Raw genomic sequence first — 144,179 nt, 5'->3', positions numbered from 1 at the left:
TTTAAATGCATTGAAGTAGAATATTCACTTGGTGAATCTATGAAGACCATGAAAGTCTTATGGAACAGCTCTGAGTTGTTCAGACACTTTTTATTAAACAGCTGTAGAGGAAACATTTTGCAAGTTTCAGAAGTTTAAAGAGAATGTAATGCTTGTGGAGCTGAGGACTGATGGCAGCGGTTACCAGCTTCATCCCAGTTCACCCTCCTTGGCTGTGACTGCACCAGCAGACAGCACGGCTTGGTAGGAGCAAGTATGAGAAGTGACTCAGCTGGTGCCAAACCCTTCAGTTCACCCTATGCATGTTTGAAGGTGTTTGTTGGGTCTGGTGCCATGGAGTGAATGCCCACAGCTCTGGAGAACATGGTGTGTTCTTCAGGTCCACATTCTACAGAGCAAACCTGCTCTGGCCATGTGCTGTGGTGAGAGCCAGAGCTCTGCGAGTGAGCGCAGTGGGGAGGCTCACAGTGAAACCAGCTCTGGATCTGAATGGAAAGGCTGATACAGGCTCATCCTTGTGCCAAATCAGTGGTACCAGCGCCCTGCCATCTGTGATGTAAGTCTGTACATCCCCCTGGCTCAGTTCTCCCCAGAATCAGGAGGAGGCTTTGCCCCAGGATGCCAGTTCAATGGCACAAAGGCTCTCTAGGGCTTGGTGTATCTCTGTCATGTTTTCTGGAAACATAAATGTCTAAACCCTTATTAATAAAGGAAAGTGGAATTTATCATCACAGCACCAGGGTCTATCAGTAAGGGTTTGTTACGAGAAATACTGCAGCAAATATGATTGGCAAAGGAGGCAGGAGGTTATTAATTGGAAAGTGCTGTGATTACTTGTCAGTCTTAAGAGAGTCTTTCATAAGACTGACATAAAGTAGATTGAATGAATACTCCTTCTACTAATGTCTTGGCCTTTTGTAACTTCAGATTTCCCCAAATTTACCACTGCTTGTAAAACTGTAATGCTTATAGAAATTATTGGTGTGATTATATTGTTTGACAAGAAGTCTTTCAGACACTTGCTTTAAACTGTTTAGGATAGCATAATAATATTAATAATAACAACAATAACAATCTGTGATTATGTACTGCTGTAAACAGAGGGAATAGGAAAGCCTTTTCTTCAGAGGTTCACAGTACAATATGGGGACAATTAGCTTTAGATTTTGCATTTCTCAGCAGAGTACACATTTAAAATTTGAAGCCAGTGGCCTTGGAGAACCTTTATGCATCACTTGTGAACATTAAGCCCCTTTTATAACTCGCTGCTGGTGAGGGCAGCATGGCTGGGTCCCACCCCAGTCTCTTGGGAATTGATGGCAGTTGTCTCCTAATGAGAAAGGCACTGAAACTCAGCACCAATGTCACAGTGGAGTCCCCGCTGAGAAAATGACACCAACGGAGAAAAAAGTTCCTCTTTTGGTAAGGTGCATGAATATAAAGAGACTTATAATTGGATTTCCTTAAAGACTTGGAGAACTAACACTCTTACAACTCTTCACATTGAAAGGAAGTTCTTTTAAATTCTGTTAGTTCTCCAGCCTACATTTTTTAGAAAAGATGTACAGCTTCTGAAGAAAAACCAGGAACAATGAGGTGAGCGGTATTTGCATTCACAAGTTATTCTGTGGTGGCACATTGTCATCTTTTGTTGAAATATCACAACTTTCAAAAAGACTCCTTTGAAGCTAAAGAATTACATTTCATCTTGTTTTCTAAAAAGTTACACTGAATACACACTTTGAAATGACAATGTGAGATGTGACTGCCCTTTAGCATTGGTCTGTCACCTAAGGTGCCTATGTTCAAATCAAGGTCATTGTGTTTTCTCTTATCTGTGGGTTGTACTATACATCAGTCCATATCCACACCATTGGCATCCCAACATTTGGTATGAAAGACTACAGCATACTCCATTTGGAAGATGAACAAGAGTGAACTAATAAGGGCATTAGATTTAAATACCAATCTCTGCATTGAATGGTTCGTCAGGATCAAAGTTAAAATCAATGGAGGGCTATGTGCCATACAGAATTAGTACTCTACAAGATTGAAAGGATGTTTTAAATGTCTGAGGAATGTAGTGCTGAAAGACTTCTGGGCTCACTAATCAGCAGGAGGGCACAGTCCCAAACTTTTAAGACAAAGCAGACATGAACCAAGAGACTCTTCCAGTCTAGAAACAGTTTCTTCCTTTAGGCAAATTGAAAACAAATAGTAACAACAGTGTACAACCAGGCTTAAAATCTGCATTGAGAGTGTATCTGCATTAGGACAGCACCCCAGCCCCAAATGGGTGTTCAGCCCACGGAGCCAGGCTAGGAACAGTCTGAATTACAGAAATGTGCATGGGATTAACATCAGCTGCTCTGAATCACCTGTTCCTCTCTACTGCCTGTAGTCATTCACCCTGGTCTGCGTTGGCAACTAATGTGAGCACAACCAAAAAACATTTGAACCTTTCAGTGAAGAAGCCCAGTGAGCTGCTTTGTGTATCCTAGACGTTAATGTACCCATTGGCTGTACTACTGCAGCCTTACCTTATGGACATTGTGCTTTTATTCAGATAGTTACCATTCTGCAGATGCCTGCAGCAGCCCAAAGCCTGCTGCTGAATTCTCCTTCATGACCCAGGTAGAAAGCTCACCTCCTGTGCTTCTGTTTCACCATTAGCTAAAAGGAGATCAGTACATTTTGGCAAACTTGTGAGGCCTGTTCTATTAATCTGGGAAAAATGCTTTGTAGCATTTGAAAGTGAGGTAAATAGGGAATTTGGTTTTCTTCTTTATTACTTTTGGGCTAAATCGTGAACCCCCACACAGGAAAAACCCCAGTCCAGACTACTGAGAAGAAATAGTGACTGAGACAGCATTTGTTGCAGTGACTTTGATGGCTCTCTGGTTATGATGTCCGGTGAATGCACTGCTTTCCAAGAACATGCCCAAGATCTGGCAGACACATGTTGTTTCAGGACTGACTTGATCTTAAAGAGACACTAATTTTGCTCTAAGTGCTATTCCATTAAGAAGAGCTGCAACAGATGCTATGACTTTATGCTAATTTGGAGTCTGGAAGCTGAAAACATAGACTGCTCAGCAATTAGGAAACTGCACATCAATTAGGAGATGTGAATTTGGTGCCTTGCCTTTCAGATTTCATATATGACCCTGAATAATCACAGGGCTAGATCTGTAAATGGGTACATTAACCCCAGGTGAAGTTCCTCTCACTTTGCCATGGCCCATCTAAGCAATGGCTTCTGTCTCTTGTCTATACAAGGCACCTCATCTCTGTCTCGCAGAAAGAAAGATCCATCCCACCTTTTTTTCTGGGCAAGGAAAAAATAATCCACAGAACCACAGAATGGTTGGGGTTGGAAGGGACGTCTGGAGATCATCCAGTCCAACCCCCTGCTAAAGCAGGTTCACCTGGAGCCCATTGCACAGGATAATGTACGGTGGGTTTTTAATACCTTCAGAGAAGGGGAGACTCCACAACCTCTCTGGGCAGCCTGTTCCAGTGCACTTTTGCAAGCACTGATCATTTTTGATCAGCTACTGAGGGAGCCTGGCCTGTTGGCCAAGTACACCTGCCTCAGCACCCAAGGTACCGTGAGTGAGGTACCTGCTTTTATGCTGCTGGGTTTCTCTATTCTTCCTTTGTACATGGGCAGAGTATCTGCATTGCAGACTTTTGTGGTTGGGAGGACCCCTGGGGTGCCAAGCATTTCATTGCCCAAATCCCAAGGGCATCTGTCCCTTCTGCCTCAGCTGGGAGCCCTTCATCTCTCTGTGTGTCAGTTTCTTATTTGTACAGTGGAGATAACGGTGCTACCCTGTCCCACAGGGATTTTGTGAACAGAAATCTATGAATATAGTCCTTGGGATTAGCAGAAAAAATGTGATGATTTGGACCATATAAATACTCAGATGGATCTCCTAGGGAAACAGCTGGTAAAGATATTGGGAGGGAATTAATTCCCCTCTGAACAATTAAAATGAGAAAAGGCCATAGTTCTAACTTACAGAGTAAGAGTGAGTAAAACTGAACTATATTAGATTTTACTTTGCTTAAATGAGAAAATCTGCAGATTTTGTAATTAGGTAGTAGAATTCTCTGATACATTCAGTTGCTTTTACTACCCAATGGTTTACAAAATAGGAGTCATCTCTGAGACCTATCATAATGGGTTTAAATAAACCCACTGCCAATTAATATGAATGGAAAATGTTGTACCCGAACAGTCACAAGCCTGGAACAGTGAGACCATTAGTGCTGTCATTTATGGAGAAATTGGTGCTGAAATACCTGCAGCAGAACTTGCTCAAGATTTAAGGAGGAATTACATAGCCTACTAGTGTTTCCATCTCTAAAGGTCAGCTGTGGAAACAGATAGTCAGGAGAAACTGGTTAGAAATATTCTTGCAGTGGATATTAGAAATGAAGATAATTTTTAGATCAGCGGAACAGAAGGTACAAATATTATGACTTCTGATCACAGCCTGCATTACTCCATTTCCACTCTCCTAAGCTCTTCTATATGATATCGTGAGTCTGCATCAAGTGACTAGATGTGCTTGCTGTGCTAAGACACTGCAATCTTGTGGCACCTCTTTTCCTCCCATGGGAAAAGGAATAAGGTGGCTCAAGCACCTGGAACCTCAGCTCAGTCACTGCACATGTTTTCTCTTGGTAGCAGCATCTCAGGTGAGCAGAGCATTCCTGGCGATTGTTACTCGTGATTTGTGCCAGGTCCCAGCGCTTGCTGCCTCTGTAGCAGTTAATGTTGTGAGCACCGATGGCACCAGCTGCTGGAGCTTTCTGTGTTTTTCTGTGTTTCTGTGTTTCAGCTGATTGTTTGGGCTTGAAAAAGTGTAATTTTTAATGCACCCCTGCTTTTTATTCTTGTGTTTCCATACACTTTCATTCTGAAGCCTTTTAGCTTGCATTTATTAGAATTGATTTTTTGTTTTGCATAATCAGTCTTTGCTAGCATATTGCCATTGTGCTGGTAGCCAACGAATCATAATTCCATCATGCTTATTTTCTTGACCTGTGGAGAAATACGGTGTGTGGCTAGTGCTCCTTAAACGCTATCTGCAAGCAGTTTAGCTTGCTGCTTGTGTCAGTCCTAAGCTTAGTGAGAGGGTAGGAGGACAGAGTCTGGAAAGCACAAAGGTGTGGAAAGGATCATTTGCAGGCACTGTGACAAACAAGGGAGTGCTGTATCCCACTATGATGGCTGGCTCTAGACAGTCCAGACAGGGTTGACTAATAATTATATGTCTACATGATGCTACATACTGTACAGATGTACTGTACCTTTCTCTAAGCCCTCACAGAAAATAGCCCTTATATCATGCCAAGCGTTTCACAGTATTTCAGTTGCAGGTAATTCCAACTCCCCTACACAACTACAGCTCTTTTCACCTCAGCTGCACACCTCTTGACAAATGTTATTTGGCACTCCTTTTCCTGCTAGAAATTGTTATTTTACTGGCCTGTCACTGAACATGTTACTCCTCTTTGCATACCTCCACTGTTTTCATATTCTCTATCACATCAAACATAACCTACTCAGCTTGGTATTTAAGGTTTTTCTTACCTATTCCTTCCTATGTATTAGGTGTGTGTACCATTTCCTCCTGTAAGCTCAGTTTCCAAGTCTGCCTAGACCAGCAGCCTTTGTTGCTTAGTTGCTGTTTCTGACAAGGGTCTTAATGGTTTTCTTGAGCTGCCTCCACTCCTGGCAAGGTCTCTGTAAACACTGCAGAATTCACCACTACCTTCTTTCCAAGCCAACATGGTCCCTACACAGATCTGGACAGTGGTGAAAGTGCTGCTGAGGCTGAGACCACGGCTGGCCGTGCTGGCCAGCACTATGTTGGTGTCCCCTTGCCTGTATACATGCATCCATTGCCCCCCCTTTTTTTTTTTTTCACTTAAACAACTTGCTGTCTCTTGCTGTCTTGCTTACATAGTTTCCTGTCTGGTCCACAGCAGTAGCAAGCCTGCTACACTGGGTGATGGCTGGAACTCTGAGGTGGTATGATGCAATGACATATTTGTTACTTAGTGTATGCGTATTGTCTGATGTCTTTTATTCTAAGTTGTGGGTAGTTTTGCAGAAGCAAATTTAGAGTTTGATGGAGGGCTCTGTCTTTACCAACCCTGCCTCCAGAACATTATTGATGATCTCAGGTGTATTAACAAGTAGGATTTATCTCACCTAATACAGACATCTGAAGCTTACTTTGTTCTAAGATAAGTACACAGGTAATGTGCCTGCTCTCTGGGGATTCCTGCTTTCCATGGGCTATATGGGGAGCCCAAAGGGACCATCTAAGCCCAGAAAACAAGATATAGTGTTTGAGGGTGAGCCAGAAGTATCTTAACTGCATCCCTGATCTTCTCTACAGTCCAGCAATGACCAGGCAAGTTTAGGACTCTTCCACATTTCTCTTGAACTAAAACTGCCCCTGGAATAGTGGGGCTGTGTGAGAAGGTCTGAGAGGGTTTTGAGTATAGAAAGCAGCTGTGATGGCTTTTGGAATTGAAACAACTGACAGGATTGTACTCCCCTCTTCCAGCTTCTAGAGTTAATGTATTTCTGTCAAATGACTACTATTCAGATTCCTATTAAAAAGTGTCCTTAAATCCCAGTTAATTATCAACTTTTCAACCCATTCATATTTTTAAAATGAAGCACAGTATTTACAAGAATGTCTGTGCCTTCTATGTCAAACTTACAGACTGCATTTAGTGTCAGGGATCATTTGACAAACCCAACCAATTAGACCCAACAATATTCTGGAGACATTATCCATACACTTTAATTTGCGCCTCTGATCATTCATTCTGTCAAAAACACCAGAATGAAAAAACCCTCAGCCTTAATTGATAGTTTCTTCTCATCATTGTTTTCTTCATTTGTGACTTCGTAACAAAAAATTGCGGTTGCATTGGAAGTTCACCTAAAAGATGAGTGTCATCTAGTTCCTGTATGAGTTCCCCCCAGAAAGCCTGTTAACGAACAGAACATGAGGTGGAAAGAGGGGAGTGTCACTGTGTGTTGGGCTGCCTGCAGAGCCCCTGGGGAGGACTGCAAGCTGGAGCTCAAAGCACGGGTATAACAGCACCCTCAGTTTCCAGCCAGCCGTGGTTTTATTCATATGGCAATGAACTTTTGTCAATAAGGATCAAGTGAGCCCTAAATTAAAGAATCAAGACTACCAGCTCACAGCCTGGGACATACGCTACTCCTTGAAATTGAGATTACAATTGTATTTTTTTAAAAATCACACTATACTTTGAAATATCTTTTTATTAACCTTAATATCCAATGGCAATTGAGACAGTCTTAAACCTATCTTTATAAACAAAGAGTGAAGTCCCACCTCACTGACTCTGGGGTGCTGGATTTCACCCTGGATATCAGTATTCAAAGCTGCCTCTCAGCATCTACTCCACCTGTGCCTGCTGCCCTGCGAAGCCATGTGTCTCTCAGACCTCCTGTGAGACACAGCTCCTGACAGTACTTTCACCAGAAGCTAGCCTGCCCTTTAAATAAAAAATACGTGTGAAAATGTATTGGTTTATGTTTTGTGGAAGTGAAAAATATCGGGATGAGTAGATCTGGGAAAACCATGTCAGAAAGAATAACCGTATTTTTTCAGAGAGAAAAAATATAATCATTTACTGTAATTACGGTACTGCAGCTGGCAGCGTGTTGCACGAGGATCTGAAATGATGGAATGATGTTAGATGTGGGAAGCAGGCTTAGTAACTTCAGCTCTTTCATTGTTGAAAATGCTGCTGAGTGCATTTTGTCTGTTTACTTCTAAAGTCTCTTTTCCCTTGGGTAGGGTGCACGATTCCTTCCATTAACAAACAGGAACTTCCCAGTAACCCATTGTATTTAAAAGCAGAACAGGTGTGAGGACTTAGTCACCCATTTCAATGGTGTCATCCACTGCACAAGCTGGCACATATAGTTACACAAATGCCAGCTGACATTTCACATAAATAGCATGATCAAAGGCAAGACAAGTTTTTTTGGACTCCAAAATTAGGCAAATCATGTTTCCAGAAGACACCCTGTTCTGCCAGCAACCATTTTCTGAGATAATTTGCTGCATGTGAAGTGTGATTCTCTAGAAGAATGATGTGGAAACAGAGGTCCCAAGAGCAGGGTGTGCAATTAAGACCAACTCGCTTATCCCAGGCTTTGACACTGATACTGCTCTGTGTATGATAACTGTTTCTGCTGGAGGAGGTGTTCAAGGAGATCATGTCTTGAGGGACAGCAGGGGCCAGGAGCTGGACTTGGTCAGGAGTGTGGACAAACTTGTTTTGTGAAGGGGAGCCATAACAATGGGCTGGAAAGGCTGAGGAACCTTCTGTGCCCAGAGGAGGGCTGGATGCAGCCTTGATGAGGGAGAACAGATGTTCTGGACAATCGATGACCCAGTGTTTAAAACCGTGGTGGTTCATTAGTGTGCGTTTGCTCTGGCAAGGGTCCTGCTACGGCCATCCCATCACTGTGTGATTCTGTAAGGCTGAGCATGCCGCATGCCTGAGCAACTAGCAGAGAACAGTTGCAGCACATCACTCTTTTCAAAGCCTTCTGAGGAACCCTTCGCATGTGTCCTATTTCCTCCAGCCTCCCTGATGGAGTGGAAGAACCCAAAATCTCATTTAAAGCTTCTGTTCGCTTGCCTTAATAAACCAGGGTTCAAGCCGAGCTTACACGACACACTACTCATTGCATTTGACAGTCCAGACTTGCACCTCCAGGACAAGAAGGGCTGCATCCTGCAGCCGCACTCATTAATTCACTCCAGTTAATAATGTATGCCTCTGTATGGGAGGCTTTTATTTGCATGGAAAAGTTAGGAAACACTTTGAGCAATGTGATTGTCCCAGATATTGTATTAATTATTTTCTCATCAATGTAATAGGTAGATTGTCCCAGTATATGACAGGAGCATCAGCAGACATTTCAGCTAAAAAATCCCCTTTTATGAGAACAGGCCCTTTATTGCTGTCCCCTACCCCCTTATGCGATATTCTGTGGTTTTGACAGAAAATCAGTTTATGATATCTTAAGGAACTGTAATAAATACCCCTGTTGTGATTTCTTTTCACTGTGCATTCAGCTTCATCTTTCTTTTTCTGAAAAGAGAAGCCTCGATTCTGATATAGGATCTGCATAACACAAACAGCAAAGGGAGCAGCAAAGCATCCAGGAGAGCCTTTCACACATTCTCCCTGAATTCTTCCCTCCTCCTCCTGCTTTAGATTCTCCAGGTGCTCTTCCACTTGCCTTCAAATAAACAACCCTTGCAAAACAACGTCTGTTCTAAAACAAGGGCCTTTGGCTAAATTAAAGTGTTAAATATGCTACCACAGCCCTTCTTAATTTACCCAGAGTTGATTTTATAGATCTAAAGATAAAAATTCTTTTTCATCCTATATATATTTGAGACAGCACCAAAATAATTCTGAAAGGGGAAAAACAGGCTCAGGTTTTCATGCTATAAGCAATTTTTGGGAGTATTAACTGAGGAATTTGCCGTTGTGCTTTACATATAGATGCAATTGTATTAAGAAATATGTTGTCACACATGTAGGATGCCTGGAAGCATGATGTAAAAGAAAAGTCAGGCAGATGCCACCTACAATTATTTCAGTCATTTTAAATCTTTGGAAATATCCAAGTATTTCTATTTTTTACCTCTGCTATTTTATCTTGTAAATAGATCTATTTAAAACCCAGCAAAAGACAGGACTGAAAGTGTCTGAAAGAAGGAAAATATTTCCACTCAACTTCTCTCGCTCCCATTCCTCTCAATTACCACTTACATTTCAAAATCAAAACCTTCCTCTACTTCAGATCCCAAAGCTGGAGGTGCCAAATTTTCCACACTTTGATTCATTTTCTCCTATTTTAAGAAGAAGGAGAAGAAAAAATTATTATTCCATGTTCTTGGTGGAGAGGTACAGAGTGGATATTATCTAAACTTCCAGTGAATCACAGCTGACAGTGTTGCTATTTCTAGGCCAGAGAATCACTCTTTGAACGAAATGCAATCGCTGTGTCTTTTCAACCTGCGCTTCAGCAGAGTGAAACAGCAGGATTCCCGTACTGTATAATAACTGTCAGAAACAATTTCTGCTCTGTAAGTGAGGTGAAGAAAAATGTCAAAATATTTGAATACATTTCATTGAGGATATCTTCTTTTAAATTAGTGAAGGCTAGAGGAAGAGAATCCTATTCTCTCACATAATAAATATGCATGGAACAGTGGGGCCAAGTGAATTCTAATAAACCTGGGTCCTCACTTGTTAATGTGTTAGAGAACCACAACAATAAAACACAATAATTATTAGTTAAAGAATTGCCAGCGTTGGCCTTTTACCAACACTCCCAAACATATAAATTGCAATAAATTTCGACTGTCTGAAGGCACTGCGTTAATTACCATATTTTATAAAATGCCTTGGGTAGAGGGGAGCAATCACAGCGACCGAGAAGGATCCCAGCCCACGTGTATATATCTCATTATTAGTACAACTGCATTCCTTGTAAATCATTAGCCAGCCTGTGTTATCTTTGCTCATACCCAGAGAAGAATAGTAAGGAAAGTTTACTAACAAACACCATCTCATAGTTTTAAAGGGTTTTCCGTCCTTGTGGATCCCAAAGCACCTTATCAGGAAAATGCTTGAGATTTTGCAAATGCCTAGAGTTGAGATACTTTAAATACTATTATCTTGAATTTGCAAACAATTGTCTTGTGTTCCCACATAGTACTTGCAAACACAGGCTGGAGAAGTTTCATGGGTTAAAGTGTCTTGTGCCCAGTGGTGAGCAGCCATGCAACAGATTTGCTTCCAAGAGGATGGGTGAACAGAGCACCTAATTCATGTGACCCAAGAGCTTCCAGTCACAAAACCCTTTCAGACAACTTACTACCAGATTCAAGAAAGATGCAAAGTGCCACAAGAAGAAAGCAGCGACAGCAAAAGGCACAGCCTATATCCGAAGTCCTGCAACACTGAGGGAACTGCATGGAAGCATCTCAGCAACTCCAAGACATGGATCACTCTTACATGCCACAGACAAGTTGGCTCCATTTTTCTAGAGTCCCTGCCAATCTGATGTGGTGCCCCAAAGCACTAGGATCATGGGTGCATCCAGCACAATGTTTCATCCATAGCTATAGCCAGTCCAAGATGATTCAGAGTAAAGCAGAAAAAACCCTACTACAATTCTATGTACATTGAGGAAAGGAAAAAAATATCTCCAGCCCCTGCCGGTCACCTGTGGAAACCAAAACGTCACACTAATATTAAGTAAGGGAAAGGCCAGTGAAATATATATTTATGCAGATATAACCCTAGCAAAAGGAATATGAATGCCCATAAAAATCCTCCTGACAGTTTCCTGAATGAATGTTCTTGCTGACTGTATGGAAATGCTGAAGTGGCATTAAGGTGGCAAGCAAAAATGAGCGCAGTTTATACTGAGATGGACACATGTACACACGTGCACATACAAAGGCAGGAATCCTCTGTGTCAGTGAAAGTACGATGCCCCCAAACTGATATGATTCATTAGTTCACAGAGCTCATTATGTCATATCACAATATAAGAGTTCAGCCCTATTTATTGTTTTGCTGCCATAATCCACTAAAGCGTGATCTTTTTAGTTGATGCTAAAACATTCACATCTGACAAAGCCCTTCTATAATAATTTTTTAAACCTATTTTTTAAAAAGTATTAATTTGGGTATCTAATACTAATAGACTGCTATCTAAAACACTGATCTTTCCGTAAATCTATACTCTGCTTGGTGTTTTATCCTTTGCCTATTTAGGACCCTGGAAAAATCTCTCAGGAGGTGATCAGACCCTGAATGAACAGGTTAATTCAAATTACCATACTGTTTTGCAATGGAAACCAGAAATCTTTTTGGTAAAAAGTACACGTTTATGGAAAAATGAAAAATTACCAGGCCCTGTGGTTTTCTGCTGAAACGAGGATCAGTCAATAGCCTTGTTTTGAAATGTTGATCAAATTTGTTGCATTCCCAACCTCTGCTAGTGAAAGAGGTTAAATCTAGTAAATATCTATCTAGACGCCCAGTTACTGGAAGGCATTTTGACAGCAGTCCAGTGCATAATGACAGATTACAGCACATTGTCTCTGCTGAGCACACTCCCAGTTACCCCACTTCCACCAAAAAGCATCACTGTTAATATGGGTTTTTGCATCCATCCAGTGAATCTCCTCTGTAGACAAAAAAAAAGAATTGTGATTACTCTCGTTGTTTACACTCTTAAGATGCCTGGGTGAATTTATTTTGAAGGCAGGTGATAGCAAATAACTACTGTTGTTTTCTTCCAGATAAAAACTCTCATTTATGAGGATTCTGCTTGTTGATGTGATTGCTGGGCTGTATTATTTAAAATAATGTCGCTGGAGATTACAGGTTTCTTTGGTAATACTGGGATAAAATTACTAACCATTTTGATGGTGTTCAGAGCAAGATAATGGCAACCCTTGGTAATGTACAGCGGTCTGCCAAAATTACTGAAAAGAAAGAGGAAATTTCATCTAATCCACATAAATTGAGTGTGGGGAATATCAGGCTCTCTGGAAAATGCTTGTTTTAGTTCTGGTGTGTGGCAGGTAGCTATCGAAGATGAAATATATATCTCTGCTCATCTAACTATAGCAGATGCAGGATTGGTCTCAATTGTGTGTTTGCAAGTATTGTGAGTAAATTCAATAAATGTAATTGCCTTGTTTTCCTCATTGTTTCTTTCTGTTCACTGCTCAGCCTAATCTCTCTCTTCTTGTGTTTTCTTACCCTGGGGTTCAAGGGTTTGTCACTAATATAGTTTAATACCTCCTTCATTACTAATTTTTGATTCTCTTCTCTATCCCATTAAAAATATGGATAATTAAACCCTCTTCTGTATATAATATCCCTTGCTATGGACTTCTGGGTAATTGTTTCTTTACCTGCTTACACCATATCGCACACCATAGCCATGCATGCATCTCACTCACACACAGCATGAAAACATTTGTAAAAATTGTAATTTGTAAAAATTTCTAAACAATTAATATTTTCTTTTATTTGAAGATTACACAGGTGTTAGTGATTCCCCTGTTACTTTCTTTTCTGCTCAACAGCAATGAACAACTTCAACAAAAAGTTCATGTTTCAGTTAACTTTTAAAATAATTTCAGACATACATACACAAGGGTAACACTTTGCTTTTGGAAGAACCAATGTGGCACGTAGTCATATGGCTTAACATAATTTAATAGTGTATTTTTAAGTGTATGAAAGAACATGCTTTTTGGTAAGCCTTTAAGGAGAACACCATTTGCAGTTCAGATATCAATATTTTTTGTGTTACTGTAGGACCAAAGAATAGGCAGTGTTACCATAAGCCTTCCAAAAGCTTAAAATGCTTTGATTTTTACTTATTTAAAAATGTTGACAGGATTCTGTTTGCCTTTTCCAGAAAATGCTTTACCAAGGAGGAAATCAACCATATAAACATTTGGAAAGGTAAATCTTTTGACAGAGTCATAACCTTTCCTTACGCTCTTACAAGAAAAAAGTATTATAGACTTGAGTGTGGGAGTACAATACACAGTGGAATAAAAATTATCTCGATCATGTATATATATAGGAGAGGTACTGTAGGACTGCCGTTGCCTTTCATGTAGGCTCCCAGTATCTCATAAACCCCCAAGTCCCTCTCAGAAGCCAAAGCAAGAGCTGACAAATATAATTGACCCTATCACAATTTAAATTTCCTGGCTGATGTGATGTAGAAGGTTTGGATCAAATCTATTGAAGCAGGATAGCAGGTTTGGATCAATGCTTTTTCATATTACTGTAACAGTTGAGCATCAAAATTCCTGTAAATATTTCTCGTGCAGTTGCCAGTAATTATCCATATAAACCACAAACAAATAGCTTTCAAATAATTTAAATCATTAAATCAGGTGCCTCCTCTATGTTTCTCATGCATCCTAATCGTTTATCTTGTACTTTTTCCTACCACTCTCTGTGTTTCCTTCATCACTTTTCCTCCAGTCTTTATCTAAACAAGTTTGGTTTTGAATGCCAGTCGTTTCTCAGGTCTGTGGTCTCCGTAGGGCCTTTCATTTAACGACAAATGGAGTGCAACACATGGAAATGGGACTATAGCTGCTGGATCTATAAATTAATTGGAAAACATGTCACGTTGCTTCTTGGAAGAAGACTGGGATGAATAGCAATGAGTGGCAAAGTGAGGCCTTTGTTTTTTGGGAAGATAATATTTTGCCTGCCTGGACAGTAAAATTTTAAGGTGGTTGTGTGATAAGGGGCAGCTGACCTTTCCTCCAAAAATGTCTCAGGTGCCTTGTTCAGCACTCACATGCGTGGGCTGTGCATGAGAACACATGCATGTGAAGGACTGTGACTGTATTAGTCCAAGAATGATCATGGTGAGAAACTTCAGAGGACAGTAAGCATATGCCAAAAGTTGTGTCAGTTCCCCACTAGACCCTTTCATTTTTAAACTTACTACCTCATGGAAGTGTCCCATGCCATTGTGCATTTGCTGTGTAGGTTAGCAGAACTAACCACAACACACTAGGTTCTCATTTCCACAAAGAAACATGGGAGCTTTCTCTTTTGCAAGTCTTTCAAATAATCAGAATACTCTAGTGATTTGCAGTATGCCCAGAAAAAGACTGCTTTGGTGATAAATTAAGTACTTAGTTGTTCTGATTAGCTACAGCCACTTGTTCCCTATATTCCAGTATATGCAGTCACCTAAAGACTACCAGAAAGGGCAGAAAGCAACAGCCAGCTTTCTGAAAAGTCCTAAGTTCAAAATCTGTTTTCCCATGGGAATTTTATATTTCTGGTGAGTCGTATGTATCATGGATCCAGTAAGTCAAATGTTGTATTTCCAGGGACTGCGGTCTCTTACAGGACCTGGGGCTTGCCCTGACTCCCCAGAAGCCTGAGCAAACCCTTTCCAAAACTTCAGCCGTAAGAGAGGCCCAGAGCTCAGCCAGGTACTAGTGATCCCTGTCACTGGTGTAAGTTTTCACTCATCGAGATGCAAGAGATAGCAAAGGCAAACAAATTCCTCCTTCTAGATAGAGGGTTTTCTCTGTCTGACACAGGTACACAAAGAATCCCAATCCACAAATCTGTAAACTGCACAAAGACATTTCACTAATTGTGATGCATATTTAACTTGGGGGGAAAAAAATTGCTAATGGAAAATTATCCATAATACAGGTATTCTGAAGAGCAGAAAAAGTAGGAAGAAGCGGTAACTAAACAGAACTATTAGGAATGGCAAAAGGAAAATTAACTATGAAATTGAGAATAAAAATGCCTATAGCATCTGGAATGGAATATACAGTAAAGCAGCACCTGAAGTAAAAAAGAAAGTTGCAGACCCTTTCAGAAGGATTTTGTTACAGACATAATTCAGGAAAGAATTAATTCATTTAAGGCACTTCCTTAATCATAAGATTCTGTCTTACAGGAGAAATGAGACCTACAAAAATAATTAGGGGCATGGAGTGAATACATTTACAAGAGGAAAGATAACTAGTTATCTTTGGTAGGTGATGATTAAGAGTGGGAGAGGGATGCATAATAAGAATTTACAAATATTAGAGGCATAAATATACAAAAAGCAGATTATGAATATGCAGTGAAGTATTTTTAAATCCAAGGACCGATATTTGGGCGGTAGGTGACTTATTTGTTAAGGGAAAAGACACGATAAAAAGCCTTTTTCTAGGTAGGTTACCAGTTCAAATCTGTCCCTGGCATGACATCACTTTATAATCTAAAGACTACTTAAGGTTCTTCTTGAAATAAACTTACTACTGTTCCAGGAGAAAGTGTCTTCATTACCCAGGCTGAAGCCTGGCCAAGCACTGCTGCTGGTTGTCCCAACAGAGCAGTCAGTGGTGCATGCAGCTCCTTCCCAACGCTGTGGAAGTGGGGTTTATCAGTGTGGGAAGTGCAGGGCGCCTCGCACCATCTCTGTGCACTTGCACCTTTAGTTTTCCTCATGGGAGTGTCAGGATGTTCTTTGTGATATATTGGGCAGGTAATTACTGAAACAGAACGTGATTTTATGAACCCAGATTTCTGCAAATATTGCACACAAAGCCAATTGGAAGGGTTTTGCAAGAGCAGATTTCCATTTATTGCACTGACATATAGAGTATGGATATGAAATTTCAGACAGATGAAAAAAAATATTATGTTCCTCTCTAATATAATCCTAAAGTCTAAGTGTACCAGGAGTTCTGCATTCCACACTGATGCCCAGACCAGCACTAGGATTTATCAAAAGTGTCTCTGCTTAAGGACTGATCTATCTGCTGCATTGGCCAATGCCAGCATGGTAAAGAAACACTGCAAGCCAGTACCCTCCTCACTTGTCTTGCTAGCCACGAAACAAAAAGTCTCCAAATCTACAAAGCTTTAACATGTTTTGTTGTGCAATCACAACTGAATTGTGATTAATATATATAACCATATACATATATGACATATATGGACATCCGGAAGAAAGGCTAAAGAAACAGTAAAACAAGAACCAGCAGGAGTAAGTACTCTGGATGCTTCTAGGAACACGTGTAAGTGAATTAACATGCTCTTTCAAAGCAGACTGGTAAACTCCCTGTAGCAGAAATAAAAGCTGCTTTTTAAGCCACCTCTCATTTGACAATCTGCTGTGTACACCTATAGTAATGCAGGTGACATGAAATATCTTTCTCGGAAATGCTGGGCATCAGTTCGGTTTAGAGGGGAGAGAACAAATAAGTAATCTGCTAAATCTGAGAGGTTTGCAGCGTTTCCTTCCATTGTGCCAGAACACACATTGCATTAGGACTCTTTCAAGTAGATATTGTTTCACTGTGAAAGGTTAATGAAACTTAGAGTTTCAGAGAAAATGGATTTGATAATAATTAAATATGTTCCAAGTAGGAATAACCTTAGCTGCTCTAAGAAATATAGTAGTATATTTAATTTCCCAGTTCCCAGGTTCCTTTCCAGACCATAACATGCATGCTCCTTTTAAGGAGAAGTCTCTGCTGGTTTGGGTTTTATTGTCTTAATTCAGGCAAATCCACCCCCTGTATCAATTAAGATCTGAAGAATTAGCACTTAGTGTCATAAAAGTATGCATTTTAATTTCATCTACAATACATAAATTGATGACATAAAGCAATCTGCTCCCCTCATCTTCCATCTGAGTAATATGGTCTGGAGCAGGAAAGGTTAGGATTTCAATACCTGTGTGAATGAAGTTTTTTTTTTAGTGAGATACAAGGTCTCCTTTTTCAGTGATTTGAAAAATCAGAATAGATTTTTTCATGTCTCCTTCTTCACCACAGTTTGCTCTTCTCAGTGTTACGATGTGATCTATCCACATCTGAATTATCTTTATTATTGACAACAAAAGTTTTTTAAAGGGAACATGGAAGAATTCAAGGAATCTTGACTGTTACTGGTGCTCTACGCACCGATTTTCTGGAATTTCCTCTAAAATGTCAGAGGGCTTTTTTTTGTTTGTTTTTTAGTCTTTACACTAATTACAGAATTCAGGGAATGGGGTGACTTTTTCCTCTGTCCCACCTGTGTGGGAATGTGTGAATGACTGTGTCTGCTGGCCATGTGGGTTGAAATGAAGCTGCTTCATACTTCTTTTTCAGATCAGTTGTTATGGTTTGGAGACTCTCTTTTGTTGCTGAAGCAGTGTTGGTATCTATCCTACTAGCTGCTTTTCCTCTGCAAAGGTGGCAGTGAACATGCATATATGGTATAAAATGGCATACCTACCCTGACTTGAAAAGAAGTTGCTTTACACCAGCTGAAGATTTACTGAAGAACGGCTTCTCCACTGGTCTGGGGGAGGCTGGATGGCTGATAGCAACCAGAAAAAGAAATGTCATTACTCGTTTTGCTCTCCATTTTATCAGCACAACAATGTTTGTATTGTTCAAGGCTTCTCTTTCAGTCCTTTGCTGTCAATACATTTCAAACCCAGCATCTAGCAGTACGAGCCAATTAAATCCGAAATTCACTTGTCAGAGCGTTCCCTCTATGTGTCTGCCATGTTCTGGAGCCAAGTTCTTCAGTTTCTTGGGTTTAGTCCAAGAGGAAACATTAACAATAAATATCTATGAAGATCTGTATGCTGGGAATTAAAACAACATCTATTAAAGGCACTCCACAAAAATGATCATGAAATGCATGATGTGAAAATTAAATAAAACCTGTAAGAATATTAAAGCTCCAAAGAAATAAATGGAATGACTGCTGAGAAAAACTGAAAATTAGGTGCCCAGTGTTTTTAAACTGTTCAGATTTTTGGCAACTTGCACAGTAAGTAAATGCTTTAAATCAGAAAAATTCCAAACTTTCAACTACCTTTAAGCATATTTTGGACTCAGTTTTTGGTGTGGACAAATGTCACGGGCGAGAAGAAATCTGGCTCAAAACTATGAAGTACGAGTATTGGAAAAAACTTTAATACGCACAATATGTGACTTTCTATTATATTTTTAACAACATTTCAAGGTTGGATACATAATTCATGGCATTTTGGATATCTTGAGAGAAAGTACAGTGTTGTAAAATTTCTGGATCAGCATCTCTTGGCTTGGGAATGGACCCATACCTCAGGAACATTTTCCAGTTTCCTTAAAACTGTTCTGAATGTAAAAACTCCAATGCTACAATCCAAAGCCAACTGAAAAAAAATTCAAAATTCTCCTTATTCCAAAATGTGCTCTGAATCCGTCTGCATTGTGTAAGGGAAGGGATGCATTCCTTATGTGGAACAGGCTATTTAGAAATAGAAGGCAACAAAGCAGCATGCATTGTGGTAATTTCCTCCTTCAGAAAGAAGCAATCATCTCCTTGCAGATGGGACCATGCTTTTCCAGAGGGTTTATTTGTTGTTGAGGTTTTTATCACAGCAGCAGTCACAATGAAAGGTGGGGTGGCAGGCATTGTGACTGCTGGGCACCTTTGGTTTGGCATCATGCTGAGCCCTGCTTTTAAGGTGGGGTTTGGACAACCATGTCCTGAAGTGACAGGCAGCTCCCATGCTGCCCTTGCACGTGGCTCATGTGGCATTGGTGGTGCTCATACCTCCATCAGAGACTACTTCTCGAAGCATCTAGAATAAAATGAATTTCAGTGCTTCTAAACTCCTGTGGGGATTTTTTTTCCCCCTTGGGTAGTTTGAATCCATGTGTTTTTTGTTGTTGGAAATGAAAACTGAGTTGTATAATGGTATATAGTTCCCAGTTGCTGCAGTACTAAGGTCAACCTGAGCTAAAGCACGAACCGGCTCTCCAGGCTCGCCTGGCCAGCAATCATCCCAAAGCCAACTGAAAACAGAGCCCTGGGCAAACACTTGAGCTGCAACCCCTTTCACCTGCGCTGAAAGGCTTTCAGATCGGTGTCAGCTGGTGCCTCCCAGTCCTGCTGGTGCCGGGTGGGTCTGTTATTGTGCCGGCACTGGCTGGCTTGCCAGGGCACTTCACCCCTCTCCCCCCAGCCTCTGAAACTGCAGCATCCCTGCAGCCAGGGCACCTGCCGCTCACCTTCCCATAGGGGCTGCTGTGGTTGCTCTTCGTTATGGTCTGCTCAACAGTTGTCCCTCCACTGAGGTACTCAGGGAGGCCCTTCAGTGTGAGACCTGGCCATGGAATAAAAGCCGCACAGTAAATAATAGCTGTTATTCTCAATCCTCTACACACAGAGATTAAGGCAGAAAAGAAAAGAAGAAAGGGAGAGTGAGTGCTGTGAAAATAAGTAGTGTACTGTGTGCTTAAGACTTAAAAAAAAATGTTGCTAGAAATGAAAATAACAAGTAGGTAATGTCCTCACCCTCAGGAATGAAATATTCCTTTAATAACTGTCTTCCTCAGCTACTCTTACAGCAGTTTTAAAGCCTTGTTGGTCTTGCTGTTTTTCATATATTGCTGGTGGACTAAGATGAAACAGGGCAGGTTGAGCCCACCCAAAGCCTGTTCCCTCCTTCACATAGCCCCAGAACCAAGTCAGGGGCTCAGAGGACTTCTGGGCCACCAGATCCCTCCCTTGGTGCTCCCTGCTCTCCTCAACAGACCAGTTTACAGCTAGGCAACGTTATAAACATCTGCCTCAGAGACTCTTTAATCCGCAGCTTGAGGGCAACTGAACCCCCTGGATCAACATTTCCTTGGAAATTGCTTTATTTCTTTCTTGTACCATGATGATAAGAAGCTGCAACATTCTCCAGGGCTTAGTCCTGCACGTTGTCCCCTTGCAAAAGAGGTCACCAAGAGAACAAGCCAGTCTGGGATGAGGAGACCACCTGTACCAAGATGGCTTGCTTGACTCTCTTCTAAATAACCTTCTCCCATAAGTACTATTAGCACTGGGGAGTGCCAAATTAAGAGCAATGTGAAATCTTTGCAAATGGTGGCTAAATGATGGAGACAATAACAATGTAAATAACTTGGTAATTTAAATAGCTGGTTTATAAATAAACTAGAGTCAATATATATTCCTGCTGGTCTCTAAAGAAATTAGACCAGTAAATTCCTGTGAATCACAATAAGGAACATATTTTGTGCATTTAAAATAAATCTCAAAGCTGCATGATTAAGTACTTTTAATTATTGTAGAGTGGTACAGGCAGCAGCTTTATATATTATATCTCTCCAATCAATAACAAAAGAAGTGCTTTGCAGGAACTGATGCTGTACTTTTGCAAGAAAATAAGTTGTACTTCAAAAGAAAAAGTCAAATGCTAACCTTAATTTGTCCTTGCTAGTCATTTTATTTGACATGTATCTTAAAATTCAGTTGGTTACCTCATGAAGGATCACAGTGCTTAGAAGAATGTAGTGTACCTTGAAACGGGTGAAAGTTTGGTGGGTTTTACATTTTAGTTGTAGCTGATAAGGAAAAAAAATATGCAGAAATACTTTTCTTTGACTTTATAAACATCATATATGAAAGCAGAGATAACTTCTCTAAACATTCTTTTTATTTAAAAAAATATGAAAGGAACTCTGCAAGGTGGGCAGTTGAGAATGGTATTTTATTTTAAAAGAAATGAAAAAAATGCTCACAGTAGGCAAAATCCCCAAATGGAGCCTGTAGCCTGTTGCATTCAGCGGGTAGCCTGGATTGTTAGCATAATAGTAAAACTCCAACAGTGACACTTGAAGCAAAATTTTATGCATTTTTAAAGACAGCTAAAAAAACCCCTGAATTTCATCCTTGCATTCTTGTTTTCAGACATGGCACTGGAAAAATAACCCAATGCATAGTCTTCGTAACTAATGTTAGCAGCCTGAACTTATCTCTGAACAACTCTGTGTAGCAAAGACTTGAGAGATACTGGTCGCATCCAAGGCCGTCTGTAGATCTTGCTTATAGGTGGCTTCATGTTTAGGTAACCACATCTGTCCTCTGTGGCCCTTTAGGATCATTCTTCCACTTTGCAGTCATTCCTAAAACATGTTTTGTATTCCTCCTTACCTGAGTAAGGAGATTGGAAAGCTACTAGAAAGGAATAGCATCCTCTAAAAATGGTTTAGTGGCCAAGATACTCACAGGAGCACCTAGTTGACATTACCCTTTGTCCACACTCAGGAAAACTGGATGTAAGCTTGGGGCTGCTAGCAGAGTTTCACCCAGATGTGAGAGGGTAGCTCATCTCCAGACCCAAAGCCACAGCGATAAACTGCCTTAGCTTTCCTGCTCTTAGTGATACAGGGCTTTTTCTCAGGAGAGCCTACAGCTGTTTTCAGCCAGTAGCAGAGCCCACAGCCAGGAGTGCTTGCTTGGCTCCTGATATTGGTGCATATTTTGTCCTGGAACTGGCCACTATTAGCTATTCACTGCATTGTTTCACACCTCAGGTCTCTCTCAAGCTCCAGCTGTGTTGTGGATTACTCCAAACCCATTGGAAATGGGCATCAGCTGAAGATGGCTTCCAAGACATTTTCTTCAGTTAACCACCATAGAATATTTCAGCACCTACTTTATCATTTTCATCATGTTTAGCATAGCTGGCAGAGTTGTTGCCCTCATAACAGCTGACATTTCAGTGGCACCTTTGCACCAAGATATCCAGCAAACTTTGTGGAGAGTGTTCAGTTGCTCCCAGTGCAGCAGATATCAGCTGTTCCTCAACGGCACCAGGCAGCATCCAGCCTGCACTGCAGGAAGGCTGGGGATGGGCAGAATGAAATATGCAATTTTAAATTGACACCAGGGCTAACATTACCCTGGGAGGAAGTCCTTGATAATTTTAAGGTTTTGGCTGTGGGAGGGAAGGGCATTGATTTCAGAAGTCGTATAAAGACAGCCACAGGAGCACCTTCCCAGCGCGGTGCATCAATCCTTGCTGTCTGATAGAGATGGATGCACTGCTTTCAAGCAAAAGAGAAATATTTCCTGAACAATGGTGCTTGCTGCAGCCGTCTGCCTACACAGCCTGCCAGCCAAACTCCTTGCAGAATGACTGTGTTTGGTTGACAAGAGTCACTGTGATCACAGTCCACGGCAACATGTTCACTGCTCACAGGGAGCCGTGGGTTGAAGTACAATTGACCTTCAAAACCTAGCAGCACAGGCAGTGCTTTGCTGAAGTGAAATGCAAGGCTAATTTATGAATGGGGCAACTCATCATCAGCATTTTAATGAATAAACGATGTGCCCATTCATTATTTTTCCATTTCCAAGTGTTAATAAACAGCCTGGTGATAATTAACTGAAATTCTACCTTTCTAGAAAAGTGGCACTTCATAAATATCAAATTGTGCTATTATCGTACATATCTGCTGGGTTTCCATGAATATATAAATTCAGCAATTACCTCTGGAACTGTTTGCTAAAATGTAAAAGCAGGTTAGTGAAGAAGAGGAAAGTCATAGAGCAATTAAAATTTGAGAAACAAACAAAACATCCTCCTGATTCAAAAATTCAATGACAGTAAACAGGGCAACGCAATCAGGAAGGAAAGCCCTGCCCTAATCAGCAAAGGTGATTTTTCACATAACTCAAGATGTGGCTGAGCGAGCAGTGGTGAAACCTGCCTGCAATCAGCCAAGTGAGGCTTTAAGGCACCGAGCATCCAAAATTCCTGCCCAAGGACGCGGAGCCTGGAGTCGCACGACTACATCAGAAGGTCAGATCTCTTTTAGAGAACAAACAGAAACCCCCAAATTTTTAAGCCTTCTTAGAAAATTACTCTGGAAAAAAAAAAAAAAAAGAACTGACCTTTACCAGGGCTAGGCTTTGCACACTGCTAGGAGAGGTGTGAGCTGCTTCTCTCATCTCAATGAGATGCTAATTCCTGTACTCTCTTTCTGCAGGGAGACACCAGGTCCTGCCAGAGTGGGAGGCTGTGGGAGCAGAATGGAAGTGGAGAGCAGGATCCTCCTTTGGCATGTGGGGCATCCCTAAGCAACTGGGGAAAAGGAAGAGGTGAATTTTCTTCTGAATTTTGATGAGTTGCAGGGCAGAAGGGAAAGAGCTCATGTCTGATCGGATTGGGACTGCCATCCTGGTCTGCTGTCTCTTGAAAACTGAGCAAGAGTAGATGCTTGGAAACAAGATTTCAGAAGAAAATGGAGAATACAGAAAGTGGGGCTGATTACCAGAAAGACAAATGCAGCCACGTGCACTGTTCAGCCTGCATTGAACGGGAGCTGTGTTTGGGCCAGAGCACTTTGGCAGCTCTGGAGCCGGAGCTGCCCTGCCGTGGCCTCGGCTGCATCGGTGGAGGCTGCGGCAGCAGTGACTTGGTCCAGCTGAGCCCACTGCAGCACAGTCCCTGGCTAACTGGTTGTCACAGTTACTGTGACACTGGGACATCATGCCCAGGTCTTTGGTTTGGTTGGTTCAGCATCTCCATCATCGAGTGGGGTGGTGGGGGACACCTACAATGCTCGTAGCTAGCGGCTAGTGACACCAAGGCAGAAGGGTGGCACAGACATACAGGAATAGGTTAGGGCTGGAATTTAACACGCGTTGCTCCACATTGCAAAGAGGTGCCATGCTCTCCCTAGGGATAGTGCTCCTTTACTGAAAGGAAAACCTAGACTCTCCCACTCCTGGATGAGCAGGGGTGCCCAAGGAACAAGGAATGGCACAGGCATAAGAAAAGGGGAAAAGGGATTTCTGTTTTTTCAGACACACTGCATGGCTTACATTGCTATCTCAGCTGCAAACCCAAATTCTGACTCTGGGGTTAGGGCTGGTGAATATGAAGCTCCTGCTTCGTACCGACACGTGCAGACAGAGCAGCACCGTTCTACAGTCAGACAGCTACTACCGAGCACTGGCCCCAGTGCAGCAGACGAGATTATCTTGCCCACAGCAGGTGACAGTGTTGATTCATGGCTCAGGCAGCCATGGTTGCTTAGCTATGCAGCTGCCATCCCCCAGCTCCCCACATCTCCATACAGTTCCTGAAGCCAAGACTACTCCAGCAAGGGAATGCACTGGGCCTAGAAAGGCAACTTCCTTTGATGAGGACCTTTCAAACCTCTTTGACCTGACCTCACTGACAAAAGAGCCCTTCAAAGAAGATGAACTGTTTCATCTGGCAGCAATTTCTCATGTCAATCAAAAAGATTTTTTTCTTACAGCAACAACTCTCTATCCTTTCCCCACAAAATTATTCATTTTAATACAGCTATCCTCTTCTCTACAGTGAACACCCTTGGGTAGCATCTTCCAGTGTCTCACAGACACACTCTTCAATTCGAATTTCCATATTTTATTTTCTTTCAAAAGGGGGGAAATGGAATGAATTGAACTTTATTGATTAAGATTCTTCTTTTGCATTTTTAAAACACACATCTTCTAAAGAGCAATATCCTGCATAAGATCTGGTGGTCTTCTGAATATCTTTTAATAAATAGATGCTCAACTTCCTTTCCTTTTTTTTTTTTTTTTTTTAATGATAGAATGTTTGACCTGTTGGCCTCACATTTTTAACTCGATTTTCTGCCTTAAAATATTGCTGCAGCGGTATTTGAACTTCTATGACATTGGGAGATACAAGTCAAACAAATATTTCTGATGTTGAAGTAACTATTAAACTTCAACGTGGAGCCATAACCTTGAACCATATTTTAGCCAGGAAGCAAATAATACGGATGCACAACTCAGAGGAAGCCATAAATCTGCTTAAAATGTCCTATAATACATTTTCAGCACATAAAGTTGTCCTGCGTTGAAAGTCCATTCTCTCACATTCCTCCCAGGCTCAGAGGAAGCCTCAACCTCCTCTGTGACTCTGGTAACCTCTAGATCTTTGGGAAGGAGAGGTTTCCTTCCCAGTGATATAAAGTATCTGTCCTGATCCTTGAGCGCAAAGTACAAAAGAATGCTCTAGTAGATTGGTTTAAAAGAAAAGCCTTAATCTGTTTAGAGGTTTGGAACATCTCAAGAGCTTCAGCAGAGATGGATAGATGGTCAGGGAGTCAATGAGGTGATCAAATACACATGCACGATTTAGTCATGTTGTCATTCCTTGCAGTTCCACTTTCCACTATGTGGCTGTCATTACCCAAAACACGCGATAAGCATATATGTTGAACATGTTCATAAACAAAACTATATGTAATGCCTGTGGTTAGGACTATATAGCCATTTCCACCTTTTCATCTGTTTCTTTACCTCCTCCTTTGTAAGTGTCAGTGTTTTCTCCATTCTGTAATTATTTATTTATCCATTTATTTGGAAAATCAGTTGGCTTAGGCATTTTTTAAATCACAAAAAGCCCCAGCACTTTTTAAAATGAGACCAGACTTGTCAAAACAAACAGAAACCGGACATTTTTGAGAAAGAGGATGTGTAGGAGAGCAAAATGTGCTTCCTGTCAGCTGGTGGAAATTAGCCATGATTTGAAAAAATGGTAAGGGTTTTTTTAAAATGTCTTTTTTTTTTTTGCATGCTCTCTGCATTTAATGATGTGCTGTGATCACAGCCTAGTGGTTCTGTGGGAATGGCTAGTGTGGGAGTATATAAATCACACCCTGCTTTTCTCAGTGGTTATTGGAGTTGCATGGAAAGCTTTCCGCTAAGCTGCCAAACAGCTGCTTGTCACTGTCGGTGTCCAGGTTTTATCCATACAATTCAGGAAGTTTATCCATATAACTCAGGAATTTTACATTAAATGAGGCAGAAAGTTCAGTCTCAGGCTGTAGCTCCTGTACAGCCCCAGGTGCCCTGGTGCTGACAGATCTAGGTATGTAGCAGAATAGGTCTATTCCTGTCATTTTAAAGAAATACAAAAAAATCCATAGGAATTCTCTTAGATTATTAATGTAGCAAAATTAAAAGTTCAAAGGCAGAGAAAAAGGGTGAAAGTGGCAGCTGAACTTTAATTCTGGTCTCTGAATCAGGCTTTTAATTATGCCATCAAGCAGTTCTGTGCAGAATCCCAGGTCACTATGAACGCTGAAACCTGCTGATTATTTCTTGCACCGTATCTACCTAGTTATCCCCAGACACCGTGGGATGAAAGACTGGGAGCCTCCGAACTCCACAAGTCACAGTTAAAATGAGGAATACAGCTATGAGCCAGGGTGCGGACTGAGCTGTACAGGCAGCTGCAGTTTTTATAGAGGGCAGCATTACTTTTTCCATGGTATATCAGTGGATGGGGGAAACTGAGTCTGAGTCTTAGCTGTTGGTCTATACGTGTGTTCTTTATATTATGCCAGAATTTAGCTAACCTGATCTCTGTAAAGGGAAAGTAAGCATTTCAAAGAGGCTATAGCTGAGACCTTTGGTCAGAGCTGTTGTAGCTCTCCTTTGGAAAAGTAGATACAGGACAGGAATTCTGATCCAGTTTTGCAAGGAAAGAAAAGACTTAAACCTGTACTGCCTGAGATTCCACTCATCCCTCATCATTTCTTTAATCTACTGATGACTGATGTAAACAAGTTTTACCAATTGCAGCTCTCGGATACGTGAGTTTATTAGAAACTGTGAAAAGCAGCATCTGCAAAGGGAAGAGGAATCCAAAGAAATGCTGTGCTGGAGATTTCCTCAGGGAGGAGCTCAGCAGCAGGGGCCTGAGCCCAGCAGTTATTTGGGGTTTGGTTGTCAGCTGCTAAGCAGGAGGTGCTCGCTGGTCAGCCAGCTGGCACTCTCATCCCCTGGGACCAGCCAGGGTGCACGCTGCCACTTGGGTGGCATAGGGGATGGCAGAGACACGACAGTGCTGGGGGACGTGGAGGGCAAGGGGATAAGGGGAGGATGCTGAGGAAGGGTATCGAGGCCATTGGGAACATGATGAGGATTTGGGATGGTTGGTGGGGAGGAGGAAGGGAATAGGAATATAGGACACAGTTTCATAGTAAAGTAGGCTTCGTTAATGATGCAGCTCTCAGAACTGCTTGTTTTCTAACTTGCGAAGAGTCTGTCAAGTGCTGCCTTTTTTCTCTTTTAGACTTTTCTCCTCATTACTGTGTTCTTTTCTTTATTGCCATCCCATGCTGTGACTTTGATTCTCTGCTCTGAGTCACAACATATCCACTGCTGCTTTATATTTTGAAATGCTTTCACATCAGCATTAATATAAAAATGCATTTTGGCATAATAATTATATCCAGTTATTGACCACATAATCAATGTGGAGTTGGTAGAACCTTTGCTGCCATTTAAATCAAATCATTAACCAAAGCAATAAACCCCTAAATGTATAGACTGCAAATGGTCCTAAGAGTTGCTTTATATTAAAGGGAAAAAAAGGGACTAGAGTTTGGGTATTTTTTCCTCCCAGTCATATATAAAGCTGCCAAATAAGATGATTTCATCCTTTTATTCATCTCTCGAGCAACCCCAGGATTAGGCACAAACTACCGCAAGTGTCAGGCTGGGCTCCCGGGAAGTCGCAGGCAGCAGCGGAAGGGACTGCAGGCCATGTCATGCCTGGATTGCACTGGCAGAGTGATCCGGGAACCGCAGTCACACGTTACACCCTGTGGACATTTCCATGAGCCTTGTTCTTGCTCTCAAAGCAAAAATCAAGTTGTCAAAGGCTGTGTCTGTGCTGCTAAATAAAGCAGGGCTATGGAGCAAGCTTGACTTAACCATCCAGGCTACTTAGCTACTTAGCTATTAGCTGTTAGCTCACACCTCAACACGGTCTTGATACATGCCAGCTTTTCTCCCACAGGGAGTGCCAGGATGCGGCTGGCCCATCGCTCAGCTGGCACTATCAGTGAGGGTGCACCAGGTTTGGCTCCCTTTGTCCTGCGGGCACCCGGGATGCTCTCTCCAACGCCTCTGCCCATGTAGTCACAGCACAGAGCCTGGGGTTCCTGCTAGGAAAACATCACTGTCACAGGCTGCAGATCCTCGTGATTCAGCACCAAATACAGCGATGACAAAGCCAGAATACCACACTTATATTCTAGGCCTGTAGGAGCATCCCACAGGGCCCAAGGAAGAGCCAGATCCTAGTGCCATGCAGCTGGTAAGCCTGTGCCTTTTTGAGCTGCAGAGCCAAAGAACAGCTCCTGGACCCATTTAATTTAGCAATAGAGATATAGCTGCTGTGACCAGCAGTGTAAACAGCTCAGGTGGAGGATAATTCTGCAAGGGCACATGAACTGCTGTGAGGTGATGCACTGAGCCCTCTCAGCCCACTTGCAAAGGTGTCTGAGCTTCCCTTTTTTTTTTTTTTTTAAGCTAAGTCAGCCTTTCAGTATTGAATTTTGATGTATTAAATGAAATTTTTCAGACACTGTTAATGCTCAGCATTATGAAAACTAAGACCTTTCGTAGACCCTTACACCAGGCATCTGAAAACCGAGGACCCTCAACTCATTGGTTACTTTTGAAACTCTTAGCCTGAATTTCTGGCTCACTTGTTCTCTTCTCTTCCTATACGATACATCATTATGATATGTAAGAATTTCTCACTGCTGTGCTTTCTCCAAGAGCCTGACTCAGTTCTTGCTCATTCCAGTTTAAAGGAGAATTACTCCCACTAATGGTAAAGGGGTTTTGTTAATGTAAATTTTCAGTACCATGAAATCAGAACCAGGCAGCCAGAGTTTAGGGGCCGAGAAGAAATCACAGTGGCGCTGGTACTCACCTCCCTGTGCTTGCTGTGAAACTGACAGCAAGACAGCACAATATCCTTCTGTGCTCTTTGCGGGGTGTTGGCTGTGACAGATGGGTGCACACCCTTAAAACACCTCTGTGCTTCTGAGGCTACTTGTTTGTGTGGAGTGCTTTAGGAAGGCTGTGTTTTTAAAAGGCTGATCAGAGATATTTAAAAGAGAAGACAATATACTGCTTTGGTCCCTTTAAGTCTTATTTTATGTAACAGAGACAAAATTGCTTGTTTGTCAAAGCCAGCCTTGCACTGTGAGCATTGCACCCACAGTTCAGGCTTTGTGGTCTCAGCCTTTCAGCTGAGATATTGTCCTGATTACAGGCTCTCCCTCCTCCTCTCCTGCTGTCCCCACCTTTAGGGTCAGATGAGCAAAAGTTACACCACAGTCCAGAATAAAGGAAAAGAGGAGGAGGAGTACTCGGAGATCAGCTGCATTGGGGCAGTTCATAGCTGCATCCCAGGCAGGGCAGCTCCCAAATCCCCCTCTCAGGTGACTCTCTTACCTCTTGTCTCTTACCCCAGGGCTACATGCATTTTTCACAATTCATCTGGGGCTTTTATAGTCAAAGGGTCAAATCTATAACTCAGATGACAATTTAATGTACAACAGCAATGTAACCTGCAAGTATCATGGACAAGCTCAAAGTGCGGACCCTGATCTGAAATATTTTATATATGTGCTTTTAAAACCATAAGCAGACCATAAACAGTCCTTCTCTACCGGTTTGCAGATCTTGAAACTGACTGCAGCATCTGCTGGCAATGTTGTCTACATATATGTAAGCTTTTTTTTTTCATGCATATTCATGCAGTAGGTCATTTATACACAGCATAAACAATAACAGACCAAGGACTATGTCTGATGGACCCCAACAGGACTAAGCTGAAAAGAAGATTTAGTGCTTCTAGTAACAATATTTTGTTGGCAATTTGACAGCTTTGACCTAAGTCAAGTGACAGCATTAGGTGATACACAGTATGCTGACAACTTATTACATAAAGTATCATGGTTGGCTGTCAAAAGCTTTCCTGGAATCCAGAAATATAGCTCTGGCCAATTTTTACGGTAGTGAAAATGTGTTCAGTAATTCCTACCAAGGCAGCTGTTGAGTGGGGAGGCTGAAAGACAGGACTGATGGAGAGTTATTTGATAACAACAGGTTGTCCACCTGCACTTGGGCAGGTTTATCCACATGGGTTTGTAACCTTCTTCACAGTGACTCAAACATTACAATACAGTCTGGATAATTCCCTTTTCTTTCTGGGGAAAAACATAATCCCAGCAAAAATAACATGCTACCTATTTCCTTTTTAATCTAAAAATGAATTGGGAAGGAGTAGCAGTGCATGGGAATAGTAAAGCGATGCCGGTTGGATTCTGTGACTCAGTAACACAGGGCACCTCATTTTATGTCTCAAAACTGTGAGGACCCCGAGGGCCAGTGGGCATTGCTCACCCTTGTGTGGCCCTGGGAATCTCAAGGGAATTAGCAAAGCCAAGGATACGGTAGACCTACAGGGCTGCTTTTTCAGCAATGATTTGGAAATACAAAACCACAGTTCTTCACGTTCTTTTTCTGAAGCTTTGCTTGCAATAATAGATGATTCTTAGACTATGTCATACAGTTTTGTGAGCAGAAGGAGTGATATGACTGGAATGGTCACTTTTGGCCAGCAAAAGCCTTCAGTGGCTTTCCCAAGTATCCCTCACTTTGCCCCTGTTAAGGGAAGGGATCAGCACATGTCCAAGTAGCGGGAAGGAGACATGCAGTGTTTTGAGAGGGGCAGATAGCTGCACTGCAGAGTGTATGTCAGCAGGCACATGACTCACATACTTGTCAGCTCAGGTATCCTGGTAGGCCAGGTCTGTTTGGATCTGGGTAGCTTCTTTTTGATGTGGTTTTTGCTACAGTGGTTTCATTCTCTGAGTTATAGAGGTTCCCATATACTTTTTAAATGCAAATCAAACATAGCATAACAGACACATGCTCTTATTTATAAACCTTGATCTTGTTTTTACCAACACAGCAATTGCTTTTGTAGAAAAAGAATATGAGTCTAGGGATTGAATTTAAATTAGTGCGATTTAGGCTGTGGAAAAAATCAAGAGGGTCTACTGTCTGGTGATTCATCAAGAGGCAGCTGCCCCCCAGCTTTGGTCCCTTGGGTGTGATAGCTCTGCTCCAACCTGGCTTGCTCCCTGGGTGGGGAAGCAAAGTGACACCAGTCCCAACTGAAGGGAAGGCACTGCAGTTATCAGCAACGGCCTCTCCTCTGCATGGTGCTGACCCATCTTGGTACAGCCTTATAAAACAAACCGGTACGATGAGTGAAGCAACCACAGGCAATCGTTTTTAACTGCCTGCACATGATCAGACACACAGACCCCTTCTTCTGGCATGTCTAGCACAGTCTTAATTAAGAAAGCCAGGAGCTGGAGTTGAAAATACGGTATCACATTTCCCATAATGTGCGAATTGATGGTTTCCCACAGTCAGCGCCGAAAAAAATCTTCCCTTCCTCCAAGTTCAAAGTAACCGTTGAATATACAGATGGGCCGTATCTACACCTTTCCCCTCACAGCAAAAAGCGCTTTAGATGATTAAGAAATTAAACTGTACTGTGACCGAGAACCTTCGTTGTTTTAAGGAATAAGAGTTTCCTTAGAAACCAGGAAAAGTAGTTTAGAAGCAGACATTTATGAGGGCGAATATGTACACCATCAATTAACACCTTGTTTCTTTCACAAGTTCAGTTATATTTACAACACTGCTATGAAGCAGTGAAAGCAGACAGTTTTGTATGTGCGTCAGGGCTGTGAAAGATAGACTCTGTGCTACCAGACAAACAGGGATTCACACCATATGGCTGGTTCAGGAGTTTTGACCAATTTAGAGCAAATGCATAGTAATTTCCCACCGGGGCCGCGTTAGGATGAATATTAATACAGGTCAGAAATGACAAACAGAGAAATGGACAAAGATTTTCCCCAGATTACACCCTCCCTCAGCCTTGCAATAGGTTTGAAAGCTGATTTCTTGGCAAAGTCAGTGGTTTGCACCTGATTTCCATGGTACTTTACTTACATCAGGTCTCCATAAAATCCCACCAAATGTTTCCAGCTCCAAGCGGCAGATCATCGCCTTTAATTTCATATCCAGAAGAGTTCATAGGCTGAACATGTTTAAAAAGCAGCCAAACAAGCAAAGAGCTTGACAGCTAACAATGTTGAGGAGGCTGTAGACACCATTCTTGGCATTGACAAACGCTGCTGTCATTCCTACCTTTAGTGCTGGTTTTATCCAGAGATGATTTTATATCAAACATGGTGCTGGAATACCAGCACATTGCACATACATATCCTGAGAGGCTGCAGTACTAATACATTGCAAATAACATAGCAGTTCAGCTGACAAGCAGAAGAGTAAACTACTGTGGACCCAGGTGGCATAAAATTAACCCTGGTTTTATCTTGCCTTCACTGAAGGATATTTACTCCTCTTCTTTGCAAGAAGATAATTTAGAAGATAGTTTACAATTGCCTGTGAGAGTCTCCTCAACCCAACTTCTGATCAGCTTATGTAGTGGAATTAATGAATAATTAGGTTTAAGCCAAAACTTCAGTTCCATATTTGGTGCAAAAAATGGACATTTTGAGCTGTAGTCTTTCCATCTCTTTTGTTTCAGAGATTCAGCACTGCATTAGGCTCCATGGAAAGCAAAGGTGCCACCATTTAAAGCACTGTTCCTCAGCTTCTAGAAGAAAGCCCTTTTGGAGATGATAGCTCAGTGGGTTTGTATCCTAACAGCTGGGTGGATCTGATCTGAGTACTCACCACCTGTGGAAAGATAACAGCGTAAGCCCACACTACGCTTAGGGTACATTGATTCTCCCTACATACAGATTCTGTTTTCAGCTGACAAACTGTAACCATGTGAGTGGAAATTTTTCATTCAATGGCTTATTTCAGGATGGCTGAGCTGAAAGAATTCAATTAAAAATGACTCAGCTGATTCTGAGGACAGGTTAGTAGAATGACTGTTTTTGCTATGTTAAAAATAATTCATTTATTTGAAGAACTCTCTCACGCAAATGCTCTGGAGTGGTGCCTTCAAATTTGGCAGGATGCATGACTCCTCTACACAAGATTGGGTTTTTTTTGCAGTTAGTCTGAGTATTCTCATCCATAGGTCTTTGAAAAGGTGCAATTAATACACACCCTTTAATATATGTGTCTGGTTTTTTTTACGCTGAATTATTAAGCATGTTAACATGGGGTTCTCTTGTGACTTCTTAATTTTCTTTTTTATTCATTCTCTGTTTGGATTTTGGGTACCACTGAGCTACAGTATTCATGGTGTATGTATTTTACTTCCAAACAGAATATATGAAGGAGCATTAAGTTACAGATTCAAAACTTACGCAATACCCTAAGCTTGATTTTCCCTTGCCCACCCAATGTACATAACAAATCGGGTGAAGATGACCAACTATCTCAGCAACTATGTGCAGTTCAGTTTTGTCTCCCTTCTCCTCTGTTTGGCATGCTTTATTTTCTATACATTGTATTTTCTAAAAGTTGTTCACATTCTGGTCTGAAGGCAAATTTTCTGACTTTCTCATGGCTTGCAAGGCATGTATCCTCATGGGTGTATCTTCATATTCCAAACACAAACTTAATTTTTGCAACACTATTGGCATCGAAGAGGACTGAAAAGACTACCACAGCCTGGAAACCATCTCTTCTTGAAATCCACTGATTCATCACTACCCACCTATTCCATGGCAAAAGAGGCAGAAGTCATCCAGAGATTCTCTTTTTTTTCTTAACAAGCTTGTTTCAAAATTTGTTGGCTGATTGCAGCATCAGTCGTGTGGCAAAAAATGCAGTCATGTAAGCAATGCTTACTGCAGATAACTATGAGGAGCACAAATTCAGGGTTTTCCAAACAATCCCAGCTGTTGCACAACCTATTTCTTAAAGTCTGGTTTTCCTACCTTTGAAACAGTCTCATTCAATGGTTGTGCAACAAGTAGACTGTTTACCCATTAACAGAAGAAGAAAACATAACATAACTAAAATCCACATCCTCAGAAAATGTCTGCACCATCTTCAGATGCCAAAAAGAAAGGTAGTTCTGATCCTGATATATATCCCAGATATAATATTATTATATTTACGATAACATATGGGAGGAAAAAACCCCAAACATGACCAGGCTACCGTTTCTTTTGAGCTACTGCAAAATTGTTCTTTAAGAATAGATGCATGTAAAGGGTGTCCTCCTGAACGGGATCTATGCAACTGCATCTTCTGACCTTTTGCAAACATGAGACCTCAGCTTGCAAAAAATACAGTAGGCTTAACAATCTGAACAGCCTATCACAGTCTGGTCGAGACAGACTCTGTGAACTGCAGGACTTGTTTTTCATCAGCGAGGCCGTTGCTTACCTCCTGAACGTTTCAATCAGCCTGCTGGCAGATGTGCTCCCATACAAGCCTGCACACTCAGCCCCCCCGTGGCCTCCAGCATTGTTTGGCAGCACCGCAGCAGAAGCAAAACAAAGATAAATGGAAGTGCAAAAGCTATATTTACACAGCATTTAAACATACTATATACTGGAGATTGAAGGGCTTGCTGATAGGTGTCACTGCAGGTTTCAATAGGGAGCACATCTCGTGGAGCCCTTATGCCTCATCCAGGTCATGCAGCTCCCATGACTTTACTTAAGGGTTGCTGTTTTGCCTGAAAACCAGTTTTTTTGTGGGTAAAATCCAAACGACAGTGAAGTTTGATCCTGATCAAACGGCGAAGCAGGAACATTGCTCTCCCAGAAATGTTCTTCAGCTATTCAAAGATCATCCAGATCTAACTAGGAAATAAATATGAAAAGGAACATGCACAGGAAGCACAAATCCAGGAAAAATTTACTTTAAAAACATGTTGATTTTGCTTCATAAGCCAAAAACATGAAGCAAGAATAGAAGTATTACATTAATTTTTCATCACTTGCCATTCAAATAACATCTCCATTTGGCATACCTTTAGAGATTAGTCTTACACTTCATAGTGTTAATATTAAAGGCGAAAAAATGTGAAGCTGCAAGAAGTATTTGTAATAAAACAGATTTTCATTGAGATAGGCCCTTTTTCAAATTCACACTGACAAAACTGGAGTAAACGTGCGATACTTTGAAGACTGAAAATCCATTTCTACCATGGATGACTTTGGAATTTTATGTTGGACTGGCATAAAGGAGATATTACGAGGCATTACAAGGTATGTCTTTAATGAGAAATATTTTACTACATTGATATTGTCCTGGTTTTGGCTGGGGTAATTTTCTTCCCAGTAGCTGGTATGGTGCTGTGTTTTGGATTTAGTATGAGAATAACATTGGGAACACACAGATGTTTTAGTTGTTGCTGAGTAATGCTCACTCTAAATCAAGGACTTTCCAGTTTCCCATGCTCTGCTAGTGAGGAGGGGCACAAGAAGCAGGGAAGGAGCAGGGCCAGGACAGCTGACCTGAACTGGCCCAAGGGGTGTTCCATACCATAGAACATCATGCTGAGTATATAAACCAGGGGAGTTGGCTGGGGGCTGCCGATCACTGCTCGAGGACTGGCTGGGCATCAGTCAGTGGGTGGTGAGCAGTTGTACTGTGCATCACTTGTTTCTCTTGGGTTTTATTCTTCTCTCTCTTTTTGTTACCTCCCTTTTCATTACTATTATCATTACTGTTATTATTGTTGTTACTGTCATCATTATTCCTATTACTGTTGTTGTTGTTACTATATTTTGTTTCAATTATTAAATTGCTCTTATCTCAATTCATGGGTTTTACCTTTTTCCAACTCCTGTCCCCATCCCACCAGGGGCGGCGGGGAGTAAGCAAGTGGTTGTGTGGTACTTCAGTTACCAGCTGAGGTTAAACCATGACAGATATAAAGAGATCATCAGACTTACCACTGCTCCTTTCAAGAAATCTTTTGATTCTGTTGTGAGTCACTGACAGAGAATACAGAGTATGAATGGCAATAACCACAGTGGTATGAAATAATAAATAAATTTTCATTGTAAAAGATTATTTTAACCAGGTCTCCTTAGCTGGTGAACAGAATATTTATGGCACCAAGGCAGGCAAAATCTTGATGTTGCTGCTCTGTGAGTGCAAAGAGTGAAAGGCTGTTAATGTTACCGGTATCTCTGTTAGACATTAAACACAGAAAGGGATGAGGGTCATGCATGTTAGCTGTACAAGTAGTGCCTAAGCACCTTGAAGAGCTGTATCAGTTGTTCCACCACATCAGACGAGGTGCGATTCAGCTGTATGGCTGCTTCCTGCAGGCAGGTCTGTAGAGGTTTGCGGGAACCCTGGCCATAGTTCTGGGGTGTTATTTTTTCTCAAAACCCAGTTCTGATCCTCAGAGTATGCAATCATGATGAGACTGTATCCCTGGAGAGGTGGGGGGATGACTATGGAAAGGTATAGCTGCTCCCCCATCATATGCTGGGGGTTACAGCCCCTTTGGTTCATGCTGTTCCTCCCTGCCCATGAAACTGTGCGTGCCTGCCTTACTGTAGTGCAAAATAATTCAGCAGAAATAAAAGTAAAATACTTCAACCAGATGAAATTTAAATAGTATAAAATTGTGATTTGTGAAGCAAAACTGCTGAATGAGTAAAAGAAAAAGAAGCATGAAAGATTTCGTATCAGCTTTCCCATTTCAAAAGGCTCGCCTGTAGAATGACCCATCCAGCATTCTTCAGGCTTTAATTAATTAAAAGCAGGCAGAAAGTTAGGATTTTGGCACAGGATAAATATTCCAGACTTGAACAGAAGATGTTGCTTTAATGACCTGGACACTATCCAGGAAGTACGCAAAGGCTAGCAGGCACTTCTGACAGCTAATATATCTGATAAAAAAGAGCATTCTGGCCAATTAAAGAACTGGGGTAGAAATAATGGTTTGTCACCAAGTGTGTAACTGAGGCCAATTGGTCCAGATTAACCAATGGGTTATCCTTTGTAAGTGAATTTAAAGGTCACGGTGAGCTGTCTTGGTGGGTAAAAGATAAAAATGTTAAATTAATATGGTGGCAAAAGATTTTCAAATGTGAGATGTGGAGATAAAAATTAGATTTGCAAATTATGCAAAATCACCTGTAGTGGACTAAGCAAATTGCTTTTATGGCAGAAGGTCATTAAGAAAAAAGTGTGAATAGAAGTATGAATTTCTATCCACCATAGAAAGCAGAAGTTTTCTTTAAGTATTCATAGGCAAATGTACTCCTGAAGAGCTTTATCATAAACTAACAGCTGGGTACATACACCTCTGTATTCTGGGAGGAAGCGAGGTGGGGCTGTTTTAGGGCAATCTAGTTTCCACCTTCTACAATAAAAAACCTGGTTATGTCATTGATAGCTGACCTATGTGATACAACTTGACCATGAAGAGATTATCTCTAATCTAGCTGTAATTGTTACCGTTTCCATGTTGCAGATTGTCCATTGAAATCCCACAAATCCCATTGAAGAGGACTTTTCCACCATGTTTTGGTCTACAATCTTCCATTGCACAAAGAGGTAAATTTTGACACTGACTCTGGACAAGAAGATAGTCACAGACTTCAGGATTCCCACAAGACCTAAAGGAAGCTCTAGGACATCCACTCGGGGTGGCACTTTGCTGTCCCTGGTTTGGCTATGGCAGCCTGTGGCAGAGCAGAGTCCCTAAGGTTATGTCACCTGAGCATCCCAAACTACAACCAGGCACCCTGGGAGAGAGAACTGAGCCGAAAAGTTTGCACTCAGTGCTGAGAGGTCATATCTGTTCCTCCCAGCCTTCCTCTTGACCTTCTCCTTGCTCAGTCCTGCTCTCTCCCCACAGACTGATGTAGGTGGAGATGCGATTGATCACTAACAGGGTGAAAGGATTTTTGCACTCTGGCTGGCTTCCCAAATGCAAGAGAGCCTATTTAGACACAGTGTGATACCTAGCTGAGAGCTGAAGCCTCCCCCAGCTTGACTCTCTCCATGGGGGCAAGGTAAGATGTCCTGCCCTCATGCCTACTCCATGCACAAGGGACGCGGGGGCAGCCTCACAGCCCTGGCTGTCATCTATCAGCACCAGGGATCCCATTAAAACACCCAGCTAGCTGGCTGCTGCTCACTGCGGGCCAGGCAGCCACTCCTCATGAGCACCTCTGCCACATCCCACTCCAGAAAGTCCTGTTGGGTTGTTAACATCAGAGACAGCCTGTCCACCAAACACTTCTGATTTCGTGTGCATCACAGCCAGCAACTGTATTCAAATGGCTCTGTTTGCTGCTGCTTGAGAGGTAAGATTCCCAAAATAAGGCGATAAATATCCACAGTAGCTGTTGCTTATTTTTACAAGCACTTGCAACATTGAGGCCCCACATCATCACTGCAGTGCATAAAAATGTAGATGTTTGTAACAGGCCAAGTCTAGCCAGGCCCACAGGGAGGCCTTCGGTGCTCACAGCCTCCCAGCTGGGCTTGGCGCTTCCTTCCTACCTAGAGGGGGTAACGCCCAGCCCCATAGCCAGGGGGTACGCCGCTTGCTGCCTTTCCTGCGTCCCACTTCCAAGCAGATGCTCAGGAAGGAGCCTGACTGCCCCCTACCCTGCGTGGAGCTGGGCTGCTGGGGACGGGCAGCAGGGCTGCTGGCGAGGAGAAGAGGAGCAGTGACAGCCCGAGTGCAGAAGCAAAGAGCAGCACGAAGGAGGCTGCATCTGGCTGCTCCTTCTCTCCTGGCACAGCGCAAATATTTTTTACCCCCCTTCTTCCAGCTCCAGGTCTGACTGTGTGTGCAAACTGCTGTTCTGGCAGGATTTGGGTGGCTTTGAAGCTGCGGAAAACAGCAACAGCTCTGAGAGAACTCAAGCACTGTTAAAAAGCATAGACCTCCATTCCTGCACATAGCATTGGGATACTGGTGCCAGGCCATGAGATTTTGGGACTTCAGAAATGGGTTATTACACGTATATAACCAGTGATCATAAATGGTATTTATTTTTCTTTATGTGAGTACCTAAAATACCCAAAACACACATAAAGCAGCTATTTATTTCTCCAAGGAGCATTTAAAATTCTTGTTCTTCCATGGATTACCCATGTGAGTGAATGAACTTAAACCACGAAACAGCTGATTCTGAGCCACATTTTCAGCGGGTATTAAAAAAGATGTACACATACCTAGGAAAGTGTGCATTGCCATATGAGGTAAATGCATGCAAATGAGGATATCCAAGTACAATGGCCATAAAGCGTTGATGAAAGGTATTTTATTGACACTGAAGTAACCTTGTTGAATTGCAAATTTTGGCTTCATTTCCTTTTCTGTAACCAGTGCAAAAGCAAAGAAAGGATCTGATTTCCTGGAAGCAGGTTTGTCTTATCTGTTAATATATAGTCCCACCTTTTAAACTGGCTGAATATATTTGTATGTCCTTGGTTGGCATAATTTGGGACAAAAAAGGAGGTATCTTGAGTTTTCAGAAGTGGTTATTTGGGAATGAATTCTTGGGAATTATTCTGACATTTCTTTAAAGAAAATGTAAAAACAAATCATGTCTAGAAGAGCATTAGAAAATTGCTCTTCTAGGAGAAGGAATTACAGTACTGAAACTTTTAGTACATGGTTTCCTATAGGTAGACTATGTTATAGGGTTTTGTAGAAAGTGAGCAGTCAAGTTGAAGTTAGCTTGTACGTGATATTCCTTAGGATGGAAACTTCAGAAATACTAAATGGTGCATGAGCTTAATGACCCACCCTTGAAACTGGCTGAGCTTAGAAACACGAGAGCATGTGGCAGCCCGTGCTGGCAATGGTGTGGAGAATCCTGACAGCTCCTCCAGCCCAGGCTGCGATGGCATCCACCTGGGTCTGCCTCTGCTGGTGGTATCTGTGTGTCTGTGGTGGAGCTAGCAAGCTCTTCTGATACCTGCTGGCAAGGCTGGTTTCAAGGCTGTGCTCATGTGGTGCCATTTCAAGGACTGCTACACCATACTTAGCTGCACTAAGACCCCACTGATTCTCCATGCAGTGCAGGCTCCCCAGTCCCTTACTTGCTTTTGAAGCATCACTTAGGAAGCTTCTGAAACTTTTACCTTAAGCCTCTTTGCTGACACCAGGAGAAAGTGAGGGAGCGAATACAAGTACTCATGTAAAATAAAAATGTATGTATTTAATATTTGAAATTTCAATGGAACTGCTGTCCTGCTTAGAGATAGCATTGTCTATCCAAGTGCTAGAGTGAGAAGCATTTAATCTTAAACCCAAAGAGCTGGCAAAATCTTCTGAAATCACAGTATTTCTTTCATGAGGTGCAAAATATGGGGAAATAAAGCTCACTCGAACTTTTCCTCCACTCTTAGTAACATGTAAAATAGAAATAAAACCCCTGCACAAACAACAAGCAGAGCCTGCTTGACCCAGCTGACTTTGCTAGTTGGTGCCTCGTTTTCTTCCCTTTCCTTAGCTGTCATTGCATCTTGCCCCCCGTAAGCAGCTCAGTCTCATTAGAAGCAATGCGGTGAAACTAGCCACATCATTATACTCACTTAGACAGAGTTCTTGTAGCCAGCACTTACCACTCATAGTAACTGCCACTTAGGATTTGTGACCCCGCTACTGGCACCTTCCTGGTGTTTTGTTGCAGGGGGTGTGTGTGCGTGTGTGTCTTACTTTGAAATTTACATGTCTTCAGAACAACTAAAATTCACAAGAACAAACTAATTAATGGATTCCAGTTTTGACAGCTACAAGAAGACAGATGAGAAAGTAACACGCTTCTGGCAGCGTGTTATCAATTGGGAGGCACCAGTGCATCGCCTCTATGTGGTACAGTGAGCTGGAACTGACACTGACAGATGACACAGCCCTTGACAGTGAAGCCTGTATGAGCTGACAGCTCCACTTGCACTCAGGCAGGTCCACGCTCAGTGCTGGAACTGAACCAGCTTGATGTGCAGAATATGCTTGCTTTTATCTTCGCCCCGGCTGTACAGCAGGCAGGCTGAACAGCACCGTCAGGTGGATCCCAGGACCTACCTTTGAAGGCTACAGCTATAAGGAGTGCTGAGATTTTACCAGTAAAAATAAACTAAAACTAAAACAATTAACAAGTATCATTATCTTCCAGCCAGTGCTTTGTTCTCCTTGTTGGAAGCAGGGTGGCTCCCTGTCTGGCAGGACTAAGGGAGCTTGGTTTCCTATAGATGTCTCTGGTTGGATTCTCAAGTGTCTACTAAGGGGGTTGCTCCAGTGGGCCTCTGCCACAGCTGGGCACGCCGAGCCTCCCTCTGCCACATGGATTCTCCAGTGCCAAAGGAGGGCTGAAAGCACACACCTGACTTTTTTTTTTTCAGGTGGATCTCTCTTCTCTGGGCAGCTGCCTGCTTTCACAGAGCTGCAGGAGCTTGTGTCTTTGGGCCGGTTACTCCTTTGTCAAATTTGGTCAAAACAGGCAAAGGTTTAAGTCCAGATGATGCTGGGATGTGGAGACAGGGTGCGGATGTGCACGTAAAAGCAGAGTGTGACAACATAGACCTAAATTCCTCTGAAAACAAGGGTAATACAGCAAGGGCAGAGTTTCTTCACACCATACGTTCAAGACATATATCTACAGTTTTAAGATTAGATTGAGTCTGAGTGTAGAGGCCCTGGCTAATCCTTCCCTAAGGGGACAGGGATGCTAGAGGCACCTGTGTAACTGCTCCATGCCATGGTGAATTACAACCCCACAGCAAGTATCTGTTCACAGATTCCTGTGATAGATGTTTGTTCCAGTCCTCCTCTCTTAGTGTACATACACAAGCTCAGGAAGAGACCGTACACTTTTAAAAGGAACGGAATACTGGAATCAATATTCTTTTGTGGATTTAAGAGAATGTTGTCTTAATGAAGAAACTGTCTGGTCAAATTAGTTTGAATCAACCTAGATCTTCAAGAAGCTTCCTTCATCTCTAATGCTGTATTTTTTTTCAGAACACATTACAGAGGAACTGAGAGCCCCATTAAGGGGAAAATCCAACTTTTATGGCTCCAGTGAGGGGATTTATTGCAGCCGACACATCTCTCCCCCTTGCTCCTTACAGCTCCGTGTGGCCCTTCTGCCTGCTTCCCTCCTGTTCATTACTGTCTCCTTTGGCCCTTGAGAGCAGCTGCCAGTGCTCCCTTGGCCTAACGCCGGGGTGACACAAGCAATAATACTGGCAGAAGCCAGAATGACATTGGGCATACTTGTCCGCATTCAGCAGCTGTCAACAGGAGCTATTTGAAAGATTGATGGGGGTTTATATGGCTTTGTTTGTGTACATGTGCCTCAGAATATGGCACTTAACTAGAAGGAACATAATTCTCCAAGCTTCACTGGGACTATTCGTATCCTTAATATTAAGCTCATGTTTTAGGGAGTTTGCTGAATCGGGACCTAAACTCATGAAATTTGTGTTGTGTGTACATTTGCCTGGTTTCCTCTCTGCTGCGGCTACCCATGCATGCTGCCATTTCAGCTACTCAAGAGCTTGGTAGTACTATGTAACAGGAGGTACATTTCACACAGTCTGTTTTCAACTGTTTTAAAGTCTAAGGAGAGAAAAAAGTTCATTAAAAATCGGTCTATAAAAAGACAACTGGGTAATTTTTTTGAAGTGCTTTTCTCTGTAAAGCTCTATGAGGACAAAACTAAGGGGTTTTTCCACATACTGATAGTTTTGATTACTGTTATATATCTATGTGGTGCATAAATTACAGATCTGCTAGAATTCTTCAGAAAAATTTGTTTACTGAGGCTCAAGATTAACAGAAGTCAACAAGGAGGAATTTCTATTCCTTTTTCCAGACAGCCTTTGTGCGTCACATTCCCTTTCACTAGAAACCATATAAAATCCACAGCCTGAGTGGCTCCAGCTTCTCAGGTTGGTCATATAATTGAGAAAATAGAAAAGCATATAAGCATGGTCATTATTTATGTTACACTGATGTCTAGATGCTCTTATTTCACCTTCACAGTCAAGGAATAGTGACGCAAAGAGAAGCAATTGCCTAAAGCAACATTATGGTCCTGTACTGAGCCTTGAAGCCCCTATTTCCTCTGTAGCAATGGAAAGCCACATTTTCATCTACACCTGGCCTCTCCTCCTGTTGAGGCAATCTGCCTGGGTGAGAGCATGCGAGCTTGCAGGCGCTAGCTTGGTGACGGCAGCGTGTCGGAGGGCAGCACTGCAGGCACTGCCTGTCTGAGTCAGGCTGGGCACATGGGGTGAAGGGCTTTGCTGTAAGGTTGCGGTAGCATGCAGTAACTATATTTGAGCAGCCAGTAATTGTTAAGTTCCTGCTTTCATGATCTTACCCCCACCCGAAAAGTTATCTTTCAGAAAGAAATTCAAATATCTTTTCTTAGCCTAAACCAGTTCAGAATTAACAGAATATAGAAAACCCATGATTTTCATTGTAAAATTCTTTTCATAGGCAAAAACATTGTAGTTCCTGGATCCAGATGTTTGAATATATATGTTGCACTAGGTATTTTTTCAAAGAAAAAGCTTATGGAAAAGATGAGCTAAGGATATGTGGCCAGAGTTCTTTCTCTCTTACTTCATACCAACCAAAACTAATTTTATATAAGCAAACAGAAAAACCTTGCCGGTGTTCTTAATTTTTAGGTATTTAAAAAAAAACTTTCTGGGGATGAAAATATCTCATGGATACTGCTCCTGATTTAAGACAAGTCTTCCCAAGCACAGAACAAACATGCTGTGGGAGGTGCTCAACATATTATAACTGAGTGCCCTGGATGGTCTTCTGCAAAGGTCAATAGAAATGGCTATTTAGAAAACCAGGCCCTCACTTCAATACTTCTAATATGAAATTGAGCAGTGAATTGACTACCCTTCATAATGCACCTTGCAGCAAGAATCTAGGGTGTTTGACTCTTCAGAACTGAAGGTATTGTCCTTCAGGTGGTTTTTTTCCTTTGAAGTTTTTTGCTTCTGTATTGGTTGTGAGAGTCAAATCCTTATGCACTTACAAAACAAAGCAGGATCACTGAACAGGCAATTTGTGAACTCTGCCTATCTAGGTTAGGAGCTGAATCCAAATTCAAAATAGATCCAGATGAAATATTTATGAGTATGCATAGATAGATATTTACAGAGAGAGACATGGATAGAGACAAATTCAGATTATCTGTTTTTCTCCTGCATGATCAGCTGTTCCTGGATTGCTCGCTTAGATATATTTTAAATGGCTTGCATTTATATTCATGGTGTTGTACATATCTGTATTCTTGCTGTTTTAGATAGATTTTAAAATATCATACTGAGAGCCTGATAAAGTTGGATAGCAAACTTTCTTGAACAGAATGAAATTGTGCTATCTAACATCATACAAGACTATCCAATATATTTAACTTCTTTAAATACAACATAGAGCATGCAGTTCTTTTTCTTTGATGCTTTTTGAGCAAGTTCTCTTCAAAAACCTCCATCGTTTATATCTGCAACACAAGAATACATGCAATATTTCTTTACAGCCTTGTTTATCAAGGGAATCTCAAGCAGAGGAAGCTATGGTGAGCCAAATTTCCTGGTGGTGTATTGGGGAAGCTCACTGACCATAAAGGCTCTGGCAATTTACACTACTAGAGTCCAACTCTTCTGGTGTATCTGTATTACGGAGATTAACAAAACAAACATAAAATTTCAGTTGAGTATGGATTGTGATACTGTCAGCATGAAAAAGTGTATTTTACACAAAGAAAAATGAGCTTAAATTTTTTCTTGACATTTTCACTCCATTGACTCTGTCCTGCATTCACACAGGTAAACGTAGTGCCTGACTGTTTCTTGTTTCTGTTTTGGAGCCCATCCATGGAAGAGAAATCCACCAAGGGCTGTTAAAACAAAACACTCTCTCTGGCTCAGAAAGCCCCTGAGATGCATATCTGTGGTTGCTAGGAAAGTATTTTGGGGAAATATCACTATGAGTTTTCTCTATTCTCATACTTTTCTGTAGCCATCTGCCCTTGGACACTGCTGAAACAGGGTCTTGGGCTAGATGGACCTTATATTCATTGGAGTCAAAAAAGCTTGGAGCAGACGTAATCCCACACCATCTTAAATTCTCAAAGTTGTCCTATAAGTCGAAATATTTGCTGATACTCAGAGTGCATTAGATTCTGATAATGACATTCTGCTCTATTTTAGATGGCCCTGGGTCTTTTCCTCAGATAATGTGTTTGTGTTTCTTTCTCAGAAATTACAATGAGTAATCAGAAAAACCCTATCAAAGATATCCTACTCAGAATGGCCTCATAATGCCCCTTGTCCCTGCCTTTTATACCTGGGAAGGACTAGTGCTTTGCTTATTTTGTCACAAAATCATACCTAGCATGTGAGAAATGGGGTTCCATTCTGTGCATGGATTTTCTGCTGTAACTCTGGAAGACAGAAATGGGGAGCTGAAAGTGGTGAGCGCAGCAAGGAGGAAGAAGTTTTACTCCTTTGAGAGTATGAAACACTAAATAAGAAAACAGAACTGTCGACTTTTTTTTTTTTTTTTGAGATGGTGGTTTCCACAGTAGATGAAACAAGGAAGAGATTATCCAGTGCTTGAGTAACAGGGCTGAGATTCAGGACGTGCAGCTTCAGTTTCTGTCCTATGCTAGCAACCTCTCGCATGTCTATAGGAGTCTGTCCATACTACCAAGTGAATGAGTACCAAAGAAGGAGTTTTCACTCTGGGTCCCAGTTATGCACCCTGCTAATTGCTTTCCCCCTCCTGGCTTTGGTTTGGATCACTGCAGACAACTCATTCACAGACAAGGCACAGGTTCCTTCCCTGCTGAATTCACTTTCAGGTCCATTCCTGAAAGGCAGTATGGAGGAGATTGCATTAGATCTGGCTCCTCTTGCCTGGCATGGTTTTCCAGCACTCTCTCACCCACTTTGCACTCTCACATCACCCTCCAGGATGTTAAATGAAGCCCTCAGTTTTGTAAAAACTGCTCTAGCAGGTTGCAGTGCAGGTTTCATATTATTCCAGCAGTTCAAATTGAAGAAGTACATGGAAGGAGTCATGATTACATCAGAAATCTGCAGAGGCACCACTTGGCCCAGAAGAGACCCAGATGTCATGTGGACGATCTGGAGAGAGCTGAAAGGAGTACCTCCTCCTGCTTTCCTCTCCAAGAAATCTGAGTCAGCAGCTGTCCTTAATTTTTTTTTTAAGCAACTAGATTAACAGCTGGAAACTCTAAGCACTAGTAAGCTTAGTAAATAATAAAAATGAAGCCAGCTTTTTGACAAAGCAGTTCCAGTAGGAAAGAACAAGATTTTCCATTACTCTTCCTAAATGCAATGCCTTTAAAGGATGGCTCGTCAGAAATGTCTATAGCAACCCTGTTTCAAGACATTCTCAAGAATTTCCTTAATTAGCCATCCACGTTTACTGTACTTGTCCCTTATAATATGTGCAGTGTTATATTTGCTCTCTGTAATCTCTTTGTTGATTTTGATTCTTCTGAAATGCACTTTTCCATCAAATGAAAAATAGCAAAAGGGCTTTCATTCAAGCAAATATGCTCAGCATCTGAAAGTCTGGGATATGTGGGAGTCACATCCTTTTGGTACAGTTTCATTTAGTACAGAAGGAGTTTAACTCCTTACTGTCTCTTGCAAAATGAAGTCAAACTTATGAAGCTTGCAGTGTAGGTGCTCAGGGAGAGGGGAAGGTTTCCAGGGAAAGCCCAGCAGCTTCTGCTCACCTGGAGAGGGGGCAGATGGAAGGGAAGGAGAAGGAGCTCGACCTGTGCTTGCAGCGCTGTAGCCCGGAAAGGCAGAACATCGCTCTCGCCACTGCAAAACAGCGAGTGCAGCTGTACAGCAGCTTTAAATTTGGTGCTGGAGAGGGAGGACTCCCTGCAGGCACTTACCTTTCTGAGGCTGAAGGCCTCTGCAGGATAAATAGGCTGCATTTTCATTTCTTATAGATCAGGTTTTGTACTGTTAAGGATTAGGAATAGTATCTCCATGTTAAGCTTTTTACATAGATCCTCTTTTATTTTCCAGTACTGTTCTAATTCCAGAGTTAGGTTACAAGCTCTAGAAGCTGATGAGAAAGTACTGGGTGCTGGACTGGAAAGAAAATAATATTCTGAATTTGTCACCTTCTTATTCTGGCTGATCTGTGGGCCACAGGGGCTCCTCTGCTCCCCACCATCTGTAGCTGTTCTGCTTTGACAACCTTGCACATTGGTTATGGTCTGCATCAGTATGCACACTTTGCACATTAAGTATATCTTCTCCCATCCATAAGCCACCATCTCCTTTTCTTGGCTACGTTTGTTCATCTGAGACTATCTGGCACAGGCATAAGAGCAGTAAAAATATAGGAAATGTTGAGACTGTGGCACTAGAGAGTGCTTCCCAGCTCCTAAACTGGCTTAGCGTCCGACCGAGGTCTGGACTGCATGGAAGCAAAGGAGCTATGACGCTCTCTAGCCAGGCCCCTGAGAGCACCTGCTCTGTGGTAAAGGCACAGCCATGGGGCTGATTTACTCTTTTTGCACCTGAGGCATTGCCAGAGATCATCACAGGCTCTTTGCTCTGCAGGAGGAATGTAAAAGAAGGCAGGAACCAGTATCTGGCCCACTGACAAGAAGATTTCAGGCCAAATGAGTCACCTCTGGAGAAGTCAGACAAAGCATTTCAGGGGACATGACTTACAAGGTAATTCAGTAGCTGGTATTTATTTATTTTTCAGGACTCGTTGAGCTTTTTTGTAACTCTTAAACAGTAAATGGGTATACACAGAGAACACAGACTTCACGCTCATGAGGTCTAAGGACAGACTTCATAAATGGTCACTTCTTGTGACTTACCCACAGAGGAAGAGAAAGCAGCTTTTTAGAATCTTATTGTTGCCCAGATTGTAAGACACTAATGTTTGTTTATATGAAGATGGCAAGCTGAGCTTTTGCCTCTGGTTATACACACATTATTTGTGAAAGCATCCACCTTGAAAAAGAGGAGTTTGAGGAGTTTGCTTCTTATGAGAACTGTCTCCTTTTTCCCTTGGTTCTTCAGCTGAAGCTTTGCCAAAGAGGTCAAGCAGACAGCAGTCTCACAAAACTGAGAGTCACCCAATGTACTTAGTGTATTCATAACTCTGACGGCTTCTAAATATACTGCTAGAGAAAGACCAGAGTGTTCAGGAAAGGACCACACTGATAAAAATGTGAACATCCTGTACAAATAGCCAGACACAGAGTAAGATGTAATACAATGGAAAACTTGGAGCATAACTCTAAAGTTGCATTACCTTGACATCCTTCACATTATATGCAATAGTTTATACCTTAAGTCCTTCAAGCATTTAATCCAGCATAAACTATGTATGTCAGAATAAACCCACAACTTACTCTGGATATCACTAAAAATTAACTGATGTTAACCATGACTGGAGATATAATACGGGATAATTCTAATGAAATGTTTACTTTTGCCATAACAAGTGGTTATACTATACAATTTTCAAGAAGAACCTCCCCAGTGAATTAAAAGGATAGGAAATTACTTAACATATATTGATAATTTTTCCCTTTCAGAAGTCATAAAACAGACTTGCTAGGTAGTTTGTTCTGTAATATTTTGCACCTTCAGAACAACCCCTTTTATATGGGACAGAGAACGATTTGATATCTGCTTGTGACAAAATTACAGGCTACATATTGTTGCTTCACTCAAATATCACTTGAAATACTCCGAATTAAACTCTAAAATCAACAGTTCCAGAGTGACGGGGTTTGGGTACTGTGCAAGTCCATTTTTAATTAACCAATTTTGCTATAGATAATATAAACACAAACAAAACACATTCACAGAAGGGTTTTGTGTTTAGAATCTTAAATCTACCACTAAAACCCTTGCCAGAGCATTGGATTAAAAAATAATAAAATTGCATTTTTCTGTTCTGTAAGTGTTAGTTGGGATTTCCTTGTCACAATGAAGGGTAATACGGAAGGTGATCTAAAGAAACTTCTCATAATCCACCATACCAGTACTTACAGATGGCACCTTCACTACTACTACTGGCCTGATTTACTCATTTCACTAGGTTTACATAGTATTTCTATGTTTGTATGTTGCAGAAGTGAAGAATGGCCATAAATAACGCAGGAAGAAACACATACATAAGACATTAGAAATTATTTCACCAATGGGCTACAGCTGCATTTTACAATTACAAGGAATTGTAATATCTTCATGAAATAAATCATGTAGCTTGTCTAAGCACAACAAGGTGAGCTGGAAAAATAAATAAAACTTCTTTCTGTAAATGGTTCTTGTACTGGGACCAGATCTCATAGTCTACTACAAGGTAGGAACTGCAGCAGCAGGGGAGGATGACTGGGGAGATGTGAGGAAGGTGCTAGATGCCCAAGAAGCTGAGGTGTACATAAATGGTCCTTTGCACGCTATTTTCTTGCCAGCAGCAGTGTGCAGCATTATGAAGACACCTACTCTGCCTACGTTTAAAGACAACCCTGCTCAGGGTGTTCCAGTTCTGTCAGAGCTGGGCTTTTCAGCATTTCTGGATTTGGACACCCGTGGAAGAATTCAGATTAATATTAAGATATTTCTGTTTAGAGCTGTAGACATCGTTTTTAGTAGCACCTCACTTGCAGTAAGCCTCAGCTGCTGGTCCAGAGGGCTGCTAGTTGCTCATAGCTCTGTGCACATGCCTTAGATACCACAGAACATCTCAAATAACACCAAGTTCCTATATTTAAGTAACTAAACTGAGACTTAGGTGTCTACATGGAGGCTTCTACAGGGGATGAAGGTATCAACCTTCCTTTGTAACCTGTGGACATGCTACAGTCAACAGAGACCTGACTTTGTTCTCCATGGTCCACTGACAATATTAACAGGGTCTCTGTTTACTAAGACAGAAGCTTAGATACCTGCCTCCTAAACCTAAACATATACCTAAACATAGGCATCTATATCTGGAGCTCCAAATTCTGGTTTAAACTCTGGCTTGGTTTTTTTTTCATTGAAACCACGCATGTTTTTATTGCCATCTAAATTGTGGTGATATCTAAGATGTATGCAGTTTGAGATTAAATAACTCATAAATTAAGTCAACTTTAAAGTCTTGCTTGAGGGTGGCAGAAACAGCAAATTCATCTGTGGCATGCTGGCAACATGGCAACTGTGATCTACTTACTACAGAAGACTACAGAAAGCAAAATACAAATTAAATTTGAGTGTGCAGGTTTTCTTCCTGCTGATGTGTAAAATGGGCAGCTCTGGAAAGCAGTATTGAGCTCAGTATAATGGAGCTTTTACTGTTCTTCACTGCACGATAGCAAGCTCCTTTCAGTCTATCAGAACATGGGACTATCAGGAGGTGTAGAAAATGTTCTTATGCTTGGTCATCTGTACATGACTCCATCCAACTTAGCATTGTCAACATCAAATTGGATTAGAAATTTTTAAAATATGTATCTGTCAAAAGTGAATTATTAAGAGATTTCTTAATTTCTTTCTGGTTGTACCTGAGACGCCAAAAAGGAAAATGATAAATAGTCTATTTCATCTGGGTACTGACTACAAATCAGAGAAACAGCAGCAGGAAATAAAAAATAACACTGGACTAGGCTAGACTTTGAATGGTCTTGGCTACGGGAAGAAGAAATGCCCATGGACAAATTTGGAAAGCTCAAAGGTGGTGTACAACTTATCTAAGTAACTATTCACTTGGATTCAGTTCGCAAAGCTTGGTGCATAAGGAGGATATATAGCCCCAAATTTGGGTGTTGTAATGGGCAAATTATCCTTAGGTGAATGAAAATGAAAACGAATTTGTGCCTCCTATTGCAAATACCTAAATATGAAAAGTTAGGTTCTAAATATTTGCCTTCCTAGCTCAGAATTATCATCAGACATTATATTTTAAGGAGTACACTTTATAGCTTGCAAATAACAGTCATGTGTTTTAATGTATTTAATTTTACTGGCCTGACTTTCACATATTTTAAGAGCTCTCTACTTCTCCTTGGCAGCATAAGAAATTTATCTTGCCAGCGGGATATAAAGGGTCTGTAAATGAAAATCAGGGCTCAGTTATTCTATTTCTGAACATCAAGGTCTTGGGTATTAGGCTGTTTGAGATTATTGGTACCTAATCTACCTTAATGTGAAAGTGAAATCATGCAATGAAGAATGTGCAAGGATGAGTGAAATATTTCCCCCTTCTGTTGTTGTGTTTTGTTTCCTTGAAGTTAAGAGAAGCATAAAATGTGCAATTGAAACCTGTTTGGTTGATATTAAGATAATAATTTCATACACATACCCATACAAACAATGCTGCAATGAAAACTGAATACATTTCTGCAGCCTACGAAAATCTGTAGTAAATAGACCTACTCTAAATTAGCTAATAAAACTTTTCTAATTATGCATGGTAGAAAGGGTAAAGGAGAGTGATAGCAGGAAATTCCTTTTGCCTTATGCTATGGGTTTGGAAATGCAGTGACATCATTCCTATTGCCAGGCACTAGAGGAGATCATAATGGGATATAGTTGTTGCTTGCTCATTTGATTGAACTCCAAAACTATATCAAATTACACTTAATTATACACATAGAATACTATTACAGAAGACAACTCAGAACTGAGAGCTCAGTGTAAGCTGAAGCATTTAATAATTATACAACTCCTGTAGATGCAAATAGATAACTTGCTGCTAATTAGTCTGGAATTTTATGCTCACAATATCCTAAGTAAATCTAGTGAAAATTATTTGGGAGCCTGAACATACAGTTTTACTATAGCTCCATCTGGTACGTGCCCTCTGATTACCCAGCACGTTGGCTAGTTTGAGGGACACATTTGATATCTGGCCAAGTTTAAAGGTCTGCTGGAGGTAAAACAATGCCCACCCTTTTACAAGGGGATCATTGTTGCTCAATAATAAAGCTCTCTGGCTTATTTGAATGTCAACAATTCAGAAAAGTTGATGTTTGGATCCATCAAATAAAATGTTTTTGTGAAACAGTTTATTATTTCAGTGGTAATTATTTGAATCATTCATGGTAAAGGATGTTTGCTAATGAGAGCTTGGCTGCTGTAAATTCCAGGGAGACTGAATGCTCTTTGTGCTGACAAAAAGGCCCAAATCACTGGAGAGCGACCGACTGGACAAATCATTCATCTATGCAAATGCCAGCTGAAATGGTCAGATGCATTTATTACCCTCCTCATTATAGTAAACAAGGCAGAAATCGTGACTGGCAGTTATCAACTTGGCCTGAAGTATGATTTGTTCTCCTACCACTATTTAAATTAGAGGAAGAAAAGCATGCCACCAGGGACTTTTTCAGTTTATAAAAGAGTAAATGTCACATAGCCCAGTGCTTAAAGACTTTTGATTGACAAATGTTTTATTTGACATATCAAACAATAATGGTTTTCATATCAAATAGTCCATATTTGTTAGCAGAAATTTAACCCTTGGAAGAGTGAGAACTGATTTTTCAGAATGCTCTGATTCCAGATGGAAAGTTACAAGTAAAAAGAAACTCTTTAACCGGGTGAACTGGAAAGACACACGTAGTACTATAGAAAGATGTTTTTAATGGAGGCTTCAAATGAACTGCTGTCTTAGTTGCTTCAAGAAAGCATCTCACAATGGAAAGGCTAATAACATGTAACAGAAGGAAATAAAAACTGATTTCTTATTTCTTTTCCTAAAGGAAATACAGCAACAGTTTAAGAGATCTAAACGGGACCTGCCTTGTCCTCAAACTATGTTCCTAGGACTCTTATGGTTGTATTAGGACAGAATATAACCCAATTTGTTTCAGGAATGTATGGGCTGGATAACCAGATAACCCCCCAAAAATAAAAATTACAAAAAAGCAGCAAACAAGAACACAAATCAGAATTCTTATTTATATTTTGACTGTGTATTTGTTACTTTCATTTTAACAGGCACAGGCTTTTGCATTGGTGATCTGCCATTATTGAATATGGACCCATTATGATATAGGTGGCTCTAAGAACCTGTATAAATATTTACAACATCATATGTCCTCTGGTATTAAACAAGAAAAGTTACATGTGATGAAGCACTGATGCTTCACACCCTTTGCTGATGATGTCTTCAGCTTTGTTGGTGCAAAAAGCATGTATGTTCTATCCAAATGTGAATGTACACTTTGACTGTTCAAGAATGATCTCTTCCAGCTTTATAGAAGTGGGAGGACAAACTCTGGGTCAGATCCTTTAAACCTTTTCCATCCAGAACAATAAAACAGGTCTCAAGAATGAGATCCTGAAGCTGAGGAAAAATGAGAGATCATTAGATATTGTAAGGGGAGAATAAAGCTCTTTGATCACAACTTTTGTGGGGCATGATCCTACGTGCCTGTATCTTCTAACCTGTGTGTAGTATTGAATCAAGATACTGCAATCCAGGTAGCCCGGAAGAGAAATACTAAGTGGAAAAGAAGGAAGAAAAAGCATATCAGAAAGATGCTTTGGGTCATCTGGGAAATATAACGTGATTTTAATAATAGTATAAATGTGAATGATACTGCTTATTAGTTAGCATGATAGAGGGAGGAACTAAAAACAAACAATGTCTGTATAATGCTTTATGGCTCTTGTGAATCAAATATTAACTGATTCATTTGCTTATTAGTTCTGTGAAGTAGCATCATTAATCCTCCTTTGCAAGGAGAGAGCATCTGCATATATAGAAAGGTGATAGATATTTAAGGTCACTCAGCTGGCTGCAGCAGACCAAGGTGTTACTACTTAGAGCACCTGATTTCCACTTGCATGCATAGCTATTACTGTATGCTAAGAGTATGTAGAGACATTTCCTACATGCTGAAAATGGATCACCACAGCATTAGCTTGTGCTGTATACCTCTGCCATCAACAAGTAAAGGTCCCTGCCTTTTAATATCATAAAAGAGCAATTGTCATCATGGCTATCACTACTGTCATTACAAATACAGGATTCTCCATTCCAGCCTGAAATAACAATTCTTAATTCCAGTATCTGAAGGAAGGTCAGCCTGGTGCTTCAGAGTAATGTCTTTGGCCAGTCAGGCTTTGCTGCCTCATATGGAAGGAAAAATCCTCCACAGATTCTGGAACCACCAGGACCTGGTGAGATATACCTTGCATACAGAGGACTACAAAGATTCTTGCTGATCACAGAGTTATCCAAAATAATATTTTATTTTCTGACATCAAAGATGACTGTCAGAAGATAATTATTACAAATACAGGGAAGAAAATATTCCCCTTTTTTTTCTAATATAGCTTCTATTGCTAGATCTAAGTGCCTCCTTGCATGGTGTTCCTAATGTAGTCTGAACACACATATTAAAAAATAAGAAGTCATTTGTTACCAGCATCCTCTTTATGGGCATTTTGAGATTACCCTCCTGTCTCAGAATCCAGCCAGCTCTTATTTATGAGAGCCCCCACTTCTCCTCCCTCCTGTGCCCCCATATTACCCTTTTATCATCCTCATGCTCTTGATTTCTTCCTCAGTCTCTGAAGCTGGTGTTTTTAATCCCCTCGTCCCACCATTCCAGCTGCCATCAATCTCCTTCAGACCTGCCACACCATTCCAGAGCCATTTCTTCTGCAGGTCTTGAGGGTGCTGTCACAAGGGGCTGATTCTGATTTAACACAGCAGAAGAGGCAGACAAATAGCTGCAGAGATAGGACAGGCCAGTGGAGCTTTATAAGAGCTATAAAAATAGCGTTCCTGGTTTTGAGGATTTTGCAGCTGAAGAAGGCAAAGTGCTAATGAGGCAGGGAGGAGCACCTGCTCTTCGATGACATTGCTGGCCTCCACCTTCTCCACTGGAGAAAAAGTTAAAGGAGTTGATTAATATAGTTCAGGAAGGGTTCAGGATTAATTTTCAGGAATGTGAAGTAATCAACATTTTCTTAAGCAGTATGTTCAGTCAATAACAATGCCACCTTCAGTACTAACTGTGTGCCCAGAATAAGTGATCATCAGGACGCCAGGGACAGGAAAACACTCAGTCTAAAGGGTTATAATAATAGAAGAGGGGAAAGTCTCACTAACAACACTGAATATCTTTCATTACTGCATACTGGAAGCTAACAGCAGGCAGCAGAAAAAGCTGTTTAATTTTGCCAGTTATTCCTAGTAACTTGGTGTCCCCTGTGTGGAGATGAGTGGGCTGCGCACACATGAGCATTTTTCTGTGCATCCCAGGCCTCCTTAACCCATACAGGAGCTGCAGATGTCACTGTAGCTTCAGACTTGGACTGATGATCCCTGGCTATGTCCTCCAAGCAGTAAGGAAAGCTTTTGATGCCAGAAGCAGAGAAATCAATAGATTAAAAAAAAAACCAACCAACCAAACAAAACCAACCAGATTCAAACTAAATGCTGCTCTTGTGGTGAGACTGGTGTATTTAAAAGCTAAGAATGAAATCATTCTGCCATGAAAAACATATTCCAGTGGTCTTAGCAACTGCACACTGTTACCTTGGTTTTGGATGGACTAATTAATACAGTACCAGTAACTCATCAACAAGTCCCAGGCATGACGTGTTGGAGGAAAAAGCTCCAGGAAGAACTGACCTACCTACGATCTTCCTTAAGTGACTTTGTAATAGTGTAAGTCCAGTCACTTCAACAAAGTTACCCTCATTCAGAAGTGTACAAATCAGTGCAGAGGGAGGCCATGTATTTCATATATATTTGCAGTCAAAACCTATGTATTAGTCATAATTATTGAAATCATTGGCAGATCTGCAGAATAGCTTGAAACTGAAGGGAGAACAAAATAAACAAACTGTGAAGACATTTACATATTTAAAAAATTGTTCCTTCACCGTCTGATCTGTACCCAATACAAAGATATAAATATCAGACTTTTCATCATTCAGAATGCTTTCAGCAACTGAATCCAAATTAACATAACCATCTATTTCCATGTGAGCAGGAATTCGTGCTAATTGTACATTAATTCCCAGGATGAATAACTGAGGTATCAGATGCAACAGCTCAAAAACTGAAATCTTGTTTAGTGTTAAAGTAACAAGTTATAAGCCTTACGTTAATCCAGAAAACTATACATAAGTTTTCACTCACACACCAGGAATCAACCCACAGCTGATAAAATCACTGACCATGCAGGTTTAGCAGTGTGTGACTATCGTACTTAACTCAGTCTGAGCATATCTGTGTCTTTAAGTTTCACAGTACTGGGAATTTTATAGCTAGGAACCATCAGCTCCTATTATACTATGAGTCCTCTTTCCAAAGCAATAATGATGTGTAGATGTGAAAAAGGAATTTGAAAATGATGCCTAGTTTTTCTCATTTGGGATCAGCTAGCATTTACTCCCACTTCCCTGTATTTCTCCCTGGCAATGCTGCATGGAGAACTTATATGTGGATGTTCTGCCTGTCACGATTCCTCTGTGTACTAGTACGACACTATGCTGCTTGATATTGCTGCCTGTTCACGCCCTCTTTGTAAATATTACCTAGATCTCAAACCTTCTTCACCAGCTATAGAAACCAGCCAAATTCCTGCAAGAAAATATGATAATTTCAAAAGCTAAAATATGCAAAATAGAAGGGAGCTAGCAAATAAACTGAGACCCAAGGGTTGGAGACCTAGTTGTACATAGCAGATCACTTATTTCTGACCAGTTGTAAGATGGAAATAGAGCATTGAGCTCACGAAGGTAAAAAATTCCAGTATAATTAGTAGACAAGAATGAAAAAAACCCAGATCTTGCCTTTTATATTCTGATTGATTGAATGCCAAAGTGGTATCCGTGCATACTTCAGAAGCGACTTAGTCCAGTTGTTTCTATTGCTGTAGCAGATTCACTCCTGAACAGAATATGCTTGGGTCAGACATCTGGCTGTGTTATTTTGTATTTGCACTGTACCCATACTTAAGGGACTTTCACAAATTAAGGAGATCAAAAGTGTTTCTTGCATGTATGTGTGTACACACATGCATATTACAAGCACGTATACACAGAGAAACTTCTGGCTGTTGGTATAGCAGGAAAAGGAAGGTGGCTACAAGCTTCTAGATAGAAGCTGAAGGTCATTAAGTCTTTCCTGAAATTGGCTGCTTAAAGCTTATATATTTAGGGAACTGACAGTCTGTCTTCTTACACATTATCTGCTGGAAACAAAAAGCAGAAAGAACACAACTAGAGCCTTTTTGCCAGTTTAACACACTTGCCCTTGCAATATGAGCCCTCTTTCTCAATCCATTCTCCTGGTTTGCTCTACATTCTGGAAAAATGCTTGAAGGACAAACTCCGCTGGACGACCTGAAGCTGTTTATCCTCAGCTCTGGGAGCACTGAACTTCTGCTGATGAATAGACTTTAACTCTTTGAGAAGATAGGTTCCTTTTCTGTGTCCTTGCTTGCTGAAGAGGACTCATTAGGTTAACCAAGAGGTCATTAGGTCATTAACTGCCCAAGTTGTGGCAGATTTCCCATGACTTTTTAGGGCTTGCATACATTTAGAGCTCCCAGATTTTCCTTCACTAAAACCCAAGAATAATTTTGTTTTAGAAGAAGGCAGCAAAATAAGGTGCTGAATTCTAATACATATTCTTTTCCATCACAAAATAAGCTTTGCAATGTGCTTTGTATATTTCCTCTTTCTTTCTTTCTTTTTTTTTTTTTTTTTAATAAAACACAGCAAGTACTAAAGCCTCCTTAATTTTTTATGGCTACATTTTCTTACATTGTCTTTTAATACATCACTTTTACTTTTTAGACTTGCAAGATATCTTTAGCAGTGGAGAAAGGTACTGAGTAGGCGTATGGTTTTACTGTAAACATGTTTACATGGCTGAAAGCAGCTTTTCTGCATGCAGTGGATGCACACACTATTTCTGAAAGAAAACTTTTGCATATCTGATCCTTGATGTTGGAAGCCTAAGGCATCAGTTGCAAAGCACCACCACCAGCTTCTCCATTCATTGCCATTGATAACAATGCTCACATTGACCTGATTCGGACAGTGATATGAACTTCACAGTACTTTTCACAGTTTTCCAGGTTTCTAACCCTTGGGTGGAATTATTTTACTGTTTAGCGTCAGTAACTCTTCAGCTCTGCTGAGCTCTGATTTGACTGATAATGCCATTGTGAAATGTGGCAGCAGCGGACGAGCTACAGGCAGTTTTGTAGCCATGGAACACAACTGACCTATAAAAATATCTCTGGTCATGTGAACATACTATAAAGTGTTTAAAATAGTTATATGATGCTTGACAAAAGGCTAGCAATGGCTTTTTGTGAGGCTAAATGACATATCTCTATTGAAATCAATATGGCTCAGATCTGCAAACATTGAAGTACTTGCACTGCAGCTGTACCTATTCCCTTGGGTTTTGTCCTAAAAACCCACACAGTATGGACATTAAATACATCTATCTCAAAACTACCATTCATCTGCTCCTTGCTGCCAGTCAGTTCATACAGCCATTACCCAAGAAAATATGAAATGGCTGATACATCTCTAAAGAAAAAGTACTGGCATGATAAAGGAGACTTGAGCTTATTAACAATTACTACCAATCAATATTGTAAGCCTGATAAAACACACAGAGTCCCGCTAATTATTAGCACTTTCATCATGAAATTACATTAAGACCTTGTTCAAATGTACCTTGCAGCTCTCTAGTTGTTATGAAGAAGGAATCGATTGTCCTTGTTTCTTGAGCACACACACCTGTGATACTCTTCTGCACTCCTAGCAGGCTGCAAGGGAAGCTGAGAGACTAGAAGCAGTCGACAGTGCACCAGAAGCACTTAGCTTTAGAAATCTGACATTCAGAAGGTTAAAGCAAGGGGTCCGGTTTGAAGAAAGCAGGTGATTTGCCAGAATTGCCTCTGGGAAAGTTTTTATGGCATAGACACCTAGAGCATTTACTTGTCTGCTGGAATAGAAAAATGGTGGTAGCCCAAGGGCTAAGGGAATTTCCTACTTATTCTTTCAATTGTTATTCAGGTTTCAATGTTACTGTATATCTTGCTAAAATGTTATACAGGTTTTATATTCACACTCTAAAATGTCAATTGAATGCAGTAACAAGCTGTGCAGTGTCAACAGAAAAGCTTAATAAGGTTGTATCTATCTCTGTCTCTTTACATCCCTATATGAAGCCTATCGCTCATTAAAATTAGCATATTATCCTTACTGGATCCTACTGCTGCTGACAAAGGATTCTGATTTAAAACTTGTCTGAATACTCTTGCACAACAACCTCCTTGTATACAGTAGATTTTACTATCTCAGATTCCCTAATCCTCATTAAAAACCTCATGAAGACTTCAGTCAGCACATCCTTTTCAGGCTTTAGGATTATTGCTCATATTTCTGAGGAAAGACAAAAAGGAAAGAGGAAAGATTTTTAATCATGATATGTCCAGGTAATAGTGTATTTTGATGAATTAGGATTTTCTCGTTCTGTATGCTTTTTTTCTTAAAGCCTAATTACATATCATGTGGAGTGCTTCCACAGTAAGGGCAGTCAGTGCTCAGCCATTCAAATGCTGAAGCTGTTATTGTTATAGAATTTGATAATGTATACTGGGTACTTCAGAGGAGACATAGCAAGACATCGCCTTTGCCCCAGTGAGTCTATAGTCTAAATTCTGTGTGACCTATCAAGAACCAGTGTCAAGTAGCAGACATACATATAAAATACTGCAGTAGTAATTGTGTATAAAATTTAAGCACATATTTGTACTATGTCATATTCTGCTCTTTCTCTTTTAATAAAAATACAGGAATATAAAGATAAAATACAGCAAATACAATTAACTATGCAGTATGGCATTTTCATCAAGCATAGCTGAGAGAGGATGCTATGCAAAATACTGTTACATGGGAAAAAAAGACCCACAGGGAATAAAAAAATTTGCTCTGGAAAAAAACAAGAGTTCAAGCTGACACAGAAACCAACAACTTGTTAGGCCTGGCTCTTGGAAACACCTACAAACATGTTTACATTTACTCAGTGAGGAGTCTCATTGACTTAGTATACTTTCTTTTCCACTTCAAGGAATAGATGCAATTTCACATATCAAAAAGCAGAAAAGCCAGTCCAAGAGGCAGTGTGATTTTCCCATGCTGGGCTAATATCCTGGGATGCAGGGGAAGCCAGAGAGAACAACTCACACCAATGGCACCGGTGTTAGGCATATGCACTCAATGCTGCTTTGCAGTTAACACTTGGTTAAGTTTGTTGTATTAAAAATAACTCACTGATTTAAATTATTTCATTATTTTTTAGGGTTCAGTTTAAAACTTCAAAATACAAAGCTTTGCAAAGTGATAAAGTAATTCAGATCAGTTTCCTGCTGGGAACAGGAACTGATGACTTACAAGCCAGGTAGTTTTTTGCATGATTTGTTTATTTACAAAATGTTTTCTCAACCCATAAGTTAGAAATCGCAACAGAGACCTCTTTTTTTTTTTTTTCCCCAAACTGAAGTGCTACCCTGTTCTCAGGAGGAGCTGTTTCCTAACTTTTTACCAAGTGCTCAGGTAAGCTTCACAGCTTGATCAGCAGATTCTTCATTCTCACTAAAAATCCCTTTGCTACATATGCTTTTTCAATGACCACCTTGCCTGGAAAAGTGGATCTGGACATTTTCTGGGAGTGCAGAACATAAAAGAGTCTTGGATCTCCAACCACCAAACACAACAGCTGATGTGGTGGAATCTCTACTACCTCCTACGGAAACTTTCCCTCTGGACATCTTTATCCATCGTCACAATGGTACCTTGTGGTGACAAGTGAGTTAAAGTACCTGACTGTGGATCCAAGACCCAGCCAGTCTTGGGAGTCAAAAGTAATTTAAATGTCACTAGCCATACCACTCCCTCATGTGCCTTTGGTATAGACACAGACATAACTTAATCACATTTAACCATACCAGTTATATGGCCTTTCCACTCTTTATACCTAATTTTGAAATAACAATATTCCTACTGACTTCAGTACAATTTCCCCCTAATGGGCGAGCCATGGCACTATTTATCATAATGAGCAAAAGCTGAAGGAGAAGCAGGATGCTGTTAAGACATGAATTTGATGATTACAAAGTTTGATTAACACACAGAAGATAAGTCTCACTGTTGTTTTACAAATAGAAGGCTTCCTGTACTGTTCTACCAGTGTATTTCCTTTCAACACAGACAGGACCATTTCTGGAACATATTCTATGCCTAGTTTTACTGCTGATGTGTATATAGAAATATGTATAAATTGTTTATGTGCCATAGCTCACTAAAAATTATCTGTCAGCTCCAGATGTGTATAACTGTTGAATAAAAATAGATCATCAATTGATTTTTACAAAGGCTGTGGAATGACAATTTGACAGTAATTTGGAGCACATTTTGAATGCACATAGTTTGAATTTGAGACAGCAGCCCAGACAAAAAGGACACTGTCACTCAGCATCCTCTGTCCCCTTCAATAAATACTAGTCTGTAGTTTTAAAATTATACCTGCTGTTTGACAACCTCTCTGTGAATAACAATTAAGTTGGTTCTGCAGTTTGTCTAGCTTGGTAAGGATGTATTCGTGCATTTGGTAAGGATGTGTTCATGAAAGCCTGGGGATGATCTATGCTAAGTGGAGAGAGGTATACCTCCAAACATCAGTATCTTCTGTGTATCTTAGGCACCTGTCATAGGAGTGAATGGGATAGGCTGTATCACCTGAAGGTATACATCTCCCCATGAATTATAGAATAAGCCTAGCAGACTACATCAAACACGTAACTTTTAAAAAGCTAAATTTAAGTACAATGTATTTGTGATAATTCCAGCCTCTGTGAGCTGGCAGATGAGTGGACTGAGAGAAAAACTTCTTGTATCCACCTATCTTCTGCACTGATGCAGAACTCAATCTCAATACAGTCTTAAAATAAACACAGAATAGAATAGGAATGATTTGGCCAAACATAGACCTCTGTACAGCTATGTCAACTAGTTGCCTGCTTTTTCTTTGTATCAAATAGAAATGGCAACTTTTATGCTTTTATGCTTTTATTCTTAGGTGATATATTTAATGCTAAAGTAGAAGCCTTAAATAATTTAGATAAATTGTGCCTTCCAAGTGTTCCCTTTCTCTTAATTTCATTTGGAAAGGGAGGATATGATATGTACAAAACAAAAAATGAAAACAATAACATAAACAAAATAAAACACAAAAACTCAGCTTCATACCTAACTTATTTTCTGACTCATCAAACTTACTGATAGTCTTATTTCCAGTTTGGGGTTTTTTGCATTATGAATTCAAATTTTGAGGTGGCCACTGCCTGGTAAGTTGATTGTTGAAAGCACTTCTATAAGCACTCTGTAACTAGCCCCGGCCTGTAGGACAGAAGTGAGGCTAAATGAAGAAAGGCACACTACTACACTGGCACTGGAACCTGAAGAGCCTACCTTCCTCTTCCGTAGAAGCAGTGCCTTAAAAGTTGGGCGTAAATTGTTACTTTAAAATGGTACAGTGCATCTTATGCATATAAAAAGCGTACCTATGTATGTGTATTTCTGTATGCACACACGCATGTGCATGCAGGTATATGAATTGCCTATAAACTGGTCACCCTGGCGTGCCTGCTTGTGGAAAGCAGGGCTGTGCAGTGGCCTGTCTGCCACTACAGCTGGCAACAGAGCAGCATTCTATCCTAAATTTATATATTAATATATATCATAGAGATGTATAGAATTTATATTAAAGCATTATACAAATAGTACCTTAGATATCAAGTATTTTCAATATTTTATGGATTTTTAGATTTATTTCTTGACCACTTGGTTGAAATCTGCATTTTCTACCACAACCGAATGGCCCCAGGTGCCGCCCAGCACGGAGCACGCTGGAGCAGTGAGAAGCCTAGAGGGGCCGGTGGTAATTTCGGTGATCCTTGCAGGAGCTGGAATCGGAAGCAGAGGCTGAAAGCATGAATGCCTGGGCATGCATACCAAATTAAAGGATATTGCGGCAAACCATGACACTTCCTTTGCAATATGCTAGTTAGGGACCCAAGAGGCAGTGCAATTCGCTGGAGCAAGTGCTCATTAAGATCAATTAAAATCAGGGCAGCCCTTATGACATGCCGGGGACTCGGAAGCATGACCCGGCTGGGCTGGGGCTAGGGCTGGGACTAGGGTTCATAAGTCTTTGGGAGAGACCAGGCCGGGGCTTGCCAAGAGCAGGCGGGCTTCCAGAGGAGGTCGCAGCGCGCGCCTCGCCGCAGCCCTTCGCAGCCGCAGAGGTAGAACGACAACAGGCCGAGTGGAGCGAATCACAAACGGTAACGCAGCAGTGACCCCCCGCCGCCCTGCGCTTCGCTCTGCGGTTAACACGCGGCCGGGGGGGGCGGGCCGGGCCGAGCCCAGCGCTCCCGTCGAGGGGTACCCGCCGCCCGCCACGGCTGCAACGTCCCGCCCCACGCTCAGGCGCGGGCACGCGCAGCCCGCGGCCCCGCCCCCACGGCGCCCCGCCCTCGCGGCCGTGCGGGGCTTCCGGCGGCTCCTGGCGCGGCGGCGGCGCGCGGCCCGGGCTGCTCCGCCCTCCGGACGGGGTAGGGTGGCGGCTCCGCTCGGGCGGGGGGGCCGCGCTGCCTACCGGGGCCCCTCCCTTCGGGATGCACCCGCGGGAGGGGGTCGCCTCGGTGGGGTTGCAGGTGCCGGGTTCCCCCCTCGGCGTCCCTGCCTGGCCTGGCAGCGCCGCCGGTTAACGCGGCGCCGGGCCCGGGAGCAGCCCAGTGCAGCTGCCGGTGCCGCGCGGCCGGCTGTGCGTGCCCACCCGCTCGGCGGAGGCGGGGGCCGGACCTTGCCCCGGCGGTGGTTGGCGGGGCCGGGGCGGGCTCCTGTGTGCGCCTCGGGGAGGGAACCCGGAAGGCAGGGCCGGCACCGGGCAGCGCCGACGGCCTCAGGCTGGGGGTGCCGCACTGGTGCCCGCGGGCCTGGGCCAGACCTGCCCGGGGGAAGGGCCTTGCCGGCGGAGGGCGTGTGGGCTCGGGAGGTGCGAAACCCCGCGGGGGGGAGGGGGGGAGGAGGCGGAGCGCGGCGGGAGGGGCGGCCCCGGGGTGCCGGCTGCCGCGCCGTCCCTGTTCCGTCACACCAGTTACACCGTGTTGCCCCATTGCCCCCTCACAGCGCGGCAGGACGGGCCGCGGCGTAGCTGGGGTGTTTAATCCCCCGCGTTGCGGTGCGCGCCCGGGGGTGCTGTCTGCGCGGGTGGCGGGCGGCAGCTGCGGGCCTGGCCACGGCGCGGTGAGGTGAGGAAGCAGCCGGTGAGTGCTGCACAGGGTATGGCTGCCTGCAGAGGTAGTGCGACTTCTGAAGAGAAAAATGAGAAGACGAATGCACTTGCACTGCATATTGAAAGTAGTATTGAATGGGGATATTTAATTTTTTTATGATTATGATTGTTGGTGTGAGGAGGAGAGTTTCCCCGTAGCTGGAAGCACAGCTGGTCAGAATGACATGCTTTAGTGTTGGTAACTGTAGGCTTTGTGTAAAATTAGTCATTTTTAAAAGGGCCTACCTGGTGATTTACCCATATTGATAAGAAAATTTCTGTTGTGTGTGAAGACAACCCCCACAAGCCAGGGCAGTGACCTGGAGCGTGTAATAGATGCCTAAGGAACTTCTGTCTCCATTATACTCCGATGCTAAACCACGCGATGAGTTTGGTCCTAGCAGGCAGGAGCAAGCAGTCAGTGAAAGAATCTGAAATTCTTGGGTTTTGCATGTTTTGATGCTCATGCCAGCAACACAAGTGAGATTTTTAAAAAGATAGAATTGTCATTATGTTCCAGGTTTTTTTCAAACTGATACAAGTTGCAAATGTGTAAAATGGCTGTTTTAGTGCGAGAACACATTACAGGAAGAGACACAGCAAGTGGGGCCTGAATTTAAAATATGCTGTAAGACCTTACTAATTTTTAATTAATATTAGCCTCTGTTTTCAGCAAGTTGAGTGTAGATGTTGGTATAATTAGGTAATTAATAGTGAGAGATGCTAACCTGTGGTAAAAATACTCTGGTTTAGCCTGTAACGAAAGGATCCAGTATTCCCTCTGTGCATTAATGTACAAAGATAAGTGATTTCCTATTTACCATCTTATTTAAGACACGTTTATTATATTGCATTAATCTTTCTTCAGAGGTAATACAATCAAATGTTTTTGTCATTTATACATTCTTTGTAATTTGTCAGTGTTGATTTTTCTTTTATAGTCAAATGAGAGAAAAGTCTGCACAGTACTCCCAAGTGTGAGATAAGCAAAGCTGGTATAAAGAGGAATTACTACCTCTCTGGCTTTAAAAATCAAACCTGGTGTACACATGACTTGTATACAGCCTTTGCCTCTCTTGAAGTAGTATGAACTCTTCGTTTAACACATGCTTTGCCAGGGGCAGCTCAGGGATTAAATATGCCGTCTTTCATTTTTTTCTTTGCTTAATATTTGTTACTTTTTATGTTTTTACACGCATCCTTCACCTGTAGCCCCTCCAAATCCCCAGTATTTTTCTGTGTATTTCCCACCTTTTCTCAGCACTCGGGTTGGTAAATAACTGTGTAACTGTCTTGTTTCTGCTCTCATGGGATGGAATTGTAAATACTAGAGAGCTGCATTTGCAAAAACAACCAAAATGAATAGGTAAAATAATCATTAACAAGATGCATTGCTTGGAAGCTGAAAAACAGATTTCTGTACATAAAGTCCCTGTAAAAAGAGGCAAAATAAACTGAAGAGTTCCAGGGGTTTTGAATGCTTTAGTTTAATTAATGCCTCTTCCCATAAAGTCTGTACAGAAAGCATAGGACATTTTCCTTTATCAAGGTTAGTTGTGTTGGAAAGAAGGAAATGGTGAATTACAGTCTTAGAAGATTTCATGCTATACGTACAGAAAGGGAAGAACGCTTAATCATAATAGAAAAAGGGAATTTGTATAATTGAGATAGTTGTCAATTAAATAATGGACTGAATATGAGAGATTATAAATAATGTGTTGGGCTCTAATGTATTTTGAAAGAAAGTAGCATATCTCTCTCTCTTACAAAAGTTTTATTCCAGGTCTAGTCCAGTCTGGTTCTCTGAAGTCCTGTCTGTCTTGTAAAAGCAGAGTTAGCATTTCCATGGCTCTTTGAGCTGGTCTGACTTGGGGCTCTTGTAGTTTCATTGCATCCTTGAGCCAGACTTCATGGTGTCTGGCAGTGATTTGGTTTGGGGTGATGAACAGACTGAAAACTACACTTGCTTGCAGCAGTGGTTGGTGTCGGGCTGGATGAGTCCCAGGACTCATCTGGCTCCCCAGCAGTGCTAGCTTGAGAGGTGGTTGTGAAACAGAGAGAGATGGGTCTGTGTGGGTCATGAGATGGGGTGGGGGCACAGCTCAGGCAGCCCCCAGAGAGGCTGGGGATGGGATCCAGCCTGGAAGTGCAAAATGGGCATGTAGGCATAGGGCAACACCTCACAACATCACTGTATGTTCATAGCATATTGCTTTTTGTTTCTAAACAAACAGTTAACGCCATCTGTGGTGGTCGCTGAAGATCCTGGTGTTAGCACCATATTAGTCCATTTAATGATATCTGGACAGAAAAAAAATTCTTATATGAAAGAAAGGCTGCTGCTTGGGAGGAGGACAATAAGGTAAAGTTTTAAAGAAACCTTTATTAAGCTTCAGTTTGGCATAATTATGCCTGTACAAAAGAAAATGAATAATATACAACAGGCCAAACGTGGTGGCAGAGATTGGAAGGTATAATTGCATAGGCTTATATATATAGTTGCAAGTTGCATAGAATCTCTTAAAAATAATTCAGCAGTTTGGGGGAAGGAGGAGTTTTCCACGTAAACTTCACATTACATGAACAACTGTGCTCCAGAGGTGTTTATCATGATGCTTTGCATAGGCCTGAGTCTGCCTTTTTCCTTTTTTTAATGTTTTTTTTTGGAGAAAAAAAAAAAGTCAAATCCTTTTAGTTGGAAATCAGCTTGACCTGTGGTAGTTCCTGAAAAAAATCTCTCTATATGATCTGGCCCTACTGATCTGTGTTTAATGTAGTTCTTTCAGTAGCTTATTATCCTTTAACCTCCTGAGCAATTTTTCATTGGTCTTTTAACTTCACACAATTCTTAATGCTTCTTCTAAAATGCTAAGAGTTACTATTTGTTTTGTAGTCCTAATGCTTATTTATCCTTCTTTTATAATAGTTTCGTTTCCTCATACTTGTTATAAACTACTAAATCCTATGTTTAACTCTTTAAAAGTAATTTACCTCCACTTGTATTATTGAGACTAATACATTTTTAGGAAAACTGTATGCTCTTCCCTGTTTCTTCCTATTTACTTTTGAGCCTGTTTACCAATGGCAGCCAAAAATGACAAAGTGCCATCAGCGTTGGGGATACCAGTTTTTTGCAGTCTTTATGAATCATCAAGTCAGTAGAGGGGGAATGACCCATATTAATGTTTCTGCTAACTTGAAATCATGCAGCAGATTTTCCATTATCTGCTTTGTTGGACCTGACTTAAACTGGGCAGCTAGCTGATGTACAGCTCTGAACTGAGCAGCAGTTACGCTGCACTTTGACAAGCTGATTTTTACAACAGTGCTGTAAGAGCTCTGGGCTGTGGCCAGAGGAAGCCTGGAGTTTGCAGTGCAGATAGGAAGTTGTGTAGGATGCCTGTGTGAAATAAGTGATTCGCACCTGATATTGAAGTGCCCCAGCTGAATGACTCTTAAAATTGAGCTCTGTAAAGCCAGAATTTCCATGGAGCAGCCTTCAAACTGTGTTAATTGGTGAAATTTTGAGATAGAAGCTGGTGTATATGCTGGTCTATGTGTAATGCCAGGGCTTGACAGCAGAGTAAGCTTGTTGGGGTTTAATGTCTGTTGGCATATTCTCTAAATAGATTTTTCTTTTTAAGAGGGAAAAATCCAGAAGGAGAATGTATTGGCAATCTTCACTTGCAACTTAAAGCAACTCTATGCTGAAAAGATAAAATAACAGTTTTCAGTTTGGAGTTGTTTCTTTTGGGTCTTTTGGGTGGGTTTTTTTAAGGAGGAGAGATTGGGGGTTGTGCTGCTTTTTCCACAATGCCTTTTCTAAAAGGTGGTTCTACAGGATGTTTGGGGGAAATGTGACATTATTGGGTTTTGGCATTCCAGGAGAGCTTGAAGCGAATCCAACATATCTTATGCATTCCCTCCTGCATGGAATGTCAGGAGTAATTTATGTTGTTGACAGCTATGTCAACGTGAAACTGAATGAAGGACAGGAACTGAACAAAGAGCTAATAATAGAAGAGGCAAGAAAGTGAGAAGTGAACACTTCTTCAGTAAACTTTCTTGCTGTCACGAGTGAGAGGGTCAAATAGTGCAGCCTGTCCTTATCTGTTACCACAAGTGCTGCCCTGTTGGCAGCGTTCAAGTGAGAGCGAGCGGTTTGTACAAGCATTTTGTGACTATGGGAAACAAGCAGTTTGTCCAAGAAATGTGCACAGTGGATTTATATAGAGGCATACAAAAGTCACTTTGATTCGTCTCTATTTGTTTAATTTTTGGCCCTACTCTAAGCTTATGCTTCCAAAAACTCTATATGAAGTGTGGTCTTACTTGTACCCATTGCAGACATTAAATATGTGGTTTGTCTGCCAAGCAATGTGAGGCATCATTAGTTGTCGTTTGATGCGTGTTCTGCAATAGAAGTTGCCTCTGTTGGTTCAGTGATTACCACAGTATGTACCCTGTGATAAACTAACTGGCAATTCCAGTACAGGCTGCTGAAGAAACATGTATTCTATTCTGAGACATGCTTAGTCATCCCTGTTTTGGCCTCTATTGGGTTACGGGCATTACTCCATATTCTTTCCTAGTAAAGCTGGTGAGCAAGTTAATCAGAAGGCCAGTTGGTGAGAAACAGTTTGTGATACTGGAGGAGGTGAATTCTGGAGTGTGGTGTTGTTGCCCAAGTGTGTTGTGTACTGCTGGCAGAAATCAGAGAGTATGTTCCATGTTTTTCTGTGTGTAAGTAAATCTAATGGTTTATGTCATGCAGGTACAGACCAGCTGATAAATATGGGACAAGCATATGTGAGAGGATCTTTATTAGTAGGGAATATGATACAGCACTTGTGTGCTGAAAACAGCATTCAGCTGTAAATATTTCTTCATTGTAAATAGAAAACTTTACTAAAGAGGCTTACTTTTACCTTGGCTTTTTCTAATTGTTAAACCTGCTTGCTTGTTTGTTTTACTTCTGATGTGATGTAGACTGTATAAAACACATCAATATCCTTAATTATTAGTATGTTTTGTGTTTATTTTTTAGATGGCCTGGCAGTATTGCAGATCTAGTACATTTTGTGTTTAACTGAATTGTTACATAAATGAAAATATTTTCTCTTATTAGAAGGAAAATGCTTTCTGTGGGGACTTCTGCTTCTGATGCCCAGGACTCTTTTGAAGACTTACTTTGTTGCTTGACTTGAAGGTGATGTTGTTAATGAATTCTGAGCATCCTTCAGGAGGCTGGTGACCCCTCTAGCATTGGTGAATGCTGTCATGGACAACTTCAAGGGGTAATGACTGTATTTTTGTGAGTCTGTTTCAGGCTAGTGCCCTGATACAGGAAGCCATGGGTTAAGTTTTTGGTCTAGATCAACTGCCCCGACTCTTTCTTCTCACTCTTAGAAAAAAAATTCACAAATTATGGGAACAAATTATAGGGAACAATTTGCTGGAGTAGCTGTCCAACTTTCTATATGAGCTGTCTTAGAAGGGTGCTTTTGCTCTCCAGTTTGTAGGATGATATAGATATACTTGAGCTAGCTTTAGATTAAATAAATTGGGTCTGGGAGCAGTCTTACTGCAAAATACAAAGCAGTGAAGTAACTTAGGTTTTGTTGAGCTGTATACTGCTGCAGCGTTACTAGGTACCAGAGTACTTTGTTTTAAAGTCAGTTCTAGTTTAACTATTTCAAAATGAAACTACAGATAATTTTAGCTGTACCTTCAGATGCTCTTCTACAGTTATTTACTACAAGGGCCACATTTCATTTCATACCTGATTTTGTTTCCATAAGTCAGTGCAAGATTTTTTTCTTTTAATAAATCCCTGAAAATAATGCTGAATTTAACCATTAGTCTTTTTGGTGCTCGAGGGCTAGTTTTGGCTAATGTTTCTTCTTAGTCTTCTCTGTTTTGAATACAGTAAATGGGAAGCCACACTTAGTAGCCTCCAACTAAATGTCTTAAAATAAAATGTAATAGTTCATTAATATTTTAGTAGCAGTATTTTTTGTTTAAGAGGATATTTGAAAAGTACAGTTTGCCTTCTAAGAATGTTTTATCTGCTCACTATGTTTATTCATTGTTTTATCAGCTCCTTTCCAAAACACCACAAGCAGTTAATGCACCTTATAAAGGACTCATGACCTTTCACATCTTCCTAAGTCATATCTAGATGTCACCAGTGTTTCCCATGTTAACAGTTCTGAGCATGTTTTACTATATGTGCCTTCGGCGCCGAGCTAGGACAGCAACAAGAGGAGAAATGAACAGCCGGAGGGCTATTGAATCAAACACCCGAGCCTTACCTATCAATGTTGAAATAGTTCAGTATGCCAAAGAAGTGTTGGATTTCAGCTCACACTATGGTAGTGAAAACAGCATGTCGTATACCATGTGGAATTTAGCAGGTATTCCAAATGTGTACCCTAGTTCCGGTGACTTTACTCAGACTGCTGTCTTTCGAACTTATGGGACCTGGTGGGATCGTTGCCCTAGCGCTCGGATGCCGTTCAAGAGGACACCACCCACCTTCTGTAGCCAGGACTATGTGGAACTCGCTTTTGAGGAACCAGTTTATCCCACTGCGGTGCACATTCTGGAAACTTATCATCCTGGAGCTGTAGTCAGGATTTTGGCATGTTCTGCAAATCCTTACTCACAAAATCCACCAGCTGAAGTAAGGTAATTATTTTTTTTTTCTCCTTTATGCTTTCCTAAAAGACATTAAATACTACAAGTAATGCTGATTAGCAAACTTCCTACTATGTCTCTGTTTTGTATCTGACCCGCTAACATTTTATTTCTGCATGTTTTTAAAACTGTGGTGACGTGGTTTAATTGCAACTTCAGAGATGTGGATTTTTTTTGTAGGAATTAATGTAGATCCTAATATCAGATCTAATTTATATAATGACAGTTTCTGTGTTGGAATTCATATGAGCAGTAATTATTATGTATGTACAGAAATCACTTTTGAAATGGCAGTTCTGTTTCTCCAATAAGAAAAGCAAGTTGTGTAGAAGAGGTTGAGGATTCACAGTTACTGTATCATCCTGCTTCATGTAGCCATAAACTCTTTCTTCTCTCTGTATGCTTTAGGTTGTATGTATAGTACAATCAGACACTATAACTATTCATATGGAAATGAGGCCAAAAACAGAAGCACAGAACAGTTGGACAAAAGGTGATGCCATTTGTCTGATCTTTGTTTTTGGTCTGATCGAAGGGTGTGAGCTGCACTTCATTTTTACATTTGCTTCATAGACTAAAAGAAGCTGATTTGATCCTGTTGGTTTTCCTTATAGTAAGAACTCCTGATGAAATTCCAGCTTGGGGGGCGGGGCGGGGCAGGAAGATAGGGACCTGGGGAATAGTAAGATAATTAAGAAAACCACTGTGTATGAGGTATGAAGCTCTTAGTGAGGAGGAAATAGAAACAGAGAAGGAGAAAGAGCAGGTAAAAGCACATAACGGGGGAAAAACATAAGAAAAAGCTATCAGTATATGCAATCAAAGCATTCCCTGTATGTCAAAAAGAGATGAAATGCTAACAAACCCATAAAGGAAGAGGAACTGATAAAAGATGACTTAAAATGCATCCTGTAGAAAAATAATATGCCGACAAATACTGTATTATTTTAAAATGCACACTTTGGCGGTATAAGCAGCGTTAGTTTGGATGCTGCATGTTTTTTGCCTGACCTGCCTGTTACAGATAGCTAAAAAGCATACTTTTAGGTCTCTAACTTAATATCCTGTGCTTCCTAATACTAGGCCATTGATGTTTATGCAAAACCCCATAGAAAATCTAGTGTCATGTTATATAATCAAATTTCCCAGTTAATGTTTTGTGGGATTCTGTCATCTACTGTTGTTTAGTGCAGCTGTTTGTTTTACAGCTCTCTAATGAGTATATACTGTATAGCTCTAAAGTAAACATCCACATTCAAGGAACAGTGATAGATCAAACAATAATAGGCTGCGGAACTTAAGCAGGAGTGTGTTTGGCACTGTAATTTAGAACTTATTTATAGGATGATATGTGGTGAAGGCAGCTTTTGAAACTTTTGAACTTAGAACCTAATGTGAGATGACTTTTGGCCAATTACTCTGAACTTTCACTTTATTTTTTTATTTTATGATGTAAATTTTACTTTTTTATTTTATGATGTAGCACAGATTTATGTAGAGATTATTTCTGTAACTGTTGATAAGGTTGCATTAGACTAATAATATTGTGCTGCAGTGTAATACAAAGATAATTTGGAGTAATAAGCTAATGCTATATTTTATAAGAATGTATGGTTAGGTTTTGGTTCTTAAAACAATATGGGGTTTTTTAGTTTTGTGTAAATACTAAGGAGTGTTGAAGGAAAGCTCAAGAAATGTTAGCTGAAGGAGCTACTTATTAAGGTGCACTAAAAAAAGGGAAAAATTGTCTGGAGAGCTAAAAGAAGATGGAAGTGAAAATACTAATATAGAATTTTGAGATGTGCTTTATGACTGTGCTTGGGGTGTGGTCAGAGTGAGAGCTCAGACTTCCCCTTCATAAAAAAGGATGACGTTCCTATGGGACCCTACTTTTTAATTTGTAGACAGGAGAATCTTCTGTTCTGCCTACCTAGGTTAACAATGTTTTTGTTTAGAAAGTTTTCTCAGTGAGCCTCAGAACCAATTGCCTGTGCTGCATCTTCAGTATTTGCCAGTCTTGATGATAGAGAAGTTTTAGAGGGACTTCTTTTTTTCTTTTGGCTTACCTTCCCTCAGCCAGATTTGTCCGTTCAGAACTACACATATGGTTTGTCTCCGTTCTTCTGAAAGAGACAAACATGTTACACATGGTGTCTTGAAGGGAAGATGAAGGAACTGTTTCTCCACATGAGGTGTGCAGCTTTTTTTTTCTCTGTTCCTTTGCTCACCTTTATGAGGGAAATATAAAGAGTTGCAAGAACACAGCCTCTTTTCTGCTTCAGTTCTTGGTCCCTTGTTTTCACTTACAAAAATTATCTGAGATGTCAACTAAGAATTATTTTTTGAAGGTGGAATGCTGCTGATAATCTTAGGTGATTCTGTGTTTAACTGACGTTTTGGACCTGAACTGTCATACAATTTTCTTCTGTTAAAAAAGGCCATGGCTCAGTTACTCAAAGGGCACTGAGAACCTTGTTTTCTATTTTGATGCTCAAGTTTAAATCACCTTATTACCTAAAATCCTTAAAGTGCTGCTTTATTTTATCTGCTGACTCTGGAACTGTTTCTTTCTGAACACCAGTGAAAAAGGGCAGGTCATTAGAAAGGTTCCTTTTCACGAGTTCTGACTTTGATATAAAAAGAAGGCCAAATTAATGGTGGAGTCGAAACTGTTGGGAGAAAGTCTGTTGAGACTTGTTTAAATGTTATGCTTAGTGGATTATACTTGTCCAGCTGAGTAATCTTTTTTCACTTTGTTTAGTATTTAAAACATGGGCTCATCCAAAACCGCTGTGTGCAAAAGCTTCTAACCTACAAGAGGCTCTGTAAGGACTTGGTGTATTGCAGTCCTTGATGAAAAGGACTTTATATGTTCTTGAAAAATGGCTATAGCCCACATATTTGGCCAATGTGTTGCTAAGTTGCACACTTCATGCTTCACTTGCATGAAAGAATGACTTATGCAGGTGTTCAGAAAAAGGTCTGTAGCCATGTTCCTCTCTTACTGGTGCATTGAATATTGCTATCAGTTACAGCTTTGTGTGACACTATCTCAGATCGGCTTTATTTAGAGGTTTTTTAGAGCTGGGGTCGGCTTCTCATGGAATGGGAATAAGCATTTATTTTTCAGAATGGAATGTAATTGTTCTTTAATAATTCTAATGCTTAAAACATGACAGTTAATTTGAAGTTTTTTCCATTATGGTTTAGCCAGCTTTCAGCAATTTGAGGATTCTCTGTCCTCTCATATATTTTGCTGCTTTAAACACAGAAGACACTACATTGCTCTCTTCTGCATAAAACAATTTTTAAAACCATAAAAGTCAGAGAAACTGCTGTCTTTACACACAGAGACCTTTTATGCTTTTCATTAGTGCCACTCACACCTTGGCTGGTGAGAACTGTTTGGTAATTTCTTAAATCTATACTAACATATGTTAGTATCCATGTACAAATTTGTTACAGGAATTATCTGAGTGCAGAAAATCCAAACAAAATAATAATTAGAGATAATGGGAACAACGTAGCCTATAGTTTCTGGGTTTATGTGGTGAAGAAATACCTCCCTTTTTTGTATTGTGTTGTGCTGGGGTTATTACACTGGTGTAGCCTTGATTTTTGACTGTTGTGCACATTCTGTGTACTTAAGAGTTTGGTGAGAACGATGAGTCCCTCTTCAGTCAGTGGAAGAGGCAGGGTTTTGCACAGGTGTGATGAGGGCACTGCTTGTGGTAGTGATGTAAGCTGAACGCAACCAAGACAATTTTCTTTGTTTCTCCTAGTGTATTAGATTGAAGAATAAGATATAGCTAGCTCCTGTGATGGGGAAAATGTTTTCTTTCCTGTTTCTTTTTCCTCCTCATTTAACCAGAAGGCTTACTATTGGTGATTCCATAATGGCTTCTTTAGTGCTTAGCCCTTTTGAAACATTTTGATGCACCTAATAGTTAGCTGCTGTCAGACAGGAAGTGTTTGTGTGTGTTTAAATGGGAGCTTTCAAGTCAAAAATAATTTTTCAGAAGTTTTTCAACTTTTTCCTTTAATAAAAATAACTCTGTGTTTTAGATTTAGTATATAAAAGAAAAAAATTCGTCCATGTTCTTCTGTCATGGTCTTTTTTTAACTTAATTTGACAGTTTCTCTTATCTCATGTACGTTACAGTGACACCACTTGTGCTTTTTATAAAAGCTCAAAACCAGAGATTCCTAACTAGTTTGGGATGTGTGCCCATACTTGGGTGATGTTTCACAGCATATAACCTTACTGCAGTGGAATGATTGCTTCATTAGTGGGTTGGAGATTGTTTGGGGATTATTTTTTTCTTATTTTCTGTAGATAAAGTGTAATACTGGTTAGGTGATTTATCACAGGTGAGATAGCATGGTTATTTGACTGGGAGCAGTTCCATTCTGCTTTGTGTGTTCCCACCATTTATTGCTATTTAATTTAATTTCTCCATGTTGTTTAGAATTTTGCTAGATGCTCTTTTGAGCAAAATTCAGAGTTTGATTTGTAGATGAACGGCTTGGCTCAATATTTCCCAACATAGCTGTGTTTGCTGGATGCAAAGCCTTTCTCTTTCTGAAGGTCTTGAATCCTGTAGAGGCAGAAGCGCTGCAGCCAGAGGAGCAGGCTAAGGAAGATGGGCAAAGTAAAAGGCTCCCTCTCCTTCCGTTGGGAAGTTCATTGTATTTAGGCAGTACAATGCCAATCTGGGTGGGAATTGTGCAGATTTGTTTGCTGGCAGCCAGGATGGGGATCAAAAGTTTGATGGAAAAAAAAATCCCCCCCTTCTGATAGAATGAAACCAGAAAGGCAGTATACTGAATGTAAATATTGTGAGTCTGTTGCTTATAGAGCAGCATTTAGATGGTTCTTTACCTTTTGTTCCCTGTGAATCTCAGACGAAGGCACCCAAAACACTGCTGATACCATCAACACATTAGAGTGTGATAAGGGACCTTCAGGGCTGTATCTCACCTATGTGTAACACACAACTTGAATTCTACCATTTGCATCCTTCCTTATAACTTACTTTGACATCTGCAGGGGAACAGCTTTTTCTCATCCAGATGACTGTCATAAAAGAATGAGTTGTGGGTCCATGTGGGACAGTCATTTCTGAGAAACCCATAAAAAGTTCATGTGGATAACAGGACAGTTATTTGAAATATCTTTTGGTATTTAAAATGCCCTGAGCATTCTTGGGAGTCCTGTCTGCTCTCTCTGGTATTCCAGAATTGAACTCTCAAAGTAGAAATGAAAATCTGCTGCGTATTCCCCCATAGTAATTAGACTGCTGTGAACTCTGCTTATCACCTAGAACAGAATGGTTCCAATACTGGTCTCATGATTGGTCTTCCTTGCCTTTTGTATTTATCAACTTAACATCTGTGGCCAGGGGTGCACTTTCCAGGTTATGTTGAACATCGTGGGCTAAAGCATCCCTGGCATGTTAGCAGGTAAGAGATGTTTTCTTGTAGCCTAAAGATTATTTACTGAGCACTTGCTTGGATAAGTGCAGATGGGATGTATTATAATCACATATTATGATTATAATTGTTGCAGAAGTTGCCATTTCAGCAAATGTGTGGTCATAATATTCTCTGAGTTGCCTTATGTTCTCCTCATTGTTCTGTATGAAACTTCACTTCTGGCTTTTAACACAGCTGTAAGTTTCTTGGGACAGGGAATTTAATTTTTGTGATTGAATCACATGGAGTGAGACTTGCTTTCTACACCAATCTCAATTTTACAATGCAAGAAATCTCAGCAGATTGCAGGCATAGTTTTGTATCACTGGAGAGAAATCTGGTTACTTTTCCTAGGAGCCACTTCTATGAAGAATCTTTCTTATGTAATTTCTTCAGAAGTAATCAGGTCTACTCAGGGATCATCTTAGCCATTAAAAAGCTTTCCAACAGCATTAGGCCAACAAAAAATTAAACATTAAATATGTGCTCTCATTTGCCACAAACCTTGCAAGTATGTTCCTCAGCCTAAAAATCACTGGACTGTGTTTTCCTTCACGGTGAGGGAAGGAGAATGAGAATTATTTTTTTTATTTTTTTATTTTTTATCACATAGGTGTATTGAGTTTTTAGCATCAGAAATTTGAGCAGAATGAGTTCCTGGCTATCTTCATAAGGTAGAGGGAAATCTAAAGAAAATTAAGTTTTTCCTTTCAGCTTTAATGGACTCAGTTTTCCCATTAATCAGTAGAGAAAATAATACAGATGTTCGTACTTCTCATTCAGGCTTTGCATGGCAGTATAGAGACTGAGGCTTTCTGACGCCTTGCTGGTGAAACCTTCTTATCAAAGCACTGTCATTGCAACATCTTTGATCAGCTGTTACTGTGTATCTGCAAGACTTGAGGACAAACAATGTCCCACCTTCAGTGATCTGATTCTGCTTAATTTTTGTGAGAGCTACCTAATTAACTTGGCCAGAGGGGGTGGGGGTGTGTGTGTGTGTGAAAATTCCTTTGACGTTTTTACAGGTATTTGTTGGGATTCAATTTCTCTTTGCTTTGGGCTGAATAGTTTACCAAGCATCTTAAGCTTGGAACAAACGCAGGCAACCTTGTTAGGAAAGAAAGCTGATTTTGGAACACACCCTCAAACCAGGACTGACTGTCAAAATACCTGTCTTCTGAAGGATTTCATAATGGGTGACTATAGCAAAAAATGCTCCAGAACAGAAGAAATACAGTTCTTAGTGAAGCCTCTTGGTAATTTAGACTTTTTTGATCCATTTCCAGCTGTGGAGTTTTCACTCCCTTTCAGGTTACATGTAGCCCATTTAAGTGTCAAAGTGCTGATTGTAGATGAAGAAACAGCTTCCAAGTGCAGTAATGGGTATATTCAGAGTATGCTTATACTCAGGAAGAATTCACCATCCCTGACTCAGAGCAATTGGGATGGCACCACACACAAGAACAGACCATAAAAGCAGAGAAGAACATCAAATCAACCTGGTAGACTTGAGGTTTTCCAGTTAAACTGACAGCTGAGTCCTTTAAAGTTAGATTGGTGGGCTATTGATGAAAAGAAAGCAGTATGACAAGGACAGTGGAAAATAGCCACTGGTCTGGTTCATCAGCACTTGATATATAATGTGGAGTTTCGCAAGATTGTGAAGTCATGCTACGTGTCTTTCCTTCTCTCTAGTTTATTACAAAGACTGGAAACTAGAGACACTGCTTGCTGAATGAGGTTATTGCTCTGCAATTTGATGAAGCTAGACCTCCAGAGTTCTGCTACTGCTAGATAAGCCTTTCTCCAGGGCACTAAAGGAGAAGTCAATAACTGAAACACATTCTGTTAAAAGTTGTTGGTCTGGCATGTGCTAAACTAGTGAAAAAATAGCTTTTTGTTTCCCTAAGGATAGTCTGAGCGGGTATATGAAAGTGTCTAAGCAAAATGTTAGATGGTGATCTGGATGTGTTCAAGAAAGGTCATGTGCATTGCTAACATTAAGTATTTGCTTAGGGTATCGACCTATGTGAGAGGGCATGACAGTGGGACTACATCTGTTCCTTTTTGCCATGAGCTGATGTTCATTTCCTAAATGAATGAAATCTTCTCTTAGTAGTAAGTCTCTCTTATAAGAACTGTTAACCTTAGGGTAGAGTTGTCCACTCCTACATTGGTACTTTCTGATGTGCGATATATTCACCAATCCTGCTTGCTTGTTTTTAGTTCATTACTTTTTTTTTTCTCTCCTTTGACATAAGAGTTCTGCAGGCCTCCCATAAAGTATCTGTGGAGAATGGCATGGTGTAGGATAGGAAAATATGCTACTATTTCGAGGATAGGAAAATTAATCCTCACATACCGCAAAAAGTCCATTGTGACGTGGCAGTTTCAGCCAATAAAGATTAATTTTCCTATCCTTGAAATAGTAGCAAATATCAAGCTTCTAAGCCTTATTTATACTGTGCGCTATGTTTTGATGGAAGTACTTGTATATGTCTTTTGTCATGATAAACAAAGTGTAAGCATTTGGTTCTAGAAAACAAAGAATGTTTGATTATTTACTTACTTTTAATTTTATATATATATAACACCCCCACACCCCCCCGTGTGTGTGTTCTGTAGTATATGTCAGTGTAGAGGAATACTTGTAATTTCTGAGTAGTGGTGTCTGGCAGGGAAAGCCAAGGTGCTGAGGAATTGGAAAGCACATACGGTGTTTCTGAGACAAGCAGCCTGAGAGAAATCCTTGAAGCTGGAATTAGGATGCTCAGAAAGAGATGGGGTAGATATGGAAGTGCCTGGGTTATGCACACAGGATGCAGAGATCACTGTAAGCATACTGTTGAAGGGAGTAGCAGCAGTGGTTGCTTCTTTAGGAATTAACTAGACTTGAGGGAGGAAAAGGTGGGCATCAGTGACTGAAGGACTCTAAAATGCATTCACTGGATGAGGACCCATGTAGAGAGCATGTTTCCGAACTTTTGGCAAGTTTGGGAGCACTGAAGACCTAATGATTGTAAGACTTGATTCTCCAGCTTCCTCAATTGGCAGTAGGTTTCACTGTCATTTTCTGGAAGAGATTTGAGGTCTGTGTGTGAAAGTAAGGGTGTAGTTGTGGAAGTTCTATGCATGCTCTGAACGTCCTTCTGTCAGTGGACTAAAGAGGAGAAAAACAACTCAGTTTAGTAATGTAGACATTTTAACATTTTTTGCAAAGGACCCTTTCAAAAGTGATTTGAAGATTTTATTTCTCTGGTGATTTGAAAGTGAATTACTTTTAAAAGGAATAGTTTGCTTGCCCAGACAGATAAAGTAAAGTTTCTGGGGTTTTGCTGCTTGCTTTTTTTTTTTTTTTTTTTTTTTTTTTTGTAATTTGCAATGCTGCAATTCGATCAGGTTTGATGTTAAGGAGTCTGAGCTGTGGGTTTGGGTTTTTTCTTTTTTTGTGAAAACCTTTGTGGGAAATAAGAGGTCAGCTGACTGTATGTTTGGATTATGTGCCGAGGCTGTTCCCTGCATACTTACACTAACACAGCATCATTGTGAACACATCTGCAATCCATTTCTTATGACTACCTTACATGTAAGATGTTAAAAACAACTTGTGCATGAATAGCAGTACTCTTAACAAATGTGTGACTGAGTATATAGCTTGTTTTGTTAGTTAGCAATGCAGAGAAGATATGCTAAGGTCATAGTATGCCCAGTTAAATTCACCCTTAGGATACTTACCATATCTAAGGAAAACATGATTTTCACTGTCTTTTCAACCATGTTTCTCACTTGTTAAATACTTCTGACAGAGAAGCCCTCTTACTGTGTTCAGGAATTGCTTTACTAACTTTGATTTTAATCGCTATGCTGTCTGTATGTGCAATTTTTCTTTCACAGATGGGAAATCCTTTGGTCCGAGGCACCTACAAAGGTGAATGGTCCTCAGGCTCGGCAGTTCACACCTTGTATCAAACAGATAAACTTTCCCACAAACTTAATCCGTCTGGAAGTGAACAGCTCTCTTCTAGACTATTACACTGAACTGGATGCAGTAGTACTGCATGGTGTGAAAGAGAGGCCTGTGCTTTCACTTAAGACTTCGATGATTGATATGAATGATATTGATGAAGATGAAGATGAAGAAAAGTATGGCTGTGGAATGGACACTCTTAATAAACAGTTCAGCATTGTTAACCTCAGGGAATGGCCAACTAATGGGTATTTTGATAAACTGCCTTATGAGGTAAGGAAAGCATGTTTATACTCAGTGTATTTATCTTGATCATTAGGGATGCAAAGGTGCTTTATAGGGTCCTGGTCAAGACTGTTGTTTTTTCCAGTTAGATTTCCTTGCATTGTTTTGTGAATCTCCTGCAGTTATTTTATAGTTGCGCCTCAATTATGTAAGTCTCTTTACTTCCATGGATGTGTAATAGCGAGCCACTTTGCTGTTATTTGCATAGTTATTTCACTTTTATTTCTCAGTAATCTGTCCGTTTGCACGTAGTTTTTACACCAGTTATTCTAGCTCTTGAACTTAGAAGCTTTTGGCAGTTTTCCAGTAATTTTAGTCCTCATGCTTAATGATAGAAGAGCTATAAAAGTGATATGAAAAGATTGAATCAAGATCTGGAAGTGGAAATAGTTTGTAATAGGCTAAATGTTTCTTTTCCTGTTACTTCTCTTACAAAACCCCAGAACTTTGTTCCTGAAACTGCCACATTATTTTCATGTTATTACGAAATAAGCTTCTTCCATGCAGCTAAGTGCAGGTAAAAATGTTAACAGCTGGACTTCTTTTTTTATGTTTGCTATTTTTTATTCTATCATTAGCACAGAAAACAGTTGTGAAGAAACTACTCCTTTCAGATTCCCTGGCAGTGGGGCAGTTGCAGGAGTGCTTAGAGTCAGTCAATATTTTCCTTCCTGTAATTTTCAGTATAATAAGAATGCAAAGTATGTCCGCTGAATATTGTGTGCAGGCCAGGAAATGCTCAGTATTTCAGGCTCAGGGTATGGAGGCTAGTACCCTAATTAGAGTAAGAATTGAGAGACAAAGTAATTGTCTTCACCTCTTCTGAAATAAACAGGTTTTGCACATAGTGGAAAGAAGCCTTTAATTGCCAGTCAGACCTCTGGACTTGAGCAGAGACGTGGTTGTTCCTGCTCTTCAGTGTACTGCAGTCTGGCAAAAGAAGCAAGTATTTGTTTACTGTGGTAACTCATCAAATGCTCAGTGCTTGTGGCTTGAATCAGACTTGCTCTTAAAAGTGAAAGGAGGATAGTGGGAGATACTGTCACTGACTGGTTTTCAGAAATAGGTGATCTATTCAAGTAGTATTTTGGGGTTTTTACATCTTTTGTCTCTTAAGTACCCCAGTTTGGCACCTGAAAGCTCTGGTTGGTTGACCGTGTGCCCTAGTAACCTGTAGAAGTTTGCTGTGCCTGTAAAGAGGTAAAGAGAAAGGAAGAGGATGTAACAACTCTCTCCATCTTTCTACTGCCTACCTTGTCTTTTAAATCATTTTTCGTTCTTGAGTTTGTTGGGGTTTTTTGTTGCTGCAGTGGAATAATAAATGAGGATACTAACTTCATCCTGAGTTAGCTCTAGTGGTTTTTTCTTTTTCCCCAGAGTCCATATAATGTTTAATATATTTTACTGTTGGTGCTTGTATATCAGTAATGAAGTAAAGAAAGTACTTTGCATATACAAAGGTGCAGCTGATTCCAGAACATCGTAAAATGTATAACAGTTTGAAAGTTTGAAAATTTGTTGGTTTTAGTCATTCAAAGGAATTGATTGTAGAAGAAACTTGATTTAAGTCTAGGAAGTTTTGTTAGAAAAGGCTGGATAAATTTATTTGTGGTATAATAGACTACCAGAGAGGTTGATTAATCTCTTTTCTGTTCATGATTATACATACTAAGATTGTAATTTGGGAACCATTTGTGTAGTTCTGTTACTCCTATGAACTTCATGTACTTTGTTGTGCTTTTCTGCTTTCCTGTTTGTGTACCAGCTTCCCTTTTTATCCTTTTTTTAATGTTTGGTTTCATGAATGCATTTATATGATCTATCCATACAAGCATATATTTTTTTCTTCTGCTTTGATTTAAAGAAACTGAAAATACAAGTGGAATATTTATCAGGAAAACTACAAAAAACTATTTCTGGACTGGTTTTGTGATAGCAGAAATCCCAGTCTACTACGTTCTTGGTCCAGCTGGAAGATTTGGGTATTAGAATGACAAAAATGTTGTACTTTTGTAGCATGACAGGTTTTTTTGTTGCATCAGATATGGGAGAACAGTATTCTGCTTGCTGTCTTAAAGACTGACAAGTGTCAGGTTTTTCTGAGAAGTGTTTGAACCTTGTAATGATGAAATAAGGCAATCACTGACTCCTTCTAGTTTTGATTGATACGTTACATTAAAAATGTGTTTCTTTTTATATGTTCTGGTTGATTGCAAACATGTAACTGTCCTATGTCTTCATATGAATGCCTATTCCTTATTTGAGCTGTTTCAGGCTTTTTTCATGCTATCCTCCATAATTCACAAAATAAACGGGCTGTATGGTCTTCTGGGCTGATCTTAAAGCAGGCAGCAGTTCCTCCAGCCTTTCTTTTGCCTTCCTTGTCTTTCTGAAACTTCCACAGACTACCCTTTCATAGATTGTGTTGTTCCTCAAAATGGCATTAGGAATGGCTTGCTGCAGTGTGAGCTCTAAAAACATTATAAGAGTCTAGATTGCTTCTGATGACAAAAGAGAAAAATGCTTGACTCCTGGGGCATGGACTTCCTTAGAAGAAAGTGTGAAATCTTGGATGAACTAGGTGAGAGAATTTTCCTTTCTTGCTGGTGGATGGTGTTAAACAGCCCTTAGTAGCTGTGAAGTACCTGTACTTCATTAGTTCTTCAGAATTACCTTAAAATTTAGAGAGGATTTTCTGGGAGATACTTCATGTGCTTGTCTGTCTGCCCAGTTATCTTTGACTAACTGGTGCTGCTTATAAAGTGGAAGGAGTAACGTCTTAGTCTTAGTTGACGCTGCAAGAATGCTTGAGACCTGAAGGCCTAAGCAAATTCAAAGCCTTTGAGAAAGGTGAGGCATACCTGCCACTGTGTACTTGTGCAGTGTGGGACTTGCCAAGATGTGCCAGCTACCAAGATCCTAAATTTTCTTTTCCAGAGAAGAGAGTCAGGAGGAGTCCTGCATGCTGCCATCCAAAAGATAATTTTTATATAAATTTTGGTATAAGAAAGATATAAATGACATCTTTGTCATTCCTTGAAGCCAATTTTTCCTAAAGCTGCCTACAAGATTTATGAGCTGTTCGTGGGTACTGGGGAAGTGAATTTCACTGCTAAATGTGGATTTGGCACCTATGTTCCAGGAAAATGGGTCTTGCATGTAAGATCTGCATCCCTTAAATGATACTTAAAAGTCAGAGCAATAAGCAGGAACATTTTTAAGTGTCATATACTTTTTTGCTCAACAGTAAACTTCTTACATCTTTCCAGAACAAGTATTTGTAGGCTTTCAGATAATCAAGGAGATTTTATGCCTCTCTTTGAAAAGAGAACATCATGAGGGTCTTAAAAGCAATCTTGACAGCTAATAGCCATATGGCACAAGATTCCCTTCAGGTAACGGCCAATACACTGCCAGTTGCTATAGCAGGCTAGGCTCTGAGTGATGGCATGTGGAGATCTCTCCAGCTTTAGTCCTCCTGGAGTCTCGATTATTTGATGATACAGTCTGTCAGTAAGATCCTTTTTCTGTTCTTTCAATCAAGAAAGGGCTTAAAACCTTTACAGCCTTTCATTACTGAGAGGATCAGAGCCTATAGCTTGGTGATGTGACGCCCACTCCTCCAAAGTGTGTTACGCAAGTAGAATAAAGAGAAGTGAGACTTAAATGGCTGTGTTTTGTCAAACAGTTGCAAGGTCCACTTTTCATGTGTTTGTGTCCTGTTAAATGTGTATGCCTTTGCTGGTGCAAGCTATACGATCGTGGAATTAAGGACTCTGTTTTCTTAAACTAGGTTGAGGAATGTCAAAATCCCTAGAATACCATCTTCTTCTTGCCTTCTCTCTTTGATTTTTTGTGCACATATCGTTTGTCCTTTGTCTGAGCATGTCTTAGTATAAATTCTAATTAATTAAAAGCTAAGCCCTGGCAGCTCTAGCTACAGAATGAAAAAATTGCAAGTCATTCATTTGCATGTTTCTGAATGAGTGGTTTGTATAGGCCAATGTATTTTCATATTGGAGGGCCTCATGCTGAAGTCTGCACATGTAGAAAGTGCAGATATTCAGCTTTGGCCAGCATCCAAGTATTCTTTTCTGACTTAAGTTCTGTTATTGTCCTCTAACTACAGAAAGTATTTTATTGGGCATAAATGGTTATTGCCTGCAATAACAAAAAAACCCTCAAACCACAACAAATGGTTATTCAGAAAAAAGGCTTTAAAAAGCTGGATAAACTTTTGGGTAGGTAAGTAAGTTTCACCCTGTGTATTGAAGAGTATGATGGAGATCCTGTTTGAGCTTGTAAGTGAACTTTACAGTGGGCGAGATGTCTTATTTTTTTAAGAAGTTATATTTTTTTTAATGATAAATATGTATGTAATGCACTGCGATCAGGGACTATGACGATAATAAAACACATGGCTTAGGAATGAATCAGGATTTTTTTTGTGCTCAGACAGCACACAATGACTTTGTATACTGCTATTTGTTGAATTGTGAGAATTATGACTTGAAAACCTCTGATTTTTGAAGTTTTTAACTGTAGTGGGTGTTGATCTTGCCACATCTCTAAAGCTGGCATGTGCCATGTTTGCCCTGGAAATGGGAGACGAAGTACTTCAGGTCCATCATAACCTAAAAGGGTGATCAGTATTTGTATAAATTGTATTTTGTTTTCCTCTTTATACTCCTTTGTATTTTTTTCCAGTAATCTTGGTTTTACTGATCAGTTTATAAGGTGTGAAAAAATAACGGTTGCCATAATTTTTCATAAATGCAGAGTAAAAAGTTGTTCGTGAGAAACTGTTACAAAATTAATTTTCAAAGCAGGTACTCAATTCTGTAACATTCTTGGAATCACCATGAACACTGTGTAGTGCAATGCAACACATCGTGTCACATATTCATTATGGTATCAAATTGTACTTTATGCTAGGATACACATACATAAAAAGCGAATTTCTGACAGACAACCAGACTCCAGACTAACAGTGATTAATGGTTATTAGCCTGTAGATTTGGAACCTGTTGTCTTTGTTTAATTGAAAGCCAGAAAAAAATTGATTCTTAATGTCAAGTAATGACATTTCATTATGGTTTTCCATTCTAGATAGTATGAAGTAGCATAATGTCAGTAAAAAATAAGGATTATTTTTTCTGATTAAGACATTCATGTGGTAAGAGATTTCATCTCAGGTGTGGAAAGATTGCAGCGTCCTGCAAGTGTCGTGGTTTAACCCTGGCCGGCAACCGAGCAACACGCAGCCACTTGCTCACTCACCCTCACCCAGAGGGATGGGGAAGAGAATCGGAAAGGAATATAAAACTCAAGGGTTGAGATAAGAAAAATTTAATAGGTAAAGCAAAAGCTGCACACAAGCAAAGCAAAGCAAGGAATCGATTCACCACTTCCCACGGGAAGGCAGGTGGTCAGCCATCCCCCAGAAAGCCAGGCTCCATCATGTGTAACAGTTACTTGGGAATACAAACACCGTAATGCCGGATGTCGTCCCCCCCCTTCCTTCTTCTTCCCCCAGGTTATATACTCAGCATGAAGTCCCATGGTATGGAATATCCCTGTGGCTAGTTTGGGTCACCTGTCCTGGCTGTGTCCCCTCCCAATTTCCCATGTCCCTCCAGCCCCCTTGCTGGCAGTGCCCAAGGAACTGAAAAGTCCTTGATTTAGTATAAACATCACCCAGCAACAACCAAAACCATCAGTGTGCTGTCAACATTGTTCTCACATCAGAGCCAAAACACAGCACTGTACTAGTGCTAAGAGGAAAGTTAACTCCATCCCAGCTGAAACCAGGACAATATGTTATGAAATACTCGCTGAAGTCATCAGTTAGTGTAAAGGGATGTTGGTGAGGTATTTGTAGTTTTATCCACCATTATCTTTAATTGAACAAAATTGGTGTTACTTTGTTCTTATCAGACATTATTATGCCACATTAATTGTAGACATAAATTTAGCTAACAGTGCAGCCTTTCTTGTTGAGCTCTCTGCTCTAGAAAACTTACCAAGTAATTATGGGAAAATCTGAGGGAAAAGACATTCATAAAATAGATATTTAGGTGGCTTAAGGTGTGGAATAGCTGAAAGATTGCAAAATATTTTGAAGATGTCTTTCAGAATATTGAAATTTATTTAAAGTGTATTGATGGTTTTAGAAAAATGACTATGTTTAGGTATCTGCTATTAGAATGACAAACAAAACTTAAGCAACTTCTAAGCTTAAGTATGGATCTGAGCCAAGCAATAATCAAGATACTAATTTGGGATTATATCTATGCTATTTCCTAGTTACTTTGCTCTTTCTTGGATACCAAAATGCCAACAACCTAAATGTCAGTTGGAAGCAAACGTTTTTATTATAATACATTAATTGCAGTTATTATATATGCATATGTATTCCATATATATATGTATTGCTGTCACATTGGAATGTCTACATAGATCCTCTGCATCAAGCTGAGGTGAGAGTTCCAGTTACCCGCAGAGACAAAAAGCTTGGGTTGTTTTTAGGGGAAAGGAGAAGCGAGGAGAAGGGAAGTGGGAAGGCTTGAAATCAAGCTTGAGAGAAACCGGAGTATATGCAAACAGTGTATTTTGGCATTTGAGAAAAAGGGGGGGTGGGGGTTTTTTGTTTTGTTTTGGTGGGGGGGTTGGGTTTGTTTCGGGTTTTTTTGAAGAGTTGTAGATCATGTTTGAAATTCAAATGCTAAATCTGGAGCCGAGTAGGAAGTAACATTTTTCATTTTGCAGGAAGTTGGCTTGTTTTCTTTTTCCTTCTAGAAATGAAGGGGGGAGAAGGGGAGACGATAGCTAGCTGCGTAATAAACTGGTACATTGGAAGTACAGTCTGTTTGGATCTCATGAAAAGCTTCATTTTCATTTTCTTAAGCATTTTTTTCTGATTTTTGGTGGGTTTGTCTTGAGAATCCTTAAAACATTAAAATGAAACATGGTATTTTGAAAGGGCCACAAGACTGCCTTCAGTCTAAGCTGATTTGTGGGGTGTGGTGTCTGGTGGGGTTTTTTTGTTGTTTACGGTGATTAATTTCAGCAGTGACCATTTCCCACTCTGCTTGAAAACAGTCAATTTTAGTTACATAACTTGAGTGCAGGTACTTAGAGCTGTTAAAGACAACCCTGGTAAAATAGGTCTTAGATTGCATGTTTCAAGTGCGTTTATTTTCTCAGATTCTAAGCTTAAGGAGATCTTTTTTTATTAAGAGTTTTTGTTATTTCCTTATGTGAGTATTTATGTGTCTGTGTGTGTTGATCTTCCTTGAGAAAGGAAAACAAGAGCATGATAGGAGATGGGATATTTCTTAATTTCTGAGTGTGAGATGTTAGTCATTATGAAAACATATATAGCGGTGCTAGTCTGAAGGGCTGGTGATTATTCTGAAGCAGAGATGATTCAGTCTGGTAAAGGTAAAAAGGGGATTTGCCTTTCAGGTTTGACTCTGGCGTAGAACAAAAGTGCTCTCTAGTATTACAGAAAGGAGGAGATTACTTTGTAAAAGAAGATCTGAATATGTTAAATTTTTTAACTAGTTGCATAGTCCAGCATGGATGGGAGAGGATATAAGGTAGAAGACAAATCACTGATTTTTAAAACAGGGAGCAGAGGAATAAAACTAAAATCAGTTCAAGGTGTGGGGAAACTGGGACATGGTACATTTTTTCCATGTACTCTGCAAATATGCTGCCATCTGAAAAACCAAATCCAGAGAAGAAAGAGGATGCCAGTTCAGTGTTCTGATCAATGGCAGTGCAGACATTGTGAAGGGAAACATGTCAACATAGTGTTTACATAGATATCACTGTTTAAATTAGCATGGGTAAAGAAACTTCTAATTTGAAAGCTTAATGTCACAATATTGTCAAATTGAGGAGGCAGTGCAGTCCTGTTTAATAGTTAATGATTTGAGAACTTACTTTTAAGTGAAAGGACTTACTTCTCTTTGAAGTTAGGACATCTTTTCTTATTCTTTTGCAGTTTTTTTTCTTAATGTTTTGAGCACTGTGTGACCATCTGTGACTTTTCTTTTCTGTTTTTAATATAGCTCATCCAGTTGATTTTGAGTCACCTTACAGTACCAGACCTGTGTAGACTAGCACAGACTTGTAAGCTACTATATCAACATTGCTGTGACCCTCTACAGTACATTCATCTCAGTTTACAACCTTACTGGGCAAGAATTAATGACACATCTCTGGAATACCTACAGTCTCGCTGCACTCTCATCCAGTGGCTGAATTTATCTTGGACTGGAAACAGGGGAGCCATCTCTGTTTCTGGATTTAGCAGGTCAGTGCTAAATATACGGAAGTGTTATCACAAGCTCTGTTTGCAGAGCTGCTGTATTTTCACTAAGTATTTTGAACCTTATTAAAAGACAAGAAATGTCTTTGATTTACTATAAAGGCTGTGATTGTTATGGTGTAGAAAAAAACAACAGCTAAAACAGTAAGAGATGTTAGATAAAGCAACAGAAGTCCGTTTCGGTATGTAGTCTGCATGTGACAGGCTGCCTGTGACTGAAAGACTTCTTCCAGGGGGAGCAATGTTTTGCTTTCTCCTGGGCTTCTAAAGACTCTACTAGAACCAAGCTGTCAAAAGTCCATCTCGCTAAGAAAATGTTTGTGGTTGTTCTTTGTACAGGTGAGTCATCAATAGGACTGTATTAGAGTGGATGCAGTAATAAACTGATTACAGTGCATGCTTACAAGGTATGGGCCCTATGTAATCACTGGAGTGCAATGTAAATGCAAATATTTTCATAAAAATGATTTAAAACATTAGTCCTGTTGGGAAACAGGGGGTTTGCATGTGCATCTTCCCAGGGCTGAAAATATGACTGTGCTGTAGGTCATTAAAATAGCAAATTTGCAGGGATTCTTCTCTGTATAACAGCAGTGTTCTCTGCTTTCTTAAGATATCATTTCTTGCTTCTTTGCTCATTTGCATTAGTTAAACAGCATGTATCAATGCATTTCATTTAAGCAAAAATTGCTGCTTCAACTAAGAGTAATCAGCAGTGGCAGGTGAAAGCAGAACTTGACTCATAAGAAACAGAACTGTTTAATATATCTAAAAAAACCTGTCTTAACTCTCATCTGTTTTCTGAATAAAAAGGTTAAATCAAGTATTCAAGCATTTTCTTTCCTTTGGTGTCTGGGTGCCTTCCCTGGGGAAGTAAAATAATTTGAAGAAATACTTTATAAAGATGAGAATGTCACTTCTATTTTTCCTGACCTTCCAGTATAATCCAAGAGCCCTATGCTCTTTTGTGCTTGTTGGTAGAAAAAGGAGATAGATGTCAGCTAGTTGTCGAATGGGGTACAAACATTTATCCTAAATTTGGATTTTATATTAGGTTCATTATACGGAAGATAAATATGCAGGCTTTAATTGAGAATTCGACTCTGAAATCATGAAGTGCTTGCTTCCTGATGCTTAACTATTGAATCTGCCTTACAAAAACTTAAAATATGTGCAACTTCATGGCAATTTTTAAAAGTTCTCATAATTTTTTTTGAACATGCAGAACTGCTAAAAAATGTTTGTGGTCTTGAAAGAAATGAGTGTTCAAATTCAGGGAATTACCAACTTTTCAGTTGGTGTAGTCGGCATTTCTAAAATAATAAATACTCATTGTTTGACTCAATCTGTGAATAAACATGGTCAAATTAAGTTCATTGTAACATGTGATACTTTTTTTGTAAAAAGGGGGAAGAGTGTTGGACATTGATACAATTTTGAAGTTAACTTGTATTTCTTGGAAGAGATACATGTAGTCAGGGGATGGGAAATGCAGTTCAATTGTAAATTTTTGAAAAAAAAGTTGGAAGCTAAATAATTTTCAGGTGTGACTTCTGCTCAGACTTTTCATTTCTGAATCAAAAATTCTCCACTGTAACTAGGTCTGGTTTTGAAAGTGGTTTTTTTTCTAATACAGAAATTTTGCAACTCCTTGTTCTGTGGAAGTGTCTTCTAGTAAAACATCCAAACACAAATTTTTCTTTTGACATTCTTCATCAGCAAGTTTGTCAAATTTGCTGGCATTCAGGAAAGGAGAATTTGCTGCTCATTTGCTATGGAAGTATCTATTAATACAGGAGACTTACTAAAACAACACTTGCTTTTCAAAAGCTTTAACATAATTTTCTTTATAAACAAATAGCTTCCTGGTAGGAGAGGCTGTTCCTCAAAGGTGAAATCTGTCAAGTACTGTTAGTTCTGTTGCGCTGGCTATAATTAAGATACCACCATGTGGATGTTGCAGCATCCAAGATGTGTAGTCATGAACTCCCACAATTTTTCCTTTTGAACTTTTAGATGCTCCTGACCCAGCCCGACTTTTTGCAGATACTATGCAAAACAGAGTTTCCAAAGAATGGAGGTATTTTGACTTCCCTAGGAATTCTGTTTCACACATAAATTTTTTTCCTGTTTATTCTTCAGAACGATTACTGCAGGGGAGGTTCTCAGTTGGCTGGGGAGTGCAATGCTGCTTTTATCAGTTACCTGCTGATGTTGACTGTTGCTAGTAACTTAATCAGATTTTCAGACTCTAATTGTCCTTTGCAGAAATTTTATATTTATGTATTTTTTTGTCTTTATACATAATGGTAGAAGACGTGTACCACTATGTATATTAGTGTAAAGTCTCTTGCTGCCTGCTGCATGAATGTTTCTGAATTAGTTTGTTGATTTCTCTTTATTCTGCTCCCTTTGGCTCCCTCTCTGGTCTTGGTATTCTCTATCACTTTCTGCAAAGGAAATTTTGAAGTAAGGCAGTGAGGTGTGCCTATAGAGTACCAAGCTGTGTCTTTTAGATTTAATTGGTCAAAGAGTCTTCTTGTAACTTGAGTCAAAGTGAGCCTGAATTGCTTGTTGTAATACTTCAGGTTTATAAATTTTGTGATGAGTCGCTGAAAAAAGCGACCAGAAAGGGCTGTCAAGCCAGCTACTTGGAGGTGTAGAGAATTCTGCCTAATAGTTGTAACAATTTGAAGGATTGTTACGCTTTTTTAAAATTTTTAAATAACTTTAAAAACACTACAGATTGCTGCAGTACAGAAACAGCAAAATGCTAGACCCAAAATACCTTATCCTCATAGATAACAGCGTTTCACTTTTATAGGACCTGCTTTTTTTTTGTTTTTGCACTTTTCTCAGCATTTGGTGTTGTAGTTGGCACTGTTGAATTCAAAACTGGAGGAGTCAGTTTTATTCTTACAACTATACAGTTTAGGTTATAATTTCTACAAGTCAGGGCACATTTAAGTGCTACTTAAATTTTATTTTGGCAAGTATCTTTCAAAAATGTTCATACCTGTGGTTTCTTATGACAGTCTTAAAAGAAGTAGTATGTATACACTTGTGTGTTGCTTTAAAACGTATATATAGACATGATTCTAAGGAATAATTGAAAATACATATTTTCTTGCAAAAATGTATTAAAGTAGGAAATTTTAAAAAAAGTAATTTTGTGACTGAAGAAAATGCTGTATTATCATGAGAAGACAGAATGCTTCAGGCATATGAACGTCCCGAGGCAAAGCTGAAGGTATTTTAACTTATTGATAACATCTACTCCTCTAGGGCTGAAAATAACTATCATTTTTTCATTTCAGCATATAATATAAATTAAGTAAATTTTATTGTTTAGGTTGAACTAAAAGTATATGAAAAAGTGAGACAAATGAGTATCCGAGCAGTCTCAGGTGTCTGGAATGCAAAGTGACAGAGAATAAGCAAAGATCTCGCAGCAAGCATTACATAAGCAGCACTGTATTTCTCTTGGCATTAGAGGATGGTGAATTTCTTCATGCCAGGGGAGTGTCAGTGTGGGAGGGCAAGACCTATTTAAGAAAAGTGAGGCATGTTGATTGGAGGTATACTAAATATCAAGATGCTGAATAAATACTCTGAGGTTTAAACAGCTCAAGGACAATTACAGTTTAAAAACTGAGTTCAGCATTCAAATTTCTTTGTATCACTGATAATGTCATTAGCTCTTTTGCTTTAAATATCTCTAGTATTAGGATTTTTATTTACTTCTAATATTTCATACTGTGAAAATGAATTAATATTGTTTTATTTTCAGATTACTGATGCAGTGTTTGCATGTCAAGCACATCCAGGAATTAACAATTCTGTTGCTGTTAATGTTTGAAGGGTTTAGTTGCTGTATAATAGAAGTGTACTTTGACAATGTTTAACTTGATTTGTTATAATGTATATATATTATGTTATAACATAGCTTTGCTATGAGTCAGACTAGCAGGAAGGTCAGAGAAATTACTGAAACATATCAAATACAGAAAATAGGTGTTGTGTGACATTCTCAATTTAAAAATCGTGACTGTCTCTTGCTTTAATTTTCTTTTTTTTTTTAGTGAAACCTAGGATTACTGAAACTGAGGTTAAGTAATAATGTTTAGTTTGCATGTTTTTATTGAAATAGTTTAATCTGTGTTGAGAAAGCACAAGATCAGGTCTTTATTTTCTCCCTACATAAATGCCATGTTTTTAAGATTTGCTGATGAATGCAATACATGCTGGAGTAGAAAATAACGTTGTAACAATTAGAATATCTTAGAGGAAGGGAAGGTGACTTCATTTTAACAACAAAATTACTTTACTCGGTCTTACTCTCAAGCATGCATACTCATGTGCACCAAGACAACTGAGAGGTGTATCAAAAGCAATTTATCTAGCATGTAGTCTCACCGTCCTGTGCCACTTCTGTCCTCCATCTCCTAATCTGCGTGTCCTGAGAAAGTGCACATATATATGTTCAAGGATCTTGATGACCTGTTAATCTGACTTCCACCAACACACACTGCTATACTAGCCCTTGTATTGTCATTTGTTCTTTTCTCGTGCTTCTACACGTGCACATACCCATTTGTTCTCCAGTCATACCAATCTTAACACTTTTATTACAGTTATCTGTACGAGATGCTGCTGCAGCAGTCCTGAAAGGAAAACCATCACTGTGAATATAAAAATATCTGAACAAAACTTTTAGAAGTATATTAAAATGTAATTCCGCAAGCCATTGAGTTAAATGCAAGACAGGTTGGGATTATGAAGTCCTCCGCCAAGGTTGTGCAAGTACTCATATAGGTAGAGCTACAGTAAGAAAGAGAAGACCTCAAGATCTTAGAAGTGAAGTGAGGAGGAATAAAAGCCAAATGTTTGTTTGACACTGTTCTTGTCTGGTGGTAGGCTCTGGAAAGGACGAAGGAGGAGGGAGTGTGTAGTTGGCTTGAAGCAAGCTGAAATGGTTGTTTTCATGAAATACTGTTCCTAAGAGGGAGATACCAGGGTAGGGCTAGGCAAATAGGGCAGTTATATCTGTCAAGTAATGGAGGTAACATTCCTGATTTGGATGCTAACATAAAATAATACTACAAGGGAAAGTGCTAAAAAAACCCCACAACTTATGCAACACTATGTTATTCATAAATGGAAGTTGTTTCCTTCCCCTGCCCCACCTGCCTTTGGGCACTACATCCAGAGGTTGCTATGTCGATGACTACAAATTGAGTACCTGAGATTTCCCTTGAAAATTGATTTGGTAAAATCAGTGTGATTGAAACCTATTGGGGTAATTGTACTAAAGGACTATAAAACTAGGTAGCTATTTGTGTTTAGGAAGGATTAGTAGATGAGGCAACACTGGACTGTGATCCTTGCTTGTTGTAGAGTTTTCAGTAACTTTGAACCATAGGATATCAAGTAAGTGAGGATCACTAAGCTAACTGAAGTGTAGGTTTTAGATCCACTGCAGTTCCAGCAAATGTGATATGTTTAGTTACCCTCATAAGCATATATCTAAAGCTATTTTGAGAATTTCATTTGGGAGGTCTTATGCAGCCAGTTTTGGCGTGAAGGGTGCTATCTCTTGTACCTTGGTATTTTAATTTTGGATCTTTGTTGGCTCTTGGGATATGCTTATCATACAGACATGAATTAAAAGATTGGAAGTTGCTAACAGACTAAGTGATTCTATGATCATGACAGGTTTAGCATAGGCATGAGCAAATAGCATCAGAAGGAATCTGTTAGGACTAACTTATTTCCCAAATAATTCCCCCCTGAAGCAGGGGAATATAAGGAGCAGTTCTTCAGAGCAGGTAGCGGGTGATGGAAAGTAAGATTGCTTCTTTTTATTACCAAAAAAAAAAAAGCAACCAGGAAACAAAACAAAAAATCCAAACCAAAAAAACCCCACCAATGCCCCCTACCCCCCTCCAACAACCCCAAAAAACCAACCACCAAACAAACCCCTGAAATATAGCAGTCTAGAATGAAGATAAGCTTTAAGGAAAAGGCCTGGTCCAGTGTCTAGCAAAATAAATGTAGATGTTCACATTATTCTAGGTTCCTTATGTTTCATAACAAACATGAAGGGACGAAAGGAAATATTTCAGAAATTGTGTGTATAAAATATGGTAATAAAAGCAAAACTAAAGGGATGGATGAATGTGCAGAAAGCAGATACTAAAAACAGGTACCAGTCAGTCCTTAGTGATTAAAGGAGAGGTATGTGAAGAAATGTTGATTTGGGTAGAAGGTGCTTTCGGTGGGGTGGTTTATTTTCAAATAAGCTAAATCGGAACCAGGCATGCAGTGTCTGTTAAATCCCAGAAGTATAAAGGCCATGACACATTTGTTCTGAAAGCATGAGAACCTATGTTTAACTTAGCTATATGGCTTTGAAGATCCATGTAGAAAGACATTAGTGAATACCTCTGTCCTGACAAGCCTGTTTAGTCCAAAGACTGGGGTGTCTTGATCATTCAGAGAACTCCTGCAGTTTTGCCTGATGTTTTCTGCCCTGTGCTGTTTGGTAACTTCCTCAAATCCTCCTCTTGTTTCTCTTCATCTTTTTACTTTATGCATGTCAGCCTGTTCCTGTACCCTGCTGCATGTCCTTTATCCCCCTTACCTTTCTGTTTAATGTCTCCTAAATAACCTTTCCCAAAAAGTCAGCAAAGCCGTGAAGTGCAGTGCTCTTCTGTTCCTGTGTTCACTCTGCCTGTGTGTTTCAAATGTAATGAATTTAAATAAAATGTTACAAGGTTAATAACTTCTCGAGCTGGTGAGCCTGGAGTTCTCTGAGACTAGGGGGTTGACTGAGTGTTTCCCTGACCTGGTAACGTTAACTTTTAATAGTGGTGAAAGGAGAAAACCGTTAGTTTTGTACCAACATTTGTAACAGCCAAGCCCTGTTAAGTTATATGGCAGTTAACCTACCATCTATTATTGTAATGGAATAATTCATAAAATATGTATCTGTTAGCAAATTAAAAGCTAGAGGTATAATAAATGGAGACTGACAATGTTTTATGGAAAATTTCACCAGTCAAAAAAACCTGATAATGAGTGCTTTAGCAATACAGCTTTTTTCATCAACAAATTAAACAGAGGAATTGGCCAATTGGTAATAAGCAATGAATCCGTATGTCTCTACTCTGATTTCCAGGGCGTTTCCATCCTGCATTTTTCCGTGGCAGTGTTGAACTCTATTGCTAGTCTAAAATGGCTCTTTAATGTTTAAATACCTGCTATTAATCATTGTGAATGGTCGTGTCATTTCAGCTCTGACACTCCCATAAGAAGGCCTACTAGTCTAAGTGAATTTACTGTATCCAGTATGAAACCAGCAAATAAGTCCTTGGTGTTTTGATTAATCTCTGGGTTTAGAAGCTAAAATAGAGTCTAAAGAGAGACTGCAGTTAGGCAAAAATAGTGGAAGAATAAATCTGAAGGCCATACTTGGCAGAACCCCTGTGGCTTTGGGGCTTGTATCTCCCTTTTCATGTCTCAGACCCCCTCTTTGTTCCTGTTTGCATAGGCTCATAGAAATGTTGGATGTGAGGGACCTCTGAAGGTCATCTACTCCAGGCTCCCACTTGAAGTGCCAGTGTCCCCTGCAGTAGATCAGGTCAGTCAAGGTTTCAGGTGACACTTGGAAACCTCCAGGGATGGAGATGCCACCCTGGAATCTCCTTTCCCCTCTGTATTGCATAGGATCTGCATAATCAAACTAAGGCTGTGTAATGTGCACCATGAAAAGAAGAAAGAAAGGTAATGATGAATGGCAAGTATGACTTGGGAGTAATGAAAAAATAAAGAAAGGATGTTTGAAAACTTGGACCTTGAAAGACTGACTTCAAGTCCTGTGCTACTGTTCGTGTCGTCGAGGAATGCCTCCCTGAAAGTGTTTGCTTTTAAGACCAACAGCTATATCATCTTAAGTTTCAGCAGGAGAAATGTCTTGGGAAGGCCAATACCTGTTGTAGCAATAGGCGTTTTTGTGCAAGCAGGTGCCTGATGTGTCTCTGGCATTTCTATTGTATCCATTAAACCCAAGAAGTAATATTAACTTTGCAGTGAAAGTGTTCTAAAGCTGCTCTGCCTGCATGAAGACTTTTGTAGAATAGAACTGGTAACACAGCAGATCAGAATATTTATTATGTGAAACTAATTCATGCTGTCTCACAAGTAGCTCCATTATTCTGGGAAGTAACAAGGGGAACTCATTGCAGCCCATAGTTAGGAACCTAGTTTTTTCTACTGGAAAAACTAGTAAAAGTGTAACAAAATCATAGCATAGCATAGGGGTTTCTTCTCCTATTAAATATCAAACTTAGAAGCCTAGTGATTGATTTACGATTTGAAGGTTATCTTTGCAATAAAAAGGGAGATATGTGTGTGTGTATAAAGCTTGGATTAGATATAAAAGAGCTTGAATTTCTGACACACAATCTCTGACAGAAGATGTAATTCATGCAGAGACCATCAAAGCTTCTAAATTTTGGATGTTTTGTCTTTTAAATATCATAAATTTTTATAATTCCAATGAAAGTCTTATGAAATAGTCCTTAGGAATCCCTCTGTTCTAGAACAGCTTCGAAGAAGATTTTGACTTGTTAATGTAACAAATGACATTTTTCTGAAAATCTTAAAACTCTTCTCCTGAATATGCCATCCCATTTACGAGTATTTGTTTAACCTCATTTTTACATTTACAGATTTTTCCGAGTTAGAGAAGTATGAAATTGTTGGTGGAAACTTGCAGGCTATTGTCAAAACTGGCTTTGGGGACTGTTTAAAAGCATTTGAAACATTATCTGTGTTGTCCTTTGCTTCATTGTCTCAGAGTAAATGGCAAGAACAAAGCATTTTCCAACTTCTAAACTGAAACGGAGTTTTCAAGACTATATGTTAATTTAATAAAAAGCCTTCTCTGTACTGTTCTCGCCTCCAATGATTCTTCTGCAATTCATTTTCAAGGTAGCATTGTTTAAGACTGCTGTAGTGACATTATCCTCCTTATGCCATGTACAGTGTTACATAGCCTTCTGTGTTGCTTAAAAGGTAGTCAACTATTCCTTTGTACAAAACATTGTATAGTATCTAGGTTATGTACAGTATAAAGTTAATGTTGATGAAATGGCCTTGACTCTTGGACTACCTTTGTTTTTTTAATACTGCTCTCTAGCTCAGCACCTAATTGATTTGGTGTCTTCTGGATTTGTATAGATTTGACTCAGAAGTAACTTCTTCAGAGTGGTTATGATTAATTTACTTTTACCTAGTCATGTTTTCTCTATATAACATTTAATGAGGTGACAAAAGAGCTGTGGTCTGTCGGCTTTTCATTGTTAAAAGGAACTATTTCCTGGTTTACATGTTTAAGGTTTTGACAGTATTCGGACTCTCACCTGAAAGTATGTTTGTTTTTCATTCAAAATGTGGGGGTTTTTTACAGGTTCTTGAAAGTTTGTGGCTCTGAACTGGTACGTCTTGAGTTGTCTTGTGGCCATTTCCTCAATGAAACATGCTTGGAGGTCATTACTGAGATGTGTCCAAATCTTCAGGAGTTAAATCTCTCATCGTGTGATAAAATACCACCTCAGGCTTTCAACCACATAGCCAAAGTGGCCAGCCTCAAGCGTCTCATTCTCTACCGAACAAAAGTGGAGGTAGGAACAAGTATTTTTAACCTTTGCAATAATACTTTCAATCCTGGTAACACTGTGTTTGTTTTGTTTTCATTAACAAAGAAGTGAATTAAAATTTTGCATGTAAATTCAAAGGTAGTTTCAAAAAGTGGAGGATTTCAAAATAGCTTTTGGATTTAGCAAAAATAAAAAGCCTGCATGTTTTAACTTGTATGGAAGATCAGTGACCTTTCATCAGCTATTTTAAACAATGTAATATAATCACAGATGTGAAACTCTTGTTTTGAAGTGTACTCCAGACAAACTGTATTTGGCAATACAATTGGGAAGTTACGACATTTAGTAGCTTACTGTAATTCTCAACATTCTGTCCTTTAGAAAGGCTTGCCAATTACTAGATTCCTGCTGCCTTTGTGTATTAGAAGTATTTGAGATGTGGAACACAATTTTTTTTTAAAGAACTTCTGATTTACAGTGTAGAAATTGCTACTTTAGACAGTTACTCAGCTGCATGACTCAGGGTTATTACTGTTTGCAGCAACACATTTCCTGTCTAAGATGGAATGTTTTTACATACACAGTTGAGAAGAGTGTTGTAGTTTACAACGTTTTACAAGTGTTGTATCATAATAAATTCAGCAGTTTGAATTGGAAGCAATTCCATTCCTTCTCACTATCTGCATTACTCATGTATTACAACCTTACTATGCTGGTTTACATGGAAGCTTTCATACCAAGTGTGCTTCTCTTGTTGCAAAAGCTACTGATTTAGTAGAGCCCCAAAATGGGGGGAAAAACATGTCTGCAATTTTTTTCTAGCTTTTAGTTCTAGGTTAAACATTTTAAGAAGAGCTTGCTTCTGTGTGTTACTTCTGCTTATGCTTTTGCTACGCAGAAGTCAGGTTACGACACTGTGTGGGGTGTTAAGCTGTAGTGTAATAGAAGAGCTGGAACAGTAGAGTCTGGCTACTGGATGTCCCAGAGGCATCTGAAGTTATAGTACGTTATTTCATTCATAAGCAGTTCCCATCTAACACATGCCTCAAAGTTAGTTGCATTTTGCCTTTTTTTTAGTAAATTACATGTGCATTTGTATCCAAGGTCTAGCTTGGTGTAGTGGTGACAGGTGTAATGATGATTTGGTAATGCAAGGTGTTTAAAGGGTAGGCTGCCTGGAATGATTGGCACTTGCTGTGGGATATGCAGGCAGTCACCATGAAGCCAGTCCCCCTCAGTAATTCGCTACTTCATGGTAGTTGCTCTGTGTATTGAAACAATTATTATTTTATTTAAGCTAAAAAATAAATTGATGAGTCCTGCTTTTAAGTGCCTTTTTTGTAGAGCTGAATTGGTGCCTTGGGTGTATCTGTTCTGTTTCTAGATCAGTAGTCTTTCTGTAAATCTTGAATAAATCTCCTCATTTTGACTGTGGGTTCTAATTCACAAGGCTTTTTCAGATCCAAGAAAGATCATTGTATCAGAGGTAAAGACTGTATATTTTTTCTGCTGTTGATTGATTATAATCTTCTTGATTCTACTCAGGTAACTTCTAAAGTTTGAAACTTCATGCTTGTAATAGTGTAGTGCAGCAGCTGAGGTATACTCTGAAAATTACTAGTAACTGTCACTTCTCAGCTATCACTTTGCTGAACAGAGCTTGAAATTAGATTGAACGTAGGTGATAAAGATTTCCCGACTTTAAAGCCCTTAAATCGTGAAGATTCATTTCTGCCTTTCCTGTGTATGGACATGCATCTGCTTGTAGCTGACAAGAAAATTCATTCATAATCAAGTTCACTTAAGATTGTGCTTCCATTTTATACATAAGTGTAAACAAAAGGCATTGTTCCTAACAAACCATGGAAATTTCTATAAATTTAAATAGGTGAATTGGAGAGGGTGGCTTTTGTGTTACTTGTTAATATGAAGCTACTTAACAATATACGTTGCACATCATAGGTAGAAAAGTAAAAGGGAAAGAATGAAGATGTAGCACAGGATTTGAGTTAGAGGATTAGAGAGAACAAAAGTCACAAATTTGTAGAACTAGCATTACCTTTCTTAACATTAGCTTTTCATAGTGCAAATCTTTGGTTTTCTGTACAAAACAGGCTGCTCTTCCTTCTGTACTCTTCAGCTGGTACAGAGGTGCTAGGTGCAAAAAGGACAGGGTAGATTAATAAGCATGCTCTGAAGTGATTTAGACCTTTCTAAAACTCAAAGAACTGTAATATAGTAGCATCCTTGGGTTTTGTGCAACTTCTACTACTGAGTCTTCATTGTTGGATCTTCTAAGAAGCAAACATTGGAACAATGCTAATGTTTAATCAGGAGCTTGGTATTGTAGTGTTGCCAGTTGGAGCTGCTCGGAGAAAAGAATCTGAGGCTGTGAATCCACTAAGGAAAACTCCTAACTGCTAACAAGTATGTGATTATTAGTAGAAAGTAAGAAGGAAGATGAGTAGGACAGAGCTGGTGTGTGTGTGTCATGTCCTCCATAAAAGTTCCATCTCAAAATTGGGGGGGGGGGAGAAAAATCAGCTCTTTCCATTTAGATCACCGTTTTCCTAAATAAATCAGTGGTTTGGTGTGTTTATTAAAAATAAACCAAACAAAGCAAGTACCAGGTCTCTTGATGTAAATTTTCTTCTCACATCTTGTTCTAGAATGGTGAAGTTACAGGTCCTATCGTAAGTATCAGTGTGTTGTCAGCTTTTGAGACAGAAAGATGGCATCCCTGTTCATGCTGTGTTAACCACCTTCATGTAAAAATGGGATGATGTGCTTCTGATATTACTGGACATTTTAAAGTAATTGCCAAAATGTGAAGAGGGAATGAATATGCAGAGAACAAACAGGTAAAAAGTTGACTGAAACTAGTTCTCCAATGGGGTATTGTAATTTTCATTCTGTGTATCTTTCTGCACAATTAGAGGCAGTCACTGGAATTGAAGCACAGGAGAATTAGATTAAATTAGGAGACTGCCTTTTATGCTTGTAAACAATCTGATGAATTTATTGTTATGGCTGATCAAAGTAAACACTTGGGTTGAATTACTGAAGTGATCATATTTTTAAGAAGAGGCAATGCTAAAGAGAACAAGAAAAGACTTTTAAAGCAGGGCCCTTCTCTGCATGTTGTTTATGATGCCAGTGAAAAAGGGGTCATTTTCCTACTCCACGGTTGTCAATCTGTTAAAATGCAGCGTTGTGTTAGAGCATATCTGGGTAAACAGTACAACTTGTTCTTTTGGTTGTGAATTTGGGCGTGTGATTAAATAACATAGAATATGGGATGAAGATTCTCAGGCCTTTTTGTCAGTATGTGATAAAGCTGTTTTGGTTTTTGTGTGATGCTTTATGAAGTACAGTTTTAAAATTTTAGTAAAAGAAATGGTGTTTTGTTTAAATGAAAACAAACTCCCATGTACCTGCCCAGGTGCTGGATTTCTTTACTTAGACTATGTCTTGCAGTACTCGTTCCTTTTTTTGTTTGTTTGTTTTTAATGCTTAAAAAATAATTGCTTTTAACATTAAATTTAAAGTATTTGTTGCACTTTTTCTGTTTATATGATTACTGTGATACTAATTAATGAATTCTCTGCAGAAAATTGACTACTGTTAATGATTTTTGTCAGGTACAGAAAAACAGATTTTGAGGAAAACAAACTTAACTACGTGATAGGTTGCCAATTTTATCTGAGCAATTGTTTTGATAGTTTCTTGTTATTTTAGCTGTTTTCTTTGAATAGGTTTTGTATTTTAAAATGTTCCCATTGTCTCTGTAATCAAAACTCCAATCTTTAAGTGTACATTTTTAATGAAATGGGCAGTTCTGCTTAACTGCATTGCTGCTTTGGAACATGGTTGTACTATCTGGAGGAGTTTATGCTCTTTGGTCCTAACTCTGCTGATTAAGGTCATGTGTAATGTTACTGCCTTGACTTACTGAGTGCAAGTTTCTGTGTACAAAATTAGTTTCAGACCTTTGAATTGAAGCTTCCAACACTGCTGAATTATTCCAACCTCTCTACTACAAGAAGGAAAGTCTAGTGACTTTCAGTAACTTGTTCTAGGCTGAAAAGCAACAACAACAAAAAAAAATGTCCTGTATCACTATACTCCTGCCTACTAAATGTAGCTCATTTTCCCAGTGCTTTAAGTTAATTATTAAAGGTTTCATAGTTCAAGGCTGTTTGATTATGTATATGCTTGAAATAGTTTCTCTAAGAAAGTTACAAATTAATTTCAGCATTTTGTAAATGTAATTTCTGCTACCTCAAGACCACTGTTGTACTTGGAGGATCTTTGTGCTCGTGGTTTTGGTATTTACTGATATATGACTCCTTAATATTTATTCACTGAGAGTGTATTCACAGCATAATTTAAGACTTGTTGGCATTGATATATTTGAAGAATACAATGAACAATGGAGGTATTATTGCATATAATAATTGGCAATGCACATCTTTATGGTTTGAGTATGAATATTATCTTGATTTAATGCTTACCATGTAGTATTCCATCCATACAAATAATGCAGCCGAAATTGTATTTTAAAGAAACCAAAGTCAAAATTACAGTAGGAGAATTTTACAATCTCCTTATTGCTGGGTGTAAATTTTAATGTAAGATTATATATTCCATGTTGCATAGTATCTGTATTTTTTATAACGTGTGAAGAAAGTTTCTGAAGTTTAGAGTACAAGTATAGTTGAAATACAAAATTAACTAGATTTAAATCAAATTACAATGGACAGAGGACTTTGGTTTGCACACATTTTAAATCAAATGTATTTATAAATTTTATCTCTGATACCTTTTGACCAAGAACAAATTTGGAACTTGGGCAGCTGTAAGCAAGAACACTGGATATTTTAGATACCAAGAGGAGGCATAATAATCTTAGTAATAAATGTAATGGTTCATACTTTGTTCTGCCGTAAGCAATGAAAGAGTTAATGCTGCCATAAATTTTTTTCTACAGATTTTTCAGAAATAACCTGTTATGGGTTATGTTATGCTTCTGAGACCTATTGTCTGAGGGTTTTCAGCTTGGGCGAAATTTCATTGGCTTGAGCACAAATCTTTAGGATTAAGAGTTGCAAGCAAATGGGGGCGGGGGGAAGTGAAAGCCTCTGCCTAGAAAGTGGATTCTTGGAAAGAGGTTGAGCTGGTGACAAATAATCATGTAATACACAGGGCCTTGATGGTGCCGCCTTATCCTGTATCAGGCTCATAGGGCTGAATTTGGTCATTTGAGCCTGTAATGTGAAGAGTGAGGGGGGGGAATGAAGGTGAGGTGCAAAACACATTTGCAGACATAAGGGAGGGCATCATTTTGACGAAGCAAAACCAAAATACAGTAATTCAGTTCATTACAGAGACTATTACTTTCATTGAATTAATTCAGTAATCACTGTGTTGCTGTGTCCCTGGCACTGCCAAGTAGCTGTAGAACACAAAATGGTGCCCCTGCGTACATCCTGAATCTCAGTTTGGAAATTACACTGTGCCCATTTGTGAGGAGTCAAGTGTTTTTGACTTTTAAAAGGCTACACCTGCAGTCAATACTAAGGTTAATTCTGTCTTCATTTCCACGTACTCATTCTTCTCTCACCTGATGCTCATGCAGTGTTTGTATTGCATCTGTTTTTAAACCTATCATAGTCTTGGAGGCAAATGTTTTATTGCTGTCCAGTATTTAATCTCAAAAATGGTCCAACAATCCAAGTACGTTGCTGGGGGGAGCTGAGTTTTAAAAAAACATATTCCAATACTAACCCTTTTCATCATGTGTCTTCCCATATTGTGTCTTCCATGGTAGTAGCTGATGGATGCTCAAGGGAGAATAGACTATGTGTTATACTGTAGAGGAGAGTCTTTTCGCTGCCATATTTATTTTGAATCTATAAATGAAAATTACCTGTGTTAATATCTTTATCCAGAAGGCATCACTTAAATACACTTGTGATTGTGATAGTAAAGGGCAGGGTGAGGGGTTATCCCCTTCTGCAAACATCAGTTGAGAAGGTGTGAAAGGGAGTGGCTCCTACATCTGTTGATGGTCTGGTTGGAGAGGCCAGGTGGGCTGAGCTAAACAGGCTCCAGAAGCGCCTTCTAACACTCAGCTCTTCTGTGATTCTGTGATTTGGTGCTGATGGTACTAACTGAGGACTTAACCCCTGAGCTTTGTTCTTCTGATCTGTGAGGGGAACAATGGCCGGTTGTGAGAGGCACCGTTTATGTATGCCACACTTTCCCCGTCAGTAAAAGTTGCATAATTGCAACTTTCTAATTTTGTAGCTATGGTATGAGGATAGATATACAGAAGACTTTGAGATTCTTTGATACGTATGGTACTATATAGGGTACTCTACATAGAGGTGTGTATAAGGACTTGATATGCTGTACCTCGATAACATGCTTTTCTAAGTCACAGGAAATTCAATTAGTTAGAAAGTTTAGCCTTTTCCCTCTGGAAAAAATGGAGAAAAGTAATGCCAAAGAAAGCTTGCTTAAGAGGTATAATAATTTCTGTGAATTAAATGACTGGAGACTTTGAGCAGTTATCTCTGTCTGGGACTATGTGGGTACCTTATTCTTAAAGGCCACAAAAACTACCTTGTAAAGGATGAGGTGACCTCTTCTATTTGCTTTCTCATAAAATGGCACCAGATAGCTCAGAGAACTGAAGGATTTAAGCATAAAACAAATTTGGCCACCACTTTAGCATGTGATTGCCATTTGCTGTAACGTTTTCGTTTAACTGAAAACTAACATACAAAGAAGTGAAAATAGCTGAAACCAAAAGATGATGAACAACTTGAATAGGTTTGTAGACCTCTAGACCCAATTTTAGTTTCCAGAAATGGTATACTATGTAGTTCATGTGTTACTGAAAGTTTATGTACTATTCCAAGATAAAAATAATTTATCAAAAATAAAGTTCTGAGGATCAGTATTCATCCTTAGAACTCAAAATTTTAGTAGTAGTCTGAAAATGAATGCTTTCTGGGAAGCCAACAGGTATGTACACTTCCTGAAAGCTAAAGCTAGCACTGTGTAAGTATCTAAAATGCATTTTGTGGGGTGTTTTTCCACTGGTTAAACCAATGACTCTCCGATGTTTGTAAGCGTGCATATCATCTCATCTCTCTAAACCTCTCAAATTCCCTTGTATTTTTAACATACTCTTTCAAAGTATCATAGTACCAATAAGTACATAACTGAAATTATCCTGATGTCTTAAAAAAAAAAAAAAAGACCAGAAACATGTTTTACAGTTTCTTTGCTGGAGCATATTTAGGTAAGAATTGCATTTCACCATTTCTATACCTTTTTTTTCTGAATTATTAATGTATTACATTCTTCTTTCTGTGAGAAGAATTGCTTTAAGTTTATAGAATTCTGGCTTTGCATCTGATGTGTTTTTTAATTACTGTATTAGCATAGCAGATGCCAAGTAATTTCTGACATAGTCCTTTCCCAGACTGTACCAAACCTATCCCACCCCCCAAAACAGTTGATTTTTGGCTTTCTTCTTGTGCTATGTAATGCCAAAGGCGGCAGCAGGGGAAGTATTCTGAATTTATATAATTTTTAATTACTTCTGGCACTCATGACAAGATTACCTTTTCTGTTTACTTGAGGTGTTTGTAATTACAAATAGTTATAGCAGTACTGACACTCAGATTGAAATGAGATTGCTTTCATCTCAAGATTATTTTTTTTTTGGTTGGTTTGGGGGTTTTTTTACCACAAGTAGTTCTAGTATGGTAAAACTTTTTTTTGTGTGTGATATGTACAAAATGGAACTTCACTGGCTCAAGATAAAGACTGTTAAATTATAATTGTGTATTTTCAAATAGTTGGTAGACAACACAAATAACAATGTTTCTGCAGTATTGTTGCTACTAGAAGCCAAAATTAGAGGGAAGAGCTTTCTGTTGCTGAGCTGTGTTATTGAGGGGGAGAGGATTGGTTGTTTTTTTTATTTTTCAAGGAGTCTTACTAGAAGCTCCTTTTGTCTAGTTTTACTTACGGAAATAAATTGCCATTCCAAAGATACCTTAGTCACAGTGTAGTCTTAAGAAAATGAATCCAGTGATGTGCTGCCATCAAGATTCCTTGTCTCCGCTTTACACAGGAACACATGGCACAGTTGCTTTTCACTAAGGTATTTCTGGAAGTCCTAAAGCAGAATTGACATGTAGTTAAGTGTCTCAGTTATTCTTCCTAAAATGAGAAGTAGTTTTGTTTTCTGAAATATTTTGGCAAAAGTTGTAGATGGCAGTTTGTAGTAAAGAGAAGGCAAGCTGCCATATGGAAGAGGACAGTTCAGGATGCTTCCTTTGGTTGGCCTTTTGAGGAAGGGCTCGCTATCCAAAGGTTCAGCAGTAGACCACAGCAGCCTTTTTCTGTCTGAAGGATTGATGTTGAGAGATGTGGGGCTTGGCAGGAAAACTCCTTCAGCCATTGCGTGAGAGTGCCTGCCCCAGGGGAGGTGAAAGAACTTCAGGAGGGTTTGCTTTCTGGGTGGTGAGGCTGTGCCCAGCTTTAGCAATGCTCTGCTATCTGTAACTTCTCTGGCTGTTGCTCAGGCTTTGCTGCCAGTCACCTGGTAGCCGTCATTACATCTGTTTTTCCGTCCTTCACCTTTGATTGGTTTGTCTGATTTTGAGTAGTCTGAGGGAGGATAATGATAATGATGGAGATGTAACTGCCCCAAAAGAGGCAGTGAGGGTGTTCCCCTTAGGAGGTTCCTGTCAGGTGTTCAGTTTTGCAGATGAAGCAGCTGAGTTTGATAAAGCAATATTACTTGTAAGAATTCAGAGTTGGTGCATGTACACAGGGACTTAATGCACATCACTGGAATAACTCAGAGACCACATATGATGTGGATGATATTTTAAAGCCAGTTTAAAAGCAATCACATCTTTCAGGTGATGATCACGTGTGTGTGACATGTTTGTGTTAAATGAGCATGTATTTCTTAGGTCCCTGCATGTGTCCCCTCTGTTACGTTAGCTCTTAGTGGGGAGAACTACTTTGCTGCCCATGGAATCACTAACCATTGCGTTTTTCAGAAACACATCCTCGGTGAAAAGCGGGATGTGGCTGCTCTTAAGTAGGATGGGTCTTACCAAAGGAGTGAATGGTTGAGGTGTTCATATAAAATTGGGAAAAGGATAAACTTGTAGTTGCTAGTCTGCCCTTCCAAAGTGTTTGGACTCAATTCCGGTAGTCATGTCATTCTGTGTAAGACATCACTGTCAAGTGGTAAGTACCACATGTGTGATTTCTCTTCTTCATTTGCCAAGAGCTTGTTTGTAGTTTTTTTTAAGCAAGTGGTGGTTCCTTTCCTCTCTGTTTTCCCGTTTGTCAGCTTTTTGTTTCACCATGGGGTTCTTTGTGTATGTATGCTCAACATTAAGAGCATTTGGTTTTACTTGTGATAATTTGGCAGATCTTTTCCATTATTACTTTAAGGAATGAGTTCTTAACCTAATTTCTATATCATCTTTACTTTGTGACTGTGTGCAGAAAGATGTTGATTCAGACTTCTCATGTCTTTTGTATGTGTGGTATGTCTCGCTGTTCTCCAAAAGGTTAATTCTAGTCTGTGGCATGCTGGAGGCTTTGTGTTACCTATAAGGAAAATTCACAAGGTCATTTTGTACACAGTAATGTGTGTGCAGGACACAGCAGGTGTGCAGGAAGGGGTTTTGCCCCTGTGGCCATAGAAGTAGCATTCATGATGTGTGTGCTGAAGTTTGAGATGTTTTGGTCTCATCTGTTCCCACAGTTGTGTGTGTGTGTGTTTGGCTGAGTCAGCTGGTCCCGGCCTCCCTTGCTGTACATTTAAACATTTGGGAAACAACAGGAAAGCTGCTGCCCAGATCCATGAACAAAGGAACCTTTCTGTGCAGTTTTGAGAATATTTTGATATCTCCGCTGAAGGATTACTTTCCACGAATATGGATGTGATTGTTGGGCGGAGGGACGCGTGGAAGATTTCATTGGCCTAGCTTTAGTCTGCAGTTCTCCAGTTCTCCTTTCTGTCTGCTTCTCAGGTTCCAAGAATTTTAAGGAATTCATTCAAAAGTCATTGACTGTGACTTCTATTAGGAAGACGGAATACTTAAGGGTACCCTGCAGAGTTACCTTCTTATTACCACATTTACCCTTCCTCATTCAGGCTGGATTTTCTGTCTTGGATTTTCACTTAGATTATTAGATGTTACTAAATGGAATAATATTGTCATGTGTTCTGTCAGATAAATAGGCTCCCAAAATATAACTGCATTGTTTCAAATGTATACAGACTATTTGATATCCTATAGTAATTGCCTAATTGCTGTATCAACTTTTAGCTAAATGTTGAGAAATGTAAATTTGATTTATACACAAACAGCATTTGACAGCTAGTGATTGGGTACTGGATGTTCTAGGGTTCCACAGTTCTTTACTAACCAGTGATTGAATCTTTTGATGCTTTTCCTGTTTGTGTTATGAAAAGGTGATTGTGGAATAAGCTTGTCTAAATATGCTATCCAGTACGATTGGTTAATATAGTCCTAAAGACTCTGATTCTAACCTAAAAGCAAATACTTTTTACAATATTTTAACATAGATCTCGAGAGTAAGATGAAACTGCTACCTAGAAACATGGGCAAATACTGCGATAGAAACTGTTATTAAATATAACAACCTCATAAACTTGTATGCAAAGGCAACTCGCTGCAAAGACTCTTCAAGATGCACTTTTTGATGGAGAGATAAGTAACTGAAATATGAAAAAGAAACTGTGGTTTTTAGGAACTTCGTTATGTTCTTTGATTTTGTAGGAAAATGAAATATTAGTGTGGTGAGCTTGCAAATGTAGGCATGTTATCTGATATCTGCCTGCAACTGATGTTATATAAGTATTTGAACGTAAGTGGAGACATCAGGCTTTGAGGAGAATAGGGCAGGGAGGGCTAGAGATGATGTCATTTGGCAATGAAAAGCGAAAATAATACAACTTTAGTTGTCCTCTCATATAGTACAGTTGGGAGAGCAGGTATTAAAGGAATTTTTTTTTCTACCCCTAACTTAAATTTTTAATGTAAAAACCCCAAAATTTAAGTCCTGCATAATTCATTTTTTCTTGAACAAAAAGGTTAACTGGCAAATTAGTAACTGTGATTAAAAACATAGCAAGCAAGGGAAACAGAAGGAAGGAAGCAGTCTTTAATGAGACTTTAAGATTACTTTCAGCATTCACTTCACAGAAAAAATTGAAGAAAAAATTGCAGAAGGGTGAAAGTCCTGTGAGAAGTTTAGGCTCTCAAGTTTTTTTCATTGAGGGGCTGGAAGAATTCCCAGCTTATGTCAGTTTTTCTGAGAAGGGGAAAAACAGCCCGTTGTTTGTTCCCAGCATAAAAAGTAACAATTTTAAAAGTAGTTTTTAAGATTTGTCTGTAAAAAGAAAGCTTATTAAAAGGTGCAGACTTTCTTCCCTATCCCAACCCTAAAAGTAAAACTTTGTTGTTTTTCTTAAGCTTTCTTTCATCTTTGAGGCACACTGTGGTCCACTTATTCTCATGCCTTTTATTATTGTGCAGCCATTACATGATAGTAATATTACAGTGCATCATTTGTATTTTTTAAACCTTTTATATTTTATTTTTTTAAATCTTGGACCACTTGGCAATGAAACTGCAATGAGTAAATGGTCAAATACTCACTGTATCTTTCACAGGTGAGCCACATCTGCCACGGACAGAAGGGGGTTCTGTTTGAACCGATACTGAGCTCAGGCTATCTGTTGGATGTTTTCCTTACCGTAGTATCATCAGAAATGATTTGCACTTCCTGCTGGATCATGAATGCAAAAAGTCCTGAAAAAGGCCAAGTGAGATTCAATCTTGCCAAGTGTATTACTCTGGCATCAGTATGGTTTCTTCACTGATGGGTTGTCTGTTCAGACCAGCAATACTCTTGCAATATGTAAGTCAAAACTTAAGTGGGATGTCTAAGGTCTTTACAAAGACAGGTAGGATACATGTTAGTCCAGTGTCACCTATTAAGTTGAAGTATTCACAACACATAAATGTCTTCTGTGCTGGCCTGTATTACAGAATGGAGGGCTTTAATATTTGGGCAGACTTCTCACCTGTCTCATGTGGAGTAAGGATTTCTTCTCTTGCCCAAGGCAGGATCAATTCTGTTGATGTCCTTCCTGACAGATGTTTGTCTGACATGTTCATAAAGACTTCAGAGGCTCCTCAGGCAGTATGCTTCCCTTTTCTGGGGGCTAACTGCAATGCCATAAAATATTTATGGAGTCTGCTCTGTAAGGTTGTGTTTAGCAACAGTATCATATCCATCTGATGAGCTTGATGTCAGTCTTCTCTCTTAGAGAGTCCTGCACTGTATGTTTTCCTCATCTGAAAACACCTTGCCTGGGAATGGAAGGTAGGGTAGACCATTTTATTTGGCCCCTTTGGACTCTTCCTGCTGTCTGTGCTGTTGTATAAAAATTATTTTAGTAGGTCTTGTTTCATCTTGGATGGCAGAAGAAATGTAGACCACTGAAGCCATGCCATGCCTTACTCCACAAAGACAAAGGAATTCTTGTTTGTTTCCAGAGCAGGATTTTTTTTTGTTTCGTGGTCTTTTGTGGCTTTGTTTATGATTTTAAACATTTTTTTTTCTTTCTTTTCTTTTTCTATTGTCTTTTCTCAATCTCTGTAAAGGGGAGCAGGTACAAAGCCAAACTTTACCTTTATAAAGTTTTTCCTTTCAGGGAAAACTGAAAAAATTGCCAAACTATACATGTCTTGGCTACTAGGTTCAAGAATGCTATTACATGGGTAGTCTTTGATTTGACTGTCTCCATTTGGCTGAGAAAGTGAAATTGAACTCTCTTCAGGTAAAAGCTCACAGAATCAGAGTTTAGGTGGCCCCTCAGCTCCTCTTGTAAAGCACTCGAACATCTGAAGTTTGGCCTATGTTTCAGCTTCAGGGTCAGATGATTTCCTTGCTCTTCTCCTTTGCTTAAATAGGGACCGCTCATCTTGTGTTGCAAATGAGATGAATTGTACAGGTGGCTTGAAACAGGTTACTACAATGATAGTCCTTCTATATGTAGTGCATATGTATTCTGATGTAGGGCATGTGAGCTGCCATTCTCTCCTGCTATTTTCATGTCTTTTGCCACCTAGATTCTTAGTTGACAGAGGCACAACTAGGCACGCACAAAGGGTTTTTTCTTCTTTCCTGACATATGCAAACCCCACCTGTTACAGAAGAACAGACACTGCTTCTGAAAGAAAACTGATTTGTTGTATGTAGGCATGTATGCACCCCAGAAGAAGAATTCATATAGGCAGTATAATTAATGTTGAGTAAGCAGTTGTTCATTCTTGGGCTTGACTTGGCATGATTTGTGGTAGTACGACATGGTGTTCTACCAAGCTCCTTTCTATTACCCGTGCTCATAATGGTTTTTTTAAATTTTTTGGGTTTTTAAAAATAATTGGTTTAAATAATACTTCAGGTTTTATAGGTTGTGAAAAGACCTTTGAAAATGTGAGCTTGCTGCACATCAATACAAAGAGGACTGTCTCAAATTAGAGAGGAACTAAAAAAAGTATTGAGAGATGCATCAGTTTGCTGTCCAAGTTAACAAAAGTAGCTCAGTTACCTAATCAAGATAACTATGACTGTTAGTCTTCCTACCTATTTCACCTCTGTCTGAAGAAGAGAAAGTATGGAATTGATCTCACATCCTACAAACCTGTTCAGTGTGACTGTTTACTTTTGCACTGTTCATGTCAATTAAGGAGAGATACTGCTGCTTCTAATCATCCTTTCAGGCCAATGTTTATATCCCAGCCTGGAAACCATTACTAAAAAAACATGGTGGAATGCAGCAAGGTATTCAGCTTGCCTGTGGAGTCACCCGAATACCTACAGAAGCCCTGGCTGGAACTGTGTGTGCAGTCAGACTGATTTATTTAGCTCCGGTATTTAAGATTTGTAGAGAGGGGTTTGGGGATCTTGTTTTTAATTTGTGCACCTGAATAGGTTCTAAAGCTCATAGCTTTCACTGAGTTCAGTAGTAAAGACTGTCTCATTCTCTTGGAGTTACTCATTTATTCGGCTTGAAAGATCCAAATGAAGTATTTGCTTAGTAAGTACATTATTTAAAACATATTGGGTATTTACACATTTACTGGCTTTAAAGTGTTCTTAAGTGTTATCTTTTAATAATGACTTTTTATGCTCTTGTATTTAATTCCCTAGCTACATTTTTGTTTAAAAACATGAATGAAAGTAGAGCAAGCAAATGGGCAGTGGCTTTGTAAGACCTCTGCAAAGATACGTGTGAGGAAGGCTTACTCATAGTGTCTACTTTTAGGCTGCCTTTGGGAAATCAAATCTTAGAAGGCCAAGTTGGAAGTTGAGGTTCCGTACATGTCAAGTGTTGGATGTCTCTAATTGCTCCCTGGAGATACCTAAATTAGATGTCTGAAATGGTCTCCATGAATACCCCATGCTATGTCTCTGTTCTGTGTCTGCCAGCCTTTTTCATGCAAGGGATCAGATACTTCTTCATGGTGGTAGGACAAAGGATCGTTTTCCTGCCAAGTTTCATTTTATTAGTCTCATATAACAAACTGAGGAAACTAAGTAAAGCATTTAACTGTAAGCTTTCTGAAAACAAGTAAACATATTTTTTAAAAACTGTATAAATTATACTAACGGTGGGTACAAATGTTGACTAGTGTTCTTATAGGAATTCCCTTTAATAGCAGTAGATTATTTTGCCCCTTGTTTATTGCTTGGGTTTTTTTCTGCTAGAAGCTGTTATACATTCTGTAATAATCCACAGATGTTAATACATTGTGAAACTTACTCCCATTTTCAAGCTCATACAGATTACAAAGTCCTAACAAAGTGATGTTTTAAGTATTTGTGATGTTATTGCACAGCTGTTTGTGATGTGAATCCCAGGCTACATCCTTATTTGCACTGCGTGTATTTCCAACTACAAAACAAAGTATGGCTACAAACAAGACAGAAGTGTCTTTTCTGTATCTTAGGAACACACCTAAACCTGTGAAGTTTCCCTTGTGGAACAGAACAGCTATGTACTTGATGCATTTGATGTTCCAGTCTAATTTCAGGCTGAGCAATGTTCAGTACTTACTGAGAAGAATGGCCATGTTAAATGGCAGGAACATGGCTGTAAAATACACGTTATATCTGTTTCAGTCTGCATGCTAGTAGTGACAGGTGCTCAATGGTTGTCAGCATCCTTGTCAGCACAGAGACTCCTTTGACATTAAAGTCACCAGCTTGGTCCTGATGCTGTGCAGCTATATTGGCAGTTCCATCAGACTGCCGCTGATCAGTGAATGTCAGAGCCTCTGCTGTTCTTCGGGTATGTCACCAGCCCTTTGTGTTTTCAGGCTGGCCTTGCCTCTTATTGAACTTGCCACACTTCTTCAGCAGCTTTCCTGTGGGAAATGAGTTGATAGGTCATGGGTATGTAGGTATCTTCAGGGCAATGCAAAACCACATCCAAAGTGACTTGCATAAAGGTTTGTAACGATTACTGTTGCTTTAAGCCAATCAATGGGTAGAGTACCCAGGGACTCATTAAGTGGCATTTGTGGTGTCTGTAACAGAGTTTTGTGCTCTATTTCAGGAAATGCAGTGACAGCCTTTAATGTCTAATTGACCTCTTCTCTTTGTTTCACTTTTCCATATTTCCTTCTGATGTGTTCCCCTGTGGCAGCAAACAGCCCTGCTCAGTATTCTGAACTTCTGCTCCGAGCTGCAGCACCTCAGCCTGGGCAGCTGTGTCATGGTGAGTACTTACACCACGCGGGATGTGTGTGGGTGTATGTGTGCGCACACACTTGCTTTGGAACTCAGTCTGGGTTTATGTTTCACAAAGACATGTTAAGTGCCAGGTTGATAGTATACTATGTTCTTTCAAAAAGTCTGAGATGAACGCAGCTCAGTCATATGATAAAGGGTTGCGTACTGGTTTAGCAGGCCTAAAACATAGCTCATAGGCTTTCTCATAGTTCTTCAGCCTCTTCCTAAGTTTCTGAGCATTCTTTATATGTATGATCGCTTTTTCTTTCCAAAAATAATAACCAAGACTTAGTTATTTTATTCAGACCAAATCATCATTCCTAGCAGATTAATGCTTGTGTCTGGCCCTACAGTAATAATCATGAGAGAAATATTTTCAGCAAAAACCATTTGAGTCATAGACTAGCTGGGCACACTCATTGATTTAAAGAAAGAGAATACAGGGACAGCAGCAGTTCCTGCAGCAGTTCCTGCAGGACACTACTCTGCGCTGTACTGCATGTGTGTGTCAGAGCTGTGTGTAGGGGGATTCTGGCTTGCGGCTGTCCTTGGTGGTACACATGCCAGATAGCTCGTCACGGAGGCTTAGCTGACCTTCCTCATAGCTTAAGAATCATAGAATGATTTGTGTTGGAAGGGACCGTAAAGATTCTCTAGTTCCAACCCCCCTGCCACGGGCAGGGACACCTCCCACTAGACCAGGTTGCTCAAAGCCCCATCCAGCCTGGCCTTGAACATTCCTGGGATGGGGCATCTACAGCTTCTCTGGGCAAACCAGTTCCAGTGCCTCACCACCCTCACAGTAAAGAATGTCTTCCTTGTATCTAATCTAAATCTACCCTCTTTCAGCTTAAAACCATTACCCCTTGTCCTACCACTGCATGCCCTTGTAAAAAGTCCCTCTCCAGCTTTCTCATAGGCCCCCTTCAGGTACGGGAAGGCTGCTAGAAGGCCTTCCCGGAGCCTTTTCTTCTCCCGGCTGAACAACCCCAGCTCTCTCAGCCTGTCTTCATAGGAGAGGTGTTCCAGCCTCCTGATCATCTTCGTGGCCCTCCTCTGGACTTGCTCCAACAGGTCCATGTCCTTCTTAGATTTGGAGCCCCAGAGCTGAATGCAGTACTCCAGGTGGGGTCTCACGAGAGCAGAGGGGGAGAATCACTTCCCTCAACACTGGCCACTCCTGATGCAGCCCAGGATACAGCTGACTTTCTGGGCTGCAAGCACACATTGCCAGGCTGTGTTGAGCTTTCTGTCCACCAGCACCCCCAAGTCCTTCTCCTCAGGGCTGCCCTCAATCCATTCTTCATCCACCCTGTATTTGTGCTTGGGTTTGTCCCAAGAAGCAAGTAAAGCGGAATTATCTCAGCCTTCCCTGCTTTGACTCATGGGCAGAAGAGGAGGTCAGTATGACTATGCTTTTCCAACAGTCTTTGTCTTCCCACATTTTTTGATGGTGGATTTTATTCCTTCTGCCTGTATAGTGAGACCCTGTTTCAGTCTTTTTGGCTTGCCCAAGGTAACTAATAAGACTTCCATAAGGAGATGCAGCAGCTGATCAACCTAGAACAGAAATAAGCACATTCCTCAATCTGCATGTGTTTATGGTTGCAGTGCCTATGGTCATAAAAACAGTTTTATTCATCTTTTAAAGGAAAAATTACTATTTAAAAAAAAAGGGATTTTCAATGAAAGTAAGCTTTTCACTGCATTTTCACTGATATTTAGTATTAAGTGAATTTAAAAACACCTGTGTCTGGGAGTTGATTGGAAATTTATTTTGTCTTTAGTAAAAGTAGACCTCACTGTATTCTACAGTAAATAATTTTCAGAGCTCTTTAGAAATGACAAATGCTTAAGACAAATATGTAGGTGTGTTAGCAAGTAAATCTTAAAACACCTAGGTATGTCTGGAAAGATGGTATACATAACAAAGTGTTTGCTTTCCTTGCAGATTGAAGACTATGATCTTATAGCAAGCATGATGGGAGCAAAGTCCAAAAAGCTTCGCAGTCTGGATTTATGGAGATGTAAAAACATAACTGAAAGTGGAATAGCAGAATTGGCTTCAGGTTGCCAGCTTTTGGAAGAACTTGATCTTGGCTGGTGCCCTACATTACAGAGCAGTACAGGCTGTTTCACAAACCTTGCACGTAAACTCCCGAACTTGCAAAAGCTCTTTCTTACGGCCAACAGGTCTGTGTGTGACACAGACATTGAGGAGCTTGCTGCTAACTGTACGCATTTACAGCAGCTGGATATATTGGGTAAGAAAATGTGGGAATATCGGTATTTATCTTACTGTGTCTCAAAAGCCTTGCAATTAAAAAGGAGTCCTTAAGACAAAATGTCTTCTATACATGTTTCTAAATAATTATTTCTTAAAATTATGGTTTAGCATATAAAAAGAGGGAAGTTTTACTCACTGCAGAGTTTTTACTCACAGTGAGCTTCTGACTCAGAATCCAGTTGATTTGTACCAACCATGTAATTTGACTACTCTAGTATGAATTGCTTAAACTGAGATTTAAGTGCAAGATTTTTCCAATAACTTTTAGTTTCGTGACCATTAGGGTTTTTTAATTGAAATCTTTTTTTTGACTGTCAGAAGATCCAATTTCTTATCCTTCTTTCTGCTTCTGTTTATTGTTTTATTTCTGTGAAGTCTGATAAAGTATATTTCCAGTGTGAGTCTGTGATCAAGAAACAGATTTCTGCTTTTGTGCAATACAGATACACCAAGCAATATTGAATTTCTTTGTCACTTTTACCAGGAAGTGAATTTGACTCATTAAAGAGGAAAAGGTAATTAACAGCAAAACTTGGACTTCCTAGTGAGGTGGAAAGGAACTGATGAGGGGCAAAAAGCATAGCAAATCTGAAATTTCTAATCCTCTGCAGATTCTATAGTTTAAAATATTTTTAGAAATCTAAAGTAAATATAGACTCTTGAGTAAGGACTTTGAGAAAAGTAGTTTTGCATGATACTGAACTTACTTTTGTGGTGGAACATGAGGTTTTCTTTTTTAAATAATGTAGGACAGCAGGGATATTTGTGACTCAATATGAGAGAAATATCTTTATGCTTTTACTGACTTATTTTCACAGGGTTAGTTGAAAAAGGAAGATTTAAATGAAAGGGAATAAAGTAGCTGCACTGTGTATTTTTAATACTTAATAATTTTAACAAAAATATTATATATAGGTTGAGAGAGATGCTGAAAAGAACTGAAGGCCCTCAATTCGAATAATGTTCCAAGCAAGTTTGTTTAATGGCATATCTGGTTACAAAAAATATTACCATATGGCTTCGGATTGTCACTCCAGTATAGCTAGTACACTATTCTATCGTGAAATATGGTTTGACTGACCTCTGACTGAGAAAGTTGCCTTCTGACCAACATGGGAAAGGGGGATGAACAGATAAAAACTTAACTCCACCTAGTGCAAATTGTAGAGATTTGATGTAGATGTCCACAGGAGGTAATGTGCTTTGCCTATCCTTAAGGGAATCTGTTTTGTAGCTAGATCAAGGGCACATTTCCCTATTCAGACATGAAAAATTTCCAAACAGTGTAGTGAATGAAGTCTTTCATAAACATGTATGTTCTCCTGGCCACCCACTTCCATGCTTTTCTGTTACAATGGCGTTGTGTCTGCTCACAAAGTGGTCTGACCTTTTCATTACACCAGAGGCTGCCCAAAATGAATACCTTGGCTGTGTTAAGCCTACAGATAGTCTACTACTTCTGTTGCCTCTCTACCAGCAGTGAAGGCTTGTTGCCATACTTCTTCAGTATTTGAATTCATGTTTTAATTCAGTTTGACGTTTTATTGATGTTTTTGTGTAAAAATATGTGAATGTGGAAAAGGGATTTATTTTTTTTTCTGTTCCCTGGGTGCTTAAGAGTATTCCTGAGTCAAGTGGATTTGTAGTCAACCTTTCCCAGTGAGACTACGTGTTAGGTTCAGATAAATGCTGTCCAGGGAATATACAGTTGAATTACCTGCAAGATTTTACCAAAAACCTTAATACCGACCTTCCAGACCTCACTTTCTTCCTTCAGAGGAGTACTTAGTATGGTGAAAAAAAGGTTGTTTTCTGCTGTAAAGGAGTCACTACTAGGTTATGTGATATATGTGATGGAGTTACCCCGTGTTTTTGGCAGCAGCAAGGAAACTGTGTTCATTTCTTTGTCTGATTGTGGGAACCATTACAGTCTGTGGTTAAAAGAAAGAGTTGTCAAGTAGAAACCACATCGGGTCATCTGGAGCTGGAGTTGTCAGGTGTTCCCATGTAAGTGCAGAAGTCTCTGTTATCTGAACTGAAGAGCTAGTCTCTCACAGTGCACGAGTACCAAGAAAGTAATAAATCTCTGTGTGCTCTAACTTTTGGCAGCTGATGTAGGGCCATCCAGTCACTATAAGCTACATAAATGCTTAATGTGTTTTTGTCCTTCTGAAGAAGTGTGACAACAGGCCTGAAGCTGTTCAAGGCCTGAGGTCAGTGCTCAGCTTTGCAAGAGTCACCTTGAACAGTGGGTCTTCCCTGTGATATGAATGAATGAGTGGTGCTTTCATTATATCCTTTGTCATCTCCCAAGTACAGAAATGTCTGGCTTTTACATGCATTGTGAAGGGCGTAGAAGTATTGCTGCTAGGTTAACAGTGCATGCTGTAAGAGAACTTCTTTTGCTTCGACAAAGCTGTGTAAGAGCTTGAGGGGTTTTGCTGCATGCAGACACTTTACCTAAGTAGGGATCAGAATGTCTTACCTTGCACTGTGGTCACCAGTGTTGACAATACTGTGCTGGTTTCTCTCTGCAGTTGTTAGAACTTATAAACTTCTCAGGGAAAACTTCTTGTTTCAGTTACAGGTTATTTATCATCACAATAGCTTCGGGACTAGAGGAGTCTAAGCCTCTGAAATAAATCTGGTTGAACTGTGTCTTGTTTCTTTAAGTATTACAAAATGAATGTTATTGTACCCTGGATGCTGTTTTCAGGGGGTAGGTCCTGGGGCTTGCTACCCATCTGTCCTTTACCATTATGGTTTGGTAATCAGAGGACTCTAGAAAATTGCCAGTTTTCAAGGGCTTCATAAACTTACTGGTCCATGTAAAGCATTGTTTGATGGGTAGCTGTGTTTTTGGTGTGTAAAACATACTTTGGAAAGTAAACTTCTGTTTAAAAAGATAAATCATGGGTTGGATCCATATCCCCGCTGTGTTATAATACAATTTGGAAGAGGAAGCATGATGCAGATGTGTCACTGAGTACGTGAGGGTGTGCTTCTTCAAACCACAGTTCTGAGCTTTCTTTTGCCCATTACATACTGAGTTGCCTCCTTACAAGTATCATTTCCTTCTCTGCCCATATCTTTTCCAGTGACTGACATGGCAGGTTTCTACCCTGCAGTAGAATGATCCAGCTGTGATCATCTGACAGTTTTGTAGTGATGGAGTACCTCATCCAGTGCTGTCAAAAGCTAAGTGGACACATCTACACCTGCAGTTAAAAAACTAGTCTTCAGTCTGTGATCAGCATTGACCAATGTGAGGAGTTGGATGACAACTTAAATTGGCAGTGTCAAAAGCTTTTCTTGTACATCATAGCAGCTGCTCAGTTCTGTTGCTGTGGAGCTACCAACTGCTGGCAAGGGTGAAGAATAAATCATCTTAACCTTGCTCCTCAAAAGTCCTGATTGTTTCTGTCCTTCACAAAAAGAGTAATGAAAGGTAGACACCCTTGTTACCACAAAATTCATGTATTCCTATCTGCATACCAACACCTCCCACACCTTCCTGAACAACAGAAAACCTAACTGCCCCCTTGCCAGCTGTCAAAATTTTCAGCTTTATCTTGAGAGCATCAACATGTAAGTTAGTCAATTCAAACATGAAAATGTGTAGCGTTTTAAAATTTTGAATTTGAGTTGTGTGCAATAGATCAAATAAAATGTAAAGAATAAAAAACTAATCTGGCTGGTCTAGGGGAGGAAAGGAAAAGTAAGAATGTTTGAGGGAGTAGTGCTAGTTACTTTCAGGGTCTCTACTCTTAAATATTATTTGGTGTAGTAGTAGTAGTATTCCTTGCCCTAGAAACTGGTGCTCTGGCAGTTTTTATAGCCATCATACACAGGTTTCCTGAACGGGTCTAGAATTTGAAGACTTACATATGTGATAGAATCATGTAGGTTGGAAAAGACCTTTAAGATCTTCAGGTTCAACCATTAAGCCAGGACTGCCAAGCCCATCCCGAAGCACCACATTTAAGCATAAGGTCCAGGCAGACAGCATCCACAGCCTTTCTGTCACCCACTAGGCAGGTCACCTTGTCATGGAAGGAGATCACGTTCGTCAAGCAGACCTGCCTTTCATAAACCCATGCTGACTGGGCCTGATTCTGCAGTTGTCCTGTACCTGCCACATGACGGCACCGAGGACGACCTGCTCCATAACCTGCCCTGGCACCGAGGTCAGGCTGACAGCTCTGTAGTTCCCTGGATCCTCTTTCCTGCCCTTCTAGGTGGGCATCACATTGGCTAACCCCCAATCTTCTGGGACCTCTCCCCAGTTCGCCAGGATTGCTGATTAGATATAAATTAAAGCATTTACAGCTAATAAACATAATTTTTCTAGGAAAGAAATTAATACTCAGAATTGCCTTTTGCAGAGGCGATACCAGAGAATTTTTCCAGAGAATGAACTAAAAAAAATGAAATAGCAGCTTTTAATGTATTGGCTTTGTATTTATTCTGAAAAATGGACAACTAGTCCAGGTAGGAAAAGTTGTAGTAAATAACAAAGGTCCAAAAGCCTCTGGATTCTAGAAAAATGCACTATGTAGGTAACTAGCAGAATACATTGTCAGTCTTTCAAAAGCAGAAGAGAATGTGCTGTATTAAATTTCTGAAATGCTTTTCAATATGCTGTTAAGAAAGATATATCACTAATTGTACATTGTATAAATGAAAGTAAGACTGTGGATCATGTCTGTTTGTCCTCTGGTGTTAATGACAAAACCCCAGCCAGATTGCTGGCATTCTTAGCTTTTAGAAAAAGTTTTTTTCTAACATAAAATTTTAAGTCTGAGGAGGAAAAAAGAAATGGGTGCAGTAAAACATGTAGTTTAGGATGGCCTACTTAGTTACAAATCTATTAAAAATCTTAATGTTAGTTGAAATGGTAGGAGAACTGTTGAAGTTCAGGTGGGAAGGAATGCAGAACATCCTACACAAAAATTCTGTGGCAAGGCATCTAGATCTAGCATTTCTGTAGAAACACGCATTTGGATCTTGAGGCGTATAAGCTGTAATGAGTAAATGAGAGTGGCTTTAAATGAGGGTACTGATGCAGTAGCAATTTTAAGGCTTGGTGGAAAAAAGATGAGTAGCATAATGTGTTGTTCCTAGAGTTTCAGTTGGAATAGTAGAATAGATCCTGATGGTAGGACAGTGGTACAATAATAAAACTTACGATCAAGTGAAGTGAATAAGTAAAGTGTATTACAGAATTTCTATGTATGGCCATAGGACTGTTTCATCAAGCACCAGATAGTTGTGACAGTGATTCTATAATAATAAGGTATTAAAAATGGCAATAATAATGTTTATTATCTTATTACCTACGTGTAAGTGAGGTAAAATTTATGATTATATATGATAGCAAAGACTGCTTTGGGGTGATGTTAAATGATGTCTCAAAGCAACTAATCTGAGAACCTACCATGGAACAAGTGAAGACCACACTTAGATACCTCCTTGTTTATGCAGAAAAGTACAGGAGACAACTGAAAACAGAGGCATTTTTCTGGAAATTAATCTCGTTCAGAGAAGGAAAATAGGAAGATGAACTCTAGAAAGTGAAACAAAATCATAGTAAGGCAGTATGAGATATTAAGGAGCCATTGGCTGAAGGTGAATGCTAAAAATTTATTTCAGATACGTTAGAAGTTTACAAGAGAGTTACTGGGGTTATTAGATACTCCAGTTGTGAAGGATCACTCAGATACAAGAAGGTCGTTGGAGGAGGACTGTTGTCCGTTCATTAGTGTTCAGGGCAAGGGGGATCAAGTAGGCTGCTACATCAGAGCCGTTCTTTCCAGGAGATTAGCCTGGAAAGCTGCCTTAAATTAGAATGCCAATACAGAAGGCTTTTGAACAAATCAATACATTGAACAATAATAAATTGTTAGGACTAAATGGTATTTATGCAGCAGTTCTAAATGAGCTCAAATACAGGGCTGTGGAAGTCTTACTCCTGGTGTGTGATCTGCACTTAAATCAGCCTCAGTGCTAGAGGAGCGAAGCGTTACAAACATGGCACAGTCTTCTGTGAAGGGCACAGTTTGGAAGCTACAAAACAGTAAAATTGTCTTTTGGTCTGTGTAAACCAGTTGCAACCATAAGAAAGTCAGTCAGTCAGTGGACATGAAGGCCATTATGGTATTTTGAGAGAGCTGCATCCCTGTGAGGATAGTATAGTTATGCCTCTCTAGTCTTAGAATTCCTTGGAGTTCTTGGTGAAGGTGAGGACTGATCCAGTCCACAGAGGACTTTTCAAAAGCTTTAGACAAGGTTGTTCTGCTTTTATAACTTAGCTGTCTTTATGAGTGATTCAAGGGAAAGATGGCAGGACAAGAATGCATCCTCTCTTTTCACACTGTATGTCTGTGGTCACCAAGGGTCAGTACTAATCAGCTTATAAGTAATCCATGCAAAGGGGTGAATAATGCTGTACCAGAGTGTCATGCACAAGTAGTCAGGGTAGAAAAATCTCAAGCCGAAGAATTTTAATACTGAAAAACTGCAGAATGATCTTAAGATACTTAGTGAACAGATGATAAAGCAGGAGGAAAACTGTTCCATTGAGTGCAAGTTGCATTAACTAAGCATATAGAGAGGTGACTTTATATTAGTTAACCCTTTTGTAGGAAAGATCTGTGGACAGTTTTTGGAAAACATCAGCTCATTGCTCAGCTTCATTCTAACAGACAAAGAGAAAGTTAGGATGTCTTAGGAAAGAAATGTAGAAAAATGCCGTAAGAGTTCATTATACAATTAATGACTTTGTGTTTAGTGCACTGTACAGTTCTGGTCATCTGATTTCAAAAGTAGTAAATCAGTGCAGAAAGAAGACAACAGGGGTCATCTGAGATGCAAAAGGGTCTGGAAAACACAGCCTTGAGGAAACAGAAGAGATATCTATAGGATTATGAGTGATGTGGAAGTAGTGAACTGGGAATGATCTCTCACTGCTGCTTTATGATTTATTGCCCCTTAATTATTGCAATTAATAGGTAGTGGTTTTAAAGCTGATTTTTTTTTTCTTTTTTTAACATTATATAATTAAACTGTAGAACTCATGTGAAGAGGCTATAAGTATACAGAAGTTCAGAAAAGTAGTAGCATTCATGAAAGGTAACTTCAACAATCCCTAAAGTGATAATTTTGGGCAGTTGAGAAGATCTACCAGTGAAAAGCTGCTTTAAAAATCTGTTTCTACTTTGTTTGTTTGTTGGGGTTTTATTTTGGTGAGCAGCATTAGCACTGGCCATAGACAAAATCTTGGACTAGTTGGCTTTTTGGGGTGCAGTTCAGCTCAAGATGAGTATAAGTTGAAGTGTCTACCAGCAGGTTTGCATGGTCATGTTGGATGTATAAACTCGTTTTAGAGCCAGGAGAGCTTGATGAGCAGTTCAGCCCACTGTAGACATCCAGGCTTGGTTTCCTTGCCTAGAGTAACCTGCCTGGCTTCCAGCTGTTCTAATAAGGCATGGATCTCCTTCTCTGGGTACAGTGTCCTGTCTGCCAGCTCGCTGATGTTCTACACGGTGTAAGGAGCCCCAAGGGGCGCTAGGCACTTCAGGCAACTGAATCATACACCAGTGCGGAGTCAGCTGAATCATGTGTTAAGCACCATTGACTGTACTGACTAGATTTCCATCAGATTTATAATGGGGGTGTGGATGCATGCTTATAAACACCTATTTATTTGATTTCTGGCCAAATCCCATGCTTAGTCTGACCCTGTGTGACACTTACAAGTTCAGTCACTATGGTCTTGTTTATAGCAAGGGTAAATAGTGTGTTTTCTGTTACACTTAGTGTATATATAGGTATGACTGGTAGTCTGAACAGGTGCCCCTGCACTGTAGAGTCCTGGAAGCCTTGCTGATGTGTTTAGAATTGCAGTAGCCCCCAATAGCTCCTGTGCTGTGCTGACCCACCAGTGCGGTCAGCAGGAGAGCTGTGAGAGTGTAAGTGCAGCATACTGCGTTGCTTGCTGCTGAAGCCCATCATTTGGTCATTGGGAGGTCTTGTGGCTTTGAGTACTTGGCTTCAAAGTTTCCACCTGAAGTTGTAAAGTTGACCCCAATAGAAAATGATTAAGTTACTTAAGCACTTGAGTTAAGAAAATACAATAGTTGTCTTAAAGGTAAAAATTCTGCGCTGCCTCTAGAGGAGAAGCTTTTAATTTGAAATCTAATTGAAATAATTGTCCTGGTTTTGGCTGGGGTAGTTTATTTTCTCTTCAGTAGCTGGTACAATGCTGTGTTTTGGATTTAGTATGAGAATAATGTTAATAACACACTGATGTTTGTAGTTGTTGCTAGGTAATGTTTATACAAAGTCAAGGACTTTTCAGTTGTTTAGGCCCTGCCAGTGAGAAAGGTGGAGAGGCACAAGAAGTTGGGAGGGGACACAGCCCAGACAGGTGGCCTGAACTAGCCACAGGAATATTCCATATCACAGAACGTCAGGCTGAGTGTATAAACTGGGTGGGGGGTGGGTGTGTCTGGGGCCTGCCGATCACTGCCCGGGGACTGGCTGGGCATCAGTGGCTGGTGGGCAGTTGTGTTGTGCATCACTTGTTGGTTTTTTCTTTCTCTCCTTCTCTTTGCTTTTCATTACAATTGTTGTTACTATTACCATATATTATTTTATTTCAATTATTAAAATTTTCAATCCATGAGTGTTACCTTTTTCCTGATTGTCCTCCCCATCACACTGGGGGTGGGAAGGGGAGTGAGCGAGTGGCTGTGTGGTACTTAGTTGCCAGCTGGGGTTAAACAATCACCGTGATCTAAATAAAAATTATTTTATGGTAGCATTTTTTTCATGACATAGTATTAGCAGCTAAAAAAAAAACACAAAAAAGACTATTCTCAGTAACTTTACAATTTCTTTTGGGTTTGTTTTTTTTTTTGTTGTTCTTTTAACAGGGACGAGGATGGTAAGCCCTGCATCTTTAAGAAAATTGCTGGAGTCTTGTAAAGATCTCTCTTTACTCGATGTGTCCTTCTGTTCACAGATTGATAGTAGAGTTGTCCTGGAACTGAATGCCAACTTCCCTAATGTGTTCATAAAAAAGAGTTTCACCCAGTGACTCACTACATATGCTGCTGTGGAGTTTGTTTGACAGAGTTGTTTCCTGTAAATTTGTGCTGACTTTTAAAGAAGACTATAAATCCACTGTGAAATAGTGGAAAATATTCATTATCTACACAAATGGGTAAAATACATTTAAATGTATGATGGAGTTCTTAAAGAGTTGATATTGTACCTAAGAATTGTTTTACTCTGTGTTAATTGGTGGCACTGTATGTTATAGCAGCCATATATGTGGCTTTAATGAGAAGAAAATTAATAACATCTTCTTAAATGTCCCTTTATATAAGGTGTTACACACAATAAACTATGTTAATATCCAGGTGAAAGCAGAAGTTCAATATTTACCAGTAAGGAAAAGATGGGTGCTTCCTTTTTACATGTATGTTTGTGTGTGTATACGTAAATGTATACAGTTCTATTTGTATATACGTACACAGATACTGTAGCATACTAGTTTGGCCTGCAGCATAAGATGTTATGATCTGACCTATAATTAGTTGTTTAAAAACCTCTTCAACTTGTATAAGAATGGATTGAAGACACAATTGATTTCCAAAAAAATGAAGAAGACAAAAGTACCTGATGCATTTTTCTCCCTTCCTCCACCTGGGATAGATGTAGTGATGTCTTAAAGTCCAGCCTAAGTGACACAACAGATAAATGCAAGAACCTTCCACCTGAACTTAGAGCAGAAATGAAAGGGAAAATTGCCAGCTGCTTCTTGGTATTGGATATAAAGTTTGAGCCAGGTACTTAGTGTTGTAACTGGTAATGTGTAGAAAACCCCAGAGCAATTTTCTTTTCAAATTTCTGTCATGGTCAAGACTTGATTTGTGATACATCTGCTTTTCATGCAGAGTACCGTAAAAAATAGAATGTAGGATAATAAATTACCAACTGTCCCTTACACTGACATCAAATCTACTGTCAAGTGTTAAAACAAACATCTTTGTTCGGTAAAACAGCAATGAAAATATAGTGGGTTTGTAACAAGGACAATATGATTTGGTGATTTAATAATCACCAAACTTAGTATTGGATTTGTTCTGGTTTTGTGGGGTCTTTTTTGCTTTTCCAAAAGGCGATCGCTCAAAGTACTATTGCACTGTCTCTCTTTAACACTGTTTAGCCTCTAGAGAAGGAAAACTGTGTTGATGGACAAATTCTGGAGGTTTCTTCCTTTTGCACTTTCTTGGATGAAGTTTTTCTTTTTTTTTTTTCCTTGTTGAGTGCCACTGATAGAGTATGTTGCTATGTACAGTTTGAGTTTAGAATTTTACCTTTTTAGCCATTGTTGATGAGTACGGACCACGAAATACATGCTGCCATTTGATATTTGTTCCACTGTTCTTGTATTGATGGCACTTACTAGCTACTGGAATAAGAAGGAAAATATTTTTCTGGCAGAAATAAAAGATTACACTGAAGATCACTGGCAAAGAATACTTCAGTTTACACAGTAAATAACCGACTGCTACTAGAGGACTGCTACAAATCATTAAAGATTTGACAATGTCTGTGACTCCTGTATGAATGCTTTGAACTCTGTGCTGGTGCCAATACTTTGTAAACCATGTCATGAATCAGCTACAAAACATTTATCAATTTTATAGGAAGACATTTTTCTTCAATTTTTTTAAATTTTACAGAATCTTTTGGGAATTCCAAACCCAAAGAAGGGCATGCACAGTTGGCTTTTTGAATTTTCCTCCACACAGATGGCACTATGGGATTTCCAACAGGATTATGCCATTCCATTCCTTTTTATATATTTTTTTTTTAAATCAGAGAACTGGACATTGTTGGAGATTTTTATAGATTGATTTACCTTTGTTTTCCCCCACCACATTGATGATGTCAGCTTTGGTGTAATTCTGTGAGACCTCATTTCTTTCAATCAGGTTTGGGTTGATTTTCTGGGAATTTAACTTGTAACTTTTTTTATTTATTTACAAGTAATATTTTTCATTGTAATTGCATATAAATGTTCTAGTTATTAGGAGAACACAGGTTTAGGTAATGGGAGTTTACAAAGAACAGTATTTCAAAACTAATGTTTTTGTTGTGAAATTTCACTTCTCAGGGTGCATCTGTGTTTATCTCCTTTTTTTCTTAGAGATGTATCTTTGGTTTTCACTGTAAATAGAATGGGATGTGGATGAAGTGATAGCCATTGTGCCTTCAAACTGGTAAACTTGGTAAATAATGCAGTTTTACTTCTACAGCATCAGTGAATCAAATAAGTGCTTTTGTAATCATGTATGTGTAAAGGATTTAATTCTCGGTTGCTTTTTAGGTAGTATAAAGGAGGTTTAAGTTGACTTTTTTTTCCATACTAAAGGGGTTTTTTTTTCTTATGTTGTGCCTTCTGTTTGGTTTTGTCAGGAGTTCTCTATTGTCACTTGAAAGATAAATTGAAGTCTACTTTTTGTTTGGACTATTTAAAAATTAGCTATTGCTAACACATAATTCAAATACCTGAGAAATAATTGTGAAAGACTTCCATTTATAGTTGCAGGCTTTAACCTTCAGTCAGAGGGTAAGAAGCTGTTTTAGGTGTGGCTTTGTACACCCAAGAAGCCTTCCAGCAATGAGAAGACAGACCAGACCTGACATTTCTAATATCCAGGATAAAGAGAACATGCTTTTAGACCTTCCTTATACATCACAAAGAAGCAACAGTAGATTGCTGTCTTTTTAGTTCTGTTATTTTATACTTGTGTGTATATCTATTTATACATATGTATGTATAAATTATATACACACACATGTATATACATGAAAAATTTTTGTATGTGTGTAGGTACTTTTATGTATAAATCTCAAAGGTTTTCATGTAGGAATTACTTTGTGACGTGAATGTAAGAGCAAAAGATGTTTCATAGCAGTTCTGTTTTCAGCTCTTGTTTTACTGTACCTGGAGACTGAGTTCCTCTCCACCCATGCAGCAGGAAAAGCCTGTGGGAGGTGTGCTTGAGTTCCTCTGTTGCTTTGCCGAAGTGCCTTTTGGTTTGTCTAAATGTGAAAGGTATTACAGGGTATGGTAGAGTGTGAATGCAAAGTCCAATAACTGCTGTGGACTGTCTCCTTGTGAAGCAGTCATATAGAGGGAAACTTCTAGTTTCATTGAATCCAAAATGAATGATGGCAATTCCTCGGTTGGAGGAATTTAAATCATCCTGGAATTGGGTCATCTGCAACACTAGACCATCCCTCAGTCATGTTATATAAATTCTGCTTTTAAGGATATTCCCTTTTTTTTAATCTTGTCTGTCTTTCTGAAGCATTGTAAAAGATGCACTTTGGCAATAGATGTTAAAAAAAAACATTGCTAATGTGTCCAGAAAAAAAGAAGCTTTCTCTGAAGTGCTCCTGTTCTTAAACTGAATGGGAGCTTCAATACTATCTGTATGAAATCGGTGTGGGATGGCATGTAGCTAGATATGTCATTCTTTTGGTCATTTAAAAAATTAATATGATTATTTTGCCATTGAAAGCATCTTCCCAACCCTTGAAGGCTTCATTCAATAGTGTACTTGTATTCATAATTCTGAGCTGTCTGGCTAGGTAGCTCTACAGAAATGGATGGGGTTTCTGTTGTTTTAATTATGCACATGATTAACTACATGACTGAGCAGGAAGAACAGTTTTGCATAGAAGTTTGGACCTTATAATTCCCATGTACTTGGAGTTCCAAGTTTCAGGGGAAGAAAAAAAAAGAAAAAATAGCCCTGTATTTACTGCCTGATTCTTTCCTTGGAGCTCTCATACCAGCTTTTCCGGATACAAGATTTCTCATAATTGTGGTACACAGTGAGCAGAATGTCAGCTATCCGAAAGTTAGAAATCTAGTTTGAGGAATCTAGAGAGCTAATAATCTCCTCCTGAGGTAGATACTTAAGGAAAGTAGAATGTATCATATTCTGGAGAGCATCTCTGAAGGCTGTGGAAGCCATGATTTAGCTCAGGTTAGATACTTGGCTTTAGAATACTAGACTGAGATTAATTCCATCCAGCACTGTACTACCTGTCTTGGAATATCAAAAAACAAGACCAGAACAACATCCATTCCCAAAGCTCAAAATCTTCCAAAATCCTTACAGAGAGAAGCAAATTAGAAGAGATACCGACAACTTGAAAAGTCAGTGTTTTAAATGCCAGGATCTACTTCTGCCCCTGAGTCTGTTGCCAGTACCTGTAGAATATCTTTTTTTTTTTTTTTTTTTTTTTTTTTTTAATGTGGAAATGCATCCCCTTTCCCTGTTCTGACATCTCATGTACCTAACTGGCTATATGTATAGTTCTGTAAATACATGAAATTAATAAGCAAACATAATTAATATTTCACAGCTATTTTGATAATCTTTCATATTGCTATGATTAAGACTATGACTAGTTTAACTGCTCTCCTGTCATCAGAAATGTTACCCACTGTGCATTTGCAAAAAGCGTATGTTTAGTCCTGGTTATTGTGTGTACTTATTGCATCTTACGGGATATGTTTCCCATGTTACATTTGCAGGACTACTAAATTTACAAGAACTAGATAAAATGTAGCATTTTATTATATGGAGTGTGGGGGTGACTTTATACATTGATTTAGATGTTCTTTATTACTCTTTTGCAATGATTCCGTAAGTTGTGGCTTTTGAAATGACTAGGCTAGAAATTCCTGGTTTAACGTGTCTGTACATGCTGTGTTAGACACAGTCAGCATTTTTCCCAAATGAAGTTATTTGCCCTTCACTGAGGGGATTTCTATGATTTTTAGGTTTCTGACTTGGTAATGAAATCCAAGAAGGGCTCTTTATTAAATATTACCAGGCATGGGACAGTTGGTGATAACTGACATTAGGAAGGGCTGAGGCGTGAGTTTGTGTGTGTTACAAATCTTCATGATCTTCAGAGAAGGGCCTTGGCAAGAGGTGGCTCTTTTTAAGAAGTTTCAGCCTCAGTAACAGCAGGCAGTGGTGAGCTTTTCCTTTTTAGCTAATCGACTAAGCGGTGTTACGCTGAGTTATGTAGCTGTAGTTTCTTGCTGTCTTGTTCTTGTTTAAGAATGATAAATGGGGGAGACATCCTAAATTGGAGGGGATCCTTTGTGAGGAACGACGTTTTTCTCTTGCATGTTTTGTTCCCCTTTTCTAAAAACAAACAAACAAATAAAAAAGCATCAGCTCTTGGAAAGCGCTCTCTTTTCCCTTGGATACTGAAGAAATGCAAATGTCAAGAAAGTTGAGAAAGGAACAAAGGGGACTTAAGCAGATTTATGTGGAAACTCATGAAAGGGTGGCCAGAGCTATTTATAGACATGAGGAAAATAACTGCATTGTTCTAATCAGCTGTTACCTTCCCAGAAATTCAGTTTCCCGTATAATTTTGCATGCTCATACTTAAGTCAAGATTTAGCATTTAGATGCACTTCATAGTGACTTTTTGTGTATGTGCTCATACAGTAATTCTTGATGTCTGTTTCATTTTTATGAACTACACGAAAATATTTTTTTCACCTACCACTGCCCAGCTGCATTTTTTGTTAAACTCTGAAATGATTTTGTGTGTGCACACACAGACACATATAAGACTTAATTGCGTTTGTAATTGGTCCTTTTTGGAAGACAAAACCCTGCAGTTTTGGGGTAAAAATGGTAAAGAGGAGGCTCAGGGGAAATGTTGTCAATGTATAGGAATACCTGATGGAGGCAGGGAATGAAGAAGAGGGAGCCAGATCCTTCTCAGTGGTGCCCATGGACAGGACAAGAGGGAATGGGCAGAAACTGAAACAGGAGACTCTGTCTGAACACAAGATGACATGTTTTATAGTAAGGGTGGCCAGGCTCTAGCACAAGTCTTCCAACAGAGCCTGTGGAATCTCCATCCTTGGAGATACTCAAAAGCTGTCTGGACATGGTCCTGGGTTGGTAGCCCTGCTTGAGCAGTGACCTCCAGAGGTCCCTTCCAACCTCAACCATTATTGTGTGTTCTATGTTCTGTGACCTGAGTCTTGCTCTTTGGTTGTTCCGTTTGCTTCAGTGTACTGATCGCTGAAGGTGGTAGGGAGAGGGAAAAGAAATAATACCTGTTCTAAGAAACTTGTGATGTTGAGAACAGTCACAAGCTCATTGTTAATTTTCTTTTTTTATTATTTTAAGAGAAGTAACATTTTCCTTGGTTTAGGTTAGTAAGAAAATTTAAATGTACCTTACTAAAATAAAATGGTGGCGGTGTTCTTGACATGCATGTGCCAAACACATTAGTAATTTACGGAAGTATTACTATCCCTCCTAAGTCTGAAAGACCAAGGACTAAGATAAATATCCCTATTGTTGGGTACTGACAGTAGTTTCTGCTTAGAAACTGTGTTGTCTATAAAACATCAGGAACAGATTAGTTTGCATATTTTTAGTATTTAGTTACATAGATCTTACCATAAATTGGGATTACCATGGCTTACATGCTAGTTGTTTCTGCTTACTCTATTGGAAACTGAGTATAGCAGTTAACTGTTCCTAGTATCAAAACATGAAAACTTGAATTCAGGTGAAAAAGAGAACAAAGCTTATGAAACACTGAACTGTCTGAGCTTGTAAGGGAGCTACTGTTATAATTGTGGTGAATTCCCATCTTTTTTGTATTTATTTACTATTATACCATTGTCAGGAGCTGTTGGGTAGTACCGTCATCTGCTCACCGTCAGGGGATGGGCTCTCTCAGACCTCAGTCTCTTTAGTGCCACAGATTTCTGCATGTATACACTGTTCTGAAACTAACAGAGGCAAATTAAAAACAGCTGTTCTGGTTGTAATTTGGAAACTAATGGGTAGTCTGTGCTTGGAGTTACATTGGAGTAGTTACTGAAAGTGAATTAAAATAACCAGGAATTGGTGCATTTGCAGGGGGACTTGACGCTTTCTGATTTAACTTTTGCATACAGACAAGTTGTAACTACCAGCTGTCCCTTGAGCCATCTTAGTCAAATCAATGTGATGGTCTCATTCTGGATCTTCCTGGTGAGCATAAAGCCACTGCAGCTCTTCAGCGCCTTGTGGCACTCTGCATTCATCTCCTTACCAGGCAGAGCGTGTAACTGGGGTGTGTGGAAGCTGGCCTGATCTCTGCAAGTGAGGTGCGTGAACTGCCTGGGGAAATTTCCTGCTCACATTTATTCCTCTGTGTGGGTGAGAAGGAATGGCATCTCCAGGCCCTCAAATTTAAATACCTGAAGCCAACATCTGGATTTATTTAAAAATAATAGGTCTTTCCCTGCCCTGCCCCCCCTTAAATAACCAGCAACAGAATACTTGCATGGTATTTATAATTTAATACTATGCTCTGTTTTCTGCTGGAATGGTAGGAGTTTGAGTAATGTTACAACAAACTTCTACAGGGTTACCTTTTAGAGGGACTAATTTCTGTAAAAGGTGGCAGAGCAGCAATAGAGGGAACAGTTCTGGACACTGTCTGTAAATGGCTCTGCTATGTATGCTATGCCAGTAAGCACTAGAAGCAAATTATGCCTTTTTTTAATAACAAGTCAAGAAGGACGAAAGGGATAATTGCCTCTAAGCACATTTTCTATAGCTGGAGGATAGTTGTATCATCTAATTTTAACTATCTTGGGTAGGTACTAAAGTTAGGAAACTAGTCTCCCAGGGTCCCTTCACTCTGGGTACATAGGTTCTTCCATAGGGTAATTCAGATCAGAAGATCAGTCTTAAATTGAGGTCTTGAATTGATCTCTGGAGAAGCTGAGGGCTATGTAGACCACATAAAACTTCTACTGGAAACTAGCTTCTCGAACTGCGCGTGCTGCCCTGGCACGTGTGGATTCAGAGCAAGATGTCACTTACCCCTTGGTGCTCCCTGTTAGGCCCTAGGTTCTCTTGTTTCCACCAAAGACCACCACTTTCTTTGCTCTCAAAGACCACCACTTTCTTTGCTCTGTTAATTGGACTGTATCTGATTGCTCCTACAAAATATCTTGGCTAAAAGTAGAAAACCTTTTATTTTCTATTAGTTGGGTGTTTAAAGTTGGGGTTTTTTTACCCTCCCAGGTTGGGTATTAAAGCCAGCAGAAGGAAGAGGGTATTTAACTTCAGTCAAAGGAGTAACAAGCAGCAGGTGGGAGCACGTTGGTTGTACAAATGTTTTAATTCATATTAGCATAAATGAGGATGGCTGCTCTTGACTGTGTTGCCAGGCTCCTTAACCTTTAGATGGTTCATCTCAGTACTGTGTTGCAGAGATGTCCAAACAGAGGTTGGTTATCTTCACCTAGTAATGGTGGTTCCAGCCATAAAGTATAAAATGCGGCTGCGAACGTACAGGAACATGCAAGTTGTAACTGGCTTCAATAAATGTCCTAACTAAGGTCCTTTGAGAAACAGACGTTGGAAGGTTTAGGTTAGAAAGGCTCATAAGAGCGTGTTTGAAGCATGGCAAAGGCAGCAATTGGCAAAACCAAAAGTGAGAGACACAGGCGGCCGTTCCTGGATGCCTTTTCAGGACTCTTTCCTGATGTTAAGCTGCATGGGCCCATAAAGCTAACATCCACTACTTTGCACCCCTGCTGTCCTAAATATAGTCAGTATTCCAGGAGCTGTGTCTGTAAGTGCAATCTTGGATCCCAGATCTGTTCTCTGTGTTGTCATTCAATGTTGTACACATTCAGCATTAACCCCATTTTTTTGTTTTGTGCTCCTCTTAGTGTACTAGCAGTGTTAGTACTAGCTAGACCTTAGCGTCTTCTGGGTATTTGTTTTTAATATTCTCCTCTGAGGCTTGTTTATTTCTTTTGTACTTACAGTACTTGATTATGTTTCAAAATCATGGGGTTTTTCCCCCATTGGTATTCTGCTTGACCAATAGTAAATGGAAGGTACATTGTTAGCGTATCACTTCTGTTCAGATTTGACTACTGCATCTTCTCTCTCTGTGTAAACCCAAAGGTCTTTGTGCCTATGCTATGCAGACACAGCTCAGGCATGGATACTTGGCGGCTCCTTGTTTGAATACCTTTGACTCATGCCACTTGATAGGTTTTTGTGGTATAAGGTAAGGGTTTCCTTGAACACACACAAAACAAGAGATGTTAGCCCAATATTTATAAACAATTTAATTTATTATGGAAAAATCATCTAATGCCTTATATTGCTAACTCAAAAATAGTTTCTTTTTCTCTTAAAAAGTTACATATTTACACACGTATTACTTCTATTTAGTAAATTAAGTCTGTTTTATTCTGACACATTGAATAATTTAAGATGTCATAATACTGTGTTCTGTAGTTTTATTCTGTTACTGCCAGTATAAAGAAGTTGAAATTAATGACCTCACTGAATTGTCAGTGTCTGCTAATTCAGAGATGACAGAAATGTGTTAAAATATATTCCACCTATAATATTTATCTTGCTTTGAACTTAATTTGTTTCCCTTTGACAGTGTTGCAAAATACCAAGTGTACATAAAATAATGAATAAATAAAACAAAAATAAATTATTTATCTACATTCATTGACCTTCTGTGCATTCATTTTAAAAAACAATGAATTAAAACACAAAATATGATGGATTCAGAGGAACAGTTTGGTCATACTTTTATCACTGTTCATTTTGAAATAAACTACCCTGTATGTTTAAATTTGTGAGAACTTTTTTTTAGGAAAATGTGTTATTGTTTAATAAGCAGCCCTGTGAAAGCACATAGAACTAAGTGCCTTACACAAAAAAGATGCTTTGCTGCCCAAAACAGCTTGTAATCTAAGTACAGAGCAAGAGACAGCAGATGCATATGGACAGACGGAATAGAAAGCAAAATATGGTGATTACAATGTAAAGAGAGACCTCCAGGAAAAAAATAATTCTTGAATTTCTTTCAAGAATAATTTCCTATTCTAGTGCAAATTATGTTAGCATAATGTATTTCTTAATCCCTTCAATTATAAAGGTAGTGATACAGTTGTGTTTAAATGTTGTGGAACTTAAATAACAACGATAAATTTAGCAAAAATTTTAGAGTTCTGCAGCTTTGAAAATGGGAACCAGAAGGGGACGGGTGATCTGCTGGACTTGACTTGTCTGGAACAACCCAAGTATTGAACAGGAAATGAGTAAGTGCTTTGCTAGACTTTGTCTTTCTTTTTCATAAATTACTGAAGAATTTGTTTATTGGGTCGGAAATTGGTGTTGGTCTGATCAGTGCCTGTTTTCTTCTAGACAAGGTAGGTTAAGTGTTGGGTTTGCCTGATCCTGTTTAATTGCTTAAGACAACACCTCTACTAAAACAAATAGAACACCCTGGGTTGTTTTCTTGCATCTCTCATAAGACTTTTTAATCTCCAGCATCTTACCAAAGCATTTGGCTTTTGTATCACACCTTTACCTCAGGCCAGTATAGTTTCAAATGTGCTGAAACTACCTTCCAGCACCAACTTACAGCTGCTGGCGCTTCTGATTATCAAGTAGCATAAGGAGAGACTGGACCCAGCTTCTGTGCATCTTGGACAAAATGCAGCTGACTTGACACATGCTAAGTAGAGTTTCAGATGTCCCTTCTGATGGCCCTGATTCTGACATACCAGTTTCACAGTGCTGTTTTCACAGGATTGACAGTTCATGCGTAAGACTGAAAATTGTCAGGTTTTTCTTCCTCTGTGTGGCACTTCTGATCATGCAGAGGGCTTAAAAACCATGCAGATAAGGCCAGATTTCAAAATATTTCAGATTTCCAGGCTTCGGTGCCTGAGAGATTGTAATACGCTTTATTAATTGGCAGGAGTGCATTATTATTTGAGGAAGTGAAAGCGGTTACATGTTCTCCGTACTCACATAGTTTTACATGTTGTATGTCCAGAGGGAGGGAGGAGTTTGGTGTTCTGTGAGAACATTCAACAATGCGAACATTTCTCTGCTACTTTAAGATGCAACTGGCAATCTTGGATGAATGTAAACAGGACACTGTAGATCTGATACCATGCGCACTGCAATCGTTTATTCACTGGTAAAGTCAAATGTCATCATACACAATGCAGGAATTCATTATTACAGACAGATTTTAACATTATGCTTTCCCTCGCAGTTTTGAAGAGCTAGAAATACAAATGCCCTGACACAGTGACCAGGCAGTTTTGAACCGCCAGGTATCTTTAGGAGTTAAAATTAAGTGCAGGAGCATTTTTGTAACAAGGTCACGTCCATCTGTCTGGGTGCAAATGCACAAACAATTTCAGTTCCAACTTCAGGTCAACAGGTCTCTGAGTGTAGCTGGACCCGCATGATACAGTCCACGCGGTTCCCCTGTGGAAAGGTTAGATCATGCTTGGAATTGGCCTTGTTAACTGGCTGCAGGCTCAGGGCTCAGAGTCCACCACAGGCAAAAATAAAAAAAATAATAAAAAAAATTTAAGATGGTAGGCATTAAATAGTCTATATTTTAAAACTATGCTGAATGTGATAGATGTGATCGGCAATCCACATAGTTTATTTCTTCTAGTACCAGTATCCATAGTAAAGGTAACAATTTGGGCACCTGTTAGTTCAGTGCAGGAGGCCTCTCATAGAAGAATCAAGAGCACCTTGTCTAAATTAGTCCTTTCAACAGTTGCTAAAAACTATCAAAAGCGGCTCAAAGCTAATGAAAGCTGGAATGGGAATTAAAAGTTGTATTACATCTAAGAAAGTGTGATTGATGTAAGCAATTCTCATTCTTGCTGCAAGATACTGCTGAAGATGGTTGGGTCTGGTGTCTGCTGTCGCTTTCCAACACCTGTTCCCGGGATGATGATGCTGGAAGCAGCTGTTCCCTTGCAGTGACTGCAGCAAAATGTCAGAGTGCTAAACTGCTTAATTGGGCATTTTAAAAATATGTAAAATGAGTGCGCTTTGAGATGAACTTTAAAGAATGTACTGTGCAGTATCTCTATTTAGAGAAATCTGTACTGTTTTTGCAGTCACCTCTGTTTAGTAATTGCAAAGGGGTTATGTGCAAAATTGTCTGATGATAGTATGGAGAGTTTGCTGAAGGTGATGACATAATGTTTTCAGCATTTTTATATTTATTTTTCTCCATAAAATGTACTGATAGACCAGATATGAAAGTTTCTGCAAAGCATCCTTCCTCCAGCAGACGTTTTTTCTTTAAGGTCTGTAACCACTACATGGTGTTGAGCATAAGATATTCATCTTTTTTAAGTGATTGGGGAAGGGGAAAAATGTGGTGGGTATGTACAGAGCCATCAGGTGGGTGCCCTGGACTGTGTCGTTGCCAGTGCTGTGCCTGCCGATTGACCTGGGGATGAATTACTAAATTTGTAATTCACTTCCCATCTGTGTGTGATCAGGTAGTATTTACTGTAGCTCATACTAATGAGATTCACAGAGAACTTAAACGTTATGCAAGAGTAAATCATTATCTGCGAATTGACTAAGAGAGAGGGTTTGTAAGAGCGAATTATGGTGGGTACCAGTTCCAACCTAGACACCTACAATGGCGCTCTGATTTTTTTTTACATATATACTTCTAAATAATTCAGTCTTTTCAGAGAATAACAGCAGCTTTCAAGTTAAAGTATTGATCCTTGGGTGTTCTGCTGCTCTCCAAAAGGCACAGAGGCGTTTGCCTCTGTGCCTTCTCTGTTCAAAGTGGCAGATCTTCGGAAAGGAGGCACAGATTGAGATTAACCATCTCCAGCTAATGATGAGGTGCTGTCACCTGACGGCACAGTCAGTTGCGAGGGGGTGGGGTGATGACCCACATTTTTGCATTTTCCTAGATATACTGTCTTCAGGCAGTTTTTACATATTTCAGTTGGCAGGAACTGAACCCTGGCAGCTAGAGCTGCCATAACCAGCTGTGGCTCTGGACTGGAGGAGTTTAATGCCAAGCACCAGTAGATGGATCATCTTTGTCTGTGCAGTTGATCTGTGGCATGTATCATACCATAATTTCAATGTTACCACAATGTGGTAACACATCAGATCTGTACGTTAGAGGTAGCTAAAATTGTTGAATGCAGTTTTATTAATAAAGGGATTTTTTCCTGAAGTGCTGTAGGAGACTAAATGAAAACGTACACTCCTCTCTGCAAGAAAGAAAGTGTACTACCTTGCCCCCTAGCATATCTTTTTTCCCTCAGAACAGCACCTGTCTCCTTGTAAAAACACTTTTTGCCAGAAGTCTCCTCCTACAGGTGATGAGTTTAAATCTGGAAGAGTGAGGGAACTCCAGCAGGAGCATCTTTCCATCTGCTGGGCAGTTGGTACCTGTTGTGGCCCCACTCGCACAGAACAGCAGGATCCATCCAGGGGAGGCAGGGAGGCCACATCCTCTTGTTGAGGACTAACAGAAATAAGAAAATGGGCTGTATTCACAGAGAGTGCTCTTCTGTACTGGGTAGCAGATTGGGGTTGTGGCATTTCAATGAGGCTGCCACGTTTTATAGCGCTCGTGGCTGTCACAGCAAACTCCACAGTGCATCCCTCCTTAGCCCAGGGTCTCTGGGCGCTACTGAATCCAATCTCAAGTTATGTTTGAGCCATCTAACCAACAGGGCTTTCCACTGCCTGTTAACAGCCTGCAGCCGTGTGTTTAGGACGAGTAGGTCTGAGCGCCTCCTGCCGCTAACCTGATGTGACCTTGGTAGGCGTCAGGTCCGAGGCTGGCAGCAGAGCAGCACCAGGATGTGGGAAGCCTTGGGCTGGGGCCACGGGGAACTGGAGGCACAGCTGAGGCAGAGCCACTGCTTTATGGTCCGCGCTGGGGGCTGAGCCCCTGCTGTGCACAGGCAGGAACGCGGAGTCACAGCGCTGGGCCAGGCAGGGAAGAGGGAGATCGATTTCAGTCTTGTGGATAGATAGAGCCCGTGGGAAGCAAGAGGCAGTGGAGGCTAGCCCACCCCCACGGATAGGTGTCACGGATAGCCCCTGCTGCCGGTGGCCTGTATTTCTGAACGGTCGGCTGGAGAGGTCGCAGCACCAGCTGCCCTTCCGCAGGTCCTTGGAATCCCCTCCCTCCCTTAGCAGCTCCGCAAGGCACATGGCCAGGCTGGGCTCTTCATCCTCTTTCTCGCTCAACTTAAAGGGCCAGATGTGCATGATTGTAATAAGGAACTGCTGAACTTAAGGGCCTAGATTCCACCCAAAATTAAAACTGTCTAGTTTGGGATATGATTTATACACTGAGGGTGTTCAGCAAAATTAGTATGCAAAAGGTCAATGTTCTCCAGCTCCCCAGACCTATTAGCAAATAAATCAATCCTCACTTCTCTGCCAGTTTAGGAAGGGTCCCTGAAACAAAGCCAGCTTTTCCCTTTAGAGGCTGAACCTTCGTTGTGGCTTTCTGCCTGCTGCGAACAGAGGCGCTTCCACAGCCAGGGCTGGCACAGGCTTAGTCTATAGTGGCCCAGGTAGCCACAGCTTGCCTTTCCAGCCCCAGCCGTATGCATGACATCTTATTTCTGTTACCTGAACAGGTCCAGAAGTGGTGTTCAGCTGAAAAATGCATTATTTTCTCCCATGCCTGCTCATGGCTGTCTGTAGTGTGATTAGCTCTGCGCAAAACGCTTATTTCCTCCTAAAACGTAATCTTTCTTGGGCGTTTTGTTTTGTTTCAGCTGAATTTGCTTGTTGAGTTAGCAATAGGCTCTGGGATCGTGATATGTCACTTCTGTTTTCAGTGCACTCAAGTCTGCTGTAGCAGAATGTCTGAGTTACTTGGGTTCTTGATATTCACAATATTTCAACATTTTCAGCGCCTTCTTACACAGCATGGCAAGCAGTAGTTACTAAACCGGTAGCACTAAAATAAACACAAGACAAAAACCTGTACGGGCTTACCAGCCAGCGCTCCTGCTGGGGTCTGGATCCCATAAGGAGCCGAAGCCTTGGCAGCTGCCAGGTGGCTTGGGGACAGTGTCGTAGTGGCACTGGGGGGCTGCCGTGGCACAGGGTGAAAAGCGAGCGTGCCACCCAGCCTGCACCACACGGTCCCACCGGAGAGCAGGGCCATGTCCGATTCCCTGGGGTATGGGGGGTTCATTATAGGAAATGGGGGTCCTGGGGTGTGGGGGTTTCACCTAAAGGGGAAGGGGGTTCAGGTGTGGGTGTCGGTTTCTTTGGAGGCCTTTGGTGATGGTCTGGCATGTGGAACGATCTGGCTTCGGCGCAGAAGACGTGTGGTGAAAGGGAGGGTCTGAGACACGCACCCCCCCGCCCCGAAGAAGGGAGCCGGGTGCGTGGAAGGCGCCAGCAGAGGCGCCCGGGGAGGTGGGGGCTGCAGCCTGCGGGGCCGCTGGGACCCGCCCCGCTCCCGCTGCCCCGGCTGCGGCCCCGCTGCCCGAGCGGGACGGGGGGAGCGGCGGGCTGGGACCGCGGAGTCGGACCCGCCGCTCCGGGGCGGCAGCGGCGGCGGCGCGCGCGGGGTCCTCTGCACGGGCGGCGGGGGCGGCCGAGGGTCTGCGGGCGCCAGGCTGGGCTCCTCGCGCGGCGGGGGGGGTGGCATGGGCTCGTCTGGTGACGCGACAGGGGCGGCGGAGCTGGGAGGGGGGCGGCCAGTCGGAGGGACAGGACGCGTCCCCGGCCCTGCGCCCGCCGCGGGGAGGCGGAGCACACCCTCGCTCCCGGCCGTCGGGGCTGGCGGGTGAACCGGGGCGCTGCTGGGGCTCTTTTAATCCCAGACAAACGGCGGGAGAAGCAGCGCGTTTAACGCGGGATTTTGCTGCTGCTGTGTGTATATTTAAAATAAAACAAAACCAAAACCAAACCACACCATATTAAAAAAAAAAAAAAAGCCCACCCAAAAACCCGAGGGGAAGGACAACAAGCGTGCTCACGACTTCCTTCCTCCCACAGAGGCACCGCGGCCTCCAGCGACCCCTCCGCCGGGCGCCCCGGAGCCCAGCCCCGAGGAGAGCGCGACCCCTCGGCGAGGAGGGGGGTGCTCCCCTGCCCTTCCCGGGGGAGTCCCGGCGGCGGCGGCGGCGACCGCTTGGGGGCGCCCGCACTCCACGCGCCGCCCCAGCCCCAGCCCCGGTCCTGCCAGGACGGGGACCGGGACCGGGACCGGGGCCGGGGCCGAGACGGGAGCCGGAGTCGGAGCCGACAGCATCTTCCCTGTGCCGAGGGGCTGCGGGCGCTGAGGCTGGTCCGCGGTGCGGGGCGAGACGAGGCTCTGCGGGCAGGAGGAGCGGGGGCGCACACCCCAGCCCCGCCGCTGTCCCCGCCTGCCCCCCCGCGCCCCCCACCTCGATCCTGGGGGAGCTCGGTCCCCAGCCGCACCAGCGGCGGGTCGCTTGTCAGAGGCAACGGGAAGCCGTCTCTCCCCTTTGTGCATCTTGCGGGATTTCTCCTTGCATAGGCAATTGGCAAAGGTTAGGAAGGCGTCTTCAGATCCCCTATAATCCCAGTTTAAATATTAAAAGTATAAGCAGCCTAGCCCCAGTATTTGCCCATGTAACTCCGTAGATTTCCCTCCAGACCTGGACTTCTAAGAATTTACGGGACGGTTTGCGTTTCTTTTTCCCTTTTCTTTTTTTCTTTCTTTTTTTTTTTTTTTTGTGTGTTAGGGTTTTTTTTCCCACTCCCCTCCCCACCCCTTCGTATTTATTTAACAAACTAGCAGGAAAGAGGAGAGGGAAGACACCAACAATAAAAGCAGTGTTTTTATCACCGAGAGGTAGCCAGTCTCCCCAGCTGTAACGTGAGAGGAAGGCGAGATTCTGTCCCCGCCGCCTGCTTTGTCACCGGCTGGGTTTAAGTGGCCGGCACATCAACACAAAAGGCAAACACACACATCCCAAAACTCCACACAAAACCTCTATTGGCTCAATAGGAAAGATGGGTATTTTGATAAGGAAATAACCTCCCTGCTCTGGTGGGCTCTGGGCTCCGCGTCGTGCCTCCGCCGTGCTGACAGCGGCAACCGCCACGGAAAAGGGAAAGGGGGGGGGAGAGTGGGGGGAGGTGGAATCCCTCAAGAAAGTGTTTAAGGAAAAATTAAGTCTCCAACGGGATTAAGGTTTTAATTACAAGTCCCTATCGAAGTAACATGTTTGATGAATTGATCTTATCAATTAATAGTAACCTTAATTTAAAACATGAAATATATTCGCATGAAATATACCTCAGTCCGTGTGTGTTGGGGGGGGGGGGGGCTAAATGCTACAGCCATGAGGTACCAAAGCACTAGCAGAAGAAATTGTAAAGAAGAAAGGTGCTGCTTTGGCTACAAATAATTACTTGCGAACGGTTTGGGAAGGGCCGGGGGGGGGGGGGGGGGGGGGCGGGGGTGGAGAAAGTGTCTGTCTGGTGGTGGGATCTATAAAAAATTGAAGTTCTTTTAAAAAGGGAAAACGGATGAATGTTTCTACCCACCAACGGTATCATTTTATCATATTTTTGGCCCGTGCTATATTAAAGAGAAAAACAAGGTAATTGGAACATGCATCAACAGTTTTCCATGAAATAAGAGTTAAAAGAAGTAATAGAACTAATCACTGTCTCCTCAAATCAAGTAGAAAACATTTCAATACACTAATTAGAGTAATTAGAATAATAAGACTGCCTATATGTGGTAAGACAATGTGTACAAACAACTTTATTTAATGTATACTGGTAATCAGCGATGCGTGCGTGCTTGAATGCTTAGTGCAATAAAATTCACCCCCGTCCGCCCAAACAATCAAATACAAATTAGTTTAATGATTGTGCCTGCTTGAACGTCTTAGAAATCCACAGGCAGAGGGAAATAAATAGCATCATCCTTGTTTGTACGTCTCCCCTACTGACCAAGGAGCTGATTCCTCCATGGACTTGGCAATGAATGACTGTAGACATGAA

The 144,179-nt window shown here is 40.2% G+C and overlaps 1 protein-coding gene across 10 annotated transcripts; it reads left to right on the top strand.

The window, feature by feature from the left end:
• The first annotated feature begins 63,839 nt into the window (after positions 1 to 63,839).
• FBXL4 (F-box and leucine rich repeat protein 4) lies at positions 63,840 to 135,860 on the top strand. 10 transcript variants are annotated; one of them, XM_037390855.1, is made up of 10 exons: positions 63,851 to 63,923; positions 66,880 to 67,007; positions 69,774 to 69,942; positions 70,746 to 71,335; positions 80,717 to 81,062; positions 89,153 to 89,397; positions 98,885 to 99,098; positions 114,871 to 114,942; positions 116,908 to 117,220; positions 126,180 to 135,860. In XM_037390855.1, exons 4-10 carry the CDS (start codon positions 70,827 to 70,829, stop codon positions 126,341 to 126,343), a joined length of 1,863 nt encoding a protein of 620 aa, XP_037246752.1. In that variant the 5' UTR covers positions 63,851 to 63,923; positions 66,880 to 67,007; positions 69,774 to 69,942; positions 70,746 to 70,826; the 3' UTR covers positions 126,344 to 135,860. The 10 variants fall into 10 exon arrangements, with proteins under 10 accessions (XP_037246755.1, XP_037246752.1, XP_037246754.1 ...); XM_037390857.1 differs by lacking the exon at positions 63,851 to 63,923 and adding an exon at positions 63,970 to 64,366; XM_037390856.1 differs by lacking the exon at positions 63,851 to 63,923 and adding an exon at positions 64,432 to 65,965.
• Positions 135,861 to 144,179: the final 8,319 nt, after the last annotated feature.

The sequence above is a fragment of the Falco rusticolus genome, chromosome 6, assembly GCF_015220075.1.
Source record: "Falco rusticolus isolate bFalRus1 chromosome 6, bFalRus1.pri, whole genome shotgun sequence".
In the NCBI taxonomy this organism is placed as follows: Eukaryota; Metazoa; Chordata; class Aves; order Falconiformes; family Falconidae; genus Falco; species Falco rusticolus.
The sequence above is the reverse complement of the archived record's forward strand: the minus strand, read 5'-3'. Positions and strand labels throughout refer to the sequence as shown.

Excerpts from the sequence above, each read along its gene's own strand:
- FBXL4 (XM_037390858.1), top strand. The coding sequence starts at position 70,827 with ATGTCACCAGTGTTTCCCATGTTAACAGTTCTGAGCATGTTTTACTAT. Across the intron at positions 89,398-98,884 it reads TCTGTTTCTGGATTTAGCAG|GTTCTTGAAAGTTTGTGGCT; the intron begins GTCAGTGCTAAA and ends GGTTTTTTACAG. Across the intron at positions 99,099-114,870 it reads TCTACCGAACAAAAGTGGAG|CAAACAGCCCTGCTCAGTAT; the intron begins GTAGGAACAAGT and ends CCCCTGTGGCAG.